Here is a 122,500-nt window from a genome sequence, read left to right on the forward strand (position 1 = left end):
CTGATAGGGTTAGGGTTAGAGTTAGGGTTAGCCAGCCCTTTAATAACTCTAACTAGTTATAACGTAATTCACTGTAAATCAATCGATAATCATAAAACGATGTTCAGTTCCCAGTTTGCAATACGTCGTCGCCTGAGATAATGCCCACATAATATGATCATTGGCTGAACTCTTTCAACAGCTTCTAAACAATCTATTCTCGACCAGTTTTATTGCTAACTAGCATGCAACGTCGACCAAGCTTTGCATCCGTACCAAACGAGTATCGTCCCAACCATTGTACGTCGAGCGTGTGCGTACAAAGCCCGCATGAGCAATGCTACATGGGGTTCATAAGAAAGCCTTTCTGGCACACTTGCAGACCCCTCTATCACGATAGTCACCCCATGCTCCTGTCCCTAACCCCCCCCTTTCACCCTTGAACATGGGAAGGGTAATTTTTCTTACTTTATTGAACGCGTTTTTAATTGTCATTTCGTCGTCCCCTCCCCACGCTCATCACCGCTACATGCTGAGACTTGCTGCCAGGAAATAGTACAATGGCAGAACACCCTGGGGAGAGGCAGAGAAAAAGGAAATAGCTCTCTTTATGGAAACAAAATTTGGTGTAAATTAATGAAAGCAGTGGGAGGTACATATTCCTCCACCTTTATCCAGGGATCCAGGGATTCAGGGATCCAGTGATACCTGACTTTAATCAATAACCCAGTAGGCCAATATATTACTTTTTCACCCCAAAGGTAGATGAATATATATATATATATATATATATATATATATATAATATATATGTATAATATACACTTGACTTGTTTTGAGTTGTCCTTTTGCTCTTTTCAATTACTCCATTTCAGCAACAACATTGAAGGATTTCATCACGATAAAGCAAGCCCAACACCTGTGCGTCAACAGGACTGCTGAGCAGAGATCTTTGAAAATAAAAATTCTGAGCGTACCCATCAAAATTACGATGGCCATGACAAGGAGGACACTATGAAGAGGTAAGAAGCGTTCTAAAAGTGGTAAATACATGAGTAACATATTTTCAACTTTCGGTCATAATCGGCCGACTTCCCACTCACAGTCCACCTGCAGGACCGCTCGTCGCTGGACCGGTGTCAGGTGTGATGCCCGTTTATGATCCGTCGCTGGAAACTTCCAGCAATGTCTTCCCAGTGGAGCCCTGCATGATGGACTCTTGGAAAAACTTCAAAGAGAATGATCTGGAGCATAGAAAATGTCACGGCATTCGGCAGCGAGTCAGACGGCTTCTCCCCATTCCTCACATCGCTCCTGGCATTTCCACACACACACTGCTGAGGGTAAAAGATGGCATTTTAAATATTGATGGCTACATGCTATTCTGCAAAACACGACCTGGTTGTAGGCAAGATTTTTCACTCCTTACTTTTACTCGTTTAAAGGCACGGCCCCGGTGCCGCTTCATCGGGCGCAGTGAGACTCAGCAACAGCATAAATTAATCAATGATCCAACACAAGTGATGGAACATAATGGACATCGAAAATCGATAAATACACCACCTCCATATTGGGTCATATCTGATGTAATGTTTATCAAGTGGTTGTTGAACCGATAAGGCAATTGTCAAAGACCTTTACACAATATGTTTGCTCGACTCAGTGGCGTAATCGTTGCTCGACGTCTGTGAGGTCGGTGATTCGAACCCCGGCCGAATCAAGCCAAGGCCTTTAAAATGGTAGAAACTCTCCTTTGCAGCAAAATAATAAGAACAAGAGCAATAATTGCTTTGCAATACATGTCCCCTACTGATGTGTTGTTTTCTCAGTCCAAAAAGGGCATAACTCTGTGAAAAATTGACCAAACGCCCCAAAACTCGAACTTTTTCTGCAGCTTATCATAGTAAAGTCATGTACCCAGTTTCAATTGAATATGTTAAAGGGTATGCAAAAAAAGTCTGAAAAACCACAGGTGCGACGGGCGGACGGACAGACGGAGAGCAAACCCTCCGGTGAAACGGCACCGGTGCTGTTTCATGAGTAACTGGTAGGGGACTCATGAAAAAATATCGCCTCCACATATATTAGCAACAAAAACACATAAACATGAACAAATCCTATCTTGTGACACGTTGACAGGTTGGCATGGCGGTACGCGCACTCTTTTGAAGCTGTCTCGCCTGGCTTTGAATCACAGGCATGATGATTCATCAATGTGTGTCCTGTCCCTTGGATGGACGATAAACTGGATGTCCTATCTGCTGGTATTAGTTACTGGATGTTAAAGATCCCATGGTGCCCTTTGCGAAGAGTCGACCAGCTATCAACGGCACCCTGAACAAAATACAAATTCCTGCCCTGACTACTGCTGGGAAGGAAATGGCAAACCAAGCTTTCCAAGAAACTGCTTTGGCAGCACCAGCACTCTGTACAAAAGTATGGGTCTCCAACCGACCGTGAACGCCAATAACTCAACCACATGACTTAGGGTCCTCCGTCAGTGGGTTAATCCGGTTACCTAATTAATCACGTGACCTAATTACCGGGGGACACACCCTCAGTACGTCTTGTCCGAACCGGATCACTTTACCGCCGAGGTCGGCAACCTGCGGCCCGCGGGCCAAATGCGGCCCGCGAGCTCCTCCCGTGCGGCCCGTGGCGCCTTGTCCGGATTTCCATTAGGTGCGGCCTGCAAAACATTTTTCTGAACCGACGTCAAATTTAACATATGTGGACATATGATTCTTCCACATATATCAGTCTTTGTACGTCACAATAAATTATTTTTGCTTCGAGTCCACTTTACTTGGTCTTAAATATTTTTTCGTTGTTTCAGATGGCTGAAGGTCTTCAGGTTCAATTTACAATTACATTTATTATCATTGATTTTAGGTGTGTTTGTTATTTTTTTCGGGTTGGGAGAGGGGTGCGGCCCGCGAGGTGGCCCGAACATGGCCCAGTGGCCCGCGGCCTGGTTTAGATTGCCGACGCCTGCTTTACCGGATCAAATGCAGCCGAGTGACACTGCCAATGATGTACTGGCTAAAAGCAACGGATTGTTGGGAATAAAGTCCCGGCTAGGTAAAGAAATGGACCATGCTGGATCAATGAAAGAAAAGACGAAAACGAGCTGGGAACATTTCTACAAAGGATTTATTAACAGGCAGGCGAGGAAAGATATGTGGCACAGTGAATGTAGCTTATATTGTTGTCTGCAGCAGAGATAGGAAGAAAAGTGTGATGTGACAATAATCAAGCAACTTACAAAAGTAGACACAGAGCAGAGTTATCCCGATAAAATTATTGTACAATCTTAACTTAAGCGAGGGCAGGCGCCATCTCTCACACACACACACACACACACACACACACACACACACACACACACACACACACACACACACACACACACACACACACACACACACACACACACACACAAACACAAACACACAAACACACCCACACACACACAACCTAATGAAGAAGAGTTAAGGAGAAGAAAAAGGAGAGGAGATGAGGCTAACGGTCTCTCAATACCATGCACGATTGCCCGACCACGCCACCAATACGTTTTGGGGGGATGCTCCGCTGGGCGATACCTCCCTGACAGCTGGTGCGTCGTCTCCCACTTCGTGATACTTCGAACTGCTAAGCATCGATCCAGGGATATGGCATGCCCGACAGGCATGAAGGAAGGACTTTGGGCGGAGTCAGAAGTGAGTGGGCAGAGAATGGTGACGAGGCGGTGAAGAATACGGAGTCAGCAGGCAAATTGGTAAAGAAGGGTGGAGCCGGCAGGCGAATGGACAGACTGTCGATCCCAAGCCAGACAGAACGAGCCGACATGAACGAAGACAGGAACGATGGGCAGGAACGACACACGAACTGGCACTCAAACTGGAACTGGAGCTGGAGCTGGAGCTGGAGCTGGAACTGAAATCCGCCAGCAGATGGGAACGCAGCGCAGGAAAGGTGACCACTAGCCCAGGACGAGAAGGACAAGCTGACAGGAATGAGCAGACAGGAGCGGTGAGCAAGAATGACACTGCTTGCAGCTCCGCAACCCATCCTTTTAAAGACCCTGTGGTGCGGGGAGGGGGCGATGACCCAAAGCGATGTGTCGTCACCCAAATCGGGCGCTCTGGTTGGGCCCCGGCCAGCACATGGGCCGGCCGCTATGACCGGAAGCGGCTGCACTTTACTTCCGGCCAGATGGCTACAAGCTGCGGAATCATCTCACTCTGAGCACCATTACACGAATCGCCCTGCACCGAACAACCGGGCCATCCACGGCAACCGGTGGTCAGCGCTGGTCAATGCGCTGCCTGTCTGTAAACCATGCGGCCCGAGCCGCACAGCGTGTCTCTGCCTGGCTGCAGCCTCGCTGGACGGAGAGGCGAGAGACACCCGCGGCCACGATGATCAGCGACGACCGACGGTAAGATGTGATGGTAAACCCATGCAGACCCGAAAAAGATGTGGGTTATTCATGTCCTGCTCTGTGTATGACAATAAATTATCCTGGGACTGCAAGTGGGTCCGCCGCCATTAAGCACTTGGCCATTTATCAAAGGCAGTGACGTGTGCACGGTGGCAGTCCCGATCTGTGTCAGGGAATTGAGCGAAAAGTTTGGATATAATTATTAGATGGAGATTTGGATTGAAAAGAGGATAGATAGATTTATTAATTTCAGAAATGGGTTGAAAAGAGTGCGCCGCGTGCGCACTGTAATTTGTTAGTACTTGGTGTGCCGCTCTGTCTAATTCCTCAGCATGGCGTCATCCTTCCTATCTCCTGAACAGTGAATGGGGGCCCGTCGCTGTGGGACACACACTCCGTGCAGCGTGAGCGGTTGGTATTTTATTCCTATTTCTTCTGCGAGGGCGCATTCTTACGGGAAGGGTGCGCCATGGTTCTCACAAATGGGTGTCCGAGCGTAATGCCTGCTGACTTTTGCGAGGACCCATGTTCCACAGTGCAGGCGCGCGGCTGCGTTTTTTTATCGATGGGTGTCCGAGCATAGCGACCGCTGGCTCACGCGAGGACCCCTTGCTTGGATTTAACTCAGGAATAGAGAAAAACACAGAGTAGGAATGAAGTTCAGAGGTTTAATAAGACCTAACTATGAGATTTGCACAACACATTGTCCCGTTCGACCCACTAGACAAGAAGGAAGAGACTATCTGAACATACGTTTCTGAAATAACTGACTGGGGACCACTGTATGTTGGCTGTCGTTGGTGTTGGAGTTATGCAGTTTCCAGAACCGCAACAATATACATACATATATATATATATATATATATATATATATATATATATATCCGGGTGTAGTGGCGTGCACCCACAATCCAGCTACCCGGAGGCTTGGGTTTGAGGATCGCTTGAGGATGGGAGCTCTGCACTGGGCCACGCAATGAGAGGGTGAAGGGCAGCCCGGAATCATGGCGAAACCCAATCCTTATCCCTGTGTCGTAAGAGGCGACCAGGGTTGCGTCAGGAAGGGCATCCGGCGTAAAACCTGTGCCAAATCAGTATGCGGATTAAAGCGGATGATCCGCTGTAGCGACCCCTAACGGGAGCAGCCGAAAGATGAACAACACACATATATATATATATATATATATATATATATATATATATATATATATATATATATATATATATATATATATATATACACATACAGTGGACGAGGCGTAAGTCATCATCGGGACCGAGAAAAAAGTGACGACTTAGAAATGTGACGACTTGCGCATATGCGAACATTCATGATGACTGTGGGGTGAAGGATGAAGTCGTGCGTGGCCTGGACACATATGTGTGAGAGCCGGCTATTGTACCAAAAGGAAAACACAATCCTCGGGGCATAGGTAGGGAAGGGTTCATTGGTGAGTTGGAAAGTGATCAAGCAAAGATGGAATTCATGAATCAGTTTATCAAAAGTAAAGATAATGAACAACTGTAAGACAACTCATATACCATCGGTGATGGTATGGTGACAAATTACATGACACACAGTCATCGTGGTGATGATTACCACTCAATGCCAATGTGTGAGTGAGTGCGGTAATGTACAAAACAAGCCAATATAAAACCATGATCGGACTTCAACACGAAGCTCGATTGATCCTTTACTCCTTCGCGAAGTAATCCGTTATGTTTGACTGCCTCAAACTCTTGAGCATCTGGTGCATGAGAAAGGACTCAAACCGGTCATTGTATTCCATGATGTTGTCTGGGCAATCCTCCACCAAAAGACAGTATCGGCGCATCACATCCAGACAGTATCGGCGAATCCACGCTGCCTGATTCGCCGCACCTCTTGACCTTGCCGATTCCCCACCTCACTTTGAATCTGTCTATCCAGTGCATCGGCAAGGTCTCAGCATCATCATGCCCGAGGTCTGCAGTGAATTTACGTGCCTTCAGCAGCAACATTTCACCATCCAAGCGAATATTTGGCTGAGCCGACATTTGCCGAAACCAGATGATGAGCGCGTCATCGACATCTTCAAAGGACACACATTTCACGCGTTTCACACTTACCCCCGGCCTCGCGATCTTCTCCACTTGTCCAAATATCTTGCCCTTATTCTTCAAGATATCGTTCAATGTCTGCCGTTTGATGTCCAACTTCTCAGCTATGGCTGTTTTCTTCATCAGTGGGATTGCCTCGCAAAACTGGATAATGTCGTATTTTTCTTGGTAGGTCTTAGTTGAAAGCTTACGCTTAGTCGCCATTGTCCTGCCTGCAGTGCGATCAACGTGTGTACACAGTTATAAATAGCCTATCACTGGCGGTGTCAACCAATGAGCGAGCATCACGATTCCATGAAATCGGACTTCTCACGAGGCAGCAGTTCCGTGTGACGAGTTAGGAGTGGTAATTTACTTGAGTTTCCATTACGCGGGAACGGAAAACATATGACGACTTAGACGAAGTGACGACTTAGAGATGACGAATTACAGAGGGATGACCCTTTATTCAAAGGGATTTAACATGAGATAAATTCGGGACTTTTTGACGCTGCAGACTTAGGCGAAGTGATGAGTTATATGCTGCCGACTTACGCCAAGTCTACTGTATGTGTATGTATATACATATATATATATATATATATATATATATATATATATATATATATATATATATATATACCTCCCATGCTCTTCTCACGAAAGAAGCTGCATAAAGCAACCAAGAAGGCCGACACAAGGTAAGCGCTATGCTGTTTCAAACCGTTCCCCGAGTTCCTCCAAAGCGATAAGGACATTCACACATCGAACACATATGAGAATCCCAATGCTATACACCCCCTCAGCTGCCGACTGGTTTCATCACTTATTGGCGAATCATCAGCGACAACACAGACAGCAATGCGTACCAATGAGGCTCCCAAGCATGTACTACGTACAAAAGTAGTCAAAAGCAGTCAATATATAAATAATAAAGACAGACCCACCCACATCTCTTACCTGTGAATGGAGGGAATAGCCAATCAGCTCTCACCGAATCAACTAAACCCAGGTGGCTAGGATTATATAAATAACTTGACACCTCCCATGCTCTTCTTCCTTCCCGAAGAAGATATATATATATATATATATATATATATATATATATATATATATATATATATATATATATATATATATATATATTGTTACGGATCTGGAAACCATAAGCATTCAACATACAGATGTCCCAAAAGTCAGTTATGTCGTAAAGTATGTGTGCAGTCAGAACCACTTCCTTTTGTCTCGTGGGAGAATCAAAGGCGTACATTGCGATTTCTTTTAGTTAGGTTGTTACATCTAACAAGTCATCTAACAACCATCCCATCTGCATGACCCCTCGGCCCATCACGATCCACCACCAACCAGCTGCCTTCTCGCACCCTCACGTGCCAAGGCAAGATCTCGCGGTTCCGGTTTCTCGGCTCCCACGAACGTTGTAACTCTTTCACGACAACTTTTGCAACATTGATACTGTTACTCATCAAGAATGAACCCGCGTGGGAGAGTGGCTGGGGTTTCCCGGCAGGGGCCAATTCCCCGCCCCGGAAAGGTATGCCGTGGGATCCTATCCAATCAAAAGCGGACAGCGAGGTGTGTTCACCAAGGCCCCTCTCCACTGAGGGAGGTCCATAAATTCCCGAGCACTCTCTGAGGCAGGGGTCTTTTGGGGGTCTTTTTGGGGTCTTGGAGAGTTTTTGGTGGGTCTTTTTGGAGAGTTTTGGAGGGTTTTTGCTGTCACAAAAGGGGTTTCTGTTGTTACGAATGTCGTTGAGACGGTGAATGTGTCTCTGCTGGCCCACTACAAGGAAGGAAAGAGCGACCCTGACCCCCCCCCCCTCCGTGGACCCCGCTACTCACCACCTGAGCTCCGCCACGAACCTCGAGTCCCACACGTGCGACTGGGGACCAAACCAGCGACCATTGTCAGGTGCTGCAGCACGGAGTACTCCCTTTCTCTGACGGCCAGGTACCCAACCGAACTCTAACCCACAGCTTGTCTCTCTCCTCAGCTGCGAGGGTCCAATAAAGAACTCTGGGTTTTTTTTCATTTTGTGTGTGTGTGTCTGCATGTGGGCCCGTCTGTAAGTCGAACTGAATAAGTGTTTTTGGATCATTGTAAATTACTTCTTGCATATTCACCTGAAGTCTTGCTTTGTGTCTTCATTTACTGTAAATAAAACTTGTTAGAAATGTTCCCAGATCGTTTCCGTCCCTTCTTGAATTGGTCCAGCATGGTTCGGATCTGAGCTTAGGTGGGGTTTTATCCCCGACAATCCCTTCATTCCACCCGGCACGGCTTTGGCAGGTACCGCTCGGCTGCACCCGAACAGGAGTTGGTAGTCGGGAGTTGGAACTCTACCGCAGTCGGTAGAGTGACCCGTTTCGAGCAAGATGTGCCGAGGGCGTGGTTTCCCCGGTAGTCGAAATCGCGTAGTTAATTAGGTAAATTAGTGATAGACAAAAAGACCCTACGCTACGCTGTTGAAATATTGGCGACCACGGTCGGTTAAACGACCCGCCGGCTCGCGGAGTTATCCGAGCGACGGCCTACAATTCCGGGGAGTCTGGTGGTCTCGCCACCGACTGCCGGCCCACAAATATATATATATATATATATATATATATATATATATATATATATATATATATGTATATATATATATATATATATATATATATATATATATATATATATATATATATATATATATATAAATATATATATATGTATATATATATATATATATATATATATATAAATATATATATATGTATATATATATATATATATATATATATATATAAATATATATATATGTATATATATATATATATATATATATATATATATATATATATATATATATATATATATATATATATATATATATATATTCTGTAATCAGAATCTTGAGACATGAGTCAGTATCAGATTCTAGATATTGTCTATCATAGTAATTGCCTTTTCACCTTCACTCAGAAAGCAAGTCGCTGATACGATCAGTCTCCCAACTTTTGGGTGGCGCATGCACACACACACACACACACACACACACACACACACACACACACACACACACACACACACACACACACACACACACACACACACACACACACAGGCACACACTGCCTATTTTAAAAGAAACAAGGCAAGAAGACCTCACAAACATTGTGCAAAGGCCAAATTACTGAGATGGTTGCCATGGCAACATAATTCAAGCAGTCACAGCTGTGATCTAATCATGTTGAGATCATGTCATGAGGAATAGATCTGTGTCATCATCTTCTTCAACAGCCACCATTATCCCACCTTTCTTGTGCGGTCAGCTGGTGGAAACTTGGCCCGAGTCATCAAGAACCTTCTGGCCAGGCCTGATGATCGATTAGTTAGTGCAGGAATTTAGAATTTGGCCATGGTGTCAGCGATAGCTCACCTTCCCCTACCCTTCACAAAAGACACCATGGGATCTTTAACATCCACCCAAAGAATGCTGGCAGACCAAATACCCTTTTAACAGCCATCTGAGGGACAGCACACACTGATGAATCACCCCGCTTGTGAAACATCGGGATGACCATTCTTACCTGGGTCAGGACTTGAACCAAGGCTACACAGCTTGGAGGCGCTGGTGCACACCACAAGGCCACCCTGCCAGCCTGAATAGATTTGTGTAATATGAAAGCAAAAAATATTGAACGGTTTCTGAAATATCACGTACACCAGCCAAATTATCAAGATGGTTGTCATGACAACATAATTCAGGCAATCCCAGCCTTGATCTAATCAGGTTGAGATAATGTCATGAGGAATAGATATCTGCAATATGAAAACGAAATTTTCAATGGTTTTTGAAATATCGCGTACATAAAAGTACATGGACAGATGATCGGTCGGTCGGACGGATCTCATTTTCATGTCCCTCATCTCTGACCTTGTCGAAGGGTTAGAGGGCAAAAAGACGATGGGGAAAAAAAACACCTCTTCAAAAAATAAAACACCTCTTCAAATACGGAACAATGCCAATCCAATCCGATGACATCATGGTGACAATTGAGTTTTACTCTCGAGTGACCATAGATCACAAGTTTCCTTTTCCTTTTCTCCTATTTATTTATTTATTTATTGATTGATGTTTGTTCCATCTCCGCTTCTTCCCCAGTTTTCCCCAACCCGCTGTGTCCTCCTCCCTTCGCTCTCATTGTTCTCCATGTCCTTTATTCCTCCAGCTCTCCCTCTAATTTGTCCCTCTACCATGCTGTTGGTGTGTTTGCCCACTCCCTCTCCCTCCTTCTCCTGTTCTTTTTGTTTTGTTAAATCCTGCTCCATTCTGTGTTAGAGCTCCTCCACGAGGCTGGACTCAGGAAATAAAAGTCACTGAATCTCGAGTTCTTGAGAAAATGTGCATCATCCATGATGGAAGGGTTCCACATCACGTGAGCCATGACTTCCATCTTGTGAGATGTGTGCAGATAAAACAATCCAAAATGTTGCAATTGAGAGGGTGGACGATAAAATGCTTGCACTCCCATCCGAATAACCTGTTGCAGCTGCGGCACACTATCCCCCATCTTGATATTTAAATTATACAAGAGAAAATGCTGAAAAAAAACCACAACATGCTGTTAAAATGACGATTACCTGGCCTACTCAAGTCTCAAATACCAAAACAATGACCTAAAACACGTGGTTTGATCATGCGAGAAAAATTGTTAATCTGGAGCCAAATGTTGCAACCATGGATGGGTGGCAGAAAACCTGGTCTCCTTCACGAACTCTCTTGGTATTGCTGCTGCAAGGGATCACGCTCCAATAAACATTCAATGTCAGTTCGAGACAATTTGATGAAGGCCATCACATTTCTTCCAATGACAATGGCAGGCTTTTCATTTCTCTGCCAGAATAGCCTAGAAGTATGCACAAAATTGCCTCTCGAGCTGTCTAGCCTCAGTTTGAATCTCAGCCTGGCTATAAACTGTCATCCTGGAGATTTGCGTGCAGGGTCATTCCTCAATGAGTCTTGTCATCCCTCGGATGCATGTAAAGCTGGACATCCCATCTGCTGGCATTAGTTTGTTGGTGTTAAAGCAACACTACCTCTATATTGTAGTAGCCTTCACCAAGAGTATGCGAGCTATCATCGGCACCCTGGCCCAATTCCAAATTCCTGCTCGAAGCTCCAGCGGGCACTGCATTAGCAGCACAGCCTTGTCCCCAGCAAATTATGCCACCCTCAGACATGTGCTGCATACGGAAGAAGAAGGCTTCTGATTGTGACAGATAATCTCGCAGTACAGGCTCTTGCAAAAGATTAAATGAAAATAAAGGAAGAGTTAGCGTGACACAAGAAAAGACACAAGCATATTGTTGTGATTGTGGCTCCTCGGGGTTAAAGGATGCATTTTTAGTATAACGATAGTTATTTCAAAGTGCACTGTCATACATGTATGCCTTGTGTTGGCTTAATGGTTAGGGTGGTGGACTTGGGAAGATGTGATCCTGAGTTCAAATCCCACTTGGCTGTTGAATTAATACCAGGTGGGATTGACTCTGCCTGTCATCCTTCCGAGGTCGGCAAAATGAGCGCCAGCTTGCTGGTATCCTGTGTCGGAGTGGCGACCCGTCCAGGATTGTGTCCAATAGCCAAAGAATCTGCTTCGGTAGCACGAACGCTCTGCACAGAGTATGGTCCCAATGGATGGATGGAATACATGTGGATAAATATGCGTTGCATATGTAATAGATAGATGGTCTTTTACATTCATTTCCCACATCCAAACCTTTTCTTTTCTGTCTTTCTCACTTCTGCAGATTAGGACACTCTCCCTTCTTTTCTTTTTATCCTTTGCTCTTCCCTAAAACCGGTTAAGACCAGGTGAGTTACTAATTGCTGATTTTGTCCACTGTGTGAGTCACCTCTGACTAAACACCTGCCACAGTGAAGTCACCTGTATATGGTGACCTGAATTTCAAAGGCCTGAAAATCCCTTGGCACACAGTCAAGACAATCATTAAGAAGTGGAAGGCATATGGTACCACCAAAACCTGTCTAGATCAGGCCGTCCCTCCAAACTGGATGACCAAGCAAGGAGGAGGCTGATCAGAGTGGCCACCAATAGGCCATTGGCAACTTTGAATGACATACACGTCTTTGTGGCAATGACTTGTCACTGTGTGCACATGACAACAATATCTCAAGTACTCCACAAGTCTGGCCTGTACGGTAGGGTGGCAAGAATGAAAAAAAAAAAAAAGGCAAAAAAACTCTGGAGTGATTCAGAAGCACTCTGGAGGATTTTTTTATTTTTATTTTGTTAATCTTTTGGAGAAAAAAATCTGTTTGAAAAAAGCATTCCGGAGATTCTGAAGCCGTGTAGCAAAAAGTTTTATGGTCCGTGGAAAACAAGGTGGAACTTTTTGGCCTAAATGCAAAACGTTACTTTTGGCGCAAACCCAACACACAGCACATCAGTCAAAGAACACCATCCCTACTGTGAAGCATTGTGGTGGCAGCATCATGTTATGGGGATGTTTCTCATCAGCACGGAATGGGGCCCTTGTCAGGATCGAAGGGAAAATGGATGGAGCAAAATACAGAAAAATCCCAGAGGAAAACCTGCTGCCCTCTGCAAGAAAGCTGAAATTGGGACAGAAGTTCACCTTTCAGCATGACAACGACCCGAAGCACTCAGCCAAAGCTACACTGGAGTGGCTAAGGAACAAAAAGATAAATGTCCTTGAGTGTCCCAGTCAGTGCCTCGACCTACATCCAGTGGAAAATCTGTGGCATCATTTGAAGATTGGTGTCCATCAACACTCTCCACGCAACTTGACTGAGCTTGAAGAGTTTTGTACAGAAGAATGGGCAAATATTGCCCAATCAAGGTGTGCAAAGTTGGTAAAGACGTAGCCCAACAGACACACCTGTAATTGCTGTCAAAGGTACTTCCTTCAAGTATTGACTCAGGGGCGGGGGGGGGGGGGTTGGGGAGGAAAATTCATCTAACCAAGATATTCTAGGTTTGTATTATTGATTAATTTTCTGAAACTTGTAGAATTTGTTTTTCACTTGGAAATTGTGGATGACGACGTGTAAATAAAGGTGGAAAAAGTCTGATTTAATGCAATTTCATTCCAGGCTACGAGGCAACAAAAGGTGAAAAATTTGAAAGGGGGAGGGGGGGCGTGTAGACTTTCTCTTGGCACTGTAGAGATTACTGATTTACAAATGTTGTTGCACATACTTCATAGAAATATGTGTGGGTTAATTCTGTCACCGACTTCCTGAAATATACCATCGTCAACCACATCCACAGAGGTCTGAATCGGCAAATGTGTCTAGTGGGCCCTGCCCGTCCCATCAGGCTGATTGACAGTCGTTGTCCCACCCTTCATGTACCCTCACTCCCTTCATGTACCCTCACAATGGAATGCAGTGTTGCATACTTTTCGTGGAATCCTTTGAAGTGATTAAAACTACATAGCAAAGGATGCTTCACCAAGTAAACCTCTGTCGGATGGTGCCAGAGTCATTGCCATTGAGATCGGCAGCTCAAGAATATGCCATCTGAAGGTGATGATGATTATTATGATGAACGAGAAGATTTGTGAGTTTTGACCGATCTCGTATTTTTGCTTTTTTTTGCTTTTTCCATGGTCTGGAGTACTGAAAAGTGATCACTGCCGGTACAATCAGCTGAACAGATCAGGCAGGCTGTCATTTGTATCTTAAGTGACTTTTTAGAGAAGATACTCCAACTTCAGTTTTGTATGTCGTGGGACTGACATTGTTTTTTTTTCGACGACATCCCTACATGGGGAGTGTTAGCGCACTCTGATAGGGTCAAGAATGAAACCCAGACTGGACATCACAAACAGAAATATGCTATCTTTGTACCATCTCCTGGTGGACTATATCCGTTATTACCCTCGCCGAAGGAGAGGGTATTGCGTTTGGGTCCGTTTGTCTGTTTATCTGTTTGTTAATTGTTAATTGCCAGGCATCCTTCGGATTTCGACAATTATGTTGGTCGGTTGTGTGTGTCATTCTGTGTGTCTGTCTGTCTGTCTGTCTGTTTGTGTGTTTGTTTACCCTGTAGCAGCCACACCGTTTCAGCAATCATGACCAAACTGGGTACAGACGTCGACCATGGTACAACTTAGACACCTGTCATTTTTGGTGAATCTAGGTCAAAGGTCAAGGTCAAGGTCACCAAAAAACCGAAATTCTTATTTTCGCAATAACGACCGCTAAATGGTTGTATCGACTTCAAACCAAATCCAAAATGTGCATCTTCCAATTCTGCACCCAACCATATGTCTCATTGGGGGTGTCACACCAACACCATTCTTAACGGTCGGGGGTTGAATGTCAGGGTCAAAACTTTCAAAATGCGATAAAAATGCCATTTCAAGTCCGATTGACTTCCAAGTTATGATCATGACCAAACTAAGTGCCATAACTCATTAAACCGTAGCACTATCGACTTATAAGAACCAAATTGATTTCCAGGTTTTTGTTTTTTCAGAGATCATGGAGATATGACAAAGTTATTCCGGCAATTCCTTGCTCAACGAGCAATTTCATTTGTTTGTTTTTCCGCACAGAACTTTAATGTTTTCCTCTGCAACCGCTTGTCGGATTGAGACGAAATTTTCACCATATGTGCAACTACTCATGTAAAATGTTTTAATCATAATTATGACATCATATGTTATGTGATGTGGTAGCCATGCTGGAAAAACGGAAAAATTTTGGACCTCTGTATCTCTGAAACCACACAAAGGAAAAAATTGAAACTTTGGACAGAGCAATCACTCCTCATGCGGAATAAGTGTGATGGTTTTATGTCATCATAGGTGCCTTCGTTATGACGTCATAATTGCATATGTAGAACGCTACATCTGATCAGTGTGAAAAATTTTGAGGGTCACCTTGGGATAAAACAGTCCACAGAAATTTTTTTTTAATGATGTCATCCATCATGTGATTTGGCAGCCATATAGTAAAAAAAAAGTCAAAAATCTTCTCTATAGTGGCTGAATTGATCGAGGTGAAACTTTACATGTACGACTGCTTATCCATTAGGAATAAAAGGTTCACACATATGATGTCCTCGGTCAGATGGTTTGGCAGCCATATTGGATTTATCCTTAAACCTATAAAAAAAATCTTCTTCTCCAGAACGGCTGGACATATTGAGGGGAAATTTCACACAAATGTTCCCCAAGCGTTGGGTGTATAAGTTTGTTAAGAAATAATTGATATGTCACATGGTTTGGCAGCTGTATTGTATTGAAGAAAATATTAAATAATGTTTTGTCTGTAACCGCTTAATCAAACGATATGAAACTTCACATTTATGATCTTGTTATGATGGGGAATACATGTTTTAAATTTCAAATTGATCGGATCCATGGTCTGGCAGCAAGATTTATTTAATTTTTTGACATAGGTTCTTTTTGTTTATTTTATTACTATTATTATTTTTATTATCTATCTATAATTCCAGCAATCTGTGTGTGTGTGTGTGTGTGTGTGTGTCTCTGTCTGCGACCACCGTTTCTCGACAACCACCAGTCCGATCTGATTGAAACTTGGCAAGAATATTGCCGGGGACCCGCTGATGTGCGTTTTCAAGGTTTGATATCAATCGGACAAGAGGTTCACAAGTTACGGCCATTTATCTGTCGACCAATGACAAGACACGGTGCTATGACATCACGAATGACATCACAATTAATGTTTATTTATTTATTTATTTGTTATTTTTATTTTGCACGATTGACGGTCCAATCTGATTGAAACTTGCCAGGAATATTGCTGGGGACCCGCTGATGTGCCTTTTCAAGGTTTGATATTAATCGGACAAGCGGTTCCCAAGTTATGGCCATTTATCTGTCGACCAATGTCAAGACACGGTGCTATGACGTCACGAATGACGTCACAATTAATGTTTATTACTTATTTATTTTGCACAATTGATGGTCCGATCTGATTAAAACTTGCCAGGAATATTGCTGGGGACCCACGGATGTGCCTTTTCGAGGTTTGATATTAATCGGACGAGCGGTTCCCAAGTTACGGCCATTTATCTGTCGACCAATATCTGCGAGAGAGGGGGACGGGAGAGGGGAGGGATGAGAGTGGGGGCGAGAGAGGAGGGGGGAGAGAGGAAGGGCGAGACTAGGGGGTATAGAGGGGGGTAAGAGAGGGGGGAGAGAGAGGAGGAGGGACAGAGGAGGGGGGAGAGAGGAGAGGGGTGAGAGGGGGCGAGAGGGGGTGGCAAGAGAGGGGAGGGAGAGAGAAGGGCGAGAGAGAAGGGAGAGAGGAGGGGGGATAGAGAAGGGCGAGAGAGGGGGGTGAGAGGCGGAACAAGAGAGGGGCGAGAGGAGGGGGGAGAGAGAAGGGCGAGAGAGGGGGTGAGAGGGGGAAAGAGAAGGGAGAGAGGAGGGGGAGAGAGAAGGGCGAGAGAGGGGGAGAGAGGAGGGGGAGAGAGAGGAGGGGGGAGAGAGAAGGGTGGGAGAGGGGGTTAGAGGGGGGCAAGAGAGGGGAGGGACAGAGGAGGGGGACAGAGGAGGGGGGAGAGAGGAGGGAGGAGAGAGGGGGGGAGAGAAGGGGCATCACAATTCTTCTTCTTCGTTTGATATGACATCACAATTGATGCTGAGGACCTGATACTGCAGGCACGAAGCTGCATATACTGGCACGCACCCACGGGCACGCCCCTTCGGGCCCGCCCCTACGGACCCGCACTAGTTTTTGAATAAGGCACACTTGGCTGTGTCTCGAGAGGTTTGTGAGAAAAGGAGTAGCAGTTGAATTGTGAATCCAATCCAGGTTCCTCCTGATGACTTCATCTTTGCTTTTTGCTTGTTTTGGTTCCTTCTGATTATTCCAATGCAGAACTATACCTATTTGGTCTTCCATTGAATTTGAATTGAATATTTTAATCACATTCTGATTCAATTGAATAATGAATAATCATTTTTAAAAACGTCATGGGTCAGGGTCAGGTGTCCAATCAAAGCGGGATGTCTTGGTGCCCGGTCATCACTGCCAGCAGTTATAAAGTGGCAGTTCCAATTATGTCCCTTATTAATTATGTAACACACTAGTACACAAACACCACACAAAATAAATCCTGGTGAGGGTCTGTAATCACTGATTGCTCTTTTTCTTGTTTTAAATTGCAGTGACCTGAATTAAAAAAGTGGAAATGACTAAATATTATCTTCGATGCAATGGAGTTGCAATTCATCTTTTTGTAACATGCCTTCACATACAATGATGATGGATTATTGACTCAGACCCCCCCCCCCACCACCACCATCACACGCACACACCCTTCTCCATACCTACCTGTTCTACCCCCAATTTTTTCCCCCTTCTCTTCCCACTCCTCTAACACCCACTTTACCCTGCTTTCTCTCTTGTCAGTTGTCCTTTCTCTTCCATTCTGCAATTTGTATGTCATCTGCTCTCAACCCCCTTACCCCCCTCCCCCATTTGTTCATAAATATTAATTTAATGACTCCTTATCGCTGCACTAGTTTTACAAGAAGGGAATCACCAAAAGGAAAGTTCCAGAACTTTCAGGCCCTGTGCGACCTCGATGGTAAGATGAATCCGGTGGAAGTCCAATAACAAATCCATGCGGGTTTGGAATTGCTTTCAGTCATCAGCGAATTAATCCACAGCGGGACTCAAAATTACAAACCCCCAATGCTGATGTGCTTTGTTAAGAACAAAACCGTCATCATAGCGGGTCGCTCTTTCATGTAAAATGGGATTTTGCTTTGAAGGAACGAAGCACCATCACCTTCCGATGCCCCGAACTGTGCGCAATCAATCTCTCGCTTCGTGCTGTGGCTCAGAGATACTCCGAGAGGAGGGAATTGAAGGAATGGAGTCGGTTGATTAGGTTATGAAGGCCATTCTGTTCAATGAAAAATGTCAGTACTAAGATCCAATATAAAATACAGTATGTAGTTCTTTCACTCTAAAAACACCAAATTTGGGGGAAAACACCTTCACTAAATGGATATTTGAGCCCAGATGGTTCAATGCTCTGAAAGTTAAATGTATCAAATTGCCGCCTGTCAAACTTTAAGGAAAGAGTACGAAGGAGAAACAACATGGAGAAAAGGAAGAAAAGAATGAGACAGAAAGTGAGATTATCAATGGCTTCAAACATGCTTCCTCCAGTCAAGGTCTCCAAATGCAAGTGTGATTCATCAAATCAGGTATTTGAACAGAATGCAAAATTATTACCCCACACACACAAAGAGAAAAGCGGGGTTAAACAAGTAGCTCATGTCTGTCCATAACTCCATCCATCCATCTGTCTGTCTGTAAACGTCAGTTTATGATCGAGGAACAACTTAACTTTAATTTAATGTTACTAGTATACGCACTCTCAGCAAGAGTGGCAGGAAGGATCATGTTATTATCCTCTCTTGGGAAATATATAGATTACAGTAAATCTAGAACCAGGTCCGTTCACATATAATGCCTCAAGCACGTCGGGATCATCCCTTTATGTTGAGTGTTAAACAGCAGTAGCGACTGTTTAAAGATGTAATCTTACATGTTCATGGTTTATTGTCCACCACTCCTTCCCAATTCCATATCTAGGTGATGCATGACGTCATCGTCGGGCGCTGAAGGAAGGGAGTACTCAGTTTTTACTCTGTTTGTTTGCACGTTTGTTTGTTTGTCCAGGTGATAGCTCAGCCATCCTTTGAGCAAGCAAGCTGAAATTTGGGGACAAAAGTGAAGATGTGCCTTCGCAAGAACGGTACGTTTTATTTTTTTAATTAATAAATTATTTGATTAATTATTTAATTATTATAAATTGATTAATTACTTCTTTATTTTATTTTGAGCTCGGAAGCTGATATTTGGACATGACAGTGAGCAAGTGATTTGGCAATAAAGGATATTTTTGATTTATTGATTAATCAATTAATTACTCATTTTTCAATTAATTATTTAATTTTCAAAAAGTTAGATATTTGGATGAAATAGTGGTGGCTTAGGTATGCTATTAGGTAGTTGATTGAGAAATTAATTATTTTATGATTATTTATTTATTTTAGTTATGCAATTAATCAATTAATCGATCAATTATTGTACACCGCTCCCTTCAAATTCCGACTCTATGTGCTGCAAGGCGACATCGCCTGGTGTTGAAGGCGCCCCGGCAATGTCGCATGCTGGAGGATTTGTTATTTATTTATTTGGCATGGGGGCGGTGTACTTTGAATGTACCGCTACATGTAATAAATTTTATTTCCAGTTGGGGTTCCCCAATACGCCACGATAAGCTATTTATATACGTTAACACGGCCTTTGTCCAAGGAGGAAAAACCCCTTGGGGAGAGGAGGTATTATTAGCATTAATATTGTTTTGCAATAACATTAATATTATGCTGTTATCATGAGTGCTGTTATTATCCCATGCACGCGAAGCAAAAAGCGGGGTTAAGTCATTGGTTAATGTCCATTGTTCCACCCGTCTATCTGTATTATTAGTTTATGATCGTCAGTTTATGATGGAGGAACAACATATTTAAATTGAATGTTATATTTTGAACATGAATAGGAACACAAGTTTGCCGTTTTACCATATATTGGCTCTGAACTCATCCCAATCGCACATGCGTAGAGAGGAGTGAGATAATATTTTTACTCTGTCTGCCTGCCTGGCATTCAAACAAAATTGAAAATCATTCCAAACAGGAAACTTCATGTTTTTAAGGACATCACAAAGGACACAAACAACGGGCATGAATAACTAATGTAATGGATTAGATTGGGTGATGTAATAGACACTGAAGAAAACTTCGGTAAAACCCGGAATTAATTTATTTATAGGACCTTTAAAAGATTTGTAAAATCTTCTACCAAAGGTAGAAGGGGGTTAAGTTTTCACCCCATCTGTCTGTTTGTTCTTTGCAAAATCGAAGATTTTTCAAGTATATTGGTTGTCGACTTGGTTATTCTGTTTGTTACTTGTGAAAATTGAAAAATTTTCAAGTTTGAGTACAATTATATTGGTTGATCGCATGCATTATTAACCTCCACCATCTTCGAAGATGGATGGAGGTTACTGTTTTCACCCCTTTCTGTTTGTTTGTTACCTTTGCATTCTGCGAAAGGTTATGTTTTGGTCGCTGTGTATTTATTTATTTGTGAATATGTGTGTTTGTTTGTTATTCGCATAACTCAGAAAGTATGAAACCGAATTGCATGAAATTTGGTGGGATGATTCGTGAGTATCCAAGGACGATTTGATTAGATTTTGGGAGCGATCGGGTCAAAGGTCAAGGTCATGAAAAGGTCAAAAACACTTTTGAGCATAACTTCCTTCATAATACAGCTATCGACATGCAACCACCGCCATATTGTTCCATGACGAGATACCTTTCGGATATGTAGTGTCGGATTTGACGTAACTTCATCGGAAGTGTGTTTAAATGATGTCACAAGATGACGTAAATTTTCAATTTTCGATTTCATCAGTTTTGATCATACCGTTTTGTAGGACTTACCTGAAGGACGTCACACACCAAATTTGACTTCGATCGGACTGACCGTTATGACGTCATTGACGTTTGAACATGACGTTTTTCAATTGTGGCTAAAATGTCCTGATATTTTACATTCAAATATCTATATAATTTATAAAGCAAAGTCTCCTAAATCCAGGCATTAGGATCAGTACCAAAATATCTGTTTATTGATGTACAGGTTTTGCCAATTAACTCTGTAGTCAAGGTCAAGGTCACACTCAAGGTCAAAATATACTTGTAGGCATAGCTTCAGATCTAATAGAGCTATTGACATGAAACCAACGTTAAAACGTTCAGTGAACTACGAGCTTTCAGAATGGTAGTCCCCGATTGGACGTGACGTCCCCGGAAGTGCGTCAAAATGACGTCAAAAGATGACGTCATTTTTCAACTTTTTAATTTTTCAGTGTTTATCATTCCATTTTGTTGGACTGCCTTCAAGGAGGTTACACACCAAATTTGACGTCAATCGGACTGACGGTTGTGACGTCATGGACGTTTTAAAATGACGTTTTTCAAATGTGCCCGGAAAAAAGTTGCGGCGGCGAAGGTATGCGCTCTACCGAGTGCCCGTTCTAGTTTGTTTGTTTGTTTGTTTGTGAACAGTATTACGGAAAAACTCCTCGACGGATTTCGCCGAAACTTGGTTGGGGGGTTAGGTATGGTCCAAGGATCATGCCATTAAATTTTGGACTTTAAATTTGGACTTTAAATTTTGGACAAATTAAATTTGGGGGGGACCCCCCCCCCAAAAAAAAAATTTAGGGGAAATTTTTTTTTTTGCATTTCTACATGTTTTAAGTGATTTCCAACCCCCCCCCGCCCAAATAAAATTGTTACCCCCCCAAAAAAAAAATTGTTAGAGAATTATTTTTTTTGCATTTCTGCATGTTTTAAGTGATTTCCAACCCCCCCAAAAAATTTGTTCCCCCCTCTCAAAAATAGAGAATTTTTTTTTGCATGTGTACATGTTTCAAGTGATTTACAACCCCCCCCCCCCAAAAAAAGTTAGAGAATTTTTTTTTTGCATTTCTACATATTTTAAGTGATTTCCAACCCTCCCCCAAAAATTGTTTGAGAAAAAAATGTTTTTTTTTTTTGCATTGTTATGTTTTAAGTGATTTCCAACCCCCCCCCCAAAAAAATTGCTACCCCGCCCCCCAAAAAAATTGTTAGAGAATTTTTTTGCATTTCTACATATTTTAAGTGATTTCCAACCCCCCCCAAAAAAATTGTTTGAGAAAAAAAAATGTTTTTTTTTTGCATTTTTACGTTTTAAGTGATTTCCAACCCCCCCAAAAAAAATTGCTACCCCCCCCAAAAAGAAAAAAATTTTTTTTTTTTTGCATTTCTACATGTTTTAAGTGATTTCCACCCCCCCCCCCCCCCAAAAAAAATTGTTAGAGAAAATTTTTTTTTGCAATTTCTTTTCAACAATATTTCGATTTTTTTTCTTGCGTTTTTACGTTTTAAGTGATTTCCAACCCCCCCCCCCCCCAAAAAAAAAAAAAGTTGGAGAAAAGAACTATAACTCTGTCAGTACTGTTGACATCATATTTAATGAAGATATAAGGTTCACTTGAGTGACCCAGCAGTATTGGCGGCGGAGGTTTTGCACTCTCCTGAGTGCTTCCCCTCTAGTTAACCTCCGCCATCGAAGATGGACGGAGGTTACTGTTTTCACCCCTGTCTGTTTGTTTGTTTGTGAACAGTATTACGGAAAAACTCCTGGACGGATTTCGATGAAACTTGGTGGGGGGTTAGGTATGGTCCAAGGATCGTGTCATTACATTATGGACTTGGTCCAAAGTCCAATATGGCCGCTATGGCGGGCATTTTGAAAAAATATTTGAATTTTTGTTTTTGCATTTCTACATGTTTTAAGTGATTTCCAACAACAAAAAAAATTGTTCGAGAAAAAAAACAACAAAATTTTGCAACTTTTTTTCAAAAAAATTTCGATTTTATTTGAAAAATGTTTGAATTTTTTTTTTTTTTGCATATCTACATGTTTTAAGTGATTTCCAACCCCCAAAAACAATTTGTTTGAGAAAAAAAAATTTTGCAACTTTTTTTCGAAAAAAATTAGATTTTATTTTTTTGGCATTTCAACATGCGCGTCGATCTAGTTTAGTTTATTCAATCGTGGTTCAGTAGAGTCTGATCCGTTTTGACCTACAATGAATAGGATATGAGGTTCACTTAAGTGACCCAGCAGTATTGGCGGCGGAGGTTTTGCACTCTACCGAGTGCTCCCCCTCTAGTTCCATGTGTTATTGTTTGTTTGTATATCAATCACCTACAGGTCACATCTTTAAACCGGTCTTCATGAAACTTCAGGAAATGATAGAGTTGGTCAAAATAAAGAAGTCTATTGATTTTGAGGTCAAAAGGTCAACATAGACCGAATGTCAACAACTTTGTCAAGTTTCTAAAATCATCACTTTTCATCTGATTGAGTTGAAATTTGAACAGGATTTGCACATGTCAGTGAATTGAACCACCAATTATTTGAGGTCAACATAAGGCAAAGGTCAACATAAGCCAGATTTCTGTAATTGTCAATTTTCATCCGATTCACTTGAAATTTTAATAGGGTTTGCATATCATATCACTGAATTCAACCACCAATTATTTTTGAGGTAAACATAGGCTGGTCAACATAGGCCGGATTTCTAAAATTGTCAATTTTCATCCAATTGACTTGTAAATTGGAAGAGGATTTGCATATCAAGTTGCTGAATTCGGCCTATATATGCAGACTTTCTACAGGCACTGTCTGTACGTTGAAATAATTGCCTTGTTTTCTGAATTTAAATAAATAATGACTTACTATTAAGATCTAAAACATTAATGGTTGAATATTTATCACAAGGGACAACTCAAAAAGGCATTGAAAAAATACATCTTCACTTGCTTATCACTGAATAAGTCTTGTGAAATCATTCAAAGAATGCAATGCAATGAAGAGGAAGAAGGTACATCTTACTTTAATTACTACTGCTACCAAAGGTTGTTAAATATAGAATTGTTATAAATGTTTAATTGCCATAGTTGAATTGCCCCCCCCCCCACCCTAGAAAATGTTTGCTTTCTGGTATGTCTTAGATGCAATTTCCTGCACTCTTGTGCCAAAGTCTTCCATATTTTTTTCAGTCAGAAGATTGTTTTTTATGTCATGTTGTTACTGTTTAGTCCACTGTATGGACTAAAAGAAATGAACCAACAACATGAACAAACAAGACATATATTTTATTTTCATCAACAGATCAAATGCTAAACAGGAATTAGAACACTCATTATCCTTGTAATTAAGATGTATTATTTCAGCTTATTGAGAGTATTTCCCATTATTTCGTGGTGATTTCGCACAGAAAATGAACCCCCCCAGTATCAAGACATTTCATTGGATCAGGATGGTTGTTTAATTGACCAATCATACTCCGTCTCTCAAAGAGGAAGTGCGGAACTATGCAAAACAATCGGATTTAAGTCGGTATTCAAGGTTATAACATCAGTTAAACCAGTCGCAATACAATAATGTTAGAAATATTTTTTGGTGCCGAGAAATTAAAAAAAAGTGTGATAATTTATTGCGAGAACGTGAGAATGTGACTTTCATCAGAAAGTTGCGAGTCTCACGGCAAAAACCTGAGAGTTGACAGGTGGGACCACATCCTGGATCGCCGTCATTCCTGTCCCATTGCTCTGACCTGTGTATTGCCTCTCGCTCCGTTCATTCTTTAAATGGCTCCCAAAAATCGATGATAACACTCAGAAAGGGTAGGCCTCTAAGCGGACAACTGATACGGAAGAAGGCGAAGCTCTGACAAGACCATTTCTCTGACATGGGTGGTGCAAGCACAAGCGTAGCGGGTACAAGCGGCACCTCCAGCCTGTTTACAGCGAGCAGGGGGTGGTTACACCACTTCAAAGCATGATATAATTTGCGCAACATCAAGCTCATAGAGGAAAGTGCCTGCGTAGACCACGGTGAGGCCAACACATTCCTTGCAGAACTCATGAGTCTCATCGAGGAGAAGGGGTATCTGCTAGAGCAGGTCTTTAACGCTGATGAGACCGACTTGTTTTGGAAAAAGATGCCAACCATAATGTTCATCTCACAGTGCGAGAGCAAAGCAGCCAACTTCACGACCACAAAGAACAGGGTATCCCTTCTCCTCTGCGGAAACATTAAAGGAGACTTCAGAGTAAAGACTATGGTGCTCTACCATTCCTTGAACCCTTGTGCACTGAAGAACTAAAACGAGCAGGAACTGCCCATGTACTGGAAGGCGAACAGGAAGGCGTGGGTGACGTCTGAACTTTTCAGACTATTTCTGTATTTAGCAATGAAAAGTCTGAACTTTTCCATAACTGCTTGTTTCCTCAAGTCGAGAGGAGCCTGGCAAGAAAGAACCTTTCGTTCAAGGTACTCCTGCTGCTTGACAACACTCCTGGCCACCACATGGACCTGAACGGTGCTCATCCGAATGTTGAGGCCATGTTCCTGCCGCCGAACATCACCTCCCTCATCCAGCCGCACGACCAGGGGGTAATATCAACTTTCAAGACTTATTACACCCAGCGCACCTCATTTTCGTCATCATCATCATCATCTTCATAATTTTGTAAAGTTACGTGTGCTGTGTTTGTTTAATAAAAAATTGAAATGGCACATAATGTTGTTGCTTTTTTCATTTCGCAGTATGGTACAGTATGGTTAAGAGACTTTAAAATGCATTCTTCAATAAATTTGAAACGGTGCCCGGTGTTGTCGTTTTTTATTTGAAAGCATCTTTAATGAAACTGTAATTGTGCATTTGTGGTCGAAAACATTTAATATTTTTAAAACTTTCCCACTTAAATGAGGAACCACCGCAAAAGGAACACTTTATCACACTTGTCCAGATTGTACCAATTCCCCGACTTTCGTGGCATCTCCATTTGCGGCCTTTTTCATGAACCAGGAACTGCTGCAAACTGATAACGTTACCCCCCTTGTCTCCAATGTAACAAGGATAAAACAATTACGGATGTTTCCACCACATTCGTGGATTTTAGCCCGACATTCGCGGATTTTTCATGGGTCGGGAAATCCCCGGAACCTATCCCACCATTTCCCATTGAAACAATGCCCCCACATTTGCAGTTTCAACATTTGCGGGGTTTTTCTGAAATGTATCCCCCCACAAATGTCGGGGTCCTAGTGTACAGAATTGTTAAAGATGTTGAATTACCATAGTTATTAAATACAGAATTGTTATAGATGTTGAATTGCCATAGTTGTTAAATATAGCATTGTTATAGATGTTGAATTACCATAGTTGTTAAATACAGAGTTGTTAAAGATGTTGAATTACCGTCGTTAAATACAGAATTGATAAAGATGTTGAATTACCATCATTGTTAAATACAGAATTGTCATAGATGTTGTATTTCTATAATTGTTAAACACAGAATTGTAATAGATATTGAATTGACATTGTTGTGAAATACAGAATTGTAATAGATGTTGAATTACCATAGATGTTGAATTGCCATAGTTGTTAAATACAGAATTGTTAAGGATGTCGAATTACCATCATTGTTAAATACAGAATTGTAATAGATGTTGAATTTCTATAGTTGTTAAATACAGAATTGTTTTAGGTGTTGAATTACCTTTGTTGATAAATACAGAATTGTTCTAGATGTTGAATTACCATAGTTGATAAATACATATTTGTTGAAGATGTTGAATTCCCATTGTTGTTAAATACAGAATTGTTAAAGATGTTGAATTCCCATAGTCATTAAATACAGAATTGTTATAGATGTTGAATTGACATTGTTGTGAAATACAGAATTGTAATAGATGTTGAATTACCATAGTTGTTAAATACAGCATTTTTATAGATGTTGAATTGCCATAGTTGTTAAATACAGCATTGTTATAGATGTCGAATTACCATAGTTGTTAAATACAGAATTGTTAAAGATGTTTAATTACCATCATTGTTAAATACAGAATTGTTAAAGATGTTGAATTACCGTCATGAAATACAGAATTGTTAAAGATGTTGAATTAACATCATTGTTAAATACAGAATTGTAATAGATGTTGAATTTCTATAGTTGTTAAATACAGAATTGTAATAGATGTTGAATTGACATTGCTGTGAAATACAGAATTGTAATAGATGTTGAATTACCATAGATGTTGAATTGCCATAGTTGTTAAATACAGAATTGTTAAAGATGTTGAATTACCATCATTGTTAAATACAGAATTGTAATAGATGTTGAATTTCTATAGTTGTTAAATACAGAATTGTTTTAGGTGTTGAATTACCATAGTTGATAAATACAGATTTGTTGAAGATGTTGAATTTCCATTGTTATAAAAGAGCAGGTTTTAGGTCGCTGATGACTTCGTGTGATTCGAAGGTTGTAAGCACATTAATAATCGTTGGGCAATTATTTTCGTACATTTGAAACTCAAAATATGCTAAAATTAACTTTTAAGTCAAAACTTTTGTCAGTGATCGAAAAACAGTCCGGAAGTTACTGAAGATGCTATGACGTCATATTCTCCGAAAACTTCGTGAACATTCGGAAACAGCGTGTGAACAATTCTGAGATGTGAATCAGAGAGTGATTTCAGCGGCGATTAAATTGGGTGTTTTAATTCCGATATTGCCGAGGACGATTCGGAGGATGATGGGAATTTATACTATGGAGTTTCTGGGCCTGAGCCATATAAATTTGAGCCACTTGCAAGTGCAAGAAAACGGCCTATTTCGTGTGCAAGTGGCAGGACTGACTGCCAGCTCAGGGAGGACGGAAACCTCCTGTGGAGCAGAAGGGCGAAAGCTCGCTTGATCTTGATTTTCAGTACGAATACAGACCGTGAAAGCGTGGCCTCGCGAGACTTTGGAATTTTTGGGTTTTAAGCAAGAGGTGTCAGAAAAGTTGCCACAGGGATAACTGGCTTGTGTCGGCCAAGCGTCAATAGCGACGTCGCTTTTTGATCCTTCGATGTCGGGTCTTCCTATCATTGCGAAGCAGAATTCGCCAAGCGTTGGATTGTTCACCCACTAACAGGGAACGTGAGCTCGCAAGAATAAGGTAAGTTTGGTGCAATTTGAGCTTTTATTCGTCGAGTTATGAATGTTTCAAGTTGAGGGCGCCTGGCGCGTATGGCCGCGGGCGCCTTGGTTAGATCTTGGCCGCGGCGCTTTTTCCACAAAGATGAGTTTTAAAAATCATTTTTCATCCCAATAAAGGTTATCATCACATGTCTGACTTGTTAAGCTGTCGGATTATGTAAAGATTGTTCGTGGATGGTTGAATATTACGGTTTTATGACTTTGACAAAATAATTTTAAATAATGCCGTGAATTCCTATGGTGAATTGAGATTTTTGCTTCGATCGACGTTGCGGGTTCGATTTAAAGTCAATTCAAATTCTGTTTTTGGTTTTTGCAGTCACTTAGGATGCTTAACACTCGGTAGTTGTGAAATTTGTAAAATTCCGATATTTTATAAGATTTATGTTCGATGGCGCGCAGCGCCTAGGGTGCCTTGACTCGATGTTAGGCCGCAGCACTTTTTCCACAAAGATATTGTTTAAAAGTTTAAAAGGCAGGGAAAATTCGCCCGTTTTGTTTGTAGAAATCTTATCCACTGCCAGCAAATGTTTGATTCCTTCAGGAATCGGTGGGAGCGATTACCCGTTTTCCAGCCATTTTCGCAAAACATGACGACACACGTACGAGGCATGATGTACAAAAATCCAAATAACTTTGTTCTACAATAATTCAAAATAAAAAAGGATAATATAGACAGTTGCAAGCTCAAAAAAAGCAAAAGAACGGCCCGCTCAACTGGACACTTCTTCCATGAGCGAGTGAGCTTCCGCTTTGTTTTGGAGAACGTGACGTCACCATCCATATATGGCACGTGGCTGTTTTTTTCAACAGCCTCGAGAAATAACAACTTCGGAGTTCAATTTCATTAATTTCCCCAATAGTTAGGCAACCACAATAGTTTGCATCGAACTATTTAATGCACATATAGTCATATTGATAAATTTTCAGAACATTTTTAGTGACCCACAACCTGCTCTTTAAATACTGAATTGTTAAAGATGGTGAATTTCCATAGTCGTTAAATACAGAATTGTAATAGATGTTGAATTGACATTGTTGTGAAATACAGAATTGTAATTAAATAGATGTTGAATTACCACAGTTGTTAAATAGCCATAATTGTTAAATACAGAATTGTAATAGATGTTGAATTTCCATAGTTGCTAAATACAGAATTGTTAAAGATGTTGAATTGCCAGAGTTAATGTAGAATTGTAATAGATGTTGAATTGCCATTGTTGTTAAATGCAGAATTGCCATAGTTGTTAAATACAGAATTGTAATAGATGATGAATTGCCATAATTGTGAAATACAGAATTGGTATAGATGCTGAATTTACATTGTTGTTAAATACAGAATTGTTATGGATATTGAATTGCCATAGTTGTTGAATACAGAATTGTTATCGGTGTTGAATTGCCATAGTTGTTAAATACAGAATTGTTAAAGATGTTGAATTACCATCGTTGTTAAATACAGAATTATTATCGATGTTGAATTGCCATAGTTGTTAAATATAAAGTTGTTAAAGATGTTGAATTTCCAAAGTTGTTCAATGCAGAATTGTTCTAGATGTTGAATTACCATGGTTGTTAAATACAGAATTGTTAAAGATGTTGAATTGCCAGATGAAGGAACTGCACAAAATGAGCCAATTACACACAAAACATTTTTTATCATAAAGCCTCGCAGGTTAGCCTTTTGACGTGCCATTATTTCTGCATTTTCTTTGAAACAAACAAGATCATTGCATGTTTAAACATGAGGAAACATATGCCGGTCTCATCATTAATTATTATTTCCGGTATCTGCCAACATTTTCTCTCCGTAATTACGAATAAAATACCTCTCGAATTAAATGAACCTCTGGTGGGGGGAAATCAGCTGAACCACTTTAATTTGTTTTTCTCAGTGTGAGTGCAATTACTAAAAAGTAAAGAATGACTGCAGGACGTGTTAAGAATACTGAATCCAATTAGTAGTTGGGGAGCCACAACCAAAATTTTCACTTGCGTTTATTTTGCTTGCAGAAAAAGGTTTATAATCCATCAGCCTAGCAAACCTATTGTGCATTTTGTGATAAAAGCACCAAATTTGCACCATTATTCGACTAATATATAATTTTATTTTCAGATTTTAGATCATTTAATATTGCATGTGTGTATGCATATTCAATTGAAATAATGTGTCTATTTGAGCTTGGTATAACACAGGGTGACCCATATTTTAATCAAGATATGAGCACAGTTCATAAACTAATTGAAAACACAGTTAAAACTGTAAACAATTATATACTGTAATTATCATTTTTAGACACAATACATGTGTGCAGAATGCGCTGTCATTTAAAATGTCTATTTTAACGTCGCAAAATACACAGAGGCTCATCTATACTATAAGAAGTGTGTGTGTGTGTGTGTGTGTGTGTGTGTCTGTGTGTGTGTGTGTGTGTGTGTGTGTGTGTGACGATTTTTCTCAGAGATGGCCAAACGGATCTTTGTCAAACTTTCAGAAGTTCATCAATGAGTACTGGGGGGTGTTTAGGGGGGGGGGTGGTGGAACTTCAAAAAAAGGAGCTGGACTTTTGCTCTATAATACCCAAACCCTTGTAGCTATGTGGAAGGTAATATTTAACAATGCCAGTTAACCCGAAGAGTAACAGATAAAAGCATAAATTATTGTTCAAAAAGTGATACGAGTACTTTATTGCATCAACATCGTTGCCGAACAACAATGTTTAAAGTTACCACACTTCATTGCTGGAACATTCTCATTCACAAGTGCACAGAGCTTTGCATTGAAGATTAGCCTTTTTGCACTTGCAACAGTTCTGGCATCTTATTTTGCAGCCACAAGAGACCAGTTCGTAGCAAGTCTGAGAAGCTTCAGGGAGTGTTGTCCAGTGTGGCTCATACAATCCATAATCCATCTGAATCCAGCCCAAGCTAGTCGGAGAGGGAAGGGCAGATTTTGGAAGCAGTGTCTGGCCACAGACGTGACCACCCTGGTAAAATGCCCTCTTCACATGCTGCTCGAGAACAGCTCGCAATTGATGGAATTCTTTGCACAGAGTTCCTCTTTGCAAATAGTTTCTTCCTGGCCTTGTCCACATCGGTTTAGATTCTCAGTCAGTTGGAGAGCAGTATGATGAACCTCTCAATTGTATGCATACTTTCTTCTGGGATGTTACATTGTGTCCTTGCCAATCTTAGAAGTGTATCAATATGTGCAAGCAGAGCATTCCAGCTAGCTCAGTCTGTTATCTTACCATGTACAGCACATGTTGAAACCACATCACATCCTGTAAGTGCATGGAACATTGGAAGGGCATTGGATTTCTCAGGTTCAAGAAGGGTGGATATTTCATGAGCGGCCAAGTAATGGAAATATTTTCCAAATGCCAACCATAGTTCATAATCAGCTGGAAGCTTCTGCACCACCATTACAGATAGCACCACAACAGTGCCAATAGTACATACAAGTATCTTGTAATGACCATGCTATGCGGCATGTGCTACATGCAGTACCAAACAGGTGTCGTCTGCCTCTTTGTAGTTGCATGGGGCAAGTAAAATTGTGGTGATGTACTGAGACATTGCTCCCCATCATTGATAACAAGTTCCTTTAACTGGACAAGTGCCTTTGAGAGGAAGATGAACAGCTCACTCTTGTTTCCATATACACGAAGGAAGTCCTTCCAGTTTCTTGATGTGGGTGCAGACTTACAACACACCTTTGCACTCCCTTTCCTCACTTTGCTCTGGCTGTGCCTTTCAGGGACTTTGCTACATAGCTGTCCCACACAAGATCTAGGCATGCTCCATTTTGTAGGAACATTTTATGGGCATACTCATTAAATGCTATTACAGTACTGTTTATCAGCATCCAAAAGGTGTCAGCTCCATCAATGACTACAAATATAACATTGGGTAGCTCAGACTGTGGCTGCAAAAGATCTTGTAGTCATGTCATCAGGTTATTATTGGCACCAAGAGGAAGTCTTCCCTCTTCAGATGGTGAAGGATGACATGCCCGATTTTCATGTCTGAAATCATTGACATTCCCATCCCTTTTCTGGCAGCCAATGTACAGTCATGAAAGAGTTCCACTTCTTTCTTCATTAAAGTGAACTACTTTACTTTCTTTGAAGCCTTGGTCATTGAGCTACTGAATAATGTTAGCCGATTGTGACTGGTAACATCATCAATTGGCTTGGTTCTTTCTATCAGGCATTCTTTTATGAAGGCATTGAACTGGTCTTGGGCAATGTTCTGTATGTTTTGAACCATCTCAGTTTTAGCAGGGTCTGCAATTTACTTGGTATGGAGGACAAGCAAGTTTTGGTCAATGAGGACAATTCCTTGACATGTCTGTACACTCGGCGTTTGCTTTGGTCATGTTGACGTGATTCCACTCGTTTCCCCCAGTGCTGATGGGCTTCCTCAAATTCTTCAATCACTCTGGCAACCTCTGGGCATGCAACCATCCATCGTTGAAGGGCACCTGTGTTATCTGTGAGGCCAACTACACCTCCATCACCTTTGCTGGAAGCATTTTTCTGTTCATGGGCTTGACCATTTGGGATCGATGAGAGCACATGTTTGGTATTCTGCACAGCAAAGCGGCCAGCATCAAATTATTTGTCAACTTGTGTATACTTCCTTGATAGCTCAGCCACATCTTTCAGATAAACAAGGATCTAGCGAGCATAATTAGTGTGGTCTGATGTGAAAAAAACCATAGAGTGAGCCATGGAGTGAGTAACAGGCAAGGCTAGTAGTTACTGAATTGTACAGTTAATCTACGAAGAACTTATGGTTACAACGTATCAAACATTCAATGGATGACAGAAATCTACAACTCAAGTTTCAATGTCTCAAAGAGTGAACTAAATGAAAATCGGTTAAAAGTCTGTGTTGTCCATGGTATTTATGTCGATCCTCTGCTAATTTATCAAGATTATCTTCATGGCAAACGTTTTTCACATTTTATCTACAATCATTTATTCTTTTTATCTACGCCATGGAAGGTGGACGGAGATTATGTTTTCACCACGGTTTGTATGTCTGTCTGTCTGTCTGTCATTGTTTGTTTGTCTGTTAGCAGGCGACCTCAGAAAATTATGAATGGATTCAGACAAAACTTGGTGGACAGGTTGGGTGTGTGACAAGGACGGATTCATTTGATTAGGGTGAAGATCCGAATCTGGATCCAGATACGATAATTATTTCAGCGATTCATCACCATTGAGAGATGGGGCTAAAAACGAAATACAGTACATACATCGTGATATTTCAACACGTTATGGATGGATTTGGACTAAACTTGGTGGATGACTTTGATAGTTGACAATAACAAGCCGATTCCATTCTGCTTGAGGTCCGGGTGCAGATCCAGTCTATCAGCGGAATACAAAATGTAAACTGTTCAGCCTGGACGATGTATGTGCTCTACTGAGTGTCGTTATAGTTTGCCTAATGTTACTAGTGTTCTGACCAAATGCCACTTTAAGAAGGGGACAAGTCTGAAGACGACGATGGTTCACGAGCGGTATTTGACGATGTAGATGGTTTCAGACGTCAAGGATGAGACAATGTGATAATGTTTGACCAAGTTATAAAAATGATCAACATGATGTGGTACGAGTGACAGGTTATTAGCTGCAAAATGTCGAAAACCCGGTTTCGTTCAACAACTTTCAAAATTTGACCTTTGCATAACCTTGAAAGGTCACAAAACAATGTTGTGGACATTAAAATAAGGAAGCAGGATACGTGCTATAGCTTAATGGAGATAGTTCGTCGAAGAAGGTCGAAAACCCGGTTAGATTCCCACAACTTTGAAAATTTGACCTTTGTGAACTTTAAAGGTCAAAGGTCAAGGATTATGACCTTTGGTGCAAAACTTCTTCTGGAACATTCCAAGAACAATATAAATTCATATAGGCTATATGGCATTTCGCACTCCTCGGATTATCCATACTTTGATGAAATCAGCGTAAAAACAAACTTGAAGGGGGCACCACGGGCAAGGTGTTCAAGATAGAGCAAAATAGTTTCAAGACTTTAGGTGGGGAATAACCTCAAGATTATGCATAAAAAAATATTGTCATCCTCGCTCTCAAAGTTTGGGCGGTCATATGATTTTTATGTCAAAATTCAAAATTTTCTAAGTTCGTGACCTTGTGACCTTGACCTTCTTGACCTTGGGACGAAAATGAAAAATCGAGCTCAATGGGGCTATGCAGGTGCTATTGGGCTAACCAAATTCCAAAACCCCTGCCAGATTCGACAAACCGCCTAGGAGAAGATGCAAATTGAAATCGGCTACCCCCTAAAAACACAATTCGCAATTTTCTAAGTTCGTGACCTTGTGGCCTTGACCTTGGGACGAGAATGAAAAATCGAGCTCCGTGGGGCTATGCAGGTGCCATTGGGCTAACCAAATACCGAAACCCCTGTCAGATTCGACAAACCCTCGAGGAGAAGATGCAAATTGAAATCGGCTACCCCTAAAAACACATGTTTTTTGGGCGTGGCTCCACCCATAATGGGCGGACCACGCCCATTTTCAGGAAAACACAACGAGATCATGATATAAACCTCCCACCAAAATTTTATCAGGATCGGATCAAAACCCACGGAGCTATACTCGGGACAGACAGACAGACAGACAGACAGACAGACAGACAGACAGACACACAACAATAACGAATATAGTGGTCACTTATTTTTTTTCATTAAAATATTTTTTCACTTTTTTCGTGAACCAATAAGAGATAAGAAAGTGTTTTGTAAATATAAGTAAATAAGTATGAATGATACATATATCAGTCATGCCTCATATCCCCTCCAACCCCTGACTATCTCGTGCTATTATGAACCAATTTTAAAACTGCGTTACAAGCATTATGCAACCCTTTTTGACATTTTCCAAAACAATGCTTTCAAGTAGTTCTGAAATATTATTTTAAAATAAACAGATATGGCAAAGAACTGAGAGGTAACACACACTGTATAAATATCCATGTTTACTATATGAGGCTTATATAGAACAATATGTTCATGAGAACAATATGCATTCAGTTTCATATGGAGATACTATGAATAAGTATACTGTTGTGCGAATGACTTTGCAAAGGATAGGTTAGTTATTTCCCATATTCAATGTTTTGGAGTACGCATAAAGTAATTTAATTGTGATGTGAGATATGTGCTGTTGATATATATATATATATATATATATATATATATATATATATATATATATATATATATATATATATATATATATATATATATATATATATATATATATATATATATATATGCTGTCTACCACCCCCAATGTTCGTGTCTAAAACCACAATCCATTCAAACCCCCTTTTTAAATGTTCTTTCCTTTGTAATCTATCTTTTATGTTCTTTTAAAGCAACCTGTTGGGCCATCATATGCAAGTTTGGGCGGGAAACCCCGACAGCCACAGCGACCATCAGCAACCCTCTGGGTGAGGTTGAGGAAGAGTTTGTCCCACCCACAGACATGGTTTCGGACCAATGGTGGCTGAGAGGGGAGGGGCTAAATGCATCATTGTTGAAGGTGGGGGACGGTTTCTATAAAGGTGGATGCAAATCTTGTGGGGGGGGGGGGGAGGGAAGCCTGGAGTCTCACTGGAGGGAGCTGCATGTGAGAACATAGGGTTTTCCCGAAATGACCCTCCCTTTTGCTATTGCTGCGCTCTCCGCCATGCCCCACCCAGACAACCATGCCCACTCTCCTCTTCTCTTCTCGTGCAATGGACGTCTTGCCACTGCTTCCAGCTGTCCTCTCCTGCTCCTCCAAAATTAAGCCTTGTAAAGCCAATAACTCTCAACGTATCAACAGAAGGATGAAAACAAAATTTGCCGATATGGATATCAAGGGGGTCATCAAAGAGTTGGCATTTTGTGAGGGGGCATGCCCCACAATCAGCCAAAACGACTGAAGCCCTCAAAGCCAAACACCCAGCTGCCCCACCTGACCTCAACCTGCCAGCCACGCCTGACAGTGAGAATTAGCCACTCCGGTGGTTCTTTCTCAGCATTCCGTCCGAATCGCGGTCAACCTTTTTCCATCTGGGTTGGCTGCAGGCCCCAATGGGCTCAGACCGGGACATCTTCAGGATCTTTTGGGCAAGGAATCTGCCGATGCGGGGGCCTGCTTACTTTCTTCTCTTATCCTGTTCGTTAATATGGTTCTGTGGGGAGAGGTTTCTGAAGCCGTGTGTCCTGGTTTTTTTTGGTGCAAGTTTATTTGCTCGAACCAAGGACAGTGGTGTTCGTCCGATCACTGTGGGCAATAATTTGTGCCGTCTCGTGACCAAAGCCGCAGTCGGATCTTTTTCTGAAGATCTCGGGGCTGAGCTACGTCCTGTCCAGTTGGGCTATTCAACTAAGGGTGGGTGTGAAGCGGCTGCACACGCTGCCAGACATAATCTGACTCCTAATCTCGTCTTTCTTAAGATCAACATGCGTAATACATTTAATTGCTTTAGGCGTGACTTATTTTTGTCTGAAGTACGAAGGCGCACCCCGAGTATCCATCTGCTCATCTGGCAGGCATATGCCAGGCCGTCTGATTTGTTCTATGGCAACGAGGAAATATATTCAGCAACTGTCATTCAACAGGGTGACACATTGGGGCCAAGTCCTTTTTTCCCCTGGGCATCGACCAAATAGCCAGGGGGGTTCAGTTAGAGTTCAATATTATGGTACCTCGATGACGCATCATTTGGGGATGCACCCGCAAAAGTGCTGGCTGACTTCCAGAATGTTATTGCCCGATTCACCAACATTGGCCTCGAAATCAATGGTGGCAAGTGCGAGTTGACTATCTTCAACCATGCATCACTGGATGACTGTCAACTTACCGAAGCCATATTCAAGGCAGTGCTCCCTGATATTAAGGTTGTTTTGTTCAACTACTGCACTCTTCTTGGTGCTCCGATATCCCCAAGGCCTTCGCCCAAAGCTATTGATTGAGAAGCATGATGACTTGATCCGTATGGAAGGTCGTCTCAAGCAAATCGATGCACACGAAGCATTTGTGCTGCTCAGAAACTGTTTTGCCCTGCCCAAACAACTGTATATCCTGCATGTGTCTCCCTCCAACCCGAACGGTGCACAGCTTGGAGCTTTTGACCACACCGTTTGCGAAACCGTTCGTAAAATCTCAAATGTTGCTTTCAACGATTCTGTTTGCATGCAAGCTAGACTCCCAGTTAAGCAGGGAGGTCTGGGTTTCAGGAGGGCTATTGATATTGCTCTCCCTGGCTTCACCTCCTCATTGCTGGCAGTCTGCTCCTCAGTCGATGCCGTACTGTCCCGCAAAAGCGGTTTGGCGCAAAAGGGGGAGTTGACAGCAGTAATGTTGTCATGGAGTTCAGCCAGTAATCGGTATTTGCAAACCCGAAGGCCACTCCTAGCTCAGCTAAAAAGCATGGGACATTGAGGCGGCAAGAAGGTCTTTTGTCAGCCTGTTGAACAGTGTGGATCAGGTCACGAGAGCCTGTCTTTTGGCCGCAGCCACTAAGAAAAGCAGGATGTGGCTTCTTGCAGTCCCTGTTCCCTCTTTGGGAACACAGCTTGACCCCGAATCTTGACAGGTTGCGGTTGCACTACGAGTTGGAGCATCAGTCTGTGAGCGACATAAATGTTGTTGTGGCAGTATGATGGATACACTTGGACACCATGGCCTGTTGTGCCATTTCAGTGCAAGTCGATCTTTTAGACAGTTGGCCTTAAACGATGTGGTCAAACGTGCCCTTTATGGGGCAGGGATAGCATCTGTCATGGAAGCCCTTGGTGTAGACCTTGGTGAAAACACCCACCCAGGTGGCTTGACCATTGTCCCATATAAGAATGGGAAAAACCTAACCTGGGATTGCACTTGTGTTGACATTTTGCCAAATCACACGTTTGCAATACAGCCTCAACGGCTGGAGCGGCTGCCACCGACGCGGAAGTTCTGAAATGCAATAAATATGCCGGCCTCAGCCAAATTTATTTATTCAAACGAATCGCCATCGAAACAACCGGAGAGTATGGCTGATCTACATCCAATATCATGAGTGATATCAGTGGAAGGCTCGTTGCATCCACTGACAATATAAAGCAACCGGTCTGGTTCAAGCAGCGACTGAGCTTGACCGCCCAGCGGGGAAATGCCATTAGTATTCTGGCTTCAGCGCAAGAAGAAAAAAAAATCCCGCATTAACACCATTTTTACCTCTGCCACCCAAGGTGAAATCTGTTTATCACCCTTTCTGTCTGTTTGTCTGTCTGTCTGAGTACAGGATATCTCAAAAATTTTGTGGACGGATTCGGATGAAACTTGGTGGACACGTTGGGTGTGTGACAAGGAAGAATTGCTTCAATTTTGGTGAAGATCCGAATCCGGATCTGATAATTATTTCAGTGATTCTTCACCATTGAGAGATATGACAAAATCGATATGTATGAAGATATCTCAAGAAGTTGTCGACGGATTTGAATGAAACTTAGTGGACAAGTTGGATGCGTGACAAGGAATAATTTGTTCGATTTTGGTGAAGATCCCAATCCGGATCCGACCACTATAATTTTTTAAGTGATTCTTCACCATTGCGAGATAGAGCCAAAACCGATATACTGTATAGCATATTTAACCTCCGCCATCTTCGAAGATGGATGGAGGTTACTGTTTCACCCCTTTCTGTTTGTTTGTTTGTGAACAGTATTATGGAAAAACTCCTCGACGGATTTCAACGAAACTTGGTGGGGGGGGGGTTAGGTATGGTCCAAGGATCATGCCATTAAATTTTGGACTTGGTCCCCCCCCCCACCCCACCAAAAAAAAATTGTTAGAGAGAATTTTTTTTTTTTGCATTTCTACATGTTTTAAGTGATTTCCAACCCCCCTACAATTTTTTTTACCCCCCCCCCCAAAAAAGATTTTTTTTTCATTTCTACATGTTTTAAGTGATTTCAACCCCCCCCCCAAAAAAAATGTTAGAGAATTTTTTTTTGCATTTCTACACGTTTTCAGTGATTTCCAACCTCCCCCAAAAAAATTGTTAACCCCCCCAAAAAAAAAGAGAATTTTTTTGGCATTTCTACATGTTTTAAGTGATTTCCAACCCCCCCAAAAATTATCCCCACCCCCAAAAAAACAATTTTTTTTGCATTTCTACACGTTTTAAGTGATTTCCAACCCCCCCCCCAAAAAAATTGTTACCCCCCCCCAAAAAGTAGAGAATTTTTTTTTGCATTTCTACATGTTTTCAGTGATTTCCAACCCCCCCCCCAAAAAAAATTGTTTGAGAAAAAAAATTTCTGCAACTTTTTTTTCAACAAAATTTCGATTTTTTTTTGTTCCATTTTTACATGTTTTAAGTGATTTCCTCCCCCTCCCAAAAAATGTCAGAGAAAAGAACTATAACTCTCAGCACTGTTGACATCATATTTAATGAATAAGATATAAGGTTCACTTGAGTGACCCAGCAGTATTGGCGGCGGAGGTTTTGCACTCTCCCGAGTGCTCCCCCTCTAGTTCAAAAATGTATTGGGCCCAATATGTTCGCGTGGATCAGGCATTGCACGGCAGAGGTAGGCGCTCTACCAAATGCCCTTCTCGTAAAGTCTGTTTTTGGAGGGGAGTGTGGGGGTTTTACTCATTATCTCCACCACCGAAGGTGAAGGAGGTAATGTTTTCACCCCTTTTTCTTATATATTAATTGCTGGAATCCTTCGGATTTCGGCAATTATGTTGGTCGGTTGCGTGTGTCATTCTGTGCATCTATCTATCTGTCTGTCTGTTTGTTAACCTCCGCCATCTTCGAAGATGGATGGAGGTTACTGTTTTCACCCCTTTCTGTTTGTTTGTTTGTTTGTGAACAGTATTACGGAAAAACTCCTCGACGGATTTCGACGAAACTTGGTGGGGGGGGGTTAGGTATGGTCCAAGGATAATGCCATTAAATTTTGGACTTGGTCCCCCCACCAAAAAAAAATTGTTAGAGAAAAAATTTTTTTTTTGCATTTCTACATGTTTTAAGTGATTTTCAACCCCCCCACCCCAAATTTTTTTTTTACCCCCCCCCAAAAAAATGAGAATTTTTTTTTGCATTTCTACATGTTTTAAGTGATTTCCAACCCCCTCCAAAAAAAATTGTTACCCCCCCCCAAAAAGAAATTGTTAGACAAAATTTTTTTTTTTGCATTTCTACATATTTTAAGTGATTTCCAACCCCCCCCCCAAAAAAATTGTTTGAGAAAATTTTTTTTTGCATTATTACATGCTTTAAGTGATTTCCACCCCCCCCAAAAATTGTTACCCCCCCCAAAAAAAAGGAAATTTTTTTTTGTATTTCTACATGTTTTAAGTGATTTCCAACCCCCCCAAAAAAAATTGTTAGAGAAAAAAAATTTTTGCAACTTTTTTTTCAACAAAATTTCGATTTTTTTTGTTGCATTTTTACATGTTTTAAGTAATTTCCAACCCCCCCTCCCCCCAAAAAAAATGTTGGAGAAAAGAACTATAACTCAGCACTGTTGACATCATATTTAATGAATAAGATATAAGGTTCACTTGAGTGACCCAGCAGTATTGGCGGCGGAGGTTTTGCACTCTCACGAGTGCTCCCCCTCTAGTTTACCCTGTAGCAGCCACACCGTTTCAGCGATCATGACCAAACTGGGTACAGACGTCGGCCATGGTCCAACTTAGACACTTGTCGTTTTTGGTGAATCTAGGTCAAAGGCCAAGGTCTAGGTCAGCGAAAAACCGAAATTCTTATTTTCGCAATAATGTCCTCTAAAATGGTCGTATCGACTTCAAACCAAATCCAAAGTCCGATTGTCCGATTGACTTCCAAGTTATGATAATGACCAAAGTAAGTGCTATAACTCATTAAACAGTAGCACTATCGGCTTATAAGAACCAAATTGATTTCCAGGTTTTTGTTTTTTCAGAGATCATGGAGATATGACAAAGTCATTCTGGCAATTGCTTGCTCAACGAGCAATTTCATTTGTCTGTTTGTTTGTTTGTGTGCAGGATATCTCAAAAAGCTGTTGACGGATCCAGATGAGATTTTGTGGGCACGTTTGGTGTGTGACAAAGAAGAAATGATTAGATTTCGGTGAAGATCAGGATCTGCATGCGGCTACGAGCATTTTTAAAGTGATTCTTCACCATTGAGAGATTGGGCAAAAATGATATATAGCACAATGTCTCAAAAAGATGTGGACGGATTCAGACGAAACTTGGTGGACAGGTTGGATGTGTGACAAGGAAGAATTGATTCAATTTTGGTGACGATCCCAATCTGGAACTGGATACGAGAATTATTCATTTTTTAGTGATTCTTCACCATTGAGAGATCAGGCTAAAAACGATATATAGCACGATATTTCAAAAACATATTGGTCCTGATATGTTCTCATGGATCAAGCATTGCGTGGCGGAGGTATGTGCTCTATCAGGTACGCTTCTAGTTTATTTTGTTGAAAAAAAAAATTTTTTTGAAACAAATGCATTAAAGCAAGATGGCACTTCTCATGCCAGGAATAGATGCAGCAAGGACATTGTCTCTCCTTTGTTAATGCCTCATCAAAGTACAGCTGTGCCCTGCCAGGCATAGCCAGGGTATTTTCTGTCTTGTCCATATCTATCTATCTCTCTCTCTCTCTCTCTCTCTCTCTCTCTCTCTCTCTCTCTCTCTCTCTCTCTCTCTCTCTCTCTCTCTCTCTCTCTCTTTCTCTTTCTCTTTCTCTTTCTCTCTTTTTCTCTTTCTCTCTCTCTTTCTCTCTCTTTCTTTCTTTCTCTCTCTCTTTCTTTCTCTCTCTTTCTCTCTCTTTCTCTCTCTCTCTCTCTCTCTCTCTTGGAATGACTGGGCTCTCTCTCTCTCTCTCTCTCTCTCTCTCTCTCTCTCTCTCTCTCTCTCTCTCTCTCTCTCTCTCTCTCTCTCTCTCTCTCTCTCTCTCTCTCTCTCTCTCTCTCTCTCTCTCTCTCTCTCTCTCTCTCTCTCTCTCTCTCTCTCTCTCTCTCTCTTGTGGAATGGAATAAGTTAAATAAGTAAGGTTCTGTTAATTTTTAAATCCATGAAAATGTACAGTTGAGGGTTAGGGGTATTCATTGCCATTGATTGTGGTTTGCTTCCAATTGAGTTCCCACCACATGTTCTTGATGACATTATAAAACCACTTGGTCTTTGGGTAAATTTGGGGTGTTCTGATCATGGTTGCAATTCTGCATGTCCGTTAAAGGATAGCTTGCAGATAGGTGACAAGCACAACATAACACGGTCGTACCGTGCACCTTGCAAATCCGCTCGGTCATTATTAGAGATCAGGCAGACAGCACCGAATCAGCACAGCGCATCTATTGACTTGAGTGTTCGACTCGGCATGGTATCATGGTGGACAGACAAGTGGTCCAGCCCGGAACTACCGAATCAGTTGGCCACCACAAACACTTTGACGCGGTTCACCGGGATTTGTACCAAGCAACCGGGATGGCTCAATAGTTGTAACAATACGGTGCAATGAGGGTTCGGGTTAACTGCAATTATTCCGTTTCATATAAGATGCAAGAAGTTTTGAAACATTATTTTTGTTTACTTGGTAAAGGGAAGATGTTCACTTAGCTTCAAGACACATTTCAGATGTGTAAACAGTCTGTTACTTTGGGAAAATGCCATTGGAACAAAAATATAGAAGTAAACCATTCTGATGGTGCTGTTGCTGCTGCTACTTCTAAATGATTCCCACCTTGATGGAATTTATATTACCCTGGTGATAACCCCCAGGAATAGGGCTATCATGTACAGTAGTCATATATTGTTCTGCAGGTGAATTAAAACGGAATCAATTTCTAGACCCCTTTAAGGGATTAGCTTCTACATTGGAGTTTGAACTCAGTAAGCTTACTGATTCCATGAGGTCGCTACTTTGTCGTCAATGCCGGTTCAAAATTGCAATTTAAAAGGCAAACTAGCTCCATTGACGTCTACTTCTTCAAAGTTTAAAGACCGGTGGGAGATTTTCCACAGTTGGTATGCCTCAAGATATGAACTAGGTAAATCGATGATAACCCCAGCACAGATAATATCACCACAACCGGAATGTTAAACAGGTCGAGATGCGGTCGATTGAGGTCTTGTGAACATGACTCAAAACCAGATAATCTGGCTCCCTCCAGAGCATTGCAGGAAGACTACAACTAATGAAACCAACAAAATAATTACTTCATCAACATTAAATAATCAACATTGATGCACAAACTACAAATGCCCTCTCCTCCCCACCCACCCCTCCAAAACACCAATGCCTAAACTATTATGGTAATCAAACTTTCTCCACAATGAGCAACTTAAGTCTTCAGTTATTTCTGTATTATAAAAAGGAATATTTCCTTCAAGTTAACTCTCCCATCTACTTTCTCACAAGTTAAGGATATTTCCTTCAAGTTGTAAAAAAAAAAGAAAAAAAGAAGTGTTTAATCTCTTCCAATATAAAATATATATATATATATATATTTCTAACCACTGACTGATTGACTGATATTAAAGATTGGTACCTTTCGGGTGACAGAGAAAGCTGAAACTTTTTTTCTTAATCAATGGGGTAAAATGCTCAATGAACTCCAGTTCACAATTGAGTTCGTTACAAATTAATAGCATCGCCTCGACTGCTCACTAAACTGTCAAGCCATTAACGGAGGGTAGCTCCGCTATCACGCGTGCTCACCTGTGACTTCTGCTCTAGATGCAGAATTCAGAAATTGTGCTGATTTTGATCAATTCAGAAATTAGTTCAGAAATTCAGAAATTTGATTAACTGTGCTTTTGTGTATTTGTTTAGTTCACAATAGGTTTAGGATAATTTGGTGAAAGTGTGCAAATTGTAAATAAAAAGTTCATTTTTTTTATTACCAACATTGTACGTCCCTACTATTTAGTTAAGTGGCCTGTTGACTTCAACCACTTGGAATTTGAGTCGTAACCACTCAGATTCATGGTGTGGTTGCCACCTTCTTGGTGTGGCCATTTGAGTGCACCCTGTGAGTGGTGGCAACACACGACAGTATCAACGTATCGTACTACAATTCGAGACGTGCCTGCTTGCGCGTTTGACTTCGATGAACTCCCGAACCGCTGAACAGTAGACAGAATGAATGGTGGTTGTATTCGGGGAGATTTTAGGACGTAAATGATGTGCATTCCTGGTGGGTTTCACGAAAATTCAGCAATTTGATCCCATCCCATCCATCAGAGTGAATTCTTCGCTTGTGTAATATAATCAGACATGCTGTCAAAAAGGACACAAGATTGGGATTTTGTAATGGGGTGGGGGTGAGGAAAAAAATATCGTGAATGACCCTGCCTAATCTTCGTCATGCAATAGCAATCGAAAGCCTTTCTGAACCTTAGAATATGCATTTACTGTCGGACCCCACTATTAGAGGATTTGTGGACCCTGCATATTCGCGGTTTATAAAATGCGACCTGCTTCGACATTCGTAACCCTATGCTTCGCGCATTCACGGGGGGTGGTTTTTTTTGGCAGGTTTTTCACGGTTGTTTGTGGTATTTTGGATTTTCACCATAACCAGAGTGGAGGGTATTACATTTGTGTCCGTTTGTTTGTCTGTCTGTTTGTCCGCACAGAACTTTCGTGTTTTTCTCCGCAACCGCTTGTCGGATTGAGACAAAATTTTCACCATTGGTGCGACTACTCATGTAGAATGTTTTAATGATAATTATAACGTCATAGGTCACGTCGTGTGGCAGCCATGTTGGAAAAATGGAAAAAAATTGGACCCTCTATCTCTGAAAGCGCACCAAGGAAAAAAATTAAAGTTGGCACGGAGCAAGTACTCCTCATGGGGAATAAGTGTGATTTTTTAGATCCTCGTGGAGGATCTCTAAGTCTTACTCACGCTGTTGTTCTTCATCTTCTTCTTGTGGACTTTTTTTGTTTCACAGCCTACAGTTTTCATCGTAACTTCCTGAAACATGGCATATATATGTAAAAAGACCCTGTGCAGACAGTAACCATCTCCGATTGTGAAAATTCATCCTAGAAAATAACTTATGACGTCACCAAAATGTCTCTGCTAATGGAAATCGCCCAAAAAAATTATCTCTGAAACCAGGCAAGCTTTTTGAATTCTGTTTGGGGGAATGGAACGGGGCATTAGCAGAGATAGTTTAACGCATAAATAATACATCATTATGATGTCATATCCGTTTTTATGATGTCATTCCTATTTTTTTCACATTTTTTGTTTCACAGTCCAGAGTTTTCATCGGATCTTCATGAAAGTGGCATGTATATGCAGAAAGTCCATGCGCAGGCAGTAACCATCTCCGATTTAGAAAATTCTTCCTAGAAAAAAAGTTATGATGTCATAATATCACCGCTGATGGAAATTGCCTATACCATTATCTCCGAAACTAGGCAAGCTTTTTTAATTCTGTTGGCGGGAATCAAACGGGGCATTTGCACAGATTATTTGACGCAAATCTGATACATCACAATGACGTCATATTTGTTTTATGACGTCATCACTATTTTCTGAATTTTTTTTGTTTCACAACCAAGAGTTTTCATCAGAACATCTTGAAACTTGACATGTTCATGCAGAAAGCTCACACGCAGACAGTAACCATCTCAGATTGAGGAAATTATTCCAAGAAAAAAGTTATGACGTCATAATATCGCAATGGAAATCGCATAAACAATTATCTCAGAAACAACGCAAGCTTTTTGAATACTTCAGATAGAAACGAATAGGGCATTAGAGATAATTTACCGCACACCTGATACATAACTGATAACTATGACGTCATCACTAAGAGGACAAGGATCTTAGCTCATTTGAGCTTGTTTTATGACATCATTGGTACCCTCGTTATGATGTCATAATTGCATATGTAGAACGTCACATCCGATCAGTTTGAACATTTTTGAGTCATCTATGGATAAAATCTACAGCAGTAAAAAAAAAATTCATGACATCATCGGTCGCGTGATTCGGTAGTCATATTGTTAAAGAAAAACAAAAAAAAACCTTCAAAAATCTTCTTCTCCGAAGTGGTTGAACAAATCGAGGCGAAACTTTACATGTCTGACCGCCTGTCCGTGAGGAACAAAAGGTTCACACATATATCATAGGTCACATGGTTTGGCAGCCATATCGAATTTACCCTAAAACCCATAAAATTTACCACTCAAAAAAAAAAAGAGTCCTGGCAAGGGTCTGCAATCTCTGATCGCTCTTTTTCTTGTCCTTCATAAATCACAAACGGCCGGGAACCTATCTCCTTCTTTTTTCATTAAAACAATGCCCCGACATTTGCAGATTTGACATTTGCGGCATTTTTCAGGAACATATCCTCCCGCAAATAGCGGGGTCCGACAGTATACTACTCCAATCCAGTTCAACAAATGTATTAGAGAGAAATCACAAGGAGTATTACACTGGTGCTACACTCATAGATGTGAAAAGCACTCATGATGAGTGACAAAACAGTTCAGCACAAGGATGAAGAAAATTGCAGAAAATTTCATTTTTCCATTTATTAGTGTAACAGAATGAGTAGGCTGCAAACTGTTAAATCAATTGAAAGAACCATGTTAAAATAAAAACTACATTCACATAATTACAGACTATGAGTTACATAGCGATGGAGAAATCCCTTTACAGTCCTACAAATGCACTACCAGTATCCATTTGAAACAAATTGAAAAGTGATCTGAGATTACCACAACCAGTTAACCCAACTATGAAAAACTTAATTTACAATAAAAGAGGTACCAACTATTTGTCGAACATTCACCATGCAAGCTAGATTTCTGCTGCTAAACTATGTAGCTCAAAAGAGGGTGGTGATTTAAAGGCCATGTGACATGGATTGCAGTTTGATTTTTAGTACACATGGTTGAGGCTCGTGGATGAGCTGAAACACATAACGGATTGGAGCGTAACAGAACAAAAAGAAGAGCAAAAAGAGATTGGATGGGGGAAGGATCACAGCAACAGTATGCAGGGTTGAAGGACAAAATAAAAGGAGACTTGGAGAAATATTGTAATGGATTGTTGAAGAATCTAATCGGTATGCTTTTTGGATGATACACGCATTGGTGTCTCACAAAGACTTTCAAATTTGCTCAGAATACTTCATGTCATCTCTAAAAACCGAATGGTGCATGAGATGCAAGTGCTGAATGATCATTGCATGATCTAATTACATTAAGTGGAATCTTGCAATCAGGTGTTCTGCACATCCCTCGTGCCAAAAGGGAACTTGGAATAAACGCTGCAACAGTCCTTCAACAATTACATGATCAATTCTATACGTTGAGTTTTTTTATGGCAGAGAGTATTTATGGTTAAGAAAGGAGGTAGCGGGAAATTGGTAAAAAAACCAAAAAAAACCCCCATTATTATACCGGTATATAAGAACAAAGGTAGTTGCAAGAATGCAAATATTATCATGGAATAAGCTACCCATTCAAAGCAAAGAAATTTGGAGAAATTTTCTGAAGAGGATCAAGTCGACAAAAGAGAAGAGAATGAGACAGCAGGCTGGCTTTTGAAAAGGAGGATTGACTATGGACCAGAATTTCACTCCAAGACAAATTTTTGAAGAAAAAAAAGAAGTGAGGACAAGGAAAACCATTTTCATTGCTTTTATAGGGCTGCCAGAATGGCCTAGAGGTAGGTACACACTCACCTCAAGGCTGTCGAGCCGAGGATTGAATCCTGACCCAGCTATAAACTGTCATCCCGGTGTTTCACAAGAAGGGTGTTTCATCAATGTGTGTGCTGTCCCTCCGATGGACGTGGAACTGGGTGTCCCATCTGCCGCAATTCGTTGGTGGACGTTAAAGATCCCATGGTGTCCTTTGTGAAGAGCAGGTGAGCTATTGGCCAAAACACCATGGCCAAATTCCAAATTCCTGCCCTAATCATCAGTGGCACAGCTGAGCTCTCAGCCAATGATGTTACCCTGCAGCCTTGTGCTGCTTACGGACGAAGATGAAAATTGCTGTTATAGATCTTGAAGCCATTTAACCTAAATTTGGTGAGAAGTACTGGAACACTGAAATTTCATTGCTAAGAGTACTGAAGGAGTTGTATGATGTGATATGTTCACAGCAGCATTATATACGAGAGAACTTCGGTAGTGCTTTGGAACAAAGACAAGAAAGAGTAAGACAAGTAAGTGTTATCTCACCAGAATTGGTTATGGATCAAATTATGTGCAAGACAATGGGGGGCGGGGGTGTACATGAAGGTGCAACCGATGGTGAACAAACTGTGCAAGATCCTGATTTTGCTGATGATGTACTACCGTTGGCTTACACGACAATTATCGAAGAAAAAAGTGAAATTATGCTCATGAATAAACAAGGGCAAATGCCCCAAATATAATTTTTTTAAACATTACGACAAAACACTCAGTCTGCCAGTCGCCCTCTTCTTGTTGAACTCCCAAAATCCAGGCACACAGCTCACCTCTGCTCATTTGTTCCTCTTTTCTCTCACCTGTGGAACCAACTTCCCCAGTCTGTTCAATCACATTCTTCCATCCAGGGCTTCAAGAGAGCTGTTCACCACTACCACAGGTCACCCATATCCCTACTCACGATCTCTTCTACCTCAAATGACCTCATTCCCAAGCATCCCCCCTTTTCACATTGTGATTAGTCACTCTCCCTCAACTCTTTTTGTTTGTTCCTTTTCTGTTTCATTCCCACTTTCCTTTTCCTCTTGCTGTTGTCACCCCCCCCCCCCCCACCCCTTGAAAAAAAAAAAAAAAAAAAAAAAAAAAAAAACTCTCTCTCTCTCTCTCTCTCTCTCTCTCTCTCTCTCTCTCTCTCTCTCTCTCTCTCTCTCTCTCTCTCTCTCTCTCTCTTTCTCTCTCTCTCTCTCTCTCTCTCTCTCTCTCTCTCTCTCTCTCTCTCTCTCTCTCTCTCTCTCTCTCTCTCTCTCTCTCTCTCTCTCTCTCTCTCTCTCTCCCCACCACTCATTTGTTGGTGTTTCCCCCTTTCCATTTTGTTCCCTTCCATTTTGTTTAAGCTCTCTCACGAGCCTTGACCGTGTATGCAAAAAAGGCATTTCATAAAACAAGTAAATGACTTTAAATGTATTGTGTTGTAAAATCTGATGGAAAAAAAAAAGACACAAGAAGAAACGACAGCTTATAACAATTTAAAGTAACTTTTGTGGGAAAAAGAGGAAATCACGAAAGGCAAAAATAAAAATAATCAATGTAATAGTTACAATGATTTTGATATATGGATCCCTTGTAAAAACAGAGGAGAAAAAAAAGGATACCTTTGAAATGCACCAGTTAACAAATTTGTTCAAAATAAAAATTGATGATTTTATAACAAATTAAGATATCAGAGGAAGAGAAACAAATTCCAGAGAGTGCGATAAGATGTAAATGTAGACCAAAATGGTTTGAACGTATTGAGAGAAAAGATAAGTGAGAGGAATACATGAAAGCAGGAGGGACAGGAGAAGGCCAGTGGGTACACCAAGAACCAGATTACAGCAAACAGTGGAGAAGAATCTAATGGAATCTGAAATTAATACAGAAAAATCATGACATCGAGCCCAACATTTGAAAGGGTGGAGAGCTGTGGTTCAAGCTGTAATGTTTTAAGATCAAAACAAAGCAAATAAAAACAAGGTCTGAAGTAGTGCATCACAAAAGGATGAGACAATCACTATAAGAAGTGGCTTGAGGACTGAGGTCAAGCCAGATGAAATGGCAACAAAGTTGGTACTGATTAGGAAAGTAGAGCTGGGATGAAAGGAAGCAAAGAGTCGAAGTTGGTTGAGAAGGCCATGTGAACAGTCATCCCCGTTAAGAAGATGGTAACCCACACACACAAAATAGGAGAGAGATTTCAATTACATTTCAGCAATACCAGTCTTTATAATTCAATCTTAAGACAAAGGTAGTTCATTCACTTATTTTTTATGGTCCAGAAGTGGATAACTCGACAAAACCATCCGACCGACTGGGCTTGAGAAGGAGATAGGAGTAGTGGTGGGGATTGAGGGGGCATCGTTATGCACGAAGCCCTGATGAATATTTCAGGAAGCAGATGTGATGTCGACTTCTTCTGGTAAAATAAGTGATTTGCACCGAGTGGTACATGCTTTACTCGACGGTGATTACAAGCAATAAGGGGTTATTAAGTGAATCTCCATACTACACACACTCAATTATAAAGGTAAACAGGAAGCTACTCTTGTACCAAAAACAAATAATGATAAGGAGATTCACCTGGAATTCACACGCAATGCCTGTGTATGACCTACTTGACAACCCAAATGAGAATGGCGGTGGAAAATCAAATGAGGAGCTTCCTCAGCATGAGGCACAGGAAGTACTGGCCCTGGCAGATTGCAAACTAGAGAGTTCATAGAACACCTTACCCCACACAGTCTTGAGAAAAAGGCCATGGGAAGGCTCTTTTCCTCTTGTGTTGCATTTCTGAGCACGATCTATATTTACAACAGCTGCGATTTTGTCTTACTCTTGATGTCCCCCAACACTAAAAGCACGAACCGCAAATTTGATTGGTCGAGATGTCATAAAATGGTGTAATGTTTTGTCCAAGTAGTGTGAAATGGGTTTTTGGAAGTGGCAAGAAGGCTATTTGTGTTCTATGGTGTTCAAGTATATAATTCAATTTGAATAAAATTAAGGTTTTAAAGGTTGTAAAAAAAAAAAAAATTGGAAGTATGAGATCAGAGCCATCTCTCTGGACATATCTCAAACTTTTGATACAGTCTGGCATCCTGTCTTGCTCTCCAAACTTTCTGCCTTTGAAATCCAACGCCAACTCCACTCTTGGATTACTAACTTCCTCCATTTTTGTAGCCAACATGTGATTCTCAACGGAACCCTTTCTTCTCCTCTCCCTGTCAAGGTTGGATACCTCAAGGCAGTGTTTTAGACCCCCATATTATTCCTAATATTCATCAATGATCTCACCGACTGGAAAATCCACTTTATCTCTTTGCTGATAACTCCACACTCTGCTGTGACGTCTGTCATCCTTCTGACAGACAGGCAGAAGCCTTTTCCCTCTCATCAAACCTTGACAAAAATCAAAAACTGAATCAATATCTCTCCCCATTTCAGAGTTGGCCTCCAAAGCCAGACTCCAAACTGGGTATTCTCCGTTATGTGAAGTCCTTCCTTGGCACACCTGAGCTCCTATCCACCTACAAGGCTTTCATCCACAGGTTGATGGAGTACTGCTAATCCCTGCCTCATCTTGCTCAGCTTGATGCCAAAGAAACCAAGGCTTTCAAGATCATTAGAATCTCTCGCGATGAAGCCGAGTCGATGGGCCGATCACTTCGCCGACAGGTCGGTGGTCTCTCTGTCTTCTTCTGCTGTATTTCTGGTCTTGAACCCTTTGCCATCTCCATGCTGTCCCCACCAAGTATCTGCAGGATGCATGTGGACCACCAGCAACCCCCTCATAGTGAAACTGCTTAAATCCAGAACCACTGCTCACCTCACCTCATTTATTCCTCTCTTTTCCTGCCTATGAAACCACCTTCCACACTCTCTTCCATCTCATTCTTCTCTCCTGATCTTCACGACAGCTGTTCACCACCATCTGAGTTCATCGCCCATTCAAAGCCATGATCTTTTCAACAACCGTTAAACCATCCCCACTCCTCCCAAAATTTTGCTTGTGTATCCATCTTGATCACCCCTTGCGTTTTCCTCTAACCCTCATAATTACCTGCATCACTTGTTCGTCAGTCTCCATTTACCTTCGCCCTCTGCCCTGCTATTGGCATTTCCCATTTCTCCTGTTGCTCTCATTGTCATGTTGTGTCCTGATCTGTTCTGTGTCCTAGCTCTTCCATGAGCCTAGACCATGTATAAAGAAAAAAAAAAAGTAGTTCTTTGATCATAGACTGACATCTGTACATAGAAAGACAGAGTGAATAAACTGCTTAACCCTACCTTTTCCTTCACATGCATGGGTTAATAACAGTCCTACACTCTCGTACTATGGAATACAGTACTTGTTTAAATGAAGAAGAGTGTAAGCCACACCTTCATACTTTCCCACGGCACTAAATCATCATCGGTTATCCTTCTTCAAAACATTGTTATGCAAGATTCCGAGCAGAATTATGCGATACATATTTAAAATGCACTCAAAATGGGGGAATATTGCTCAACTTTGTTCTCACAAAACTACACCCCTCAACCCCATAAGTAAAATTTATATTCTTTCTCCTTCCCAAAGGAAACGTAATCTCAACTTTCCAGCAAACATGGTGTACTGGGACAATAGTACGCACAATGCTAGATAAGAACAATATGTGGGAAAATGAATCACTCAGTTGAAGTGGGAAACACACCAACCGACTGACTATTCATTTTTGGGGCTTCTCCCGATCATTTTAGTCCTATGCCACAGGTTAATGTTGGTGTTGTAGATGATGTGCATATATGGAAATTGAACCATGTCACATGGCCATTAAAACGTAAGTGTCTGGGGAAAGGGTGGGGGGGGGACTAAAAAAAAAACATTTATTGGAAAAAAGATTCCTTCCACAGTTTCAGAATGAGAAAAATTAATAAAAAGAAAAGATTCTGTGAACTTTAAGGTTTGGTTGTGGTCCCAAGGTCAAAGCTCTTCATGATGAGCTCGTGCAACCACCATAAGTTTGGATAGCTCCGCTCGAAAAGGCCCAGGATTATGAGACACTTTGGGGAGCAATGTGAGGCAGATGACAAAGGGAAGCAAGAAGATGTGATCAATCAAAATAAAAACAAACAAACAAATTAATGCCGTTCAAATATCAAAATATAATTCAAACGTATTGAGATACAATCACAACTTGTGGATATTATTTTGAGTATACAGTACAGTCCCGGTACAACTAATTTGGTACAATGTGCACCATTTATTTTGACCAGCCGCATCATAAATACCAATGAAGATTGATCTAAAAATAACACCGAAACTAAAATGGCATTCCTCAAGTGCATGGTCTCACCTCACACGTTCATTCTGAACATAAATAACTGAGCATGCTACTATTATGGCCCATATAGCCGTATCATCAATGCACCCTATTGTCACATCGTTTCTTGGCATGGGTTATGAGCGTCATAAGTTTGATTCTTCACTCACATGGGTCATAGATCAGATAAATGAAGTTTCAGATTTTTCGAAAAATATTTTAATTCAGCCAATTTTGGATGGAATACCACTACAATGATGACGTCATCATGATCACACTATGTACTCCATGGGGAGTTGACAATGCCAAGTTTCAAAATTTTTCTCCTTGAGCGGTTTTGAAGAAAATGATGTCCAATTTTTTTTTTTTTTTTTTACTTTACTCAAATACGACTGCCATACCATGTAACCTATGACATCAGAGTTAGCAATAAAATATTCAAAATCGGGAGTCCCTCCTGTTTAAAGTTTCGCATCGATGGAACAAGTGGTTGCAGAGAAAACCATTATTAAAGCAAAAAAACACATATACACACACACACACACACACACACACACACACACACACACACACACACACACACACACACACACACACACACACACACACACACACACACACACACCAACAGTCTTGCATCCCCTTTGGATCTCAACTACCATGGACAAACAAGTGCTCTAAACCCTCCACATGATATTTCTGCGCTCTCCTTACATTTTTGCAGCACCAGGTTTTCATTCCCAAAACCCATTTGTTTCATTACCTCTCCAGATGAAAAAATAATAATAATTAAAGTCTTACTATGGTCTAAGCCTTGGAGAAGGCAAGCTTGATGTCTCGGAATGCACAGGTCAATGCAGCACATGCCTTCAGTGGGACCAATATATTTTCTGTGTTTCTTACATCAACGTGTTTGAGTGCTCAGGCGTGAAATTGTGCCATGCTAATGTAGCAAAATGTCATCAATTGCAGTCAATTATCAAAGCCATTAATTTTGAAACCTTTTGAGTCTTAAGATGACCTCAGCATTGTCCTTTTTTAGTTTAGGCCTCAAAGATGGCTCGCTCAACCGTAACTGGCAAGACTTCAGCTTTACAAAAGTGCAAAGGTCAATGACACATCTCATTCCTCCTTGTCCTCAAAAAATATCTACATATAAAACACAGTTTGCTTGGTTCCTTGATGCAAGTTCCGCCCTCCGCTCAGCAAGACAGTGCAGAGGACCACTCAATTGTTTTTCTTTGTATCAGTATTATAGATACGCAGGTTTACTGACCAAGCGGCACATCTACATCATAGTGTGTGTGTGTGTGTGTGTGTGTGTGTGTGTGTGTGTGTGTGTGTGTGTGTGTGTGTGTGTGTGTGTGTGTGTGTGTGTGTCACTGCTTTCCAAGCATTGGTTGGACAGTTTGCCTGACTCCACCCATGATTGTAACCTGAAAAAAAAAATAAATCACACGGCCAACATTTTGGTGGCAAGTGAAGCCAAAATATCTTTGGAGCTGTCATTTTTACAATCACCATGCCCTCCCTATAAGTTGTGTAAAAGAATCAAACCGACTGTTAAAAGGATCATCAAATACTGTCGGACCCAGCAATTCACAGTTCCGCTATTCGTGGACCCCGCGTATTCGCGGTTTATAAAATGTGACCTGCTTCAGCATTTGCGGCCCTATGCTTCGCGTATTCACGGGAAATAAGTAAATAAATAAACAAAAATTTCACGAGCTGACACATAATTCTAAAACTTATCTTCCACCAGCCATGCATCGAGCAGCTGTATGTATGCAAAAGCACATCTTTCACGAGCTACACGCATGACCTGCTTCTACATTCGCGGCCCTGTGCTTCACGTATTCGCGGGCGCAAAAAAAAAATCTTCCACGAGTCGTGTACATAACACAGTTCTAAATCATATCTTCAACCAGCCACGCTGCAAGTGAGCTGAGCGGCATGTCCCACCATTCGCACTATAAAGACGCTCCACCGTATCTGCTAGCTGCTGTGTAAAATGTTATCCCCGTGAGCACACAATTAAAGTGCTTCACCACATCTACCACCAGCTGTGTAAAATGTTAGCATCCATGAGTTACACAATTAAAAAGCATCCCTGCATATACCACCTGCTGCGTAAAAAGTTATCATCCATGAGTTACACAATTAAAATGCTTCACCGCTTCTATTACTAGCTCCTGAAGATGTCACCCCTGCCAAAGAGTTACACAAGTAAAACGTTTCACCGCATCTACCACCTGCTGTGTAAAACGTCAGCATCCGCCAACTTCTCCCACAAACAATTGGCAGACTACTCACCTCTCCCACAGCTACAATTCTCGCATGATTACTTATGTGCACTGTGCAGTGTGTCCTAGGTCTCAATCATTATTCTCGTCCCGCTACCTTGACCGGTGTTTTGCCTCTTGGTCTGCGCATTCCACTCATTGATAAAACATGGCTCCGAAGTGCAAGACCAGTGCCGGAGAAGCGTCGACTGCCAAGAGGCAGAATAAAGTGATGAGCCCGAATCACAAAGTGGATCTGCTGGACCGGCTGTCGAGAGGACAGAGTGTGGCCTTGATGGGCACACTGTATGGAGTAAACTACATACGGAAGAACGAGAAGGGGATCCGAGAAAGTGCTGCAGTGAGCGCTGCACCAAGCACCAAAGTAGTCATCCACGTCCGGGATGTCCACATGGAAAAGATGAAGAAGGCTCTCAGTGGATGGATTGGAAGCCAACACACAGAAGAACATACCTTCAAGTGGACCTTTCATTCGTGCAAAGGCGATGAATATGTTTGTGCATCTGGCTGGAGGGGATGTAGCTAGCACAAGTGACGCAGGTAAGAGCAACATGGGTAGGAGCGGCCCCAGTCCATTCCATGCAAGCAGGGAATGGTTTTACTACTTCAAGAAGCAATACGGTCTCCGCAAGGTAAAACTTCCAGGCGAGCGTGCCTCCGTGAACCAGGAGGCGGCTGAAATGTTCCCTGCTCAAGTCACGCAACTCATCCAGAAGAAGAGGTACCTGCCAGAGCAGGTGTTCAACGCTGACGAGACCGGCCTGTTTTGGAAAAAGATGCCAACGCAAACTTTTAACTTGAACCACGAGGGAACAGCATCGGGATTCAAGGCTGCAAAGGACCGGGTATCTCTTCTTTAAAAACGTACCGAAAGCCCACACAACGCATATAAACAATAAACCCATTACATAACTGATGGGCTATCTCAAACAAATAATAGCGAAATAGTTATCGCAGGAACTGCTCGCTATATGTTGTCTGCCATTGCCTTGGGGAGAGACGGTTTCACAGAACAATCACAATACGTTGTTTTTTAACTACTTATCTATCGTCTATTATTATATTACTAAAAATCTCATCTTGTATATATGTATGTATGTGTGTATGTATGTATGTATGTATGTATGTATATTCCCGAAAATGAGCCAAAACGGGACAGGACAGCGCAAACATTTTAGGGCCACCTAACTCACCATTCTCTTGTGGTGTGCAGTATCAAGTTTCGTTCAAATCGGGCAATGAAAAAAAATTATTAAAAAATCAATTCCCGATTCAGTCAAGTACTCTTCGGGAGAATTTGATCAGTGCAAACAACCTCAGCGGTAGTTTGCTGGGGCTATCTTTTTTTGAAATGATTTTTTTATCAACCGCCGTCTCAACGGAAACCCAACGGGTTCACGGGTCGTCTCGCAACATCTAAAGCTGGGTTGAAAACATAACCTCCACCCTCCTTAGGTGACAGAGGTAAATATTGTGGAAAGAGACCCTTAAAATTCATCTTGATGTGAATGTGTGAAACATTGGCTTCAAAAACCAACAGATCCTGTAGCTCGCATAAACAACAAAAAAAATGCATCAATATTGATGTTTCTAACCTCTACAATCTATTCAACCAATTTTGGACATAAAAACAAACACTGAGTTTTTATTACTAAGTGTATGTATGTGCTTAAAAATAATTTTGACATGTGTATCATGCTTTGTATTTACACTCAGCTTTTATCATAAGCACACCAACAGCTGCTGCGTCACGGAATGTATAGATATACAATCTTTTAAGAGCAATCAACGCGGGTAAGCCTGACCAACTTTTCTTTTCAGAGCAAAAACCAAGAGTGAACCGAACTGACTGACACCTCACATTCTTCCTCTTACACTATGCCACATCCAATGTCACATTACACTTGCACCTCTTAAATACGCACGCTCGACACTTTCAGTATTTCTCCCTCCTCCCCTTTCCGAAGCGTTCTGGATTGAGCAGGACTGCTAGCACGCCAGGTATTGAGAGGTCGTTAACCCTTAACTGTTTCTATCTATCTGGGCTATCTCTAATTTTCCTCGGGTTTTTGTGTGCGTGTGCGTGATGGTGTCTGTCATATAGTAAGTTAAGACTGTATAAGAATATTCAGGAAAACTCTGCACCGTGTCTTCTTTTGTAAATATTGTTTCTCTTTTGCCGCACCCCACAAATTCCTTGCTTTTCCTGCTGTACATTTGCAATAAATCCCAATACTGTACCACATAACTTTCCTCGCTCCTGGTTTAAATAAATGTGTTTGTTAGAAATGTTTGCAGCTCGTTTTTGTCTTTTCCTCCATTGGTCCAACATGGCCCGCACTCGAGCTTAACCGGGACGTTATTCGCCAAGAATCTGTTAAACAGCGGGTACATACTTGGCAGTTCTGCTCGGTTGCACCCGATCTGGTAGGCAACCTAAATAATGCAAGTACATACCGAGGGCACGATTCCCCAATAAGGAGGACATGTGTCCTGAGGTGAACCGTGTTAGACGGAGGACCCTAAGTCACGTGGTCAAGTTATTGACATTTGCGGCCGATTAGCGACCTGCTGCGACAAAGTGATTTGTGAGAAAAGGCCTGCGATTCCCGATGAGTCCGGAGAGGAGCCCGAGACAGCGCCTACCTCGTGGTTCCCCCACGACGCTGGGCCCACAACAATATTTTCTCCCACAATCCATAATGGATAAACAGTGACATTTGTTGTATTGATCTGCCTTCGTTATGGTGATACAGTGTCGGAGGCAGACTGCATGGAAAAGCAAGTTGGAGTGCATTTAAATGGGTTTTGGCTCCTGAGATACGAGCAAGTGTGCTGAGAGTCTATCGTATGCTTTCTTTGGCTTAAAAAAACAAAACATGAACGAACACACATGGGGAAAGGTACATAAGTACAGAGCGGCAGATGTATCGGATTTACTTGTGCAGTGAACGAACAACATTGATTTGACGCTTTGTTGTTGGTCACTTCATGTTTCCTTCATAAACACCACAACTGAAGTCCATCCAACCTCAAATCGAATGGAAAGTCACAAATAAATATAAGCAACTCACATCCAAATCTCTGACTTGAGTAACGTGGGCCTGATAAATGCCGTGTTTAATCTGGTCCTGTCACTTCATGATGTGTACGTGAGATCGCCCACATCCTAAAGTGTGCTTTTATCTCCTACAGTAACGTAATGTTGTACAAATGTTTTTTGTTTGTTTTTATATACCTTGTCGAGGCTCGTATGAGAGCTAACACACAACGCACAGTAAGGGGGCCATGAGACAAGAGGGACGGGAGTGGGAAGGACAAAATAGTGGGGAACAGAGACATTAGATCTGTGGAAGGGACAGGGAGGGGGGGGGGGGGAAACACGGTATACAAGATGGACATTACAGGGACTTTCAGGAAGAAAAGCAGGGAATTTGAAGGAGGTGGGTTTGGGGTGGATTAATGGGGGTAGAAAAGATCGAGGATTTGGATGGGGGAAGATAAGAGGTGGTGGTGAACAGCTGTTTTGAAGGCCTGGAGGGAAGAATGTGATTGAACAGAGTGAGGGAATTTATTCCAATGGTGGGAAAAAGAGGAATGAAACGGTGAAGGTGAGCAGTGATTTTGGTAGTTTTACCAGAAGAGGGTTGTTGGCGGACCTTGAGCGCCCTGCGGAAATATGGTGAGGACAAATCGCAGACACAGCGGGGGGGGTGGGGAGGGGGAGACCGGAGAGGAGATGGTAGAAGACAGAAAGCCTGCAGTGAGAGAGTGAGAAGCCCAAAGACTCAGCCTCATCGCAGGAGATGCCAATGATCTGAAATGCCTTGGTTTCCACAGTGTGAAGCCGAGAAAGGTGGGAGGCAGGAGCACCAGCCCAGAGGGGAGAGCAGTACTCTATCAGGCTGTGGACCAAAGCTGTGTAAGTGGTCAGGAGCTCAGGATGGCCGAGGAAGGACTTTGCACGACGGAGGATTCTCAGTTGGCGACTGGCTGACTGAAATGTGGCTTTCCCAAGAAAGATCATGGCAGATAGTGAGACCCAGAAGCTTTAAAGAAAGGACTTCTTCCAGAGGATTGTTGAGAAAGTGGATGGGGGGGGGTTCTAAATGGTTCTTTCAGAGAAACGAAGTGAGAATGTGAGATTTGTCAGGATTGAAAGACATGTTCCACGTGTTGGACCAGTTTGTGATTTTATGCAGAAATGCAGGGAGTGAAGAAGCTGCTGCTTGCCAGACTGAGGGATGACAGAGGGTGGAGTCATCAGCAAAGAGATAAAGAGGATTTTCCAGAGAGTCAGAGAGATCATTGATGAAAACCACAAAAAGAACAGGGCCCAGATATCTGCCTTGAGAAACTCCTGCCTGGACAGGAAGAGGGGATGAAAGAACTACATTTAGGGCCACACGTTGGCTGCGACAGGAGAGGAAGTCTGTGAGCCATGAGTGGAGATGGCCTTGGATACCATAAGAAGAGAGTTTGGTGAGTTGGGCAGGGTGCCAGACAGTGTCAAAAGCATGTGATATGTCGAGGGATATGGCTCGGATTTCCTGTCTGGCATTGAGGACCTCCATCCATTGTTAGGAGAGCAGAAGCAGCATATCCAGGGTCGAGTGACCTGGTCTGAAACCAAATTGATGATCGGAAATAAGGCCATTGGAGAAGAGGAAGGATTTAATGTCTGAAGCGATGATGGATTCCGTAACCAAGCTGATGATTGGGAGAAGGCTGATTGGTCTGCAGTTGCAGGAATCTGTTTTTGCACCTTTTTATGCAGGGCGGTGATGTTTGCTGATTTCCAAGCAGATGGCAGATGACCTTCAGCAAATGAGAGGGTGAATAGAACAGAGAGAGGGTGAGCAAGAGCAGAGGAGCATGTTTTTAGGACACTTGGGCTGATGCCATCTGGACCGGTTGCAGAAACTGAGTGGAGGTTTGACATCAAGCTCTCCACCTTGTCAGGAGAAAAGGACACAGAGTTCAGGGACAGTTGGGTGTGACTGGGTAAGGTGGGTAGAGAAACCAATGGGTTTTGGACACAAGATTTTGATGCAAACACCGAATTTAGGCATTCAGCCTTTTCACGTGCGGTATCAGCAGTGCGGCCATTTGAGGTAAGGGGTGGGGGGGATGGGAGGGCACATACACCAGAAACAGATTTGATTAGACGCCACCAGGATTTGGAGGAGGGAGAGAGGTTTGAGAGTTCAGACTTGAGCTAAGAAAGATGTTTTCTGGCTCTCCTGAGGGTAGATACACACTTGTTCTGAGCTTTATTGAAGGAACTGAGATTACCCTCAGTTGGGTTTGCTTTCCATAAGGCAAAGGCAAGTTGTTTCAGGACAACTGCCTCGCCACAAGCTTCAGTAAACCTTGGGCGGGAGGAAGGGTAGGACAACTGAACACGAGAGGGGATATATCTGTGCATGAGGGAGAGCAAGTTTCTTTGAAAGAATTTCCAGGATGAGTTGATGTTGGAGAAAGTAGCGATGGGAAAGCAGTCTAGAAGTTTGATGGCTGCTTGGAGACCCTGCCAGTCGGCTTGAGTGAAATGCCAGACTCGACGGCGGTGAGGTGGTTCTCTGATAATAGCCAGGGAGATGTCTACTTTGACAAGCACGTGGTCAGAAGAACCGATTGGAGCCGAAAAGAACAGCGGATATTTTAAGGGAAATTTGTCCAAATCAGATCAAGAAGAGATGGAGTACCATTGGTTGAGATACAGGTTGGGAAGTTGACCGATTGAGTCAGTAGTCCCAATGAGTCGCAGAAGTCTTTTGCTGAGGTGCCATGACAGGTGTAAGAGTGTAAGATGAGACGGTATGAATGACAGGTGTACCCACACCCAGCCAACTGTAATGATGACAATTGAAGTTCCCACATATGAGGAATTGAGAGTTTGGATGAGAAGATAGAAGTTGATCCATGTTTTCGAATAGTGAGGTGTAGATGGAGTCATCACTGTTTGGTGGATGGTCCAGTACACATATAAACATGAGGTGGGAGTGTTGGGGAAGCCATAGCCAGAGGTATTCTTGGGGTGTGGGGGAGTGAGGGCAGTGCTTGGAGAGTGAGGAATAGAGTTTTTGATGAAGAGAGCAACTCTTCCACCAGGACGAGGCTGAGAAACATGTTCATGGTTTTATACCTGGTGGTCTCTTTCCAGCTCTCAGAATGCTGTGTGTTGATTTAAGCAAACTGCAGTTATACTTTACCATGCTATTGCGTTCACCGTAACCTGTGCGATATACTCACCTCCACCACCAGAGCTGGAAGAAGGTTATGTTTTCACCCCTGTCTGATTGTCTGTCTGTTTGCTTGTTTCTTTGTCTGTGAGCATGATTTCTCAAAAATTTATGGACAGATTCCAATGAAATTTGGTGGACAGGTTGGGTGTATGACAAGGAATAATTCCTTAGATTTTGGTGAAGATTCAGATGCTATAATTTTAAGTGATTTTTCACGATTGAGTGATGAGGCCAAAAATGATATATTGCATGATATCTCAAAACGTTGTGGATGGATTCGGACGAAATTTGGTGGACGAGTTGGTTAGGTGACAATAACAAGCCGATTAGATTTTGGTTAAGGTCTGGATGTGGATTCGGCCTATCAGTGGGACACAAAACAAACTGTTCAGCATGGTGGAGGTATGCGCTCTACCGAGTGCCATTCTGTTTGATTTCCTGTTTTGTCTAAAGTGATAGCATGTTCATGTATTCAGCATCATTTACACGTGAAGGCCATCTCTTTCATAGGTTTTCATTCCATTTGAATTGGCTTTGGGAAAGAGAGCCTGTCCGGGCCGTTATCGGTTTGTCTCCGGACATGTCTGGGCAGTATTTATCTCCAGACATGTCCGGGCGGTATTTATCTCTGGAGGTATCCGGGCAATGTTAATGTCCGGATGAGAGTTTGTTTGGAGAAAATGGATTTCAGACATTATTTTGCTTCCATCTTCACTGGTATGCTATGCAGAAGCATTTTGATGAGACGGTATGAATTGTATTTAATGCTCCACCGCACGTCTACCTTCCCTTCCTCTCACCTCACGCTGCCTTCCCTTCCTTACTCTACCTCCCTCCTCGCTCCCCTTCCCTCCTCACTCTTTTCACCTCCTCTCTCTATCTCTATCTCTATCTCTATCTCTATCTCTATCTCTATCTCTATCTCTATCTCTATCTCTATCTCTATCTCTATCTCTATCTCTATCTCTATCTCTATCTCTATCTCTATCTCTATCTCTATCTCTATCTCTCTCTCTCTCTCTCTCTCTCTCTCTCTCTTCCCCCTTTAGTATTCCTGTCAGCGAAGCAACGGGTGGTATTTGCTAGTACATAATATTCCACACAATACACCTGCAGAATGTATGTATTCCTTTTAATTTGAATGCACTGTATCTATCTATAATTCCAGCTGTGTGTGCGTGTGTGTGTGTGTGTGTCTGTGACCGCTGTTTCTCGACAACCACTGGTCCGTTCTAATTGAAACTTGCCAGGTATATTGCTGGGGACCGGAGTATGTGCCTTTTCAAGTTTTTATATTAATCAGACAAGTGGTTCTCAAGTTATGGCCATTTATTTACCAAACCAATGACAAGACACGTTGCTGCGTAGGAGTAGCCGATGGGGAAAGGGCATCATTTAGTTACCGCGGCGTAGGAGTGGCAATGGTCAATGGCAGCGAATGTCATGGCAAGCAAAGACAGGGAGGTAAACTTGATTTTAATTAACTCTGTGTGTGTAAGTATCACAGCAGTTGTTACTTTAATGCAAGCGATAATTCGTGGAATGCATGTGAACATTCCGCACGGGCACGCACCACTTCCGGATAGTGATGACTTACTGTATTTTAATAATTTCTCGATTTCTTATGCGCATTTATAGATAAACACAATGCCCCAATCCAGTCGTCGTGTACGAGAGCGAAGGAACGGCCTGTGTGGTTGTTTGAAAGTTTTGTTTTTTTTTGGTTTGCATGTACGGCCACGCACGTACGAGCACGCGAGAGCGAAGGAACGGCCTGTGTAGTTGTTTGAAAGTTTTGGTTTTTTTTGGTTTGCATGTACGGCCACGCACGTACGGTCACGCACGTACGAGCACGAGAGAGCGAAGGAACGGCCTGTGTGGTTGTTGTTTCTGGCACGCGGTTTGAAAGTTTTTTTTTTTCTGCACGTACGGCCACGTACTAGTTCTCAAAATATGAACAACTATTTAGCTACACTACTAGCAAGGCCTAGCAATAGAATTTAAATTGGAAAGCCTTGTGTGAGTTTCAGTATAGGATGGTTAAAATGTCATGGCGTGGGGGGGGGGGGTGGAAGATACAAAGACTGGCTTAGCCAAAAGCTTTTCAAGAAAGTGAAAAGGTAAAAGTAAAAAAAAAAATAAAAATAAAAATAAAAACAAAAATAGTGCATCATACCTGAATTCTCACGAATTATGTATTCATCTTGCTGTAGGGGAACTTCTTTTTCACCTTCAATAGCTTTTGACTGGAATTCAAATCACAGGACACACAAACACTGCTTTAAAAAGACATCAAATTAGATGAGGGCAAATTGTTACTGCAATAATCAAACAACAAAGCACATAATCCAACAAAAGGTTTCAAAGCAACTTATGCAGCATGATAGTGAAACTTTCCCGAAAAGGTTTTGAACTCTCATGTTTAAAAACACATTATAATAGCTCACATAAGAGAGAGGAGAGCTCACTTGGAAATGTACATTTTATTACTCAGGCATCTAGTCGAGGGAACATCTTCTGGTTTTAACTCAACACAGTTTTTACAAGGTTGTGCCACCAGGGGGCTCCTGCATTGCCCAGATATGCCAGCAGGATAATATACTGTCATGGCCAAAAATATTGGCACCTTTGCACTTTTTTCAAATAATGCACCATTTCTTCCAGAAAATTGTTGAAATAAAAAAATTATTTTGGTGTCCACATATGTATTTATTTGGTTTGCAGTGGAACAAAACAAAAAAAAAGCTGAATTTTTTTTTATTAAATCTTAGCTTATTCCACACAGAAATCCGAAAATGGCCTGGACAATATGATTGGCACCATTTAGAAGTTGTGAGAAATAATTAGATTTGAAGCAGGTGATTCTCCTTTACTTTGGAACTGAACTCACCTGTGGTGAGTTGCAGGTGCCAGCAATATAAAAATCAATCGTTCAACCAGTTTGAACAGAGAAAAGGAGTCATTCTGCTGTTTTGTGTCACTGTGTGTACCGCAATGAGCATGGAGAAAAGAAAGAAAACAAGATAATTGTCTGAGGAGGTCAGACACAAGATTGTAGCCAAGTATGGATGATCTCAAGGTTACAAGTCCATCTCCAGAGATCTTGATGTTCCTGTGTCCACAGTACGCAATGTTATCAAGAAGTTTAAGCCCCATGGTACTGTAGCCAACCTCCCTGGACATGGCCACAAGAGAAAACTTGATCAAAGATTGCAGTGAAGGATTGTTCGAATGGTGGAGAAAGCACCTCAATCAACTGCTAAACAGATTCAAGCTGACCTTCCGACACAAGGTACGACAGTTTCAACTCGCACCATCCGTCACCAACTCAATGAAAGGGGGTTCTATGGTTGGAGACCCAGGATTCCACTGCTGAAAGAGAGACATAAGAAAGCCCAACTGGAGTTTGGTAAAACACACCTGTACAAACCAAAATCCTTCTGGGAGAATGTCCTGTGGACAGATGAGACCAAATTAGAGCTTTTGGGGGAAAGCACATCACTCTATGTTTACAGAAAACAAAATTAAGCCTTCAAAGAAGAACACTTTCCCTACAGCTAAACGTAGAGGAGATTCAGTGATGTTTTGGGGTTGCTGTGCTGCCTCTTGCACTGGGAATCTTCAATGTGTGCATGGCATCATGAAATCAGGAGATTACCAAGGCATTTTGGAACGCAATGTTCAACCAAGTGTCAGAAAGCTGAGTCTCTGTCGAAGATCATGGGTCTTGCAGCAGGACAATGACCCCAAACACACTTCAAAAAGCACCCAGGAATGGTTCAAGACATAACACTGGACTGTTCTGAAGTGGCCAGCAATGAGTCCAGATCTAAATCCCAATGAACACGTGTGGGGAGATCTGAAAACAGCAGTTGGGAGAAGGCACCCCTCAAATCTTGGAGAACTAGAGCAGTTTGCACAAGAAGAGTAGGCCAAAATGTCATTAGACGTGTAGGAAGCTCATTCATGACTATTGGAAGCGCTTGACTGCAGTTATTTTGTCCAAAGGTTGTGCTACCAACTATTAAGTGGAGGTGACCGTTTTTACAGCCATTTTTCCCTGCTGTGCAGGGGTTGGGCTTTTTCTTGAGGCAATGTTTTATGGCCGGATGCCCTTCCTGACGCCAACCCTGGTCGCCTCTTACGACACACAGGGATATGGTACACCTATTCTAACCGGGGCATACACCGGGACCAGTACACTGGTACTCATTTCGACGACCTCGGAAGGATGACAGGCTGAGTCAACCCCCTGGTGTTAATTCAGCAGCCAACGGGGCTTGAACTCAGGACCCTGGGATCCCAAGCCACCACCCTAACCACTAAGCCAACACCAGGCTTCAAATATTAAGTGGAGGGTGTCGATAATTTTGTCAATGCCATTTCTTTTCATTTTCTGATTTCAAAGGATATATTAAGTTCTGAATCAAAAACAAAAGGTTCCGTAATATTAACAGTGAAATAAAGAAGAGGGGAGATCAAATAATTTTGTCAATTTTTAGAGAATCAATTTTTAGAGAAAATTGTGAATTATTTGAAAAAAAAGTGCAAGGGTGCCAATATTTTTGGCCACGACTGTACACAGGACTGTATATCAATACTACAAAAGAGCCGTGTGTGTGTGTGTGTGTGTGTGTGTGTGTGTGTGTGTGTGTGTGTGTGTGTGTGTGTGTGTGTGTGTGTGTGTGTGTGTGTGTGTGTGTGTGTGTGTGTGTGTGTGTGTGTGTTGCCATTTTGCTCAGAGATTGGCAAAACGGATCGTTGTGAAAATTTAGAAAAAACAAGTTAGATTTTTTTTATATTGCTCTACTAAGACTTTGTAGCTATGTGAAAGGTAATATTAAGTCATCCCTGACCCCATTTCTTAGTTGGTGTTGGGAAGTGCTTTCGGCCCCCACAAAAAAAAAAATTTAGAAACATTTTTTGGATTTCTTCAAAATGCCAACAGGATTAAAACAACATGGGGCAATGCCAAGTACACCTGCTAATATGATTCTAAAAGTGTGAAAAGACAGGTAAATAACATGATTGCAAAAATTTAGTTCAAATTATATATAAAATATACGCCCAAACATGAAGGTATATACAGAATTGTGCTACTACATGGAAAACAGCATCCTGGTTGCCATGGCAACCACTTTAGATGACGAACGTATGTGGCGACACATCGTCTCCACAGTCTGTACCTATGTACCAAATATGAAATGTGAAAGTTGAAAACTTTGGGAGTTAGAGTGCGGACAGGAACGGACGGACGGACGACCGGTATCACATAATACGCTCCGATATCGGGCATATCAAAAGCTGTTACTCCATTAAAAATATTTGATACAAACCACGACAAAACATTTTCCATTGTCCTATCAGTGGCGAAGGGGAACAAATAAATAAATACGATTTTCATCATTCAACCTCATCGATAACCACTTTCTCCCCCACACAGTTAGTAATCCAAGCTTCATCAAGGAACTTGTGCAAATATCACATTCAAGACAAAGATAATAGTGCACATCAGTGGCTCAGTGCACTTTCACGTGAATTACAAGGACGAAGGACAAACATGCGGTACATGTGATATGAACCCCTGTTCCTTGCATTATGAGCCAGGGGTTCCGTTGGGAACAATAACACCTGCTTTTGAGGCAAAAAACAAACAAACAAACAAAAAACACCCCAAGAAATCCACCAACAGGCAAAGTTTTGTTTTCTTTTATACATTGTCGAGACTCGTGGAAAGCTAGTACTGATACACTGAACGAATCAGGACGCAACAGGACAAAAGTAACAGCAGAGAGAGGAGAAGGAGGGGACACCGACAACAGAGCTGAAGCCCAGGATGGAGGCAGACTTGGACAGACAATGGGTGTGGGGAGGAATTGAGGAGCAGGAGAGGATGCAGAGGGTTGACAAGATGGATACAAAAGGAAACACTCAGCAGGGAAAACTGGAAATTTTGAAGGAGGAGGGACTGGAGTGGCTTTGGGGAGGGGGTTAACGAGCGTAGAAAAGATCATGGTTTTGGATTGGAGACGATCTGAGATGGTGATGAACAGCCATCTTGAAGACCTAGAGGGAAGAATGAGATTGAAGAGGATTTGGGAGTTAGTTCCACAGCCAGGAGAAAAGAGGAACGAATGAGCGGAGGTGAGCAGTGATCCTGGATTTAGGTAGTATAACCAGGTCAGGTCAGGTCAGGTATGGGAGCATGTGCCAGAACAGCGCGTCGCTGCGTCCACTTTCCGCCGGTACTCCAGGGGCCTCCGTCTGGCCATCCCCCAGGCAGATGCCAGGCCCATCCCCATCTCCTTGAGATGATGGTCAACCTGTTGCAACCATGAGGCACGTGGTCGGCCCACTGGCCTCCTCCACTCATGAGACTCCCTCGCTGAGAGAATCTGGTGAGCAGGATCAGCATCAGGAAAACGAGCCACATGTCCATACAGCCGCAGCTGACGCTCATGGACTATGCAGGTAACAAATCTCATGCGAGTCTCTCTCAGCAACCGCTCGTTGGACACAAAATCCGACCAGCGATAGCCAAGGATTCTTCGAAGAGACCTGGTACCAAAGGAATTAAGTCTCCGTCTCAGATCCTTGGTCAAAGTCCAAGTCTCGCACCCATAGAGCAAGACTGGAAGTACCAAGGACCTGAAGACTCGGACTTTCGTCCTCCCGCACAGGTACCGGCAGCGCCACACCCCATGATCCAGTGAATCCATGACTCCCCAGGCCCGACCCAGACGTCTATTGACCTCCGGCTCACAACCTGCGGAGACATGAATATCACTGCCAAGGTAAGTGAATCTATCCACGACATCAACATCCTCACCACAAACAGACACAGACAGGACAGCAGCATCCAAGATGTCACCGAAAGCCTGGATCTTAGTTTTGACCCAAGAAATCCGGAATCCCAATGGCTCCGACTCCTCATTCAGCACCTCGAGGGCCCCCAAGAGGATGTCTAAAGTCTCCGCAAAGATGACTGCATCATCTGCAAAATCAAGGTCCGAGATCTTGACATTGCCAAACGATGCACCGCAACTTGATCTCTCCGACATCCTCCCAAAAATCCAGTCCATACAAGTGCTGAAAAGTGTGGGGGCAAGTTCACATCCCTGACGAACTCCAGTAACAACTGGAAATAAGTCAGAGATGGTACCACCACACTTCACAGCACTCTCAGTACCAGAGTAGAGTTCAGACATCAGATCGATCAGTTTCAGTGGCACCCCACGAAGACCATGAATCCTCCAGAGGACATCCCGATTCACTGAATCGAACGCTTTACAGAGATCAACATAGGCTGCAAGCAGTCCCTGCCGAAACTCTCGTCTGCGTTCGGTGAGGACACGAAGTGCAAGGATACGGTCAATCGTTGACCTCTTTGGTGTAAAGCCTGACTGCTCTGGAGGCTGGTGCTCAAGCAGATGGTGGCGAACCCTATCGAGAATTATCCGAGCAAAGACCTTGCCCGGCACTGAGAGCAGCGTCACCCCTCGGTAGTTGTTGCAGTCTTGGCGATCACCCTTCCCTTTCCAGAGAGGGACAACAAGGCCCCTCTTCCAGTCAGTTGGGATGATACCTGTGTTCCAGGCAGAGCACAAAACTGCATGCAACGACACGAGTGCAGCATTTCCACCAGCCTTGAGAACTTCAGCATGGATGTCACAGATCCCTGGAGCTTTGCCCCGTTTCAACTGGTTCACCGCAGCCCGTTTCCACAAGCGATGGTGGACCACAGTTGATTCGAGGGTCAGCAACAGGGATTGTAACACCCTTGACGTCCAACTCGACAGCTGGGGGATCAGCCTGGTACAACCGCTCAAAGTAACCGGCCCAGCGGGCCTTCACTTCAGACTCCTCTGTCAAGAGCCTACCACTCTCTGCTCGAACTGCAGTGCTCCGAGGGATGGGCTTGGATGAACGTAATGCGCAAATTCCCCTGTAAGCGGGTTGATATAAGCGGGTATAACCAGAAGGGGGTTGATAAACCATGCATGCCCTGCAGAAACCCGAGGGGGCAGACAAAGCATTGAAAGAGCAGAGGGTGTAAGAGCAGAAAGGAGGCGGAAGAAAAACGAGACACCACCGACCTATCTGTGATGGTGTAGTGCTGGACCCAGTCATACAGTCCCTGGCCATTAGACCTGTATGTATATATATATATATATATATATATATATATATATATATATATATATATATATATATATATATATATATATATATCTATCTTCTCATAAGTGAGGCATGTACATTCTCACAAGTCATATTACATTTGCAAAATTATATGCAGGAGACGATGTGTTTACGGCACCGGCATTGTTTTTTGCTACACTTCTTGCACAGACAGATAAAAGTCACATTCTGAGGTAGTTCACTAATGCAAGGATCTGGCATGGGTGACGAGTCGTCAGCACTAATATTCCATCCAAAATCTGTTGGAGCTCGTGGTGACTCCATGTTTAACACTGAGGCACACGTGTCGTCGTGTACACACCATGTAAAATGATCGATGTAAGTGACTTCATCATGAAGAACCTGTGCAAGGTAGGTTTAGCAAGTTTGGTGCACTAGCTTGTGTGACAATTTCAACTCGAAGTTTATCAAATGTCTTACACTTTGTACCTGGTTTGAGAACTTTGGCCAAGTATTCCTCTGCAAGCTCAAAGGATTGTGCACTGGGTGGAAGACGGCGACCGAAGTTCTGTCGATATTTTTCTGGGTGTGCTTTAAGTGATGACGCTTTGGTTCCTATTTTACTTGTCATGTCAGACCCAGTAAGAAAATGAGTGGCAAGAATGACGTCACTGAGAGGACCTTTCTTTTTGGCCAGAGTATGAATAGGGATGATGTCTTTTGCTGACTTTCTTATCCAGAGTTCAGAGAGACCATTTTCATGAAGAAACTTCTACAGGGTTGCCATAAAGTCTGGAAACATAGAAATACGCCAGAGTGGTGAGGGAATGGTTAGATGATGATTATCCCAAACTGGATTGGACGACGTGGCCCTGTGGAGTGGGCTGCATGCTCGTCAGATATGAAACCCCTTGATTACTTCTTCTGGGGTATGCTGAAGGTTCAATGACATTACATGACATGTTCAATGTGTTGTCCCCTCATGAGAATGCACAGTTCAATGTGCTGTGCAAAATTACAACGTACGTGGTGCATTAATGCACCATGTACGTTGTAATTTTGCACAGTGCATTGAACTGTGCATTCTCATGAGGGACAACACATTGAACATGTCATGTAATGTCATTGAACATATCATGTGTTGTGATGTATATTCACCTATGTTTCCAAAATTTATGGCCACCCTGTAGAAATGAAAAAGCTGAACAAACACATCTGTGTCATTTGAAAGTATGATTGCACGCTGCGATCCTTGTTTAACTGAGTGAAAAATGTGAGGAATCAGGCACAAGTCGGCTTCTTCAATAGGTGCCTGAAGTATGTCCCCGGCTGTGCTAATGCTACTGCCTTTTTACAGCTACTGCAGGGATCGGTCCACTTTCAAGGAACACACCAGTTACGACAGTTTCCCACAGCCGATTAGCCGATACCTCCAGTAGAATCTGTTTCAGAGCATCTTGAATCAAAATTTTATTGCCAACTGATGCCCAGAACCTGTCCATTTGCACAGGAAGCTTGGGTAATGGACATCAAAGGTAGTGGTTCGACAGAAGATCTTCTTTCTCTCTCTGCATTTTTGATCGATGATGGAAGATAGCTATCAAATACATATTCAACACGACTGAATCTGCAGATATTGTTTACATTATTATCCAGTGTTGTGAACAAATATTCAAATGTGTTGTATCCCTTGACTGGCGTTCTGTTAAACCGATTCATGACATCAATAGCAACGCTAGTTTTCAGTGTTTGCTCTTTTTGAAAATTGAAGTCTGTGCTACGTAGTGTTTTGATTAACTCAGACGTGAGCTGTGATTTCATCGGTTTAGTAGTGGCACCGTCTCGATCTTGTAAGGAAGAAGACGGAACGTCATGGTTAAGGATTTTTGCCATTGCCATTCCTCTTTCCTTAGCAATATCAACAGTCCTTTGAGCTTGTAATAATTATTTGACAGTATTTACAGGTTGCTGGTTTGATGATACATCTAAGCCTGTTGCTTTTTGAAAAGTGTGTAACTTTTGCTTGTGGATTGGAGCTGATTGAGGTTTTGAACGTGAGATATACCTTTCCTCACGAAACATTGAAAGAGCTTCTTTCCCTGTTGTCAAAAACTGGAGTAACTTTTTGGCATTTGATGCTGGCACACATTCATTGGTTAATATGCTGTGGAGCCTGACCTCACCTCCGCTGAGATATGGGTTTTCTCTGCTTTCGACAAACTGCAGCATTTGTTGGATGTTGGCTTCTGTTTGAACCCTGAGCCTTCCTGTAAGCTTGTGGTGCATTATCAGCTCATAATCAACTTGTGTAATGTTCAGTGGTCCTTGAAATGCTTTTTGAATAAGAAGGACCTCATGATAGGCAAGCTCCCATTCAGAAATATAGTTTGTTTTCATATTATTTGGCCAATGATCCCTCCAGTTGACTTCTGAGATCCGTTTATTGTCTGTTCGAGAGCCATGTCGACACCAACTGCATTAAAATTTCCATTTGTTCTTCGAACAACAAAATGGCCTTTCATGAACTTATCATAAACCTCAGGATGGCGTCTCTCAAGATCCAGCATTTGCTCTTGGAACAGTGAACACCATTTTACGTTGTTAACTCCATGAAATACATGAAAAACAGGAAGGGCCTCCTTTACTGTGTGCAGGTAGAGGATCCAGTTTCCCTCCCTGTCAGCTCTAATGAGGGACTTCAGAAGACATACTAGATGTAAGAATTTTCATATTCCTTTACAAATATACAACCAATCACCCCCAGGAAGGTAAAACTAATCTCATTTTACAGGAAATTTCATGAGGAATCCAAGGAACATGTCACATTTGTCACAGCTGTAACCAGAAGTAGAGAAAAATGATGAAACCTGAAAGTGGGTACTTTACCCTTTTGCCCAAAACAATATGGCGTCATAAAAAAAACTTCGGCCCATGATGCCAGATATCTACCCAAGATTTTCCCCTTCCTTTAAGCATGCCCTCGGAAGCCTGGTGTTGGCTTAGTGGTCAGGGTGGCTGGCTTGGGATCCTAGGGTCCTAAGTTTGAGCCCCATTTGCCACTGAATTAACACCAGGGGGTTGACTCAGCCAGTCATCCTTCCAAGGTCGATGAAATGAGTACCAGTGTACTGGTCCCAGTGTATGCCCCGGTTAGAATAGGTGAATAGGCGTACCATATCCCTGTGTGTCGTAAGAGGCGACCGGGGTTGGCGTCAGGAAGGGCATCCGGCCATAAAACATTGCCTCATGAAGGGAACCATGATTGCATGAAGCCCGCAAAAAGATAACCCCTGCTCAGCAGGGAAAAATGGCTGTAAAAAGGCTGTTTTTTTTTTAAGCATGCCCTAACAAGATTCAGTGAGAAAACTCATCCACCTCAAAATTCCTACAGGTCTAATGGCCAGGGACTGAATGAAGTATAGGACTCAGCTTCATCATAGAGATTCCAATAATTTTGACAGCCTTGGTTTCCATGGCATCAATCTGAGCAAGGTGTGAGGTTGGGGAGCCAGACCAGACGGGAAAGCAGTCCTCCATCAAGTTGCAGATGAAATCCTTGTACGTTAATAGTTCAGACATGCCAACTTTGAAGTTGTGGCACATCTGAAATTGTGGAAACTGGTGTTCTTTACATTTGGAATTAAAGCAAACCACATCACCTGCACTTACATTGTGGATGTTCGAGATCTTGCAGTGTATTTCGAAAATGGAAGGCCATTGTGTACTGCTCCCTGGGAAAATTCCTTGATTGGGCTAACTATGTTAATTAGCACCAACTACAGTGTTGCAGTACTTGGATGTAGATTATGGCAACAGGGCCTTTACCTCCACTTCTTCTTCTTGCATATGGCAGCTTGGCTGCCGGGTAGCTATCATTTTGTTGGGGCACGACTATGCCACTGATGCTGTGCCCCAACATCAGTACACTGGTACTCATTTCACCGACCTCGGAAGGATGACAGGGTGACTCAACCCCACCTGGTGTGACTTCAGCAGCCAACAGGGCTCAAACTCAGGACCCTAACATCCCAAGCCAGTCACCCGAACCAGACTACACCAGACTAGCCTTTACCTGTTGATCAATTACCTTGTAATAATTTGTGAGGTTGGAAGGACAGCCTAGAGGTAGTTACACTCTAATCTGGGTTCGAATCTCTGTCATCCTGACAGGGTTTCACCTGGGATTTTTTTTTCTTTTTTTGAAGTGGAACAAAAATGTTTGCCAAACTGAACAAAATATTGCCAATTGTTTTTTTTTCTTAGAGTCAATGTACTATTTCTGAGTAAAAGCACCACTTCCTCCACCCACAGGAATCAGTGACACCCCAATAAAAATAAAGTATATTGTGGCCATGCCCAGGTCCGACACACTCCCTTAGATATCGACAGTACACATGTCTCTTGGTCAAACGGTGTCCGCGTTTTCTTTGCACACCTACAGAAACAGATAAACCTTCTTTATAAGGAGAACCGATGTCCACTGATTTCTCTCCAGGCACAAAATGAGCATTATCGAAGAGCTAATCTGGAACTGTTTGACAATACATCCATTGGTCAGGAATTTATTGTGGCTGCTTCTTGTAGCTCTTCTTGATTCTCCTCAACTCTTTATTTCTATGTGACGTGATGGTTTTTGTCAAATAGAAAAGTCAGCACAAGATAATCAATTATTTTGCAGAAATGGCTTGAAATAGCACGTATTTAGTCAGGATAAGTACCGTTCGACAACATTTCCTGCCCGGTCGGTATCGATTGGCAATCAGTCAGATTGTAAACAATCGTGTTTGATTAATTTAGTACAGTCAGACTAATGAGTCTGTCTGCGTGCCACTGCATCCGAAACAAAGTCTTCAGCCCGTCAAATCAAATCCATTCCTTCAATCAATCTCAATCTGGACATTTTGGTGGGAAGGGATTTCCCTGATGCTTGTTTTGGTTTTTCTGCTGGTTTCTGCCACAAAGAGTTTATTTATACTGACCTCAAGGTTTACAATTAATAATAATTCAATTTGAGTCTGTGTAAAAGCAACAAGGATTCACTTTTTTTTATGATCGTATCCCTCAATTACCTCACCATCTTTCGCCATCAAAGTTTTTCAGCCATGCAGAAACTTTGGCTTCCAATGACATTGGCATAGCGACGCATATTCTCGATGCCCGGCAAACATAAGCCAATCCAATCAAAGTTACGGATAACAGCGGTAATTGGATCGAGCTTCGAGACAAAGATCATTTTTTGGAACGAATTATATATTACAGCAGTATTCATTTTCATTTGAAACCATCTATATATTCCATATGCACAGGGGTGAGGGGTGAGTTAAAGAAAAGAAAGGATGATCGATTGAGATGCATCTCGACTCACAAATGCATCAGCAAATTCGATGGTTCCTCCAATCGTTTCCACTTTGAACTGCGTGAAGAACAGGTAGGACTTTCCCTGAGGTCTGAAACGGCAGGAACAAAATCTGGAGTTGTCCATTGGTATTTCCCTTGCAGGTTCGGGTTAGTGTTGGAAAGTTGTCAGTGCAATAGTACCAACAGCCTTTCTTCGATGCCAATCAGGAAAGTCAAAAGGGTGATCGAGTGAGTACAAAGGATGACAAGGAACGACATTCTCAAAATTATAATGTAAAAGTCATGCAGAAAATATAATATTCAAACTTTTACACCAACAGTAATAAATGCTCAAATACAGTCGTGGCCAAAAATATTGGCACCCGTGCACTTTTTTCAAATAACTCACAATTTTCTCAAAAAATAAGTTGAAATTGACGAAAGTATTTGGTCTCCACAATTCTTTATTCACTGTTAATATTACGGAACCTTTGTTTTTGATTCAGAACTTAATATATCCTTTTAAATCAGAAAATAAAAAGAAATGGCATTGACAAAAAATTATTGACACCCTTGACTTAATATTTGGTAGCACAGCCTTTGGACAAAATAACTGCAGTAAAGCACTTCCTAAAGACATGAATGAGGTTCCTGCACCTCTACTGACAGTTTGGCCCACTCTTCGTGTGCAAACTGCTCCAGTTCTCCGAGATTTGAAGGGTGCCCTCTCCCAACTGCTGTTTTCAGATCTCCACACAGGTGTTCAATGGGATTTAGATGGTCATTAGATCTGAATTCATTGCTGGCCACTTCAGACCAGTCCAGCATTTTGTGTTGAACCATTCCTGGGTGATTTTTGAAGTGTGTTTGAGGTCATCGTCCTGCTGTAAAACCCATGACATTTGATGGAGACCCAGCTTTCTGACACTGGGTTGAACATTGTGCTCCAAAATGACTTTGTAATCACCTGATTTCATGATGCCATGCACACATTCAAGGAACCCAGTGCCAGAGGCAGCACAGCAACCCCAAAACATCACTGAACCTCCTCCATGATTGACTGTAGGGAAGGTGTTCTTTTCTTTGAAAGCTTCATTTTGTTTTTTTGTAAACATAGAGATGATGTGCTTTACCAAAAAGCTCTAATTTGGTCTCATCTGTCCACAGGACATTCTCCCAGAAGGATTTTGGTTTGTTCAGGTGTGTTTTGGCAAACTCCAGTCGGGCTTTCTTATGTCTCCCCCTCAGCAGTGTGGTCATTCTGGGTCTCTTACCATAGAACCCCCTTTCATCGAGTCAGCGACGGATGGTGTGAGTTGAAACCGTCATACCTTGTGTCTGAAGGTCAGCATGAATCTGTTTGGCAGTTGATCGAGGTGCTTTTTCCACCATTCGAACAATCTTTCGCTGCAATCTTCGATCAAGTTTTCTCTTGTGGCCACGTCCAGGGAGGTGGGCTACAGTGCCACGGGTCTTAAACTTCCTGATAGCATTGCGTACGGTGGACACAGGAACATCACGCTTCTGGAAATGAACTTTAAACCTTGAGCTTGTCCATGCTTGGTTACAATCTTGTGTCTGACCTCCTCAGACAATTCTCTGGTTTTCTTTCTTTTCTCCATGCTCATTGCGGTACACACAGTGACACAAAACAGCACAATGACTCCTTTTCTCTGTTCAAACTGGTTGAATGATTGATTTTTATATTGCAGGCACCTGTAACTCACAACAGGTGAGTTCAGTTCCAAAGTAAAGGAGAATCACCTGCTTGAAATCTAATTATTTTTCACAACTGCTAAAAGGTGCCAATAATATTGTCCGGGCCATTTTCGGATTTCTGTGTGGAATAAGCTAAGATTTAGTAATTTTTTCAGTTTTTTTTGTTTTGTTCCACTGCAAACCAAAGAAATACATCTATGGATACCAAAAGATTTTTTAATTTCAACAATTTTCTGGAAGAAATGGAGCATTATTTGAAAAAAGTGCAATGGTGCCAATATTTGTGGCCATGACCAAGTAAACTGGATCCTGTTGTACATACTATAAGCAAAGCTGTGTGAATTAGCAAGAGTTCCCTTGCAAGAAAGAAACTTCGATACAGGAGGAGGCCTGTGTTATTACCATCAAAGCCTGCGCTATTATTACCAACTCCTGTTTTTTTGGCAGTGCTGTATCCTTTTAAATGCTGAGCGTCAAGCAAGAAAGCAGCAAGTACCATTTTTAAAGTCCTTCTTATGACTCACCCGGAGTTCGAACCACCGACCATCCAGGCTCAGAGCAGATGCTCGAACCATTACATCACTGAGGATGGTTAAATTGATGCCAAAAATTATATTCTGCAATTACACAACTGTCTGGAATATTGCGAGATCAACACTTCGTTGGAAAACAATATAGGGTTTGACTGCAGTTTTGTAAGCTTCTGTGTGTTCGGCTTAATGTTCAGAGATTAGTGATAACAGACACTAAAAATGAAAGAGCATTGCTTTGTTCGATGTCGATGGCAAATTCATAGTCACACATTTGTTTGGTGTTATTAAGTTTATGAGGAGAGGATAATAGGTTATGGTCATAGAAGTTGTGTATGTTCATAAAGCTGGAGAATGAAATGGAAGACCAAGAAGGAACCCGAAGAAGTAAAGAGCAAAGATGGAGTCATCAGGAGGAACCCGGATAGGATTCGGGTTTCAGCCGCTACTTCATTACCCTCAAACCCATCTAGGCGCAGCCAAGTGAGCCTTACAGAAAAATTTCTGCAAGAATTCACTTCTCCTTCTGAAGATAGACAACGAAAGAGAAGAATAGAGTAAAAGAGATGAAAAAAGAAGAAAAAGCAGGAATTAGAATGAATAAAGAGAACTGTGAAAAAAAATAATTAGAAAGCCGTCCATGTGACGATTACTGCATGTTAAGTGTGAACTTCGGGCAATGAGGTTTTTTTATTTATTTTTTTGAGATACGTACTGTCCACATATGAAATATAATAACTTATGGAAAGATACTGCAATAATAATTAACAAAAATGGAAAAAGCGATTTGAATATATATACCATACATTCTCCAAGTAAATATCATACACACCGTCTTACCTCCAGATTGAACACGAGTATACTGCAGAGTCATCTGAAGCTCCAAGGCTCAAATGCCATTTCTGCAATAAATACCAGACCCACAAAGATTGGCATTACCTTTAAATAAACAGATTGAGAATCAAATATTTAAATAAGCAGTGTGGAGGTAGTGCACAAAAGACAGGCCATTGAATAGGTTTTTTCACATGACAGGCAGCTGCCAAACGCGAAACACTTAAAAGGCAATGGTGTTGCCAATTCCAATATATGTTTTTTTAAACATTGTTTAAAGAGGAATTTAACTCCAGGACATTCAAAGCACGAGAATGAAGTTTCATCTCCTATAAACACCTATTCATATTATTTCTCAAATGATATTTTGCAACAGATTGGTTGCAAACTGATTTTTAGTGATTGACTAGCGGTAAAATTTGGCCGTTATGCCAGCAGTCAAACAGCATGTGTAAGCAGACCAGATCATTCTGATAGGGATGAACTGCACCATCAGCGATTAGTAAACAAACTTGTTAAAGTTCTATTAATTTGACCACAAATTGTATAGATGGTTTGAAAAGTTGAATTAACAATTAGCACATGGGTGAAACTGCAGAACTTTTGAAAAAAAGGGAAATGGATATTTTCCTACGGGGGTCTGCTCCCTCGGGAAAATTTTGAAAAATTGATGTCAAAATATGTATTTTGGGGGTGATGCTGTCCATATTGTAACAAAAAAAAACTATGCAAATGAAAAGTGACATTTGGGGAATAACTTTTTTTATTTCACCTGAACATTCATTGCTGAAGCCTGGTGTTGGCTTTACAGTTAGGGTGGCTGGCTTAACATCTTATGGTCATGGATTTGAGCCTCTCTCCTACTGTTGAAATAACACCAGGCAGGTTGACTCAGCCCGTCATCCTTCCAAGGTTAGCAAAATGAGTAACGGGGGCACTGCATCAGCGTTGGAGTTGTGAACGTACAAGTGACAGGAATACAGCTGAAAGGAATTCAAATGCCACAAGGGAATGGTAAGTTGCCAATGTACTTTGTTGAATAGCTCTCTGGAACCCGGCAGGGCCGAAGGCAGGAATGTTGATGAAGGAACCAAGAAGAAATTGACTCCGGACTCATCAGACGATCTTCACCAACCCGCATAAGGCAACACGAGACGTGCAAGTTGCCACAAAGGCGAATAAGGGCTCTTTACACACGAGCCACACGAAGATGCCAATATGAAGGGAAGAATCGTTACCAGCGAAACTCCACATAAGGGTTTCCCTTTTCAGCAGAACACCAGGCAGACGATCTCTGTAGAGTGGTGCGACTGATAGACACCAGCAAATGGTGGTCGTTCGCGCCCATAATGCCAAGCAGGCGGATCTTTAGCGTGGAAGGAAATGACATCCAAAGAGTTCAGAATCTGAGTCCATCTTCAATTCCACCCGCGACCGAACAACCCGCTCGTCTCACTTCCGGTTGCACCCGCTTCCAGAAAACCCCGATCAACCCGAGCTCGAGAATATTTACATATTATAACATGAAAGGCAAAAAGACTCTGCTACAGATCACAATGGAGCGCAAGTTCTCCTCGACCTTTTGTGAGATGATTGAAGAAGAATTCTACCAAAGGATAAATAGTAAGACCCGTCTCGGTGACAACTGAAGTTGTCTTCTCCAGCTATTATAAATCACCCACGAGGGATGAATGAACGTCACAATCTTCCATTCTGATCGGGGAAACCCTGCCTTTTCCATTTCCCTTTTACAATCTCCTCCGTCTTCTTATCGACTCAATCTCTATATTGGCATTCCAAAGAGCATCATTCCAAACACAAATTAATACTTCGCCATTAATACAACAAAATAAAATGTGAGCAAATACTCATGATGTAAACGAATATAAATGCCATTCCAACGTCATAACCAGTACAGATGAATCTTCTGGCGAGGAAAGGCAGATACGTAACACCGACGTACACACACGGTCTCCTGCCTGGCGGACATCTAATCACCATAACGCGCTTGCAAGCTTTTGCACGTGGCTAACTTCTACCAGAACTAGAAGGGCTCTCGGTAGAGCGCATACCTCAGCCACGCAATGCCTGATCCATGAGAACATGTCGGGCCCAATATATTTTTGAACTAGATCGACACGCATGTAGAAATGCCCAAAAATAAAAAATAAAAATAAAAAAATCGAAATTTTTTTGAAAAAAAGTTGCAAAATTGTTTTTTTTTCTCTAACAATTTTTTTGGGGGGAGGTGGGTTGGAAATCACTTAAAACATGTAGAATTGCAAAAAAAAAAATGCAAAAACAAAAATTCAAATATTTTTTCAAAATGGCCACCATAGCGACCATATTGGACTTTGGACCAAGTCCAAAATCTGATGGCATGATCCTTGGACCAGACCTAACCCCCCCCCCCACCAAGTTTTGTCGAAATCCGTCGAGGAGTTTTTCCGTAATACTGTTCAGAAACAAACAAACAAACAAACAAACAAGCAGTCATAGACTGGTACTTAGGAAATCGTCAACTTGACTTCTGATCTTGTCTAATAAAAGCTGTCTCCAGAGAAGGTAGCGATGCAAACCAGAAGTTTCTACAATGATTCTGTACCAAACCATCAAAAATCGTAACGTCGACCGAAGCAAAAAATCTCCATTTCTCCACGCAATTATTTAATATTATTTTATCAAAGTCACAAAACCGTAATATTCGGCCATCCACCAACAATCTTTGTATAATCCGATGGCTTAGCGAGTCAGGCATGCGACGATAACCTTTATCGGGATAAAAAAATGACTTTTAAACACCATCTTTATCGAAAACAACATCAGCGCGCACACGGAAAACCTTTACGTGACTCAACGACGCCTCTGCTCGAGCGCACTGCACCACGTGACGAGCCGTGACGCGGCGAGTGAAATATTTTTTATACAATCTTAAAACGTCTCCAAAACATCCGATTTTTACCAGAATTTCGACAACCCAGTGTTAAGCGTCCTAAGCGATCGCAAAAACCGAAGACAAATTAAAATCGAAGTTAAAACGAACTCGTAACGTCGACCGAAGCAAAAATACTCCATTTCTCCACATGAATTTACGGAATTATGTTTTACCTCACTGTGACCTTGACCTTTGACCGATTTTGACCAAAATCTAATCAGCGCTAGCCATCACCCTCCTGAATTATGTGGTGTAATTTGACATTGGTAGCTTCTTCCGTTCACGATTTATCGTGCCTACACACAAACACACAAACACACAAACACACAAACACACAAACACACAAACAGAGGATGGAAGTCATCAATATACTTACGAAATCTTTAGATTTCGTAAGTAACAAACAGACAGGGGTGAAAACAGTAACCTCCGTCCATCTTCGATGGCGGAGGTTAATAAAAACTACCATGGGAGTAGTTCACATAATCGTGGTCACGATGCGTTAGTGTGTTAGCATTTCACCCCATCCGGGTGAAATGGGTTAACAAACTAATCAGCAGATCAGAATAGCATCACAATTCCCTATAATCACGGCATGCCTTTGTGATGACACGTCAAGTCAGGAATGGGATCATGCGCAGAAGCAGCGCGTCACTGCGTCCACTTTCCGCCAGTACTCCAAGGGCCTCTGTCTAGCCATCCCCCAGGCAGACGCCTGTCCCATCACATCTCATTGAGATGCCGATCAACCGGTTGCAACCACGAGGAACGTGGTTGGCCCATTGATCTAGTCCACTCAAGAGGCTCCCTCGCTGAGAGAATCTGGTGAGCGGGATCAGCGTCAGGAAAACGAGCCACATGTCCATACAGCCTCAGCTGATGCTCACGGAATATGCAGGTAACAAATCTCATTTGAGTCTCTCTCAGCAACTCTGATGAGTCTCTCTGATGACGAACATACAGAGACCTCCGTATGGATCGTTACAAAAATAAGGAAGTTTCGCCCATAGATTAACACATTACTGTCAACAAAATTGCATACTGCCAATGAAGTGGGTATAAAAAGGGGCTGTGGTGGTAGTAGGGGGGGGGGATGGAAGAATTTTCCTTTTCCCTTCAGGAACTAACATCCATAAAAATAACATACAATTGAAAATACACTCACAAACATAAATAAACTCTTTTTCCAACAGAGAATAAAATAAAATAGAAATATAATAGCATTAAAAACAAGGTGTCATGTGTGAAAATGAACAACCTTAATCGTACACTTTGTTAATCAATCCCTCCTCAATTAAACCAACAGGTTTCTTATGTCGGGATTTTCATTTCGAAGCCAAATCTTAAGAAAGAGGAACGAGATAAACACACCATTTTAAGAGAGATATTATCCGAAAATGAGTGGATACGTAAAATGTTTCATTGCCAAAAGTCTTCATCATAATGTGAAGGATTAGCAAGAGATTATCGCTGGTAGAGCATGGCATTTTTGTTGGGGCATAAAGGTGTGATTAGGTCAGATATGAATGCAAAAACCAAATAAATGACGAGCAGCTGATACTCGAGGTCCCCCGCCTTTTGGGTGGTATGAGGAATAGATATTTGTGATGTTTTTGAAATATCGTGTACACAAAAAGTACATGGACGGATGATCAGTCGGTCGGTCGGAGCTCATTCCAATGTCTCCTGTCTTCAACCTTGGAAGGGCGGGACAAAAAAATTAATTTTTAATCGACCTGCCAGAATTCAAAAAGTGTTTTAGGAAAAGTGAGGATACCCTTTTCATGTTAATAGAGGACATCCATGCTAGTGGATGCAATCTGGGTGGACACGACATGATCTGGGTGGATGCAATCTCTGATTTTGACTTTGAAGGTGATTTCAAAGGTTGATAAGAGTAAAACGAGGTCAAATTGTTTTTTTTAAAAGTGCATGAAATATGATGTATGTATGCATTGCTAAAGATACTACACATACTTAATGGCAAAAATACAATAAAAAAAAACATACCTGAAAAAAATTTAAATCACAATTTACATCATCACAAGCCTAAAATATTTACTTTTTAATCCAAAACTTTACCCCACCACCTGCACCAGCTTGGGTGTGTGCTGGACATTTGAACATGTATTTGCAGGTTTGCCCTCTATGTTGAGTCGAACAGTTACAAGATAGGTGTGTTCGTTTAAACAGAAGCCGTTGGTGGAGCATGGAAACGTTTGAAAGATTTGGGGAGAGCAGTTAAAGATATCCAGGAAGAGCACCATTTAAAGAAGTTCAAACAATGTTCAGTCTTCACCTTGGGATTCAGCAGTTAGAGATTTGGAAAAAGTTAATCAGCGAGGAAGTCACTGCACTGCAATTGAGACAGAGAAGAAAGTCCAGAGGAGAGGAGTCACATCCAGCTTAAGGAGTTAGTTCACCTGGCAGCCAAGCTAACAGCATTGCACGCTCGGACGGTTTGATTTATACATCTAAACTGTGAAACTTAATCCTACTTTGAGCAAACGAGTCATTTTTCTGAATAAAATTATGCTTGCACAGCATCTTTAAAACTTCAGAATGGTTTGAAAATGCACAGAATTACATCATTTGGCGAGTGTTTTCTCCAACTTCACTGGGGGAGATAGGTTCTCCATCCCCGGCATGAGTGCAGGATGACTACAATTCAAATTGAATCAGCTTCAAAATTTCTTAAAGGAAACCACGACTCAGTATATAAATACACAAAGTGAAAAAACAAAAAGCTCCTTAAACTTTAGTGTGACCAAAAAGCAATTTGTACACTCATTTTTTAAATAAAATATTTACGAGGATTCATCAAAACCTTGTATTTTCAGTAACATCGGTGAAGTCAGCTAAGCCATTCATGACACGATTATAAAACACGTCATTTTTTTGATGTGTGCAGTGAAGGGTATTTGCTAATACAGTATATACAATGATGTTTGTTCGCACAATTCCTCACCTCATTTGTTCCTCCTTGGGCAGCATATGTGAATGTGCAGGTAAATGTATGCTGCCAAGTAAAAAAACACAAACACACAACAGTAAGACAAGGATTTGAAAAAGGAGGTGGGGTTGTTGATAAAACAGTGAGAAAGAAAAGAATCAACACAGCTTGTGTGGAATTGATAGAAACACCTTGATATGCATTCACAGAAAATTGTACCCAATATGCTTCACCTGTTTCAGAATATATTGATGGTGTCGATGCAAATTTCTCCAAAATGGGTTTGAGGGTGATAAATAATAATAATAATAATAATAATAATAAAAATAATAATAATAACTAGAAGGGCACTCCGTAGAGCACATACCTCCATCACGCAATGCCTGATCCACGAGAACATATCGGGCGCAAAACATTTTTGAAATATCATGCTATATATCGTTTTTGGCCCGATCTCTCAATGGTGAAGAATCACTTTGAGATTAAATAACTCTCGTATCCAGATCCAGATCTTCACCAAAATCGAATCAATTCGTCCTTGCCACACACCCAACATGTCCACCAAGTTTCGTCCGAATCCGTCCACAACTTTTTTGAGATATCCTGCTTTATATCAGTTTAGCCCTATCTCTCAATGGTGAAGAATCACTTTAAAAACTCAAGTAGCTGGATCCGGAATCTGGATCTTCACCAAAATCTAAACAATTCGTTCTTGTCACACATCGAATCTGTCTACAAAATTTCATCTGGATCCGTCCACAACTTTTTGAGATATCCTGCACACAAACAGACAAACAAACAGACAGAAAGGGGTGAAAACATAACCTCCTTCACCTTCTGTGGCGGAGGTAATAAAATGTTGCCAATTAAACTTGATTGAAAAGTAAATGTATTGTTGTAAATCTATAATGGAAAATGTACTCAAATATGACATCCATCCATCAGGACCATATTCTGTGCAGAGCGTTGGTGCTGCCTAAGCAGTTTCCTTGGCTATTCGGCACAATCCTGGACGGGTCGCCACTCCGACGCAGGATACCAGCATGCTGGCACTCATTTTGCTGACCTCGGAAGGATGACAGGCAGAGTCAACCCCACCTGGTATTAATTCAACAGTTGAGCAGGATTTGAACTCAGGACCCTCGGATCCCAAGCCCACCACTCTAACCATTAAGCTAACACCAGGCATAAATATGACATGATTATTACAATTCTATGTGCTGAACATATATCTATCTTAATAATATATATTTACATTTTAAATGACCTTATATCTCTTTTTCTGTATTGAAAGATGATCAATCTGCCTTGTAAAGGTGCCCAAAACAGATTGACCTTTCAAGTAATCTTTCATCGTTATTCAGAATTATAGAATTACCTATTGTTTTAATTTATTCTGCTTATTAAGGATTTCTCATATAAATAATTATATTTGGTGTCTGTAAGTCTGGCTGGAGATGTTATTTTAGCTCTAATGGAATGTTGGTTTGAGGAGATACCCAGATGTATTTTTACACTTTTGTCAGCTTCAGATTACATATCGTTCCCTTGTTCTATTTGTTTATGTTTGTTTTTAATAAATGACTCAAATGTACAGGAGGAATTGAGAATTTCTTCGACAATGGCTATCTGCATGTAAATGTCCAAACATGATGACATGGCTCTGCCGTGAGTTGAGGGGGAACGCAACACCGGAAACATTTAGCCAAGACATGGTGGACCAAAGTCTAGCATGAAGTCATGGGATTGTAAAAGCAGAAGTAATTTTGTATGCCATATTTTTCAGCGTATACATCGATACTTTTTTGCCCTTGGAAATCCGGTCCTTGACTTATGCTCATAATCGACTTATCTTATGGTTAAAAGACATTGAATTGCATAAACGAAAAAAAAAAAAATGTGAAAGCGTGATCTTTTCTGAAATAAATTGTGTAATTGTTAATTTAAAACACACGAAAGAAATCATTGCCAAGAACGTTTGCCGATTGGGTGAGCAATTAAACATTAATCAGTTCACTGACCTGCATGTGAAACCATCCAATGAATAATGAGCACACACTCATCAATTAAGTTTTGATCCATCCCTTGCAATTCCAATCACATGCAGCTATCCTTACTAAGTCATCTCAAAGTGCCTCCCGTAAAGTCACGCAAGTCGTACACAGCAGCTTTTAAGTTGGAAGTCATTAGGTTCGCTGAGGAAAATGGTGGGACTATGACGGCGCACAGGAAATAGTGTCAGCGAGAAATGTGTTTGGGACTGGAAAAATGTAATGTGCATTAAACCAGTGCTGATAATGATTCTGTAGATAGTATTCAATACTGCAACTAGACTTGATAACAAATATGTGTTGAAAAAAATATTTACATTCCTAATTTATCCAAAAGGTTGTCCCATAAATAATTCAAATAATATGTACAAAACATCAGAATATAATGGGCGTAAGCCTGGAACTTCTAAGAGCCTGGTGTTGGTGCAGTGGTTAGGGCAGTGGCTTGGGATCCAAGAGGTCCTGAGTTCAAGCCCCGTTGAGCCACTGAATTAATACACCAGGGGGTTGACTCAGCCTGTCATCCTTCCGAGGTCGGCGAAATGAGTACCAGTATACTGGGCCGGTGTATACCCCGGTTAAAATAGGTGTACCATATCCCTGTGTCGTAAGAGGCGACCAGGGTTGCGTCAGGAAGGGCATCCGGCGTAAAACCTGTGCCAAATCACTATGCGGATCATAATGGATGATCCGCTGTGGCGACCCCTAACGGGAGCAGCCGAAAGAAGAAGAAGAAGCCTGGAACTTCTAACACACTTTTCTCCGAACATATTCTGTTCATACTTCCGAAAATCTTCACATTATGTGTCCAGTGTATTTGCAGAGGTGATAGTAGATTCAAAAAAAAATCGAATATCATTATCACAATATTAATGTAATCATAATGTATAATATCATGGGCGTAAGCCTGGAACTTCTAACATAGTTTTCTCCGAACGTATTCTGTTCCATACATCCGAAATCTTCACATTATGTGTTCCATGTATTTACGCAGGTGATAGCGGATTCAAAAAAAATCGAATATCATAATCATAATATTAATATAATCATAATATAATGGGCGTAAGCCTGGAACTTCTAAACACACTTTTCTACAAACATATTCTGTTCATACTTCCAAAATCTTCACATTATGTGTTCCATGTATTTACACAGGTGATAGCAGATTCAAAAATTCCAATATAGATAGAATTTTCAAAGAGGGAATCGATGACGTCACAATCACAAACCGGCGGCAAACCAACAGCTGGTTCCCAGACGAGGTGCTTTACTTAACCAAGTCCATGAGTTCAGGACGTATATTCAACTCAGCATTTACAACTATTATCCTGCCATGTTGTTAATCTGTTGATGGAGCTAATATAGAAACGATGAATATTTTAAATCGTTCATGTTACTCATCCGGCACTGTGTGTCAAGGCCAACAATCTAAAGCGACCGGTCTCAAACGCTACCATGGGCACCCAGACACGCGACCAATATGAACTGAGCTGTTGAATGCGGCGCAAAACATCCAAAGAAACTACCGTAACCGAGTATTGTGATCCATCCTGTACCCAATACCCGTCACAGACGGGTATCTGCTAGTCTCACTAATTAATATTCATGACCTTGGAAGTATGGCAACTGGCGAGGTGTTGTTTGTGTCAGGGAGGAATTTACACCTCAATTGACCTGACTGACAGTTTTGCTAATGACCGTAGTTGATTTTACTTCGTCTTATACTCCGAATAGACTTGTCTATGAATAAAGGAACGAAAAATTAGCCAATTAAACTTGTACTCCAAAAAATACCATCATGAAAAGATACTGTATTTTTCAACGCATGTCAATGTGAAGTCCAAGTCAAATTGGCCAATTCCCCCTTTTTCTGTATTCATTCATAGATAAGTCTATTTGGAGTATAAGATGAAGCAAAATCAACTACCGTAGTTAGCAAAACTGTCAGTCAGAACAATGTAGGTGTTAATTCCTCCCCGACATTCACAATGCATCGCCAGCTATGGTATTTCCAGTGTCATGGATATTAGTGAGATGTTTTGAACACATTATATGAATTATTTGTGGGATGACCTTTCGGATAAATTAGGACTGTAAATAGTTCAACAAGTTTGTTATCAAATAAAATTTGTGCTTTTTGGTGTACATAATACGTATATAAATACGTATTATGTACACCAAAATATATTTGGTGTACATAATACGTATATAAAAGAAGCTACAGAATCATGATAATAGCACATTACATTTTGCACATATAGCACATTATATTGTGCAAGCACATAGCACATTACATTTTGCCGCAGTTCACAACACCTTAATAAACATGAACACCTAAAACATTGTAATACAAGCACTCAATGTTTGTCCACCAAGCTTTGCAGCTTCGAGCAGCTTTCTCAGTTTTCTCAACACAAGATTAATCTTTGTACAAATACAGGACAATATTTGTATTTCCCAGGTGCTTTGATCGCTCAGTCTAGCAGCACCTTCGTGATGACTTCTTCCTCTGGATTTGCCACACAGCAGTTCCATTGCTCGATCGGAGATTTCTCAATTGCAGATTTACCGCGCGACTCACCAGAACGCCCAATCATGGTGAGGGAGAGCCTATCACTGTGGGCTTACCTCATATTTGCCTTCCCAACCCACAAATTATTTGAGCGGTCGTCCAAGACATGAAAGCCTGATCTCCCTCCTTGCAACGCATCCACTCTACACATGCACCTCTCCCATCCCGACAAGCCATGTCGGTGCTACATTTTGGTGAGTAACCCTGCAACTGTTCATTTCATTGTCCATTTGTTTATTTTTTATTATCGTCTCTAATGTGTAGTTTAGTGAGATTAAACTTATGTTAGGGTGACCAAAAATGTGCCCTGGGAACACATCCCCCCCCCCCACCCACCATTATAACAACATTATATAGTCCATAGGAATATCTCGTGCTTGATGTCGTTTTTCCGAGGCCTAGGTCACATTTGCCACGGCGGCCGTGGGGTCTCCAAAATCTACGGCCACTAGCAATTATACGGCGGCCGCAGTATTTCCACGGTCACACAATGTAGCAGTCACATATGTTTTTATTTTTCAGGGAGCCGCACGGCGTATTTAGGCCTAAATCACATTTGCCACGGCAGCCGTGGAGTCTCCAAAATCTACGGCCACTAGCAATTATATGGCGGCCGCAGTATTTCCACGGTCACACAATGTAGCAGTCACATGTGTTTTTATTTTTCGGGGAGCCGCACGGCATTTTTATAAATATTTAATTTTTTTTAACCAGTTTTTTTTCTTTTTCGGCTTGTCGAATTGCTATGGCGAACGTAGAAATGAAAAAAAGTTATAACTCCGCGTTATAATTCCACGGCGACCTTACGGCCTGTAAAATATAGCCATACGGCGTAGGGCCACCCTGAGGCCACCTCAGAAACTCTGCAGCCGCCACACGTTTGTCAATTCAGAGGGCGTACGGCCGCCGTATCCTCGCCGTAGAGCAAATGTGACTTAGGCCTTGGGTCTTAGGAATTGTGGAGACCGAAAACGTGGGGTTGCCGTACGGTCTTTGATTTGATGTCGCAAGGCGACCGCAGGGGGCCCTAAGGCGAACGTGCGGCCAGACGGATGGTAACGAATGGGTTAATTTATTTTATTTTTTTACCAGTTCTTTTGTTTCGACTTGTCGAATTGCTACGCGAACGTAGAAATGAAAAAAGTTATAACTCCGCGTTATAATTCCACGGCGACCTTACCACCTGTAAAATATAGCCAAACGGTGTAGGGCCAACCTGAGGCCACCGCAGAAATTCTGTGGCCGCCGCACGTTTCTGTAAATTCAGAGGGCGTACGGCCGCCGTATCCTCGCCGTAGAGCAAATGTGACTTAGGCCTTAACGTCGCACTTTCTGGGAACACATCCACGATGTTAAGTGGAAACATGCTGTGTTGCGTTTTAAAATGGCAAATTTTCCAGTTTATTTCCATTCTTTGCAATTTTTTTTTCATTTATGCAATTCAATGTCTGAATCAAAATAAAGACCAATGACTGCAGCGTAGTTCCAAGAAGAAGGCCAGACATATACACACACACACACACACACACACACACACACACACACACACACACACACACACACACACACACACACACACACACACACACACACACCGGTAGGCGGACATGGGTAGTCGACTCCCCAATAGAACCTGACGCGATGGGTCCGTTCGATGGGGAATGACCTGAGGATTAAGCACAAGAAAATTCATGATTCCAGCTTCAAGGATTAATGCTGCAGATTGTTTTTTCGTTAAAATACCCCCACATTTAGAGGTTTTTCGGCCGTTGCTAGGCAACGGAGGGGTCCATAGCAACGGTTCTTTCTCACACATTACGAGGACATACCATGAACCTACCATACCAGTTTCATGCATCTCTGACTCATAGTCCCTGAGATATAACGAACTTCGTTTTTTTATTGTTTTCGACCAGGGTTCATTCAAAGTCTATCTTCTCCGACAGTTTTCATGGGATCCGGCTGGAAATTTTTGACAATATCGCAGAATGTACTGCCCACAGTCGCTCGTGGCCCGATTTTTGATTTTCGAAAAAATATTTTTTTTTATGATTTTTCAAAAATTTCAAATTCTTTTTTTCGACTACATCGACTACCCAATACACACACACACACACAGACACACACACACACACACACACACACACACACACACACACACACACACACACATATATACACACACACACACACACACACACACACACACACACACACACACACACACACACACACACACACACACACACACACACACACTTTTTCCATGAGATTTTGGAGCCGCCGCATTTGTTGCTTGCCCAAAAACACGAGTAATGGGCAATCAGGTTGTTTTCCTTACCAGAGACTTTGAGAAGGAATGAACCTGTCCGCCAGGAGTCACGTCAAACTCAACTGTGAGAAAGCGCTCGTCTTCGGCCGCACCGCACGCAGTGGCCGCGCACACAGCAAACAGGAGAAACCACAACATGTTCGAGTTGCTTCCACTGCAAAAAATATATATATTTAATATATATATAAAGGGACAATGCAAATGTTGGAGGTTAAAAAAAAAAAAAAGAACAAATGTTGGTTAAAGGAGGAGGAGTTTCCTGACAAGCTCTTCCGGGTCGTGCTGCTGCTGTTGTTGTTGTTAAATTATCCTCATACCGGAAGTTAGGTAAATGTTTCCTGATTCCAAAAAAGACGTCACAACCAACGATACCCTGATATTATAATGTACTTAGTGACGTGTAAAACGATTTCGTACGATAATGGATATTTGACGAGGTTGAGTCTGATGGTGAACGGAAGGAGAAACTTCCGTATCAGGGGGTGTATTCCTTCACCAATCAGCTTGCCGAGCCAGCCGTTCATTCTCGACCGTTTCGTTGGAGTGCTTGTCTGAGTGCTTAAGCCGCTTGGCGAGCGTTGTACAAGCTGATTGGTCACAAAGACGCACCGGATACTAACGTCACTTCCTTTGATGTGGTTGCAAACAATACTGTTGTTCAAGCTTGGTATCGCTTGCCAAGCGGCTTGCTTGATTTAAAGAGCTCAAGCAAGCACTCAAACGGAACGGAGTGCTCGGCACCGCTTACAACATGGCGGTCTCCATGGAAACAATGAATAAAAAGAAAGATAAATAAATTGGGAGTCAGAAGGAGGAATCCCCTGCAAAGCTTATCCGTACACCCTGGACCCTACCATTGTGATTTTTTTTTGGGGGGGGGCATTTTGTCGATCTTGAAGGATTAGGATAAAAATTACAAGTTTCAATCATTATGAGAAACGAATACGGGGATATACGTCTGGACGTTTCTTTGGTTGTGGTGTCGTTTTGAATCCGATGGCATTTTTTACGATAAACATAAGAAGCACCTCTCTTCGACTTAATCGCTTGCTCGGCTTGCCGAGCGGCTCGCAAAGCGGACGATAAGCCGCTTGGTAACGGAACATACCATCGACGATCTACTCCGTCAGTTTACAGACGCAGGCGAGCGTTTCATGAAGGGATTGGACCGCATCAACCGCCACCACGTGTTCACCCCGACAATTACCACCCCCACCATCGGTCAAACACAAGCTGTTCAATCCCAGGGGCGTGTTCCCTTAGCAAGCTGCTTGCCGTCGCTTGGTACCGCTCGCCAAGCCAATCAAGCGCTTTCATCCGCATAAGTTGGCGAGCGGAGCACCAGCGTATGTGAGCAGCAATGGCCGCCGTGGTGGGATTCAAAACGATCGGTGGTTATTTCTTCAACTCCACCGTCAAAGAGGAAGAGATTAAACATTTGAATGGACGTAAGTGTTTTTGTGTGTGTGGTTTGATATTTGATATTGCAAGTTTGTTCGATAAGTGTAAATCGACCTGATGACCGGTTAATGGAGGCAACGAGACGATTTGTACGTTTAATCAGATTCGGACGGGAGGAGGCGGTTTGAGAGAACCAACGGTTGGGATCGAAGAGTTCGGAGCCTTTCCGAGTCCAGTCACGGTGGGGTGTGTTCAGTTCCAAAACGGCTAGTTAGCGCTTGCCAAGCCACCCGTCCCGTATCAACGGTTTCGAATGGAGTGCTTGCTAGAGTGCTTAAGCCGCTTGGCGAGCGCCCTACAGGACGCTTGGTAACCGACCACCTTACTGAACGGGTGGCTTGGCAAGCGCTAACTAGCCGTTTTGAAACTGAATACACACTCACCCCTGTTATTAATTTAATCGTTAATTAAAAACTTTTTTGGGGGGGGGAGGGGGCATTTTCTTTGGATCTTGGGTCGGTGTGTTTGTACAGGCATGATGGGCTGAATAGCCTCCACCTGTGTTGGATTTCCTTCTTGAAGGTAGTGCTTTCATTGTTCCTGTTCACTTCCTGCCAAGAATGATACTATCGGTTGTAGTGGTGAATATGGTTTAATATAAACTTATTGGGTTTAAACAAGTTATAACATTTTTGAGGAAATACATATTGTGGGACTTTCAATCTTCATACCTAATCTTCTCCGCCGTACATCATTGGTCGTGAGACGCATCTATCTGTCGAGGCAGTTTCATTGGCTCGGCCGCTGGGAGTTGGTTACAACTTGATTAAAAAATTTATTTTTTCAAAAATCTTGCCACGCGCGGCTGTGGATGCCTCTCCGACACAGAATACTCGACTGCAAGTGGAAGAATTTGTAATGTGTTCATGGTGCCGGCGATGGCTCGCCTACCCCTTCGCGAAGGACGCCATGGAGTCTTTAACGTGTGTCAACTGATGCTAGCAATTGGGACCCCCAGTTTAACGTCCATCCGTAGGACACACACGCATGTACATATCACGCTGCATGCGAAACACCAGGACGGTAGTTTACAGGTGTGTCAAGATTCGAACCCAGACGAGACAGCTCCTTGGCAAGTCTGCACACCTCCACATTATCCCATATAATAGCGATATGCAAAATACTGAAAAAAAAACAAATCACCACGTGGGTGGCATGAAAACAATGCCACTGGCCCATATCAGGCCGGCTCGCTTGCGGCCTGCAGGTTCCCCATGCCCAGTTTAGAGGCAGGGCTCCAGTTACAAGGTGGTGGGAAAGGAGCAAAAGTGGTTTGGGGCTGGGTGGAACTTTTTTTAAAAAATTGTTCTTCAATCATTGAGCATGAAATCAACTTTCTCTTTGGGCTCACATCATAAAGTGGCAAATCCACATCGAGCTCGAAAGCATCTCAAAATGCAAATTCTGTCCACGTCCGCTTTGTACTCCAGCTTAAACTTGCCAAAAACTATTCATATATATGTACAACACATTTTATTAATCGGTTTTCTCCATATTCTCATTATTTAAGTTTGTTGTAAATTTGATGACAAAAGCTCAAATGGTTAAAAAAAAAAAAAAAGTTATTGTCTGGAAAGACACACCAAATAAGTTCAATAGTAAATAAATAAACACAGAAGCGATTATTTTAAATAAATAAAATTTTTAACCGGCCGTCTCGATCTCTTGCAGCGCAGTGGGGGACAGGCTGATCAGGCCTATTTATACTCGATGTTACTTTGACCCAATTATTAACATCAACCACCACTCCCACGGCCATAAAGTGAAACATTGATGTGCAGGGCCTTCAGAAAGTATTCACACCCCTCAACTTCTGTCACATTTTGTTGTTACAGCCGAATTTAAAATGGATTAAAAAAAAATATATATATATATATATATATATATATATATATATTATCACCGATCTACACAAAATACCCCATAATGACAAAGTGAAAAGATGTTTTTAGAAATTTTTACAAATCTATTAAAAATGAAAAGCTGAAATGTCGTGCATCAATAAGTATTCAACCCCTTGAGTTAATACTATGTAGATGCGCTCATGGCAGCGATTACAGCTTCGAGTCTTCTTGGGTACGTCTGTATCAGCTTTGCACATCTGGATTTGGGGATTTTGTCCCATTCTTCTTTGTAGATTTGCTCACGCTCTGTGAAATTGGATGGGAAGTGTCGATCAACAGCAATCTTTAAGTCTTTCCACAGATTCTCAATGGGATTCAAGTCTGGGCTTTGGTTTTGCCATTCAAGGACTTTCACATACTTGTTCTGAAGCCATTCCAGTGTTGCTTTGGTTGTATGCTTGGGGTCATTGTCCTATTGTAAAGTCAATATTTGCTGCAGTCGAATGTCTTTTGCACTCTGAAACAGGTTCTCAATGATTAGCCTGTATTTGGCTCCCTTCATTGTAACCTCTAACCTTACAAGTCTCCCAGTCCCCGTCACTGAAAAGCATCCCCGTAGCATGATGCTGCCACCACCATGCTTCACAGTCGGGATGGTGTTAGATTTTGTGATGAGCTGTGCTCGGTTTCCGCCAGAGTGCTTTGCATTCAGGCCGAGTTCAATTTTCAGTGACAAAAATATCAATTTCATCCATTTTACATTCAGACGAACACAACAAAATGTGAAAAAGTTGGAGTCTGGTACTGTACATTCTGATAATATTTCAACATGTTATAGTGGAATTATTTTAATTTTTAAGTATTATTTTTGATTATTGTGTAATTATTAGACCTTCATGGGTGTTTGTACTCTCATACAGCATCATGGTTGTGGTTATCATTCATGTGAAATGTTTTTTTTTTTTTCTTCTTTTAATTACAGGATTGTGCATATACAATTCAATCAAGATATTTGAAGATCAAAGGAAAGAAAACCACCTCCAAGTCCCCAATGAGGATACCTTAGCTGAAGTCACTTTGGGGGGGTACCCAGTTTGTGCTGAGCTGGGCAAACTTTATCAGGAAGTCAATGGCAAGCCAACACTCATTTACATTTGTATTATACATACCTTTATTTTTTTTTTAACACATTGCTCATCTGAAGCTCTCGATTATTGTTAAATGAACTTTTATTTTATTTCTGAGTTATGCAGGAACTATGGAAGAAGTCCAACCAGCTTCATCCTCAAATACAACCTCAGCTGAAGGCATTCCAAATGAAGATGTTGTTCATGAGGACGACGGCAAAAAGAGTATGTTGACACAGATGGCCACAAAATAATCTCCCTTTACATGTGATTAATTTGATCTGATATAATCATCTTTATTGTGAAAATTATTTTGTTGAACACATTATTTTAAGCTATATTGTTTGTAGCACCTTTAAGAAGAAGATTATTTTGATGATTGCTCTGATGATGCATAATCTTCAGTATCAATTCAACCTTAAACATTTTCTTCCTTTTGCACAACCTGGCCACAAGAGTTGCTTCCATCATTAGGCGGATAGATGAGGTTTCTTATCGCACTCCAACCATTCAATGCAGAGAGAACATATTTTGCAAGTTTCATTTTAATCATTGCAATTTGTATCTTATCTCGTTTCGATGCTCAGTCTGGAGTCACACAAAGGTGAAAGCCCTCATTCGCTTGTATGAAGAGAACAAGGCCTCCTTTGATAACCACTTCATTAAGAGGAAGGATGTGTGGCAGAAAATCACCACGAAGCTCAACACGGAGGGGGGCATGACCTTCACTGTGGAGGAGGTGGACAAGAAATGGAGAAATTTAAAGGATCGGTAATGTTTCTGGAATTTTCTAACTTTGGGATGACGATGCAAGAGAACATAAGAATTTTTTTTTTTTTGCAGGCCTTGAATTTTTCTGAATTTATACTTCCTTTTAACATTGCACAACAATGTTGGCCTTTTTACCTCTGCCACCGAAGGTGGACAGACTATGTTTTCACCCGTTTGTTTGTCTCTGAACAGGATATATCAAAACTTGGGAGGACAGGTTGGGTGTGTGACGACTAATTGTTTAGATCCAGATAAAATAATTTTTAGCTTTTCTGGAATTGGAATTCCGGATAAGGTGTTGTTATCGTGCACCGTCTGTCTGTCTCCGGACAAACTGCTGGCCGATCCGGCTGAAATTTTGCAGCAAGGTTCCGCTCCTGACTAACAGATTGCAAAGCTCGTTCCAGTCATGCGACTTCAAGTAGGTCAAAATGGTGGACTGTGATGCTCTGCACACAATTAAAAATCTTTTGTACAGAGTAAGAGTAATTTGGGTCCATTGGTTCAACACAATCGGGAAATTTGTGATGTGCGTAATTTGGGGGGGGGGGGTGGAGAATGTAGGAGGAAAGACTTGAAGGGGTGGTGTAAAGTGGGTGTTTTGAGGCGAAAGGAAGAGGGGAGGGGTGAGGAATGAAAGGATTGATTCAGGTGAAGCGAGGAATGTTTTCCATGGGAGTTACAGGGTTTGGAAGGCAAAGAGTGAGGGACCGACGGGTCTCTGGAGTTACATCGGGTCAACAGATGGATTGTTGGAAAGTCAGGGGGCATGACTCCAGAAATAAACATGCTAACTCACAATGCATCTCCCTCCCAAATTCCCTCTAAACAATGGGTAGGAAATCTACAAATACAAACTAAAGAAATAGCTGTTTGGGGGAAAATCCTCCACGTCTCTGAATGCTTGTAGGTCTTTTCCATCACCACAATATATAGATGTATTAAGCGATTTGACAGTCGATAACAATTATCTGTTTTATGATCGACAGTGTGATCGGGTTACAGAAGATGAAGAAAGTTGTATAAGGTTCAAGTCACATAGCAATGTTTTTCTTTTTGGTATCTTTATCTTGCATAGTAAAGCAAGGTACATTGACATTGTACCAAAAAGATGGAGCCAAGGATGTTCATTCTTTGACTGACAGTCTATCTAGTTCACTCCCTCCAGTCTCACTGTCTCTCTCTAGCATGCTATCCCTCAAATGGTCAAAGTTGGTTTTGACAACATAATATTGTTACAGGGACAAAAATCAAACGTGTTCTTTAAAAAGTTAAACATACGTTACTATCATTCACCAAAACAATACAATCAAACCTATGCTTAACCACTCGTAACTTCAGTTTCATCATTTTACAGATACAGGCGGATTTTTGAAATGAACAGGCAGACGGGCATGGTGAAGAGTAACTGGCAATACTTTAATCTTATGGATCAGCTGCTGCAAAATGACCCTGCCGTTAACCCTCCATGCATCGCACAAGCAGGCTGCTCTTATGCAGTTGAGACGACAGGAACCACGACACCGATTGAAAGTTCACAGGAGCAGACGGTGTCCCCTCAAGTCTCATGGACCTCAACGCCACTCTCGGCAAAAAAAAAGTTGAGATCAAATGACAATGATGCACCCTGGTGGGCCGTCCGTTTCATGGAAGGGGCCGAAGCACAAAACAAGAAGGCCAGGAAGTTGTTAAAAAAGGTTTATAAACAAGAAAAGAGAAGAAACGATTTATTTGAGAGATATCTCAACATGAAATCCTCTTCAAACAATGACAATACTTGAAGTGTATCGTTTTTATATTAAAAAAAAGTTTTTTTGTTTTTGTTTTTTTTTTAAGAAAATGCTTTTTCCTATGTGTGTAATAAAAATGTTGACATTTCTACTTGGAATGTCATCGTTTGCCACAAATGGTTTGCTGGCAATGATTTTTCTTTTCAACATTATGCAATTGTAATACGTTTGAGACGAAGCATGTTTTCAACCAAAGAGGTCGGGGAATAAATTTGAGAGAATCAGATCAGTTTCTTGGACAAGTCATCACGTTTTTTACTTGCTCGAGAATTTGGTGCGGCTGAATAAACGAAAGATAAATCAACCTTTTCACTTTCCACATCCGAAAGGTCAATGTCTGCCTCGTCAACCTCCTCTCTCTTCAAAATGAAATTATGAAGAGTAGCACAGCCAATGATTGTTTTGCACATGAGCTCGTCCCCTCTGCATTCGTAATTCTTTAAACGTCTGAATTTCCCCTTTAACAGCCCGATACACCTTTCAACACAACAACGAACAGAGGAATGCATAAAGTTGTACATCTTTTGGGTGTCGCTCAAGCTCCCATTGTCTTTGTATGGTGTCATCAGGAAATGTTCCAGGGTGTAAGCAGAGTCTCCAAGCAGATGATATTGCATTGGAAGAGATTGAAGGGCTTGGTATAAAGCACTGTTTTGGAATACACTTGCATCATTTACAGAGCCTGGATATCCTGTGATGATATCGAGAATTTTCAAATTACCGTCACACACCACCTGGGCATGCATAGCAGGGAATCCTTTCCTACAAATGTACAAATCCCTTTTCGCACCGGATTTGCCGGTCATTGGTATGTACGTACCATCGACACATCCAACAACTCCAGGAAACTTTTCAAACTCTTTCGATATAGCTTTCTTTTCAAAAGTCTCCTTCGGCCACTGAATCTCCTCCTTTGACAATATCAGCAGGCTATTAGCGACATGAGTCAGATTGCGATGAAGTGAACTTTTGCTGATTCCAAATCGATCAGCAACACTCCGAAAACTCTCTCTGTTTCCCATTAGCCAGAGAAAGCATAAAATCTTTTTCCCTGCAGGCTGTATCTTGCAACATAACGTTGGTTCCAACTTGCATAGTAGATCCTAAATGGAAAATAAGATTTTCATCATATTAGTACTGATAGGATTTATATAATTAGATAACCAGTATTCAGTCATCACCAGTTAAACAAGCACAACTTGTAACTTCTTGAATGCATAATGCAGTGTGCACTATCAGGGACATCATTACTATTTTTTTTGAAATGATTCTTCAGCCTTTTATTAACTTGCAAATGAAGCCTGGTGTTTGCTTAGTGGTTCAGGTTGTGGCTTGGGATCCTAGGGTCCTGAGTGTGAGCCCCGTTTACCGCTGAATTAACACCAGGTGGGGTTGACTTAGCCTGTCATCCTTCCAAGGTCGGCGAAATGAGCACCAGTGCACTGGTAATAGGGGCAATGCATCAGTGACAGTCGTGCCCCTAACCAACGATGCAACCAGCAGTCAAAAAGGCTGTACACAATAGCAACTAGCAAATAAAACCCATCGCTTCACTGACGGAGGTATGTGGGGGGGGAGAGAGAGAGGAGGCAGCTGGGGGGGGAGAGCAAGAAAGGAGGGAGGAGGTGGGGAGAGCTATGCCTCACCAAGTGTTGCTATACACTGTGGGAGGGAGGGGATGGGAGAGAGAGAGTATGAAAAAAAAAAAGGGAAAGGTGAGGGGTGGAGGTGGGGTTAGCAAAGAGAATACATTATGCTTCATGACCAAACACACAAAAAAAACAACTCATGTCAGAACAGCTGTACACACAATTACGCAACAGAGCTTATAATGTAATCCGCTGGCACATCTGCAAAAACTTTGATATCCCAGTTCCAGAAAATTGGTAAATTGATTACAAAAGTAATCACTGAAAACATGGAAGTACCTACCGCTCACATACGATCTTAAGATCCCATCGAGCGTGAACATCGAAAACAAAGCGTTGCGACCACATATCACACTTAGGTACAAAAAAAGATATGTGTTAATACCAGTGAGTTTGGACAAAACGATGCAGAAATCAAGAAAATGACCGAACACCAAGACTTCATGAATGAAGTGAGAAGATCCTGGAAGCTGAAGAATGCCAAAGTTGTACCAATGATAGCTGGACCTACAGGAATGATGACAAAGAATATCACAGATATATTAAACATTGGGGTAACACCCTTGGGCGCCCACCTGGTAGTGGCTGGATACGATAACCAGGCAACCACTGGTAGGCATGGATGACTCACAAAATATATAATGGAGAAGAAAGTAAATACCTGTGGATTTTTATTTCAATGCCATGAACAAACTTTGGTACATCACAGGTGATAAAGATTGTGGTCAAGTTTCAGAAAAGAAAGAAAACACATATTTTGAGGGCAAAATTTTTACCTTATGGATGCGCATGTTCGAGAACTTAATGCTGGCGGTAAATGACGATGCACTTTCTGATGCAAGGAAGTGCACATTGCTTATACACTGCCTAGGAACTGAGGGGCAGCGTTTATTCTATACCCTCCCAGTTGATGGGGACACGTACTCTGCTGCTGTCGGTGCATTGACAGCCTTTTTCATGCCAAAGGTGAACGTTGCAAGTTTCGTCAACGAGCACAGAGGCCGGGTGAATCAACTGTTTTGTTCGTTGCTGCTTTACGTGAGATTGCGGTTAATTGTGAATTTAGTGACCTCTCTGATGAAATGATACGAGATCAGCTCGTGGAAAAAAAAACCCTTTACAGCTCGCAAAGGTGAACGGTTGCTTTTGGAACCGGAGCTTACACTGCAGAGAGCCCTCATAATGACGGGAAGCAAAAGCGATTACATGCGGAACATCAACGTCCTTCCAGGATGTAAATACAATACCAGCACATACCAGCGTGGAGAAATACAGACGTGACCCCATCCACAGGGACACATCAAATGAACCTGCAGACCCAAAATTTTCACAAGCTCGACAGGTATGCCAAGAGAGTACTTGTTATCGTTGTGGATCTGCAATGCACTTAACCAATTACCCCAGATGCCCTGCAAAAGATGTAAATTGCAAGCAGTGTGGAAAAAGTGGACATTTTGCTAAAGTATGTCGCAGTAAAGACCACAAATACCAAGTGTGGGAAGTGACTGTGCCAGATGTGACTGTTTTAAGCATTAACACACAAGCCTCTGAACAAATTAGAGCCAACCGATTTTGTGATGTTCGTCTTTGCATACCTGAAGGACAGCTGGACAGGCATGCTCAACTAAATTGCTGGTGGACACAGGTTCAGTCGTTTCCATACTTGCAGAGTCTACCTACCTGGAGCATTTCAAGAATGCACTTCTTACAGAAACAAAATTACACTTGGTGACTTACCTAAGAAAACCGATCTCTGTAGTTGGTTGTCTTCAAGTACAGGTGCGACACAACCATTTTCCTGTGCCTTCTGCAACACCTGTACTCAGCATGGACCTCTTCACTGCTCTCGGACTGAATATTGTTAATGGATGTGTTACTCCTGAATCAGTGCTAAGTGTCTCTGTGCATCAAACATCGGCTTGGCAGACATCTAATCCTAACGTCACTGGAACTCCAGGCTATGCAAAAGGATTTGTACACAGAGTGATGATAAGTCCCGATGTGGTGCCAATCCAGTAGAAGCTTCGCCGTTTACCTTTTGCTCTCCGTGATGCCGTCTCGCAAGAAGTGAAAACGCTTGAAGAAGCGGGTATCATTGAGAGAATTGACTCTTCCGAAAGGGTTCCACCTTTGCAACCAGTTCCGCTCCCAAATGCTGCTTGGGAAAAGCTTGCCATCGATATAGTGGGACCACTTGATAATGGCCAAATGGACTGTCGCTATGCCATGACCTTAATTGATTACTTCAGCAAATGGCCAGAAGTAGCTTTTATGTCCCAAGTAACATCTGCTACAGTTATCAACTTCCTGACTACAGTATTTAGTCATGAAGGAAATCCAAGGGAACTTATCTCTGACAATGGATCTCAGTTTGTTTCAACTGAGTTTGAAACATTCCTGCAGGAAAGAAACGTTAAACACTGCCATAGTTCTAGATATTACCCACAAGCCAATGGGGAGATAGAACTATTCAACAGAGTGTTTAAGGGCTGTTTACATCCAGCAAATCTCGAAGGAAAGCCCTGGAAATCATTCGTACCCAACTTCCTGCAAACGTATCGAGCTGCAAGACATGCAACAACTCATCAGACTCCTGCTGAACTTCTACATGGACGTACATTGCACACCAAGTTGCACATTGGGGACTGTCAAATCAACAAACCTGCTGCAAGACTCGAGGATGTGAGACGCTGTGTTCAACAGAAACAAGAGAAGTATAAACGATCGATACACAGACAAGCGTCGAGGAGCGAAACCTTCCATCTTCCAATGTGGTTCTTTCGTGTGAGTTCGGAAACCTGGACTTCACCAGAAAGGACAAAACAAGTTTACCCAACCCCTCAAGATCAGTGAACAGAGAGGTCCTGCGACCTACAGACTCTCTGATGGGAAGGTGTGGAATGCAACTCATCTATCACCTGCAATTGAGACCTCAAATTGGCTTTCTGCTGGAAGCACGACAGGTTCTGAGGACTATAGGGCACATAGCCCTGTCCACCAAATGCCTCCAACAAGTTTTTACCCAAGGTGTTCGTCGTGGGATGAGATATCGCTGAGCCCCTAATGGACCAAGAACTTTGTCATGTGACATGCTTACAATAATTTTTTTTTCGGGGGGGGGGGGAGTTCACCATGAAAAAGGAATATGTGGTCTTGGGAGTTGCATGAATATATGATGAACGGGAACTGACGAGGCGGAACCGAAAGTGATGTCAGCGGGCTGTCGAGTGAGTGGAGGAGGTGAGAACCGCAATTAAACGGTTGAGCCAAAAGATTGACGTGTTGGCTAATTTGACCACACACCATTCTCCTTCGTTTAAGAGATACTAAAGGTGATCGCTAAATAGGAACTACTCCATTTTGTGACATCTGTTTATTAGATTACAAAATGATGAAGCTGCATCTGCAAATACACAAGAATATAACTGTTATTACCTTTACCAATGTTCGTGTTCATACATTACTCTCTATCTCCCTCCAAGTCATTGTGATGGACAAGGAACAAGGACTGATATATTATGAGCATTTGTACCTGATGTGCAAACGTAACTGAACAAAATGAGAGTTTATATGGATGTGTAACAAGAAGATAAATAAACCGTGCGATCATGTGGGGTAGACTACCCATCACGCAAGACATGGACCGGGTGATTATTCTGCCCCAAACACAACGCTGGTCATGTCGTAGTCACCCGATGTTTACCATGCAGGTGGACGCCGAGTACGTGAGCTTCTAGCACCGGTGAGTGGAGTGGCAGGTGTTTTGACCTGTGAGGCAGGTGCTCGTAAATGTGAGGTGTTGAGTGGCGTCCTATAGTCCAAAGGCATCGAGTCGTCGTTCATCATTGGTGGGTCCTGGTATGCAGGAGTATCACCAGGGGGAGTTGGTGAAGATGGCCCAACGAGGTCTGGGGAGGGTGGCGTTGTTTGATCCGGTGTTGAAGTGGTTAGATGGTTGTCCTGTTTGCACTGGAGCTCTGGGTTATGGTGATAGAGGTCATGTACGATGAAGTGACATGGAGCCCGAGTGTGGACTGGGACGTATTTCCGGAGAAATTTCCTGTTGCGGAGCGTCGCTCGCCCTGAACCGTCGGCACGTAGGACTTATTGGTTGTGCTGGCAGACTTCGATCACTGTGCCCGTTTTGTCCCATTTGCGAGGATTGTGGCCAATCTGGTTTTGGATGCGGACGTGGTCTCCAACAGTGAGTGGTGGTCGCCTTCTTGTGTGCTCTGACCAGCGTTCAGCAGCTTTCACGTGGCGGTTGCGGAGAGCAGCTTCCCGGTTGGCTAAAGTGTCTCTCCATGTTTCATGGGGTCTGTATCTGCCTGGGAGGATAGATATGAAGTCCTTTATCGGCCTGCCAAACACGCACATGGCGGGGGATAGCTTTGTGTCCTTATCAGGACAGTTCCTGTATTGCAGGATCGCACGCTGGAATGAATCTGTGTCCAGCTCACCATGAGGGCCGGTGTTGTCAGTGATCATGCGCTTCAAGGTTTTGACTCCAACTTCTGCCCGGCAGTTACTATGGGGGAAAGTGACAGATGATAGGTGGTGGTGGACTGCCCAGTTCAGTAGGAATTGGCGAGTATTGCCAGCGATGAATTCAGGGCCACCGTCGGAAGAGAGTTCACCAGGTATGCCATAGGTGACGAAGCAGCGACGCAGGGAATCCACCAAGCCAGAGGAACCTCCTGATGCCCTCTCAACGACAAGCCAATTGGAGTATCTATCGACGATGAGCAAGTAATGAAAGCAATCGGCGCATATGCATTGGAACGGGTAGTCTGGAAGGATCTGGTTCATGGGTGGTGCACTGGGATGCGAGGGAGCCATGCGGTTGCAGTGGTTGCAATTGTTCCTGACGTATTTGATTGCAGGGGTGATTCCAGGCCAGAACACAGACAATTCAGCTCTGGCAATCATGGATGATACGCTTTGATGTGCAGCATGAAGAGCTTCCAGGCAGTCCTGTCGGAGGGACGGTGGGATGACGATGCGATTCTTGTAGGTGATAACTCCATCCACGGTATGTCGGTGATCCCGGTATTAGTGGTATTCTTGGAGTGTCGATGGGATATCTTGACGAGAGATCGGCATGCCTGATTTGATGATGTTCACCAACCTGTTCATATTCTCATCACTACGAGTAGCCAATCGAACCTTGTTCCAGGTAATGCTCTCGAGTGTTTTGAGGGATGAAACTGCAGTGGTGTGCGATGAGGATGAATCAGTGTTTGATGTCTCGATGCAACGTATGCCAGCAAGGAAGTCTTGCCGTACTGTAGGGTAAGGAATGGTGTTGTCACTCTGGGGCGTAGATGCAATGGATGATATGTCATCTGTCAGGTGCATCTTCTCGGGATTGTCGTCGCCTGTAGGATGGCGGGAAATGGTGTCCGCCGCTCTGTTCTTTAAACCAGGGACATGGACCATGTCAAACATGTAGCGAAGTGTTTTTTCTTTGAGGTTCCGGAGTTGGTTGTTTGGGATTTTATCGAGTGATCTGTCGCCAAAGAGCTTGAGAAGCGGTTTATGGTCGACCGCGATAGTGAGATCCTTGCATCCCAGGACAAAATAGCGAGCTTTGTCCAATGCGTAAGCCACGGCTAAGGCTTCCCCTTCAATAGGGGCATAACGAGATTCTGCTGAGTGTGTGAAACGACTTCCGACTAGTGTGATCTTCCATCCTGTGGGACAGCAGAACAGTGTGGTTGATTGACATGGGCAATGTTTCTGGAAGAGCCAGAATCCGACGCCGACTTTCGACCAATCTGTGGCGAGGCATGTTGGTCTAGACTTGTCGAATATCTGTACGCCAGACTCGATCTCATTGACAATGACCTTCTTGGATTCATGAAACAGTTCGTTCAGGCGGTCGTCCCAGGCGAATGTGGTGCCAGGCTTGAGGAAGGCTTGAAAAGGTAGCAAGCGCTCTGTCGTACTGAATGCATATGAAACTTGATTTACCAGCCCAAACCATGAGCGGATATCCGTGATGTTTCTGGGCAGAGGGAATTCCATGATAGCCTGTTGGAATTGTTTGCAGGGCCGAACGCTATCCTGTGTGATCTGGAATCCAGCGAACTCCACAGTCTCCTGGCCAAATACGAACTTCTCTGGGTTGAGGGTGATGCCGTTTCGTCCACAGATATTCAGCCACTTACAAGCCTGGAAGAAACTTTCTTCTAGGTTGTCAGCCCATAGTAGAGTGTCATCTATGCACTTTGTTTTGTTTGGAAAGTCAGAGGCGATCTCATCAAAACGTCTTGAGTATCCATCGCTAGAGGCGATATACCCTTGTGGAGCGGTGCGGTAGCGGTACCTGCCCCAGGGTGTGATGAAGGTCGTGAGGTGTCTGTCACCTTCTTCCAGTGGAATGCTGTGATATCCATTCCATGCATCAAATACTGTCTTCAGTGTTCCTGAGGGTACAGACCATGCTAGGTGGAAGGGTGATTGTGTGTGATGGGTTTCACGTGTAGCGTGGCAGTTCAGAAGTTGCATGTCTACGGTACGACGAGGTTTACCGTTTTTCTTAGCACATACAACCATACGGTGTCACCACGTAACTGGCTCTCCGATTGGGACAGGTTCGAGAACACCCAGCCTAACGTCGCGATCCAATCCAACTTTGACTTCATCCTGCCAGTGGATGAGGACTGGTACTGGTGTGTGGTGGGCCACGGGTGTAGCATCTGGGTTGATCATGAGATGTAGTGGTGGTCCATCCATCCTTGGGAGGGGTTGATGCTCGCAGGTATTAAAAGTGCTTGATCTGTAGTGATCCAGGAGGAATTGATGAAGTCTCTCACGGTTCGCTGACGTGGCTGGGAAAGGCAACTTTGTGGGCATTGGTGGTGGCTTCTCCCGAGGAGGGCAGTCACATTCAGATGTAAGTCCATTGTCATTTCTGGGTAGGGGGTCTAGTACTTCTGAGGTGGCGTGGACTGTGTCTCTGTCTATCTCACCAACTGTAGGGAAGGTGTCGGTGATCATGCCCAGACCGATACATGCATCTCGACTAAGGAAGAACTTGTCTGAACTGTCAGTGACGTAGTCTCCAGGTTGTCGAGTCTCCTAGTTGCTGCCATCTTTGTCTTCGCCTGATATCCTGAGGATGACGGCACCGATGATTATGATCCCCTTGTTGTTGGCAGCATGCATCCTCATTGTGACTGGGATTAGGTCTTTGGTCTTTAAGCCAAGGCCGGAGATAGCTTTCATGCCAGCCAAACAGCTTTGACAACCAGTATCCGCCATACAAGTGATGCATTTGGACTTGGTCTTGGTGTAGAGATTGTATCCTCGGTGCTTGTAATCAACCTGGAACGCTCTGATCATAAGTTTAACGAACGGTTGGGGCTTTCATAATTTCCGGATCCAGGTGTCAGACAGATGGTTGTACAGGTGGTGGTCCAGGCTCCTAGATTTGGGGAATGCATCAGTTGCAACTGTGCACAGGGAATCAAACACGGCACCTTCTGATTCGTTAGCGTTGGCCTTGGTGGTTGATTTGTTCTTTTTTGCACACATGATCGAAGTGATTGGTCTTCCCACAATGCACACATGTATGACCATAGGCAGGACACTCCTTCTTTCTATTCTGAACTTGGCGAGAGATCGGTGCCCGTGTCCTTTCTTTCCACAGTAGTAGCATTGCTCTGACTTGTCTGTTGTTTTGCGATCATCGTCATAGTGTCTCATTCTTGTGACGTCGGTAGGAGCTGCTGGCGGCATCCATCCCATGTGATTGTGACTGGAAGAGGCGTGAGGCTGAGCGTTTGCCAGATTCTTTAGCTTCGACAAACTGGTACATTTCTTCTAGTTTCATGTTCTGGTTACGGTCGCCCATTAGGTCGAGTTGAATGTCCTGGTCAATGAGCCCAAGGGTTACAGAGTCACAGAGGACCGGTTCTGTGTAATTCACATCTTGATTGCAGTGAGGGCATTGAATGATGAATTTACATACACCTGTTTGACCGCGGAGACGTTCCCCGAATGATCTGACAGGTTCGTCGTGGTCCTGGTGCATATCATGTAGTGTAGTGCGAGCAACCATGATGTTCTCTTCTCCAACTGCAAGTCGCTTGATGGCCTTAAAAACATCGTCCTCTGAATTGTTCGTTAGTGTGCCGCCAGCATTGCGAGTCAAGTCTTTTGTTAATTGTTCATCGCAACATTCCAGCAGTTGGATGACCTTGTGTTTGCCTGTCACTTTGGTTGCATCTGCATAGTTGGACCACCGCGATTGGAAATAGGCCCATTCCTCACTTGTCCCAGCGGATGAGATCGTGGGACGTTTCACCTGCTCAACTTTAGCTGTAACGACGTTGACATTGGCAGCTGTGTGAGTTGTGGCCTGAGTCGTGATGAGCGCCGCAGCCAAGACTGCTTCAACATCGGGGGTGGAGTACTCGCAGTCAGTGATAGGACCGTTTACGTTGGGCATCCTGGGGGTTGGTTGTCTCAGTGGTGATGTTCAATGCTCAGCTTCATCATAAATAGGAACTACTCCATTTTGTGACATCCATTTATTAGATTACAAATGATGAAGCTGCATCTGCAAATACACAAGAATATAACTGTTATTACCTTTACCAATGTTCGTGTTCATACATTACTCTCTAATCGCCTGTGTGGAAATTAAAGCAAAGAAAGCTGACGTCTCCGGCCATTTATAAGCATTGCAATGTAACCAGCGATTCGTAGGTATGATGAACAGACATTTGATAATATGAGTGAGTAAAGTGAAGAAAATTTTTTTTTATCATTAAGAAATTGTTGCGGCCTGTTCCAAGTCAAGGCATGGTTGAGCAGGCCAAAAGGCATAGCGAATACCCCATCGAGAGTGAGGTGGCCGAGGATTCGCCTGATAAAGGATATAATTAAATAAGGTCGTTACTCATCTTTAAAAGGGAATGTTAATTCACCCAAACACCCAATTTTCACTCTTGCACTTCTTTGGAATTCCTTTAATGTGCATGAAAAGTTTCAGGCAGCGATAGTACAGTCAAAATGTCGGATGACCTCACACAAATTGCAACAAAAGCAAACTCAACAGATTTTGATTCCTGGATATGTCCTCAGTGACAGAAAAAAGTCCCAAGGGATCCTCCGGGGGGGGGGGGGGGAAAGTCCTGAAATCATGGAAATCCAATATGGCCGCCACCCGGCTTTGGGGAAAATGAGAAAATTGTAAAGATTGATATTTTAATATGTAACTATATGTTTTTCTGCATTCTAATTGTTTCTCGTTATGGTCAGTATATTGATATACAAGAATAATTATGAAAAAGTGAAATATATTTTGGGTAAAATAAAAAAATTATAGCTTTTTTGTCCAAAAATGTCAATTTTTTGTCCCGAAAAAAAAAAAATTTACCTGATACTGATTTTGGCTCCTGGACCAAAAAGAATAAGAAATGTTGAAGACACAAGATGAAATCAAGTCTATGGCAATACAATATAATTATGTAAATCATTGAAACATGACAAAATTCACAATTCCACTCGGGGCAATCACATCTGCCTGACGAAGGTTTCGAAATGAAAATGAAAATTCGCATTAAACTCAGAAACTACATCCATTATAAACTTACTATACATGTTGAGAAAAATCAAGTGTATTAAAGTTAGAACTCGACAATGTCGTCATCATCCCCATCATTGTCACATGGAGTGTTTGTGCAGCCAGAGCCCCTGCAGTTTCCACAAACTGGAGTGCACTCAATGTTGTGCTTCTTGCATGTGCATCTCATGGTACGACATTCAGCCTGGCAGTTACACCTAATGACACATAACACCTTTTCAGGAGCTGGAGCTATTGATGTCTGAAGTGGCACAAAACCCTCGTCACACTTCTGCCAACCCCAGTCTGTCGGAAGAAGTTCATCTGCACATTCCTTCCATTCTTGGACTTGCAGATACACGTGCAGGCTGTGATACTTTGCTGCTTCTGATGTTGGTGGTAACGTCTGTGGTTGCACGTGAGAGGAGCTCCAAGCCACCTTGTCCCAGTACCGCTGATACCTGAGGGTGTCCAGGGTTTCAGTTGACTTTCCGTTGTAGATTATCACCAATGTTTTTTCTCCTGCATCTGCCACATCACATACGGAAGCTGGATATGTATCAAAAACCTTGGCCTTGTCATGGAATGTGTTTGCTTTGAACTTTTTGAGGGAAGCTCCCTTTCCAATCCCATGAAGACGAGATGTTGTGTCGCACCCAAGAACTGCATGTAGAAACAGTATGTGCTTGCATATGTCTGTACCAATCACTTTCTTTGTAGCCTTGATGTTCCAGATGCGAGGCTTCTTCGTGTTCTTCTTTGGCTCGGGACAAAAGAAGAGGTCATGGGATTCTAAGCTTGCATGGTATCATAGGAGGACGAGGAGGTCTGTGTCATCACCAACTAACACAGTGTTGGTGACAGTAGCACACTGCACGGTCTTCAGTTCAATCAGGAGATCAGCATCCCCTGAGGAATGGTGTGTCTCACAGTTCTTCTTCTGAAGCTCTTCACTCAACATAAAAATGAATCGCTGTTTATTCTGCCTATTGGCAAGAAACTGTTCCTTCTTCATTGTGAGATGCATGTCAGCTGTAAATGTCACAGTCGTGCCAGCATTCCCTTTAGACCGTCTCTGGTGTGTCATGTCCTTCGTGTTGGTACTCTCATAACCATCAAACACGACTATGGCATCTCCACACTTCTTCGTTACATAATCAGTGTACTGGTGGCATATGTCTCTGTATGTAGATCCACGAGACCATGGAATGCGTTGAACAAGTGCCCCGCCATCCAAAATATACTGTTGCCCATCATTGGGGATATCGGCTGGGACATCGGATCCAAGAAGATCCCAGATGGCATCAGCAAAGACTGGCTTGTGTGCTTCTCGGTGCTGAAGAGAGGAATCAAAGAGGGCTGGTGTATGGCTGCACAATTCATATTTGAAGGCCAACTCCAGTTCTTCTGCTGTCTGTGCAACAGTGGTCAGTCTCTGGAAGAGGAGTTGTGGGTCAACCTGGACTTGCTCTCCATCAATCTTGACAGATGACTTCATGCCGAGGGTGACAACTTGGTCTTTCCTCTTAAATGTGTACTCGGCAGGTGTTTTCCCATCCATAAATTTCAATATTTTGGCTCCTACAGCATGTGCTGTATCGACATTGACGGTGGGGTGTGCATGAACTCCAGTGGCAATGTTCCTCAGACGTGGATCACTACTGAACGGATTCCGTTCCTGTAAATACTGAAGAGCTGATAGTGTGTCCTTCCAGTCACGAGATTGTCTTGCCTTGGTCATGTCTTTCTTCTGCTCTCCAGTGCTGTAGTTCACACCTGTGAGCTCCTGCATTGCCTGGTTTATTTCTGCACAGGCAGGCATTGATAGTAGCCATACCAGCCGTTGTTGCTCTGTCATTCCTCGCCCTCGTGTGAGCCCCCGCTGGTCTTCAAACTTCTCATCAGAACTTGTTCGATGATCAGGTCAGATGAAAGACCTGCCCACAGGCGATCACTTCGTCGAACCACATGGAACCCCTCATCAAAACGTTGTTGGACATTGGGATGTTGAGTTTTGAGGTTGGACATCTGCTGCAGATACACCCTCGCAGATTTGGTTGTGGCATACAGGTTGTGGCCCGAGGCTGCCAGGTAAGGCAGCATTTCCTGGATGGCCTGTAGATGTAGTGCCAAGGTCCCAGTGTGCTCTGCCCGGATGTATTTGCATAGAATGTCTAGCATGTTCATATACTGAACCCAGAGCACTGAAGTTCGAGAAGATATCTTTGCAGACTCGGCATGCTTCTGAAGGTGGTCTTTGATTCGTTTCAAGACGTCAGACTTGCATACTTCTTCCGACAGACCATGGTTGGCAGAAGTGTGATGAGGGTTTTGTGCCACTTCAGACATCAACAGCTCCAGCTCCTGAAAAGATATTACGTGTCATTAGGTGCAGCTGCCAGGTTGAATGTAGCACCATGAGATGCACATGCAAGAAGCACAACATTGAGTGCACTCCAGCTTGTGGAAACTGCAGGGGCTCTGGCTGCACAAACACTCCATGTGACAATGATGGGGATGATGACGACATTGTCGAGTTCTAACTTTAATACACTTGATTTTTCTCAACATGTATAGTAAGTTTATAATGGATGTAGTTTCTGAGTTTAATGCGAATTTTCATTTTCATTTCGAAACCTTCGTCAGGCAGATGTGATTGCCCCTAGTGGAATTGTGAATTTTGTCATGTTTCAATGATTTACATAATTATATTGTATTGCCATAGACTTGATTTCATCTTGTGTCTTCAACGTTTCTTTGTTTTTTTTTGGTCCAGGAGCCAAAATCAGTATCAGGTAAATGTTTTTTTTTTCCGGGAGAAAAAAAAAGACATTTTTGGACAAATAAGCTATAATTTTTTATTTTACCCTCAATACATTTCATTTTATTTATAATTATTCTTGTGTATATCAATATACTGACCATAACTAGAAACAATTAGAATGCAGAAAGACATATATTTACATGTTAAAATATCAATCTTTACAATTTTCTCATTTTCCCCGAAGCCGGGTGGCGGCCAAATTGGATTTCCATGATTTCAGGACTTCCCCCCCGGAGGATCCCTTGGGACTTTTTTCTGTCACTGAGGACATATCCAGGAATCAAAATCTGTCGAGTTTGCTTTTGTTGCAATTTGTGGGAGGTTGACCAAATATTTCTGCTAAAATGCCTGTACTACTAGGTTTCATGGTTGTGGAGTTATGGAGGACACATCTGAAAGAAGTTGAAAACCCTTGTTTGACATGTCACATATACTCATCATAAAATTTAAATACTGTACACAGTTCATACTTTCTTTTATTGTGAATTCTACTTTTCATCCCAATTCTTTAAGGTCAACGTCCTCAAAAATCACAGTGCCAGGTCCATAGATAAGCTTGGTGGGGATCTCCTCCTGCTGACTCCCCATTTCTTTCTTTCTTTCATTCATTCATTGGTACTTTGTCAAAGAGGAAGCGATGATCACATCCTTCCTCTCCCCTCTGGATCCGAGCTATTTAGGAATTTAATAGCAGTCAAATTACACCACACACCATGCACGATAACCAACTCGGACCAATATTATAAATTCAAACAACGGACATACCTTGGAGGTCACGAAATTATAATTTGGAATAATCAACTCGTCATCAAAAGAAGCATTACTCAGCACCTATTCTCAGCAAAATCTATTAAGATTGAACCAAATTGTGACAAGGGTCTCGCCGCAGCTGACGCTCAGTCTAGTATGGCTAGACTCTCGCGATACTTCAAACTGATTCACTGAGATCATTTCAACACGCGACTTTTACCATGAAGTGATCCGCCCCAGATTGCTCGATGTGCATGCGCAGAAAGCCCCGAGTCACGAAATCCATCGGGGTGGTCTAGACGTATACCATACGTGCCAGATAAGGATAAAGAGGCCAAAAATACTTGGAAACGAGGCTGAAAATTACAGGCGAGAAAGGGTTGTTCCTCTGCACACCAAAAAAATTGAGAACTGTCTCATCAACTCGTCCAAAAAGTTGATATCTCTCTGTCCATAATGCAAAAAAACTCCCAACCATGTGGGCCTGTGAAAGACCTGAAGGATCGTTGAAAGCCACGTTCCACCCAAACCTTCATGCTTCTTAACACCGATGGGAAGGTCATATCTGGGGCTTGTCGATGCACAGGGTAAGTTTGAAATGATTATATTTACTATCAATCATGTTTGGGAAGAGCAGGAAATGGGAGTGGGAGATGTATGGGCTGTGATGTCAGGTCACGTATGGGAGCATGCGCCGGAGCAGCGCATCGCTGTGTCCACTTTCCGCTCAAGGGGCCTCTGTCTGACAATCCCCCAGGCAGATGCCTGGCCCATCCCCATCTCCTTGAGATGCTGATCAACCTGCTGCAACCACGAGACACGTGGTCGGCACATTGGCCTCCTCCATTCACGAGGCTCCATTGCTGAGAGAACATGGTGAACGAGATCAGCATCAGAAAAATGAGCCACATGTCCATACAGCTGCAGCTGACGCTCACCGACTATGCAGGTAACAAATCTCATTTGAGTCTCTCTCAGCACCCGATCATTGGACACAAAGTCCGACCAGCGATAGCCAAGGATTCTCCGAAGAGACCTGGTACCAAAGGATTTAAGTCTCCATCTCAGATCCCTGGTCAGAGTCTAAGTATCACATCTGTAAAGCAAGACTGGAAGCACCAAGGACCTGAAGAGTTGGACTTTCATCCTCCTGCACAGGTACCGGCAGCGCCACAACCCATGATCCAGTGAATCCATGAATCCCCAGGCCTGACCCAGACGTCTGTTGACCTCTTGCTCACAGCCAGCAGAGACATGAATATCACTGCCAAGGTAAGTGAATCTCTCTGTGACCTCAACATCCTCACAACAAATAGGTACAGACAAGACAGCAGCATCCAATATGTCATTGAAAGCCTGGATATTAGTTTTGACCCAGGAAATCCATAATCCCAGCGGCTCCGATTCCTCATTCAGCACCTCGAGGGCCCCCAAAAGGATATCTAAAGTCTCCGCAAAGATGACTGCATCATCTGCAAAATCGAGGTCAGAGATCTTGACATTCCCAAACGATGCACCGCAACTTTATCTCTCCGACATCCTCCCCAGAATCCAGTCTATTCAAGTGCTGAAAAGTGTGGGGGCCAGTACACATCCCAGAGGAACTCCAGTAACAACTGGGAATAAGTCAGAGATGGTACCACCACATCTCACAGCACTCTCAGTAACAGAGTATAGTTCAGATATCACATTGATCAGTTTTAGTGGCACCCCACGAAGACCAAGAATCCTACAGAGGGCATTGCCATTCACTGAATCAAATGCTTTGCAGAGATCAACATAGGCTGCGAGCAGCCCCTGCCGAAACTCTCGTCTGCGTTCGTTGAGGACCCAAAGAGCAAGGATACGGTCAATCATTGATATATTTGGTGTAAAGTCTGACTGCTCTGGTCGCTGGTGCTCAAGCAGATGGTGGCAAACCCCATCATGAATTATCCGAGCAAAGACCTTTCCCTGCACTGAGAGCAGCGTAACACCTCGGTAGTTGCAGTCCTGGCGATCACCCTTCCATTTCCCCTCTTCCAGTCAGTTGGGATGATGCCTGTTTCTAGGCAGAGCACAGAACTGCATGCAACGATACGAGTACAGCATTTCCACCAGCCTTGAGAAGTTCAGCATGGGTGCCACAAATCCCAGGAGCTTCAGCCCATTTCAACTGGTTCACCACAGTCTGTGTTTCCATAAACGAAGGGCGACCAGTTGATTAGAGGGTCGGCAATCGGGATAGTAACACACCTGACATCCAACTTGACAGCTGCTGGATCAGCCTGGTACAGCCGCTCAAAGTAACCGGCCCAGCGGGCCTTCACTTCGGACTCCTCTGTTAAGAGCGCACCACCCTCTGCTCTAACTGCAGTACACCGAGCAAAGGGCTTGGACGAACGCAATGCACGAATTCCTCTGTAAGCAATATGAGAATCACTTGACCACAGGTAATGCTCTACCCTCTCACAGATTCCTCACACATTAGCCTCCTTGTCCACCCTTAGTGCACGTACAGTTTTACACCTCAGCTTCCTGAACAGATACAGATACATATATATATATATATATATATATATATATATATATATATATATATATATATATATATATATATATATATATATATATATATATATATATATATCGTGTTTTTGTTTTTTTTTGGTGTGGTTCCCCACCACAAGAAAACTATAGGGGCACGCGGTGGAGCGCATACCTCCACCATGTAATACCTGATCCACGAGAACATATCAGACCCAATATTCTTGAAATACCATGCTATATATCATTTAGCCGCATCTCTCAATGGTGAAGAATCATCTTAAACATTAAACAATTCTCGTATCCAGATTCAGATTCGGATCTTCACAAAAATCGAATCAATTTGTCCTTTCAACACACCCAACCTGTCCACAAAGTTTCATTCGAATCCGTTCACAACTTTTTGAGATATCGTGATGTATATTGTTTTTGGCCCAATCTCTCAATGGTGAAGAATCACTTTAAAATTATAGTAGTCGGATCCAGATTCGGATCTTCACCAAAATCTAATTATTTCGTCCTTGTCACACACCCAACGTGTCCACAACTTCTTGAGATATCCTGTACACAGAAAGGGGTGAAAACATAACATCCTTCACCTTCGGTGGTGGAGTTAAATATACTAGATTTTTGCATCTATTGGTGAAAGGAGAAATGTGTGTACATATATAAACTGTATTGCCATCATGGAGGTGTGTGTGTGTGTGTGTGTGTGTGTGTGTGTGTGTGTGTGTGTGTGTGTGTGTGTGTGTGTGTGTGTGTGTGTGTGTGTGTGTGTGTGTGTGTGTGTGTGTGTGTGAGACCACGGCCACTGCAAGCCAATTATATTAACAGGAAATGGTATGAGTATGACCCGACTCATCTCATCCACAGATATGTCTCGTATTTGCTATATTTCCGTGAGTCCGATTCGCATTTCAGAACAGAACAGAACAGTTATGGTTACTCATTTTGAAATTTCCACCGTTGTGTCTAAATGCTAAAAATTATGTTTAAACGACTATTTGAATCACTCATTTCACACCAAAAATGACAGGTTAAAAGTGTCGGGCGAGCATAACCGAGTCAATGTAAACACACAGCGCACGTGCAAAAGGTCTCATTTTGCATTCATACGTCATTGTTAAAGCAGAGTATTGTTCAAAAACGATAGACCATTCAAATTTCGATTGACCATTATACTATGAAAATCAACCTCATGCATGGTCATACTTTCCATATTTGCAGAGGAAACAACATGACTTGTGATTTCCCATTTTATTAATTCTGACTATAATTCATGGACCAGGATTTGTGTATTTGTCGTGCGACTCCTCCGACAGTTTTGGGCAGATTACATACAGACTTACGACGTAGGATCAGCATAACCACACTCCATGTATAGGGGAGTTATTATCCTTGCCTGTGGAGGGGGTGGGTGGGATGACGCAAATTCTCTATGTAAATGTGTATCGTGTAGCGCCGCCGCCAGGTGGCGGAAGGTATTACAAGTCTCCAGCATTTACAGTGCAGTATTCCTGTCCGCACATTTTCCAGTGTAATGAGGTGTTTTGAATTATACAGTAAGCAGTAGGTATGGTTTTACTTCATGCATGGAACCCAGAATTTGTTTCTGTCTTATACAGAGCTGACAGTTGCTTATACACCGCCCAAATAAAGGTATGCGTCAGAAGAACATGTTTTATGCTTGGAACACGACAGTCTGTCCGGGTGGGTACTCTGCTAGTCATACTAAAATACGCAATTTGGTGTCTGTCTGTTTGTCTGTGATACATTCGTTGGTTATTTATCCAACCACACTCAAAGGGCGGAGGAGCTCCTTGTGAGCCAACGGCCATCCATATCTAGTGCCCAACTGTGTCTGCGTACGTCCTTTTGCAGTTGGGTTACTTCTTATTGGGAGGTTGGTGGCAGGATTTGCACTCCGGCCACCGTAAAACCCTTCATTCCGCAAAACGCAAAAACGCAAAAAAATCTGAAAACCCACTCCGTGGGAGTACCTCCTGTGCAGCTTCCCTTCGCAGGGCAGCTCACCGGATGACGGGATTGGGGCAAAGCCTTCGGGACCCCCAATCTTTGATGATAGGAGGGAAACCACGGGGTAACATTCCCAGGTCAGATTGCGGGAGAGTGTGTCGGAGTGGTGCTGAGGTGTCGTCCACCAGACGGCGGTCTCCTTGGGTTAACCCGAGACGGTCCCTGGAAAGTGGACGCAGCGACGCACTGCTCCGGCGCATGCTCCCATACCTGACTTAACCTGACCTCATCCAATCCCAACCAAACTTTACAGGAGGACTAAGGGTGATACAATGGAGGTTGGAGCGACTTCGTTTGCCCCCATCCACAAGGGAGTTTTCCCTCCGCCTTGGGCAAAATCCGTATTGAGGTAGCTAATCGTGGCATTTTTCCAATGCCGCTTCAAAATAACAAAAGTAATAACAACACCAATGATAACAGTATAATATTAACGTTATTACAAAACAATATTAATGCTAATAATATCCCCTCTCCCCAAGGGGTTTTTCCTTATTGTACAAGGGCCGTGTTAACGTGTATAAATAGCTTATCGTGGCGTTTTGCGAAACCCCTCCCAGAAATAAAAATATATATAATAAAGCACGAACCATTTTAAACAAACAGTTGCTACTGCTGTTTAACACTAAACATAAAGGGACAAGCCAGTAGGCGACATGGGTGGTCGCGAGATAATTGCATACTAGTCATACAGTTTTTGACGGATCGGGATGAAATTTTTTGAAAAAGAAGTTCATTATAGTGCACATAAAAGCGCTGAAGCAGATTTTTGATTTTGGGAATTTTTTTTTTTTTTTTTAGGACTTTTCAAAAATTTCAGTCCCGTTGCTAGGCAACGGTGGCATCCATAGCAACGGTGCTCAAAAGCATACAACGAGATCCTGGTATGAACCTACCAGTCAAGTTTCATCAAAATCGGTTGACTCCCGTGGTGTCCAGAGCTGTCCATTACATACAGACAGACGGAAAACCTGAGAAAAACGGGAGTCTCGCGACCACCCAATGACCCCCACGTGCTTGATGCACCATATGCTAATGAACCCGAGTCTAGATCTACTGTAATCTATAAAGTACCCAAGAGGGACAATATTATGCTAATGGCCCTGAGTCTAGATCTACTGTAATCTATATAGTACCCATGAGGGACCACATGCTAATGTACCCGAGTCTAGATCTACTGTAATCTATATAGTACCCAAGAGGGACCACATGCAAATAGCCTCGAGTCTAGATCTACTGTAATCTATATAGTACCCAAACTAAATAACATGATCCTTCCTGCCACTCTTATTGAGAATGCGTGTACTCGTCACATCAAGTAGCCCCTTTCAACCACACTCGATTAACGGTTAGCTGTTAGAGAGTATCTGCCCTGAGTCTGGGAGATCAGTGGTTCAAATCCGAATCGAGTCTTACCAGACATTAGACTTTAAATGGAAGGTGCTGCTTCCTTGCTTGACTCAGCACTTTTTTTTTTTTTTTTTTTTTTAAAGAGGTACAGCACGGACAAAGAACCGTAAGTTGGTGTCATAGCGCAGGCTTTGATGGGCCTATAATGGCCTCCTGAATCCAAATTCCTCGTAAGGGAACTCATTGTTAGTAATAAAACACCAAATCATTAATGGTTTGAATGTTTAGAGGACCCCCACCTCAAAGGTTGATCTGCACATTCGGAAATGAAAGTTAAACGTTGGATCCGAGTAGCGGGGCACCACGCTCTCAAAGTAGTCCTCACTCTTGATCGCAGGCGAGCCTCTCCTCTTCCTCGTACTCTGTGTCGCCGCTGCCACCACGAGGAATTCGTTCGTGGAAGTTGTTGTCACAAGTGGATCGAGTAAAACTGAAAACGACGGCCCGGGAAGCATTTGTTGGAGCACCATGATCGCGGTGTTTACATCGGACACCGCCATGTTGGGGTTGTTAAGTGAAACCGAGCACTACACGGTGTCGCACGTTGCAGTTGGGCGATTCGAATCAAGCAAGCCGCTTGCCAAGCTGTTGAGACGGAACGACTGGCTTGGAAAGCCGCTTGCTTAAGGAATACGCCTCTGAATTCACCACAGAACATCATCCTCCGATCCCGCACAAATTTATGAAGAAGAAGATTATGAATTAGAGGAAGAAGAAGACTATAATCTAGAAGAAGAAGAAGAAGAAGATTATATGAAGAAGAAGAAGAAGAAGAGTATTAGAACGTTTTATTGACTTGTTGTAAGAGTCGATTTTGGCTCTGGCTGGTTTTGTCTGTGAGGATCAGTGTTCGAGATTGCTGTGCATCGTCACATCGTGAAAAATTAAAGAAGCTGTTTTCTGTGCTTCGAGATAATCGGGATGATTTGCCTTTGACGTTGATGTTGATCGTGGACACGTGACACGGGTTGCTGTTTTTGAAAAGCTTGAATCTCCCCCGAAGGTGTTAAATCGATCTGTTCAATCAAATTTGATCGAAAAATTTCAAAAAAAGTCCTACTCGGCTTAATTCGAAAATAGTTCGTTGTTTGACATAACGGTATGAACAAACTTTAGTCATTACATGTTATACTTCAGGATTATTTCAATCTTTATGTTTTACTTGAAGTATTCTCATTAGTTGGGATATAATTCCGAGTTAGGAAATGTTTTTTCTTTATACTCGATTGTCCAATGTATGGTGACCATGGCGACGTAGGTTTCCTCTGTTTGAGGAGCCGATTCCTTCGGTGGTTATTCTTAGCTTGCAAGGCAAATCTTTTAGTTATAATAATAATAAAAAAATTCCATATATTGTGTTGGTGTTTACAATATGTCGATTATCTGGAGCTAAAAAATCTTATTCGCTCTTCAGTCTGACAAAATGAAACTAATTTGAAGAAGATGAAGATGAAGTAGAGTAATGCTCACCGGGTGGCATGGATATACATACCGAGGGAATCGACGTCGGAATTTTGCAAATAATATATAAATTGGTAATATTTCAATTGAATATTCGTCGTTAGCTTTCGACATGGATCCACAAATGGTCATCAACAACGAGGTAAGCTACTAGTACTCTGTGCAGCAGGTTTCGTGCCACATGTCCGTTGCAAAGGCCTAAACTTGAAGGTGCACTTGAAAGGCCGAAAAGAACTTGCAAAGGCCTTGTGAACTTGTAAAGGCCTAAAAGGTCTTGTAAAAGGCCTTGTAAACTTGTACAGGCCTTGTAAACTTGAAGGTGCACTTGAAAGGCCTAAAAGGCCTTGTAAACTTGTAAAGGCCTTGTGCACTTGAAAGGCCTAAAAGAACTTGCAAAGGCCTTGTGAACTTGTAAAGGCCTGAAAGGTCTTGTAAAAGGCCTTGTAAACTTGTACAGGCCTTGTAAACTTGAAGGTGCACTTGAAAGGCCTAAAAGGCCTTGTAAACTTATAAAGGCCTTGTGCACTTGAAAGGCCTAAAAGAACTTGCAAAGGCCTTGTGAACTTGTAAAGGCCTGAAAGGTCTTGTAAAAGGCCTTGTAAACTTGTACAGGCCTTGTAAACTTGAAGGTGCACTTGAAAGGCCTAAAAGGCCTTGTAAACTTGTAAAGGCCTAAAAGGTCTTGTAAAAGGCCTTGTAAACTTGTACAGGCCTTGTAAACTTGAAGGTGCACTTGAAAGGCCTAAAAGGCCTTGTAAACTTGTATAGGCCTTGTAAACTTGAAGGTGCGCTTGAAAGGCCTTGTAAACTTGTAAAGGCCTTGTGCACTTGAAAGGCCTAAAATAACTTGCAAAGGCCTTGTGAACTTGTAAATTTGTAAAGGCCGAAATCTAAACTTGAAACACTTGAAGGTGCAGCCAAAGGACGAACGTGGATGGGCGGGGAGGACATGATGCACCTTCTTTGTTGGTTTTTTTGTTTATTTTTGTCTGCCAATTAATTTGCGCATTTTCTGAGTTATTTCTTATTTCTTTGACGTCCTCAATCCGGCGGTTAAATAATCAGGGGTCTTGTGCGATCGCCTCGCCTGCTCTGTAACCCAATCACAAGTAAACTATGGTATAAACGGAGTAAGGAGGAGAATCTTGAGACCAGACTCTGTACAGAGCGTTGGTGCTGCCAAAACCGTCTCCTTGGCTATTGGGTACAATCCTGAACGGGTCGCCACTCCGACACAGTATACCAGCAAGCTGGCACTCATTTTGCCAACCTCAGAAGGATGACAGGCCGAGTTAACCCCACATGGTATTAATTCAATGGCTGAGCGGGATTTGAACTCAGGACCCGAGGATCCAAAGCTGACCACCCCAACCATTAGGCCAACACGAGGCATAATATGGAATAGGCAAAGCCGAGAAGCGAACGTATAATTCTTCTTGCATTCGCTTCTGACTTTACCTATAACTTGTTCACAACTGTATACGCAATTTCCGGTTACTTCGGCTTGGATTCGAGATCAGCGATCAAATAATGTAAATCACGATTAAAAATTATTTTTTGATGATGCGGGAGATATCTTTATTAAAATCGGTGGAGGAAATATACACCATGTCTGATATTTGGGTCTTTCATGTCTCCGACGATGCCTTTATCTCCCGGAACGCATCATTCTCCATGACAAAAACCGGAAGCAAAAGGGTCATAGCCGACGACACGGATTCCAAATTGCCAGGGTATTGTGTTGTTGTTGTTGTTGTTGTTGCTCTTTCCTATTCTCTCATGTGCACGCATTGAGTATGAAGCTCACTACGTTCGCTATAAACGAGGTAAACAGCTTGGTATAACTATAATGATTTGTCATCTAAACTTCACCTTTGTGCTGTACACTATTTGATTTGTTTCGTGGTCATTTAATTACTTAGACTGATTATATTTACCTCCACCACCGAAAGTTAAGAAGGTTATGTTTTCACGCCACCCTCTGTCTGTTTTTGTGCAGGATATCTCAAAAAGTTGTGCACGGATGTGGATGAAATTTTGTGGGAAGGTTGGGTGT

At 42.4% G+C, this 122,500-nt stretch overlaps 3 protein-coding genes across 4 annotated transcripts in view; 2 read left to right on the plus strand and 1 right to left on the minus strand.

The window, feature by feature from the left end:
* Positions 1-46,794: 46,794 nt before the first annotated feature.
* MYDGF (myeloid derived growth factor) lies at positions 46,795-91,505 on the minus strand. Of its 2 annotated transcripts, XM_085891096.1 has the most exons (7): positions 91,488-91,505; positions 91,233-91,377; positions 84,284-84,334; positions 78,387-78,448; positions 75,326-75,407; positions 63,995-64,064; positions 46,795-53,007 (listed from the first exon to the last, which is right to left on the minus strand). In XM_085891096.1, exons 2-7 carry the CDS (start codon positions 91,359-91,361, stop codon positions 52,928-52,930), a joined length of 474 nt encoding a protein of 157 aa, XP_085747222.1. In that variant the 5' UTR covers positions 91,362-91,377; positions 91,488-91,505; the 3' UTR covers positions 46,795-52,927. The 2 variants fall into 2 exon arrangements, with proteins under 2 accessions (XP_085747222.1, XP_085747221.1); XM_085891095.1 differs by lacking the exon at positions 91,488-91,505 and having other exon boundaries at positions 91,233-91,481.
* Positions 91,506-92,368: 863 nt separating this feature from the next.
* Positions 92,369-98,258, plus strand: LOC147021271 (uncharacterized). The gene is made up of 5 exons (XM_085891094.1): positions 92,369-92,671; positions 95,511-95,660; positions 95,782-95,880; positions 96,243-96,426; positions 97,784-98,258. The coding sequence occupies exons 1-5, from the start codon at positions 92,584-92,586 to the stop codon at positions 98,205-98,207; spliced, it is 945 nt and encodes a 314-aa protein (XP_085747220.1). The 5' UTR covers positions 92,369-92,583; the 3' UTR covers positions 98,208-98,258.
* Positions 98,259-120,304: 22,046 nt separating this feature from the next.
* SRFBP1 (serum response factor binding protein 1) overlaps positions 120,305-122,500 on the plus strand; it is a 26,959-nt gene continuing 24,763 nt past the window's right edge. Inside the window, exon 1 of the mRNA XM_085891092.1 lies at positions 120,305-120,586. Coding sequence (XP_085747218.1) covers positions 120,557-120,586 — 30 coding nt within the window. The 5' untranslated portion in view covers positions 120,305-120,556. The remainder of the gene's footprint in view (positions 120,587-122,500) is intronic.

The sequence above is a fragment of the Eptatretus burgeri genome, chromosome 8 (assembly GCF_056783735.1).
Source record: "Eptatretus burgeri isolate ZD-2024b chromosome 8, Ebu_testis_v1, whole genome shotgun sequence".
In the NCBI taxonomy this organism is placed as follows: Eukaryota; Metazoa; Chordata; class Myxini; order Myxiniformes; family Myxinidae; genus Eptatretus; species Eptatretus burgeri.

Excerpts from the sequence above, each read along its gene's own strand:
- LOC147021271 (XM_085891094.1), top strand. The coding sequence starts at position 92,584 with ATGGCCGCCGTGGTGGGATTCAAAACGATCGGTGGTTATTTCTTCAAC. Across the intron at positions 92,672-95,510 it reads GATTAAACATTTGAATGGAC|GATTGTGCATATACAATTCA; the intron begins GTAAGTGTTTTT and ends TTTTAATTACAG. Across the intron at positions 96,427-97,783 it reads TGGAGAAATTTAAAGGATCG|ATACAGGCGGATTTTTGAAA; the intron begins GTAATGTTTCTG and ends ATCATTTTACAG.
- MYDGF (XM_085891096.1), bottom strand. The coding sequence starts at position 91,361 with ATGTTGTGGTTTCTCCTGTTTGCTGTGTGCGCGGCCACTGCGTGCGGT. Across the intron at positions 75,408-78,386 it reads TACTCGTGTTCAATCTGGAG|ACCTCAGGGAAAGTCCTACC; the intron begins GTAAGACGGTGT and ends CTGCCGTTTCAG. Across the intron at positions 53,008-63,994 it reads CATAATTCGTGAGAATTCAG|TGTCTCATAATCCTGGGCCT; the intron begins GTATGATGCACT and ends TGCTCCCCAAAG.